Below are 107,401 nucleotides of genomic sequence, written 5' to 3'. Positions count from 1 at the left end.
ATTTTAATATTTTGTTTACATTATAAAAAAAAAACAAAAATTTTTATATGAAATCCTTTTGCACTACTATACATTCCTATATTAATTTTAAATGTACGTATAAAAATACCAATAAACCTGCAAGGAGTTTGGCCTAAAATAAATTATTCGAAATATACGCGAAGTTTATTATTCATTTAAAAGTTAATAAACAAGACAATAAAAAAGAATCTGAAAAATAAACTCAAATGTCTCATATACAGGGTGACAGGAAAGTATACAACAACATATATCATTGGTAAGAGGGTCGAAAATGGACAAACCCCTTGTTCAGGGCTAGGTGCTCTATCTCAAAGGTTTCCGAGTTCCAGGGATTTTAACGAATTTTTATGAAATTTCTGCTTGTTTAAGATTTTTTGCCTGTAACTTCCGTTCCGAAAGCGATAGAGGCTTCAAAATACCAATTCTATTGTAGTTGTATGTAGTTATATCTAAGTCACCCTGCATATATGCCAAGGGGCCCTGTCCATTTTAAAACCGTATATAACATTGAAAACTCTACTACTTCCAACTACCACAACCTTAAACGTCCTCTAACATTATATGTAGTCTTTCTTATATAACTTTACGAAAGAGTACGTATTCATGCGAGAGTAAGTATTCATCTCCATATATACATATACATACATAAATGATGCATGTTTAATAGTTATATGGAAAAATGTACCCATATATGTACATATGTATGTATATATGTATATATTATGTAAGTTAAATTATTTTATCTTTAAATTATGGATTAGATTTTATGCTTATTATGTATTTAAAAGCATAATATTAACAAAATATTAGACCATACTAATACTAAACCATAATAACGATTTTCTGTTAATTTTATATACGGACTTGTTTTTTTTTTTGTTTGTTAATTATTCTCAGTTATTTTGTCTTTTTATATGTACATGCATATGTATGAAACGAAAATATTCTGTGCATAAATGTACAAGACGCAATACATAATCATTCCGGAGAAAAATAGAAAGCATTCACAGGCATTCATATAAAATTAAATACATTTTAAAACTTTGCATACTTATAGGATTATGAAATATTTCTACACATTCTTTTATATAAGTACATCCATATGCTTATGCACATATCAGAATCAATATGTCTACCCACTCTTGTAATGCATGCATGCATTTTATTTAAGAACCTCTATTTAATTGTCTTATAACAAAAATACTTACATAATATGTATATGTACAACTATTTAAGTGGTTTAATTATTCATACGTACATGCATATGTACCTATTGTCATGTGTAAATATATGTATGTTAATGTACACAATATATGTACATATGTTTAGAAATCAAGATTTAAACATGTCCATACATATGTAGGATAAGTATTTCTCAAACTATATTTATTTTGCTCACCTGATTTGCACTGAAATTATAACACATAATGTTCAATTTGTTGTTTCCTTTAAATTTCTGTTAAATATCCTTAAAATTTGTTTTTAATATATACATAAATTTTAATTCTTTAAGTTGATCGTATCCAAGGTTATCTTTTTTTCTTCCTTCTTTTAAAAAATATTTTAATATCAAAAATTATGAATACCGCATTTAAAAAACAAATTCTATATTTTATATATTAGAAAATTTCAGTTTTTTTTTCTTTTATTTTAAATTAAAATGTCAATTTTTGAATAGAAAGACAAAGAATTACAGAATCTCAAAAAGAATATTTTTTTTAATTACAATATTAATTATATGTATTGCATTTATTTAATGATATTGCTTTATAATATAAGAGTTTTTATGTATACATCCATGTACATATATACATACTTACAAAACAAAAACTAAAATAAAAATTTTATATGAACAATCTATCCGACGCCTCAATAATAACTAATTTGAACACCCTTACAACAAATTTTTTTTGTTTATCCCTATAGAAATTTACTATTATTGTAAGTATCCTGGCAAATTCCTGTTGGAACATAATTAAATCAATTTTCATTTAGTATTTCCTTTCCCTCCATATATACGTACACATACATCAATACAAATTTAGCTCGCATACTCTGGAATTAAATAAATAAATAAATAAATTTTTACATTTTTTTCTGTGTCAATATTTATCTGTTGAGTTCATTGCTTTAATGCAAAAATTTTCACAAATTTACTAAAATATGCTTTAGATTTTCTTCAAAGGTAGTTGTTGCAGGTTATAAGTATACATATGTATATTATGTTCATACGAGTACTTTATATATTACTCATATTTATATAAATGAATTTCATAATGAAATACAAAAGATAATTTTCGAAAAATTTATTTTTTTTTAAAGGTGCATCATAAATGTTTGCAATATTAATCACAAAACATATTAATACTTAATAAAGTTGGGTCAAACCAATGGTTTGTATTGTAGCACTTTTCCCTTCAACAAGTGAAAATTCTGCTTTTAAATACAGTCTATGTATACCTATCAGTTATCACACTATTAAAATTATTTTCATTCATATACAAAACTATTTCTAGGATTGCATATATTTAGGATGAACGATTTATGCAGTCTTTAATATAAAGCAAAAATTAATATAAAGTGGGGTTAACATAATGCTCGTTTTTAAGGGTTATTTGTGTGAGTTAAGAAAAATAATTACATATATTTTTTAATGTCGTAGAATTTACTAACAGAATGAAACTAATAAGCACTTTTTTTCGAAAATTTTTTGGAAAAGTGCTAAAAAAGGATCATAGGAAAAAAAAAATTTACATGTGATATTTTTAGTATGGTAATAGGATGTATTATAGTATATAGATTACATAATTATGTAACCGATAAGAATATTATTTCACGTATTGTGTTTAACTTTAACCAAATCAAAATTGTGTAACTATAACAGGAAACTTTATTAATTCTTTATTAATAATTTTTTTTATTGGCTTAATAGTCTTTTTGGCTAATTTCGGATTCTGCTATTGAAAATTAAAGGAAAGTGTTTATTGGATGGCTCTTTATTTTGATCTTTATACACGGGCGGGTGATTCAGTAATGGATACAAAATATATATATCAATGTTTGGGGCAGCAAAATTAAATAAAACTTTTACTTGGAGCCGGGTATCAAAAATAAACGTTTTCCGACATATAAAAATTTTAACGAAATTTCATCTTTCCCAAGTTTTTTTGCTTATAACTTCCCTATCGAAAAAAATAGAAACTTCAAACAAGGGCTACAAAATAAATTAAATGGATGATCAATATATACGAAAACTTGCTGAACAAGAGGCAACACCCCAGAAAATGTTGAACAGTTGATCTTTTGAATAGACTGAAGAACAGTTCTTTGATTTTGTTTGTTGAGATGAACAGGGAAATTGAAACTGATAACAATTTTTTTTACTAAAATATTTTGCTAATGTGCCAACTTGTTTTTTGGAAAGACATTTTAACGCAAATTAATCTTTTCTCTTACTTCACCCAGGATCATAACTAGACTTTTTAAGTGTGTAACAACCGTGAAGAAAAAATTAAACTATTTTAAAATACATGTGATTTTAATGCAATATTTCGATACTATCTAACAGTATTTTGATCTCCATTATAAATTCACACCTCAAATTCATAAACAAGTTATCAAGCTTATATACCCTGCTACAATGAATCTTACAATATAACAAAATGTAAAATTCTTATAAGAAATTTAAAGTTTAAATCATAAAACTTTTAAATTTTTCATAAAAAAACGCACAGCTTATGTAGATATACAGGTGTTTAATAATTTATGAGGAATAATATTCTTTATAAATTATAACAATATACACCCGTATACACCATAGAACAATTTTTAAATCATTAATTTATGTAAAACCACCATTTTGAAAATAAAGAAAAAAGATTTAAAGATAAAAGTACAGGATAAATGGGCGTGTTTTAGTTACAAGTATACACACGTTTTTATTTGTATATACATACACATAAGGAAGTACATATTAAATAAATACACAATGAAAACAAATGTATTCAACAAGATGTTTTATAAAAGGAATCTACGGAGACAGCATCAGATGCGCAATGTTAAGTTAAAAATCCTGAATATATACATATATCTATGTATATCTATATTCCCATATATGCGAATTACGTATGGAATGAAAATTTAAGGGGTTGGAATCATAAAAAATATAAAAGAAAAAAAAAAATTAAAATATTTAACTGGCAAAGAAGAGACGTATATTTTTTGTGATATTTTGTCATGTACCAACATCCTAATGTCCTTTTATATGCATTATGTATTAAATATAAAAATGAATTGTATGGAATTTTCTTTATCAGTTTCCTATTAGATTTCATTCAAATAAGATAAAATTTGTGGTTTCAGTGAGAAATAATAATTGCATTTTTTTCAATTTTATCATTGATTATTGTGTTATGTAATTTAAATGTAACAATAATTTCAAAACCAAAAACGGATTAACAAAAAACGAAATAAGAATTAAAAACTAATTAGCAAAGCAATTGTTATTAAAAAGATCCTTAAGGGTCTGATCGTCTATCTTGCTATTTTATTCGGTAAGTGAGAAGAAACAGAGTAACTATTAAATATTTGTATAATGTAATTTTGGATTGAAGAATAATTCTTCCGTATTGTGTATATAGTTTTTTTCTACAATGTATGTATACAAAATTTATTCACTTAGTCTTTGAAAGTGAGACGTTCAGTCAATAATTTTGGAAAAAATGCAAAAATCCAATTGAAAAAATGAGTAATCATTGAAAAAATTGAATTTCCATTAAAACGGAGAATTCTGATTTGAAAGTGAATAAAAAGTGAATAAAAAAGAGCGAGATACGAGATTAGGCTAAAAATATTCTTATAATGTGTTAGAATTTTACAATTTGTTAAATAATTATTGTTAAATAAAAATTGAATTTTGAATATTTTTGCATAAAATTTTAAATTTGATGTACATTTAAATAAAACGTAAAAAATTCCTTAAAATTATTTCCCTAAAGGATGTTGCAATAAAAGTTTTTAAAATAAAAATTAAGTAAAAATCTTTTGGATAAAATTGTTAAAAATAATAGATTTACTAGTTATATTTTTATAATTGCTCATTAAAAATTATAGCCAAACATGAAAATTATAGCAATTTTTAAAAACTTATTTTAACCATTTTTTAAAAACTGCTATAATCGTTAAAATAAAATTAGTTGGGAGAGCAATTACGACTACCAGTTTTTCATACCCGCGCAAAGTATGGAAGTATATAATAAAAATCCCAATCAATTTTTGGAACTTGAGAACGCGGAAAATGAATAGGTCTACGCAAAAGAACATTAAAATGTTATTTTAACTCACTTAAATACGGTTTTAAATAACAAATATCAACTTTAAACTAAGCAAACATCGTCAGCGCATAAATTTATATCCAAGTTACTCGTTTCCAGCTATTGCATGCTATCGATATAAAAATTAAAAAGAAGCGACCCAAAGGTACCACAATATTTATAATAACCATTCTGCTTTCAAGACCACCATTTTTAATGAATTGCGAATGGTCTTAACGTAAAATCCAAACCAATTGAATTGTTTACCTTTATTGAATTTTATAAAAACCTGTCAAATTTTTGTAACCTATCATAAATTATGATAATTAAAACTAAGCAGCTATTTCAGATTAATTTTATTTTCAAATTTGCATCTCAAAATTACTTAATTAATTACTTAGATCTTAATGGATTACTTACTTGATTTTGTATTTTGTGTTCGGAATACCAAGCATTCAAACTTGGGGAAAAATCTAATTCTTCCCTTTTTTAAATATTTTTATTTTTCTTCAACCCGATAAGTTTGTACTACATTTTTTGAAACTTTTTTTACAGAATTTTGGCTATTTTCTCAAGCTGAAATTTGAATCACTAAATGTTATAAAATCTTGTATGGTATAGGAAATAGAGCAAAAAAAACATTTTTGGTTCAAGATTCTAAAGGAATTTATAAAATGTGTATGCTCAAAAGTTATCGCTATTGTAGATTTTAATTAACTTTAGTGCTTCAATTCTTATTTATTATTAATTTTTGATTAAACAGATTATTCTTAAAAACAGCTGACATTTTTAAAAACTGTTATTTACTACAAAACCTTAATTTTAAAGATTTTGTTGAAATCCAATACATTCCATACAATAAAAATTCAAACCTTTATATCAAAAAAAATTTGTCACAAAAAATGGAAACAACCGGGGAAACAAACGAACGGATCCAAAATAACTCTAGTTAGCAAAATAAAAACTTTTCAATAAGTTTTTTAAAATTAATTTATTTTTTAATCAATTTCTTTTTGTTTTTCTATTTTCATTAAACATCTTTGTTTTTTAATAAAATTAAAATAAAAATTTTAATTTATAACTATAACATTGGAAGTACATATTTTTTTTGGTTATAGCATAATTTATATTTCTCTCTAATATTTTAACTAATATCATATACATACACATTACTAACTAATAATTTTATATTTTCTTTTTAAAAAATTATCACAGAGTAAATCAATTCTGTTCATTAAAATAAAAGTTTTTCAACTTTACAACAACTTATAAAATAGTCCATATTAAACTTAGTGTATACAATAAGGAACTTAACATGAAATTTCATAATTAGAATGTTTTGGTGGTTTTAAAATTTTTTTTTTTGTTAAATATTTTTTTACATTGAATTTAGTTTAAAGAAAAAAATCTTTGATAACCACTTACCCTTAAAATTTATAGTTTTTTTCTGTTTAAAACTGGTGTTATTTTTTGAAATTTAGAGTTGACAGAAAGTTTCTCAATGCTGATGTTATACTCATAATGCTGATTTTTATAATGCTGATGATATTTTCAGTTTGAGCTCATAGGATATTATGTTTCGAATTATCGGTATCACAGCAATCAAACATTTACTCTATTTCACTTGATGTTAAATTTCGCGAACATCCTGTTGGGTTGACGAAATTGATGATTTTTTGTATTTTGATTATCATTAGAAGACTGCTCTGGCACATACGTTCAAATTTCTTTGACTTGATTTTATTATTAGAAAAAATATGTATTCTCATATACGCTAAGAACAACACTAAATATGCAAATATGATATTCAAATATTTATGAAAAAATAGCATGTATGAACAGGTGTCTGTAAATCAGTATAACTATAAGAGAAAATTTTTGGTATCGGTTTTGTCTGTTTTTCGACATTTAGACCTTATTATCCGTAGGTACCTTACGTACATATTACACATTTCAAAATATTGAATTATTATATTATTGTCTCATTCATAACATATAATATAACTCAAGCATAAAATAATATGACAATGATTATGGATTTATCACAATAATTTACACTCTTCAGCGAATTCAGCGAGTACATTACAAACCATTGGTTTGACTCAACTTTATTGAATTCCTTGCAACGTACTAGAGCATTTTGAAAAAAATATCTGGATGTGTAAATATAATTAAATATCAATATAAAATGGAAATTTTTTTAGACTTCTAATATTCTTTAGAATTTTCAAAAAGAGGATTCAAAATTTTGATTGAGAAGCTTGAAAACAATTTGCTAACATGATCCGAAAAACTTTTAGCAATCTTAACCATTAAGTTTATTACAAGCTAAAATTACTCGTATTTGTTATTTTTCTTGTTCTGTAAAATTAAAAAATCAACTAGTCAAAGTAAATTATGGTAGAGTAACATTTTTAGCATCAAATTAATTAAATAATTTTCATACTTAATATATAACCACTATAACTTTTCACCTTTGAATTCTTATCTAAAAGATAAAATGATTGTTAAGTATAATAAATTCCTTTAATCTGTTTATAACTTCAAATTATTTATCATTTAAAATATTCTTGTTGCTCTTCGCCTGCCCTTCTCATTGAATTGAAAGATATTTCTTTTTGAAACAAATTTAAAGGGTATTTTCAGGAAGCATTCAAAAGAACTTTACTAAGTTCAACGGGTTAAAGGAAAAAATTTTCGTTTTGTTGTGGTATTGGTATTTGAAGCTAATAAAGAATTAAATTAGTTAAAGCGATTTCCAGTAGTAAATTAGATCTAGATTCTAGAAAAAAAATTTCTAATCCTCCTTATAATAACAATAAACAAAAGTGTATTGTACATATTTTAATTTTTTGCTGATTTTTTTTTTGTAGTTTTCGAGAATATTTTACATTACTTTAACAAAGATTAACAGAGAATTTATACAAAGTGCAACATAATTCATTATTTTCCTTTTAATATTTTTAATAATAATTATTATTTGCTAGAGAATTTATTTGACATAACGCAACATTCAAGATCAATAATATTACGTTCCTATTCACATACACGTAATTATACGCGTACTTTTCATGTATCCATAATTTTACAAGCCTTTCATTATAAATAGATTGTTAAATATAAATCTTTTTACTTGCACAAACACAGTATGTATGTTTTGTTGTTTCTTTTGAGTCTTATTATTCTTCAAATAATATTTAATATAAAATCAAAATATACACGCTTTTGGGCGGTATTCTTATATACAAATATGCATACCTATATCCAAAAATTATTCATTCAGCTTTTTCTCTAATATAATTTTATTAAGATATTCTTGAGGGCAACCAAATTAACCAAAAACGTAAATAAAAATAATATTATGTGATATTTGTTTATATTAAACATTAATAATTCAATAACGTTATAATGTGTGTTCGTACCAGGTGTTTTCTTAGGCATTACGGTGATTTTGATATTGCTACATACTCGTATAAATTAATTTAGATAAAACCATAGATTAATCATTTAATTTTATTTATTTATATTAAAAATTCTTAAGGTTGTAATTTTTTAGTTTTTAAAAGAGCTATTACATAAATGTCCATAAATGTCAATAAAAGAAATTACTGTTAAAAAAATGATTATGTAGAAAATCCGAAACAATCTATGCTCAAGATGATGAATGCATCCGTATAAAATCACTCGAAGTGTAGCAAAAAATATTTGAAGGAGAACGATGGTTTTCTAAATATCTTACTTGGTATGAACCAAATTCATTGGTTGTTAATTATTTCGAAAAAAATTATAAATATGTATTACACTTTTCTTCGCAATATTTTGTAGTTTTCCAAGACACAAAACACTCTGTATAAAATTCTATATTGTTTTCATTTCTTTCCTCTTTCATATTTTCATCACGATTGTTTTCACAAGATTTGTAGGACTATGTATGTGCAATATACTCGTACATACTAAAAGAAGGGTTAACATGTGATGGAAATAAGAAGTAACTGTTTTCCTATAAATACATGAGAAATGTGTTGAATCTCATGGGACGAATTGTTCTAGTTTTGATTCCGCATTTTTTTTGTTCCTTCAGCTGAGACATTTTCAATAAACAATAAAAATTAATAATTTATTTTGAAAAAGGATGATATGCACTGCATATGTACATCAATGTAACGTTTAATAACAAACATTTCATATAAAAATCTTAATAAAAATTTTTCATGTTCACATTTTTTTACATTTTATTCACAAGAGAGGACTAAAAACTAAAAATCGGTCGTGAAATGAAATCAAACCGCATTAGAATAACAGGTTTATTTCCATTAACAGGAAAATTATAATTATCAAATATAATTAATCAAATATAAAAAATATAAATATAGTATTTTTAAGATTATAGTGAAATCGATTTTCGAATATAATGAAAATTTTTTCCGCTGAAATGAAAGAAACTTTTATTTGATTAAAGTTATTTTTTATTCTGTTATGAAACTAATTTTGTTTAAATGAAGTTTCTTTTTCTGTCCAATTATCGATTTTCAAATATTTTTAAGTTTAATTAAATATATTAAAATGATCAATTACATTACACATAAAACTTTTGCCACAGCATATTGTACAACGTGTAAATATTAAAAAAGTAACCAATTAAGGACGATATCTACAAAAAGCGATCCATTGGTTTCAAAAAGGGTAAACCATTGGTTTGATCAAACTTTATTCATTACATTTTTTCCTCAAATTATTGTTACATGCATAATAATACAAATATACATATGTATTAATAACACAAATACGTAAACAATTGAGCTTGCATAGAATTGTTTTTTACACTGATCACCATAGACAGCTTATTCGTATGAATTTTGTATGAAAATATTTTCGTGCAACATAATTTTTTTCAACTTTCCGGGTGGTCAACTTGACAGGTTTTACTGTACAGGTTGATCTCTGATTTTGATCTATTGCTACTTATGCTTATGTTTTATTTATTCATTTGTTTTTTTTCCTAAAAGAAATACCAAATTTCTTATACTTTATACCAAAAATTACAAAATAAACACTTACGGTAAAAATTAAGAGAAATGAAAAACTTGAAAACATTCCATTATAAGTGTAGCGAATGTAATTAATGTACATATATAAAGAATAATTAAATATAACATACAAAAAATAATAATGTGTATACATAATTATATAAATTTGAACTACATATCTATAGAGTGAAATTCGTCCTCCATAGTTTATTAAATTTTGTTTGAAGATGTGGTAACTGCATATTTATATAATATGTAATGATCTATTGCCCATATATGATCTGACATTTCAAAATTATTTTTATAAAATCAACTGTCCTTGTGAAATTTGCATTACTATCTCATTTAACGCGGCTATCATCGTTTCTATTCGTTTTAAAATATTAGTTTAAGCTTAAATGCCTTCTTTTTAACATGGAAATCTAAAAAATTAAGTTTGATAATCTGTACGCTTTCTTCACTGCTTTACCTGACTTTTAATTGCTTACCTAACTCATAAAATTTTAAAAAAGGTTTGGATCTGAAAATTAAGACCCGAGTTTAGTTTTAATCGAAATTTTGACATTAGAATATATCATTACTCTCTAATTTATCCACCCAATTCTTACCTTGTAATTCACCCAAAGTGAACCTTACATTCGTATACTTTTGTTCAACGGGTATCAATAGAAAAAAAAACAAATCCAAAATTTTAAGTGTAAATTTTGTTGAAGATGAATTCCAACAAAATTTATTTAATTTTTCAGAAACCAGAACACATATAGCTATTACAAACAAGTAAAAACGTTTTGTCGGCATAAAACAACCCAATTATACCCTGCACCTTGGCTATCTGAGTTTAAAAATTTGTTTTTGAAATATCTAGAATTAGCTTCCATTGTTGTATATCAAGTACCCGAACTTGTCAAACTACTCTTAGGAAAATATAATGACCTGTAATGGGACACACAGCTGCCAAGTTTGATGAATCTAACTTCATACTCGTATTGAAAACTACAAAGTATATGAAAATAATATACTGAAAATACAAAATATTAGAGTTATAATTTCTGACTTGATTCAATATTCTGTTTGAAAAAGTGAAAAATAGAAATTTCCCTTAAAAAAAATTTAAAGCGTAAAAATAAAAAGCGTTTTTGTTGTCAGTTCATGTGACTTGATTTTAAACATTTTTTATTAAAAAGGAAACTACGTTTTTCTTTTTTTATTATTAAAAGTACTGACTGCGTTAAAATGTACACATTTTATCATAGTATATGTAGACACTCACACATAGACATTTGTTTCTTATGAACAAAATAAATTATCTAAAAATCGGAAAGATTTTTTATTAAAAGTAGTTAACAAAATTAATAAAGTTGGTCAAATTTAAATGGTTTGTAAAGTAGCGATTTACCAAGTGAGAATACTGCTTTTAAAAAAACTACAGGCGTTAACATAACGCTCGAATTCAAGTGTTCACATCGTCGTTTATTTTTAACTAAGGTAAGGGGCGGGCTTTAGATAACGGGTAATTTTAGCAGACATATATTTTTAATTCAGTTGTGTAGTGCCGCTGTAAAAAATGCCAGTCGCAATTTTTTTGCATTAAAATTTTTATGGTTTCTTTAAAATGGCTCCTTTAAGTTATAACTTTTAGAGGAAAGTGTCAGATAGCTAAAACTTCTTTTCTATCGAAGTAAGTTTCTATCTACTAAAGATCCATATACATATTGTGAAATTTCTTCAATTGTGTTGAGGTTTGCAAACGGGTACACGGATAGAGAGAAACTATACGCACTCATTTTCCAAATTTTTGAAGAGTCCTAAAAAAATGTAATGGAAATAAAAAAAATCGAATTAGTCAACATCATTTTTAAAATTGTTTAAATAATTCTTAAAATCCTCAAAATATTAAAATTTTTATTTCTTTTTTATTTTTTACGTTTTGTTTATATTTTTTTATGTTTATTTTGTGTTCAAAAGAAAAAATGTCCCATTTTAATTTTCAATTTCTGAAAGTTTTTATTTCAGTGTACGTAGCGACATCTAACCAAAAAATGTTTAAATTCAGTATCTCCTTCTTATTTCTAATTCAAAAATTAATATGTACATATGTATATCGATTATCAAATAATATATGTATATGTATATCTGTATATATGTATATGTATATGTATATATGTATATGTAGATCAGCTAAAACCCCTACTTTATTTTTATGTCCTGCATCTTCGTGAAAGGTATATTTACTTTGGTTATGAAAGGTATATTAACTTTGGTATACACATATGTATATATACATATGTATATATTCTTGCTCAACGTAAAATTCTGCGTTGATTTAGACATGTCCGTCCGTCCCTCCGTCCGATCGCAAGACAACTCAAAAACGAATAATGCAATCGATACCAAACTTTCACAAATTGTTTCTTTTGTGCCAAAGACGAACCCTATTTTAATTGGACCAATTCAGACAACGAGTTCGGGTAGCTATACGTGTGTCCAATAACATTCTACATATGCTCTAACAATTTTAATGGGATGACTGCACCGGTTCGGGTGGTTGCCATACAACTAAAAAACCAAATTTTATATATTCGGAAAACTAAAAAAGCTAGTCGTATGTCTAATTAAAGGCCAGATATATTCTTAAAATTTTGGTTGAACTGCTTGACAGATTCGGTTACCTGCCATACAACTCCAAAAGTTAATTTTAAATATTTGGAAAAATAATAAAGTGAGATTCATGAAAGTTGGCAGTCGTGTGTCCAATTATAGGTCAGGTATATCTCTGAAATTATTATAAAATGAAAGGTACAGTACTACCTTAATACTAAAAACGAATATTTTTCTAAATTTTTTGGAAATGCCTAAAAAGGAATGTAGTAAATAATTTAAAAAATATACTCTTATATCTATAAAAACATTTGCAAATAAAAAACATTAAGAATGGTTTTTGTAAATTTTGTAACTTCGAAAGAAATTTCATTACCTTTAAAAACAACTTAACTTGATATTTTGACAAAATATTTTTGCAATTTTTACAATAAAGAAGCACCTATTATGAATAGGTTTATTAATCCATTCCAATGATTAATATTTATTATTTTTTCTATTTGTATAAATTATATTAAATATTATTCAGCAAATTTATGTAAAACTTTTTTTGTGGTAATTACAGATTTTACAAATAGTTTGGAAAAATCGCAACAAAATATCTACAGTTAGTTATATTTTTATTATTATTATGGTTTATGATATAGAGCATCATTTCCCAAAGGTTGGTAGGAATCCTTTAGAATATCATTTAAGTTATCAAATACCATCGCATCAATGTGAAAATATACCATTACAACCACCTCCATCAATGCCGACAAATTCACCAACAACAACAACTACAACTACAAGTTCAACACGACGTAGAACGATGCCTATAACGCATTTAGATCCATCGGAATTAATAGGTTTATCAAGAGAGGAAAGAAGAAGAAGACGTCGTGCTACTTTAAAATATAGAACAGCTCATGCAACAAGGGAAAGAATTCGCGTTGAAGCATTTAATGTAGCATTTTCTGATTTAAGAAAATTGTTGCCAACATTACCTCCAGATAAAAAATTATCGAAAATTGAAATTTTAAAATTAGCAATTTGTTATATTGCTTATCTGAATCATGTACTAGAAACATAATTTTTAAACTTCGCGTCTCGCCACGAAACAAAAATTAAAAAAATAACTCACTCAAGAAATAAAAGAACGGCTCTCAGATAATTCATCTATTGAAAAAAAATAAGCTTCGTTGTTATTTTTGAAACAATAATACAATTTGTGAAAAACCAAATAATAACTTTTATTGAAAAAAAACACGTTCACGATGTTTGTATAATAAGATGAGTTCAAATTTAATTCAGTCTCGTGAAGGGACCTAAGTTTAATTTTGTCCCTTATGAATTACTATAACGATTAATATGAATAACTATAACATAATTAATATGAATTTACTATAAATAATGAATAGTATAAATGCATGCATATTGTATACATAATTATGTAAAAATTATTTTGTTATTTAATTTTTAAAAAATTAGTTTCATTGCAAAATCTACATAATATATAGAATTATTATAGATATTGTTATCGATTATAAAAGTAAATGTAATTCTTTTAAGTTTTAATTAAGAATTCTCTTTAAGTATTCTTTGTTTTACTTTTACCATCAATAAAAACTTTTTCAAATTAAAGGAAAATTTATTATCAAAATTTTCCAAAAATTTTCGACACAATTAATAAAAAAGTCTTCGACACAATTAATATACCATTTGAATGAAAATTTTATTATTTTTCCCGATTTATCAATATAAATGTAAAAATTAGACAATTTTCAGAAATTCTAACCTTGAAGCTTCACGACTCGAGGTGGAGAGTCCAAAAAGCAAAATGCCAGTAGGTGTTTCTTGTTCGTCTGGATTCACTCTATCATTTTACTGCGGAAGAGCTGTTGAATCCAGCATACATATATATATATCATAGATATAGATAGAGACACTGGATTGGTTAAACACTTAACCATGTATGCTTAACCACTTATTAACGAAACATTGTTCGGTTAACTGTCACTACATACATCGAAATCAAATTTTTCAAAAACTGAAAATTAAGAAGAAATTTTATTTCTTTCGGGAACAAAATAAACATAAATGAAATTAAACAAAACATAAAAAAGAATAATAAATGAAATATGAAATTTTATTTTATTGAGGATTTTAAAAAATATTTCAATAATTTTAAAAATGATGTTGAAGATATTGATGCAAAAATGATGCGTCTTATTATATTATTTCGTCTTTCATTTATTTCCATTTCGTTCTTTTTTTCTTTTAAAAATAATAGGAATTCTTTTCGTCTTGCAAATAATTTTGTTAACAGTGTCAGTTCTTTTAATAAATTTTTTTTTTTTAAAACGTAATGTTGTTTTGAAAAAATTTCGAAAATCAAATCATTTGAATTAAATATTATTTAAAAATTTTAAATTTTTTGAAAATTTTCTGAATTATAGCATATGTACATGCATATTTATCATATATTATTTGTTATAAAATATTTTGATACCTACTTATGTGTCTGTATTTTTATCAGCATATTTTTCTTTCAAACTAAAATGTTGAAATTTCCCAGTCAAAAAACAGAAAAGTAGAAGAATGAAATGGGGCACATAAATTTGAATAACTTTCTAATTCTATAATTATTTCTGATAATATGTAATTATTTCAGAAACAAACATTTATGAATATTATGTATGTGTATTTAAAATTAAATTTTTAAGAGAAACTAATATAAAATGAATGTGGATAAATTAATTTGTTCTTACATGAAGTGAGCAGCTCGAACTTCAATAAATAGCAAAAAAAAGCAGGAACAAAAAAATTTCTTTTTATGTGAATGAAGTCTTAAGGCACATCTTGGCGGCACGATTTTAAAGCTATTTTCATAGAAATTCAGCAATATTGGAGCAATATTGTGCGACAGCATCTATACCTTACACAATACTATATTTTCATGCAATACTGTTGAAATACTACATGCAATACAATCATGAACATAATAGAGTTAGACCCAAAAAAAAAATTTTAAAATAATATGCAGTACAATGCAAACAAAAATACAAATATTTTAGTGAAACAATTAAGACTGGCTGAACCTAATGATTTTAAATACTATTTATACATATTACACACGCAATTTAACTCCTCATTGAACTTATCAAATTGAAAATTTCAAGAAACATTTCATATTAAATTTACGTTTTGGAGCTCCAGGTGTTAATTATAAGGGCCTCCAATACAGTTCTCGAATAATATAAGCTAGAACAGTACCAGGAACACTTCAAGAAATTAACAAGACATTGACGATATTAATTATTGATGCCAGTGCTATGTTTTACCATGTTAAGCATTTTGTATTACCCGTATTAAATTAAATTTTAAATCATTCCCGTATTAAATTAATATTTCGAACGCTTTTTCCTCTGATAATTCATTATTTTACTCTTAGATTGGAATATAATTCCAATGAACGTAGAAGTAATTTTTGGATAAATTCAATCTAAAAGAACACCACAAGTTTTATGCATTTATAAAATTCATAATTTTCCCATGTTAAATTGCGTTAGGTTCCAAATTTACTTAAAGTAAAATTAACAAACAAAATACATATGTATGTAAGTATATGTAATTTGACTCCTATTAAAACATTGTGAGAAAGTTATGAATGGGAAAATATTTACATTAACTAACTACATATAATGTTTGCAAATATATGTGCGTTAATATTAAGTTATGACAAATTAGAATTTTAGCAATATTGGTAATTTAAATAAATGGGAAAATAATAATAAAAAATATAGAATTCAGAATTATTGTTGTTACACAATACTTTGCGATATTATTATAATATCGCCCATTACGTACTATTTTCATACACCTTTTTTACAATCTATACACTTTTTACAATATTATATGAAATTGTTGTCTTTAGGATCGTCTCAAAAAGTTTTGGATTCAAAGATTGGTAGATTTGTACAACCGATGGTAACAGTACATTGCGACCACCAATAAGAATCTATTTTGTAAACCTCTGAGTGTGCGGCATGCCCTGCAGCACCCACTCGTGACCCACCCTCCTGATGAACACGAGTGCTCTGCGAGGCCCGGAAGACTGCAACTCCGCCATGAGAGCAAAATCCCTAGTATTTCCTTCTCCTACGAGCGAGAGCATTCTCAGAAGGTGTACTAATTTCTCCCCATCCTCCCCACAGAATCTGCGATTGTCTCCCACTTTTTAAGTCCAGCCTGTAAAGGTGTCCCCTAAGTTTGAAGTGTCCCTTCAAAACCCCGGCGGGGATTCTCACCTGATTCTTGCCCAACCCTATAATCTTCCCTAAATCGCTTCCGATCATTATCTCCCAAAAACTCCTTGGGCCAATCGCAGCCCCGGAAAGCTCTTCGTTAAGCGAAAGTTATATATTAAGACTATAACTAAATAGTTAGATGTTAAGAAATTGATGAAGAACTAAGGAAACTCATTCGAACTGAAATGTCGTTAAAAAACCAGGACAATTTATTTCGACAAATCAACTGACGTTACAAGACTTTACATACCTAAACATCTGAGCGCAATAGTATTTAAATAATTACACAACCTAGCACACAGGAGATCGTTCTACTACCAAAAAATTAATTAAAAATTTCATTTGACCGAACGTAAGCGAAGATATGGCAATGTGGGTCAAAACTTGCATACCATGTGAAAAGCTGAAATAAGGCACATAAAAAGTTCAGTAGAAAATCCTACCCTGACAAAAGATAGTTCTGACAAAATACGCCTGGATATTATATATCCACCTCCAGGATCCGAATGCATGCAATACTGTGTGACACTAATCGATAAATTTAGTAGATGACCAGAAATAAGGCCAACATCCGACATTAAGGCAGACATAGTGCAACAGTAATATTTACCCATTGGATTACCCACTATGGAGTATCTTCCAAAATCTTTACTGACAGAGAATCACAATTTGAATCCGAGCTTTTCAGAAAGCTATATAATCTCTTAGGTTTTGTCATTGTCGAGTAACAGGATGACAAATTTTTGAAAAAGTTACCTACTTTTAAGAAAAATCCAATTTTTTCCGAAGAAGTTGGGCGGAGTGGGGAGAAAAACGTTAAGTTATCAGCGAGATTTAAACATATTAGGACAACTTGTCAACTCTATCAAACTCTATCATTAACTTAAAAAAAAAACTCATTATTATAGTAAGCTACAGTTTTTTTTATTTTCACACAATATACATTATTTATATAAATTTTGATGCTACATCGTACTGCTTTCACTTATTCTAACGTTCACTCCAACCTCACTAGGGCGGGAGTGATGTGGCAATTTGACCGACGAAATATGCTTTTATAATTTAAAATAGCTCAGCAGAATTTTGAACAGTCTACTTTAAATGTAAAATTCAAAACATTCTTTTTAACATGACATGGCCATATGCCAAAGCGTCATTGACAATTATTTAGTAGTCTGCAATTAATCGTACAAGTTTAAACAAGCCACGTAAACTTAAAAAACATAATTGAAAAGTTTTTGCTCTAACAAATAAGAAATTTATAAATTATAGATAAAAATATTAGTTATTTTTGAATTAATATATAATTCTACTATTATTCTAATTATTACTACGATTTAATATGTGACCACTCTTAGTAAAAAAGCTTCTTAATACTTTGTAAAAGTACAAATGCATTAAAGGTATTCGTGATTTTTCGACCAATGCAAAACTAATTCCCGTTTTTCCTTTTTATGAATAATTCCTAAAATATGTTTTTGCGCTATGATAAATGACTGCATACTATTACCGCGGACACAACCCCAGTATGCGAGTCCATTTTGTAGTTTTGATTAGATTAAACCATAATATAATTTTTCCAAAAGGTTCACAGAACAAAAAGCCTTGGGATATCAAAGTGCCTTGAGCTGTCAAACCTAAAAATTTTGAAAAATGGAAAGAAAGGAAATAGGACTACGAAAAACTTCTTAATAGATGCTATGATCAAATATGATGTAAGAACATCAACATTTTAATTTAATTAGTAGAAAATGAATTTACCGTATTTGAATTTAACTTCTCTAATGAAAAAATTATTTTGTAAAGTTCAAAAGACGATCATGTTATTATGTTTTATTTATCTCAAAATGAGCCCAATCGCTCGAAAAGGGTGTATATACATATGACATTATTTTCAAATTAATCTTATAATTATTAAAATTCAAAAAAGTAACAGTTCAGTGCAAAAATAGAATAAAGAATTAAAAATATAAATACTAAAAAACAAAAATACTAAAAAAAAAAAGTAAAACTCTGTAAAGCAAAACTCTGTAATTACTACTATTGGGCCCGCAAGTGTCAAAGTTTCCATTTTATGAGGTTTATTAAGAGAATCGAGGTGGTACAAAAATTTCTATAGATTTACATTGCGGCACTTAAGCTAGGCTGATCCAATTAAACTTCCACCGTACGAGGGTAGATTAAGGCTGATTGACTTAAAACTTCTCAAACTGAGACATGAGGTCGCAGATATTATTTTTGTAGTTGAAATTTTTAAGAATAATATAAATTTGCCTAACGTATTTAATAACATTAATCTGGTTCCCAATCTTCAGAGAACGGAGTATGAGAAGTTCAAACAAATAAATTCGTAAGTCGTAAATTCGAATACCTTTTACATTTTATTTTTATTTTAATCTTTTACAAATGTTAATGACGTAGCTTAAATTGACGTTAACTATTGACGTAGCTTAAACTGAATTTGTGTGACATCCAAATTGAAGTAAAATGTAAACTTCACAAAGGTTTATGATCCAAATTGTAAACTGAAAAATTTTTACAATGTCAACTGATCTAAAATGTTTAGTAAACACCAAATAAGAGCAAGAATAAAGCAAAGTTTGCATCTAAAAGTTTGAACAGCTGAAAATTTTTGATGAAATTTAAAAATTTTTTTGAATTTCAGTTTTTTATAAAATAGTGATCCAAAACATAAAAATAAAATGGTTTCGTTTGAAATGAGGCGAAAGAAATTTCTGCAAAAGCGTTGCTGAGGACAAATTGAATGAGTTAGACATTGATGAGTTCGAGGCATTTAGGGCCACCGAACCTCTCCAATGCTTAAGAGAGCAAGAGGTAGAGGACTATCAAGCCACAAGCATCCATAGCACAAACGACCGTACACCAGGCTCAGAAAATGAAGATGAGTGAGATGATACGTGACCAACTTCAGTTTGGGGTCGCCGACAGAAAGTCCTCCAAGCTCAAACTGTCTCTGCTATAAGATACAGGCGATGCTATCGGAGGTGGTAGTGAAGCAAAGGATAACCACCGAAGGCAAGAATGATCCACTTGCAATGCAGGTGAAATATTTATAGCTGTTAACTCCCTTTGGGCTGGTGTTATTATTTTTGCTGATTGTGACAATTTACAGATAATCGCAGTTTTAATTAATGGTTGATTGTTATATTCCACGAAATTCCAATTCTGACATGTATGATAAATTCTCTTTATTTGTTGAAAACATATGCAATTTATCTTACACGGGAGGTCGAAATGTTAATTTTTGGAGACTTAAATGTTCCTCAAATAACATGAATACCCCATGATGAGGAACTATTTTTGGTTCCAAATTGTTGTGGGGTGAGGTGGAACTATTTTTCATAGACTTCTTTAATTTAAATAGCCTACAGCAGGTTTCGTTAATTTTGAATCGCCAGTCTAGGCAACTAAATGTAGTCTTTAAAATAACTGTATACCTGTCGTTATGTCCAATCAGTTATTCAATATTGATTCTTTTCAGTAACAATTTTTCACATCGCGATTCAACACTCTAGCAACTATTCAAGAATCACATTTTCTAATTTTGTCACAAATTCCACTACAGTTGAAAAATATCTGCATAATAAATTTTTCCTCGAGTTGTTTCCCGGACCTTGATGGAATACCCGATATAATTCTGAGTTGTTGCTCTTCCTTCTTTTCATCTCCTGTAGCTTTAATTATTAATAAATCTTTTTCGTATGGAATAAGGCTTTTATTAGACCAATCCATAAGAAATGAAGTAAAAGTGATGTGGCAAACTAATGTCCTATTGCTAAGATTTCGACCATTCCAAAGTTTTTTGACCTAATTATATACGATAGCATCTACAATCACTGTATTCCGTAATCAGTAATTATGAACACGATTTTTTGAAAAGAAAACCTACGGTGACGACCTTTGTGGAAATTACATCTATTTTTCTAAATAATATAGTGGAAGGTTTTCAGACAGATGTGAATTAAACGTTCAATGTTTTACCCCAGGACGTAATCATTTTGAAGTTGAAATGATTGGGATTTCCAGATACTTTTGTAAATTGGGTTGGATGCTACCTTTGCGGTAGGAAATGTAGAGTTGTCTTTAGGTCTTCAGTGTCGTCGCCCTTTTTGGCAAATTCTAGGGTTCCCCATCAGTGGTCCATTTTGGACCACTGATTTTCATCATGTGATTCTGTTAATGATGTTTCATCTATTTTCAATTGCTGTGAAGTGTTAATTTATACTGGTGATATGAAGATTTTCAAAAAGATCCGTTCTGTTAATAATATAGTTTCTCTTCAAAATGATTTAAATAACTTTTACGGATGGTGTACTAGTAACATCTTGAAAATTAATGTGAATAAGTGTGCATTGATGTGTTAAGCCTTAGGAGAGTTGATTCACTCAGGCACCTGGTTGTTTACTTTGATGGTTAATTGACGTTTTGCTAATCACTATAACTATATGATTGGCAAGGCGGGGTCAATGTCAGGTTTTGTTAAACGCTGTGTAAAGAGTTTAATGACCCCTAAATTTGAACTCCCTGCATTCATATCTTGATCGTCCACAGCTAGAAAAAGCTTCACAGGTGTACTCACCTCATTACAATATTCATATTAATAGAATTGAGTCAATTTAAAAAAGTTTCTTAAGATTTGCCTACTGAAGCCTATGAGGATAGGCTTCAACTGATGAACTTGTCGATGTTAAGTAACACAGGTGAGGTCGCGGATGTGATGTTCATGTTTCAACTTATGACAGCGGACACAGTCTCACCCGATATTTTTAATAGAAGAGTCGTGAACACTGATGTTAGGCCTTGTTTTCCTGATACCCAATGTGTACTTTTACAATTAGAAAATTTTAGAATAAGAAAAATAATGAAATTAGGAAAATGTGCGAAATATTAAAAAATAAGATAATAAAAAAATAAAATGAATAACAAAACAAAATAAAAAAAAACAAATCAAAATTTAGAACAATTAAATAAATTTAACCACTCCACAAAAATTACAACACTATTGTTAATTTGCTGTGATACTGAAGAATTCCCCTCCTGAGGCATGCCTATACTGCAGATGTGCTTGATCACCCTGCTGCCAGACGCAATTCAGGAAGCCGGCGACAGCAACACAACAAACTTGGCTAGAGACCTCCGAATGACCTATTATTAAATGCTCCCTTTACATATAGGAAAACCACCCGAATATACTGCCTTTATTGAATAGAATGCTCCAATCGAATCCGAACGACCTCATGTAGTGCTGTTTCGACGGACCTGCCTACCCGATCCTAAGACCTGAGCTGACTCGATCCTGGCCTGATCATAAGATAAGACCAGGAAAATAAGGGAGTTTCTGTCGGAGCCATTTCCAAAAATATTGAAGTCCTACCTCTCTGACAGAATATTCAGGGTAAAATTTGAGGAAGAGTACTCCATCTTTAAAAATTTGAGGGCTGGTATGCCTCAGGGAAGTATGCTGGGACCCTTTTTGTACTTGCATTACACCAGAGATGTCCCGCAAAGCGAAAAAACTTTCTTAGCAACTTTTGCAAGTCGAATTGAACGAAGTGTCTACTTGGACGAAAAAGTGGAGGTTCAAACTCAACGAAGCTAAATCAGTACACGTAAACTACATCAACAGTGGTGTCTTACTTAATGGGGCAACAATTCCGTACGCCAACGAAGCCAAATACCTTGGTATGACACTAGATGCTAAATTAAAGTGGAAAGAGCATGTTAAAAAAAGAAAAATGAGCTGAAAATTAAATAGAGAAACATGTATTGGCCTCTTGGAAGACATTCTGAGCTTAATACACAGAACAAACTACTTCTCTACAATCAGGTTCTTAAGCCTGTTTGGACTTACGGTATACAGCTATAAATTATCCAAACTTTCCAAAACAAGGTCCTCCAAATCATTGTAAATGCACCATGGTACGTAAGTAATGATACTCTACATCGAGATCTAAACGTGCCGACAGTCAAAGATGAAATAAAGAAGTATGCAATCAACCATCAATCACGATTACTCCTGCATGATAACCTCGAGATGCTGCAACTTTTAGATGTTGATCAAGTATATAGACGACTAAAAAGGGTCAGACCGCTTGAACTCATCGGCTAGACAAATATAATGTGCAGGGAACTCATCAGTGGATGATACACCCATAACCCCCATATTGAGCCAGAAAATTTGCTAGATAAGAATTATTTTCTTAGTTGCAATATCACTTATTAAAAAAAAAATTTTTGTTTGAATTTGAGTTCTTTCAAAACAGATACCATAAACGAAATTAATTCATATTTGCTTAAAAATTTTTTTCAAATTTTAAAGAAAACTCCGTTTTAAAAAAATATCTTTTTTTTTTTAAAGTTTTGCACCCAAATAGCAACAAAAAACATAAAAAAAACATTTGACAGTTGAAACAAAATCAACCAAATACAAAAACGGAGAAGCCACAACAAATTATTGAATCGGTGCTAAAGTTTTAACATATGACAGATACGGTGCGTTCTTCAAATATGAATAAACATGTAACACCTTAACGCTACTAATTAAATAAATTATATAAAAATTACGAACTAGTAAATAAATTATTGTTCAATCTTAACTGAGCGATCAAACAAAGAACAATTTTAGATCCAACTTCAATAAACTTACTGAATAGCCATTCAGGTATTACAAATTGTATTAATGAAGTGACTACACTCGATACTCGGGATAAATCAAGAGAGTGACATTTTAAAGCAAATAGCACAAATTTGAACGTAACAAATTCAAGAACTTGTCACGTGAAGCCAAGTGGAAATTGGTTCATTGTTACACAATCCATTGAAAAACACAACTAGGAATGATTAAAACATTGCAACTTCATTATTTGTAACACCCAATTCAAATTGAAGCACTTATTTACACAACAGTCAAGAAATAATATTCCGTATAACAGAAATACTGTTAAGATCTTCAATAAGCAAAACTTCATTAAAACATTTGCGTTCCTAGAAGAAGAATCCAGTAACCAAAGCTGAATCTGCTTCAGCTAAAATGTTAAATCATAAGGACGCACCTGAAATATTGTGCCTTAAATGGACATCCATTATAGTAAGAATAACGAAGAATTCGGATAGAATTCCATTTGAAATGTCGGAACAGCACGACAGTTCAAGAAAAAATAAGAGTGTCAAATGAAATTAAGTTGTTTATTGTGCTTTTTCTTTAAGTCATTTAGTAGTCACAAAACTCACACATATAAAAGTATGAAATAAACGATAAGTAATTATTGTAAAGTTTATACCAGATTGCTAATTAATGAAGTAGAAAGGAGCTACGTAGTATGATATCATCCACTATTCGCTGTACAAAATCCAGATAATTTTAAAATGGTATTTGATGCTGCGCCGAAAACGCATGACCTTTACAGTGCTTTCAAAATTCCGCGAAAATAAAATTGATATTTGTGGTGATACTAAAGAGATGTTCCATCGTTTTTGGTGCTACTTGTTCATTATGTATATATTTAATTCCTTAAAAAGTAACGTTGAAATATTTTCAGCCACATTTTCAAAAGCATCAAAAGTAATAACGTGAAATCAGTATGTAGTTAAATTATTATGAGCTGTCGACGCAAAAGAGGAAGCTACAAAAGTCTTTAATAAAATTAAGTTCATTCATCAAGAAGCGAGATTTGAGATCAGAAACTAGATTTACAACTCGTCAATGTGTTAAGAGAAACAAATGAAAAAGTATTTTATTGAAAAGAACGCACTAAACTACAGTCAGAATATATTGAATGATGACGTACCTCGATAAAGTACATATTAAGAAATATCAATCTTTCGTACGAGCTTAACCTTAACTCAAAACCACTTTCTACCGACTCATCCAGTGATATAAACCGCAAATTGAACGTCAAAATTTTGTTTTCAGTCTGCAAACTGTCTGACGTATAAAACTTTTACGGACAGAAATGTAGTAAACTTTTTACCCGTAATTGACTTTGAATTTTGATCATCCGTAAACGTCAAAACAAAAAAAAATTTTTTTTAGATTTAAAATAATTTTATACTTACATATTAAAAATTAACAAAAAAAATATTTTTTATATTATTTTTAACGTAATGATAGTCACTCAATACATCAAATTTATTTTATCAATTACTACGTCAGACTGTCTGCATGTAAAAAAAAAAATCTACAATTTTGACGCTCAATTGACTTTTTTAAACGTTTAAGAATTTAAACTTTGACTGAAAGTAAAAACGCAGTAGAGTATTCGTAAACTCAAACAATTCAGATTTTGTAAAATTTGACGTTTAAGAATTTACCAAAAACCTACATACATATACAAAAATTCTCTAAATATTCTTAGTATTAAGGTATTAGTGTACTCGAAGTCTAAATCGAAACATATGCGATTATCATGTTAATAAATTTTCAAAAATTTGCAACGATCAGCTGAATTTTGTTTTTTTTTTGTTAATTTTACGGCTTTTATAGTTTTATAGGTGTTATAATATTTACTGTCAAAAGTTTGATATACAACCTTTACTTATTTTAGTAAATGTTAATAGGAAAATCTACGAATAATCACATTATTCGTAAATAATTTTTACCTACTAATAGTCTTATCGGTAGCCATTTTCAGTTAAATTTTAAAATTAATAAAAGTCCTGTTTTTTAAATTATTTTACTGGGACTAGAATTTTAGGCGAATTATTAAAATTAAATTGTTTTTCTTGTAATAATTTGTTAATTTTACTAATAAATATTTTGGGAAACTTGCTGACAAATTTGCTGTCTATGTACAACATTTAGAGCACGAAAGTTTAATTTTCTTAAAAAAAAATTTATGATTTTATTTAATAAATTAGTGTGGTATGTCAATCAACTACGAAAGATTGTCTAAAATTAAGAGCCTATGTCGCATATCTCGCATAATCGTATATTTAACTTTTTCATTTCACTTTCTATTCACTTTCAAATCAAAATTCTCTGTTTTTCTAATACGTATTTAATTTTTCCAATAAAATTTCTCATTTTTTCGATTGAATTTTGCATTCCTTCTTAAATTATCGATTGGACGCTCTTCTTCAAAAACAAAGTGAATAAATTGTGTATACATACACTTTACAAAAAAAACGAGATGCACAGTACGGAATAGTTTTTACTTGAAACTTACATTATAATATGCTTATATACATATGTACATATGATACTAACTTTCTTCTCACTTGGCGAGTTAAAAAAGCGAAATACACGATCAGGTTGTAAATCTCAGGACTGTTTAGATATCAAAATGAAATTATTTGAAATTACTAACTTTGCTGTGAAAATGATATATAAAATAAAAATTAGCTAACTGCTTTTCGAAATTCTCCCCAAAAAATATTTTCCACAATTTTGATGAGAAGCCTGATGTAACTTTCACTGATGTGATCTGATTAAATCGTAAATTTTATCGCAAATGTAACAATTACATAATACTTCTTCTTATTCGTTGCTTTTCCACCTAATTCAAAAAAAATTATTTATATCACTTCAAATATTACAAAAGTATGTTTCCTCCCAATGAAGTCATATTTACTAAAAATGGCAGCTGTCATCAACAACTCAGGGGACCTCGTAAAATATAATACCATAATAAAAAATACTAAATACACCAAGTAAAGCATGCATGAAATTATAAAATACACTTAACCTGCATAAAAATATTTTGGATTATGAAAATTGGAAGTATCTTGTACCTCGTAAAGTTCAATAGAAATAATCAAAAACTCAAAAATGTTTGAAAACAGTTATACAAGTCACGATAACACTTTAGCAAAGCTTGCTGATACAAAAAAGAAAAATTTGCGTTACTTCAAAGCAAATGAAAGCATTGAGAAGGATGCCTTCAAAGGAAATGTTATTAAAGTTGTAAATACTGAAAAAAAATTTCGGCATAGAAAACACTCCTTTAAAAATTTAAAAAGGAAAAATTTGCCACAACTACAAATAGATTCTAAAATTCTTGAAAAACATACTAGGGGTGAATCTGCAAAAACTGAAGGAGTAAAAACTAGGTTTTTTAAAACTAAATTAAAGAAAAAAGAAATTTGTTTAAATTATGCGGTAGAGCAAGCTGCACGGACAGAAATCTTATTAACTGAAGAAAATGGGTAATGAACTGATAAATCTGTTAAATTTAGATATGTACTTAATTTTAAAATTACTTTCCTAGTTTTCTTGAAGCAGAGGAAGAAGAGCAAACATTTCTTTATAAGCAAGAGGAAATATCCAAAAACGTCGATATTACAGCTGCATCGAAATTTTTCAAATTAAATTTAAATTTTGGACCATATCATCATCGATATACAAAAAACGGCAGGCATTTGTTGATTGGAGGACGTCGTGGACATGTTGCTGCCTTTGATTGGGTCACAAAAAAATTACATTGCGAAATAAATGTAATGGAGGAAATCGCTGATATATCATGGTTGCATGTAGAAACAATGTTTGCATGCGCTCAAAAAAATTGGACATATTTTTATGATAAAAAAGGAACTGAGCTTCATTGCGTGAAAACACTGCATTCTATAAACAAGCTTGAATTTTTGCCCTATCACTTTCTATTAGCAACCGCCAGTTCTACTGGCTTCCTGTCATGGTTAGATATAACCATAGGTGAAATAATTGGACAATATAACTCAAAACTTGGTGATATTCGCTTAATGTGTCAGAATCCCATAAACGGTGTCATATGCATTGGCAGTGGGAAAGGCGTTGTATCAATGTGGACCCCAAAGATAAAAGAGCCTGTGGCGAAAATTTTATGTCACGGAGCTCCAATGACAGCGCTAACTGTGGATCCTAAAGGAAATTACTTAGTTACGGCAGGATTAGATAAAAAAGTGAAAATATGGGATGCGCGAAATCTTGGCACACCTTTAGAATTTTATAGTTTAAGAATGCCAGCAAATAATCTCACTGTTTCCCAGAAAGGTATGTATACTGTAGAAAAAAATTGTAAATTTCTAGGTACTATATGAAAAAAAAATAATTTTAGGAATGTTATCTTTTTCGATGGGAAATTTTTGTGAAATTTATAAAAATATCATATTAGCTGATAGTAATGAACCATATTTAAGACAAAAAACAGATAGTTACATTCACGATCTGAGATTTAGTCCTTTTGAAGACATTTTAGGAATATCACACGCGAAAGGTTTTCTATCAATGTTAGTACCTGGATCAGGAGAAGCCAATTTTGATTCTTATGAAGCAAACCCTTATCAAACAGCGTCGCAACGCAGAGAGAATGAAGTGCATTCTATTTTAGAAAAAATTCCTCCTGAACTTATTACGTTAGATCCAAATGATATATCCGGCGTCGATGTTGCCAAACTAGAAGAGAGAATTAATACCAAAAAACAAATATTTTTCATTAAACCTCCTCAAATAGATTTTACATCTAGAAGAAAAATGAAAGGAAAGGGAGGATCTGCTAAAGCCGCGCGAAACAAACAAATTGTTAAAAATTTAAGACGAAAGGAATTCATCGCAGGCTTGTGTGCAAAGAAAAATGAAATTCTTTCGGAACATGGTGTAAAAATTTCAGAATCTACACCTGATAAAGATATGAAAAACACATTTGTTTTAGATAGGTTCAAGAATAAAAAATTAGTTAAATAAATATTAATTTTTAATAATAATTTTGATTTTGTTTTTTTTTTTTAAATAAGTATAAATACTAAGAGAAGGAACATCATTGAAAACAATGAAGCCAAATGCTTTCTGCTTGTCTTTTTCTGGTGCATTGTTTTTTTATTTGACCTGTACTATAAAATATGTATAATTTGTAGGAAAGATAAGTTAAAAAAATTTTTGAAGTAAAATAAAAAATATTTTAATATTTTTTTTAAATATTTGAAAAATCATTACACTAAGTCCTCGAGATACGACATTTTTGGTTCCAGAAATTGTTGTCGTAACTCGAATTGTCGCTTGAGGGAAAAAAATGTATGAAGAAGTGAATTAGACAAACTATTTTATATGATTGACCTGTTTTTTAAAAAAAGGTAAAAAAATTATAAAAAAACAACAAAATATAATAACAGAACAAAAAAACTCAATATTATGACAAAAATAAATTAAATAAAATCTGATGAAGTTGATATATTATATCACTTCTATTCGTATTTTTAACTAGAAAAAGCTCATTATTGAAATAATGTGCTTTAGTGTTGTCTTATAACTAAATTCGGTACAGAGTTATATTCAAAAAACAGTAAAATCTGCCAAAAAAATATTATTTTAATATTTAATGTCGTATCAGAAATAATATCGCAAGCCGAATAAAAATGGTCCAAATTTATCATGTCCTAACTCGAAATGTCGTATCTCGAGGATTTAGTGTAATTTTTTCTTTTTGAATAAATTTATTTTATAAACATATTATTTTTTTTTTTATATTTTTTACTGTCTTAAGTGTTACTTGCGACACACTTGTTGTTGATGAATATGATGTTAGTAAAACATTTTTCAATGTGAGACGTTGTTGCAGTGATGTTTTATAAATATTTTTAAATTTCAGATATAAAATGACTCTAAAACTGTGCCTTTTTAACAAATTTTAATTAGTATTTTCATTATTGCTCAATAAAGTAGATGATATGTTGTTATAAACTTCCAAATTAATTAACTGAGCTTCAAATATTTACGTATTCATTCTAAAACAATACATTTATTAAATAACTTACACTAATATTTTGTTTTACTAACTGCATTCAACAACATCGCACCGCCTTCTTATATTTCTTTGTTGACCAAATTTTCATCCTTAAGAGAAATATTAACAAAACAAGTCACATTAAAAAAGTAAACATAAATAAGGTAAAGCATATGGCGTTATGAAAAGAAATTACATATTAAAATAAATTTTAATATGTAATTTTTTTTTATATTTTGAACCTAAATGTTATGTCCATATACTTAGCACTATATGTAGCATATATGTACTAAGTACTATATTTTATACATTTGATAAAATATTTGATATAAAAACTCCTTCAGTCTCCTTTTTTTACTTTTCATTATCCAATCCACTTTCTTTTTATTCCATCATTTCTAGGAAAACTAAATATATAAAAAAAAGTTTATTTTAAATGTCCTATGTATCGTATGGTATATTTTATTAAACAAAAACTAATTTTACTTAGAAAAATAGCCGCTAATTATTGAAATAAATAATATTCACACGTATATGGTGTAAAACATCTTACGTACATATTTCTTTATTTAAATAGAAGCAACAATTTGCACCTATGTAACCACCCTTTACTGTCTCCAAAAAATTTTGTTCTTTTTTGCATTTGTTATATTTTTTTTATAAGTTTATATGTATTAAATACATAGTTTTTTTTAACCCTTTTTTTAAATATTTTATAGTTGCCTCTTTCTTTGCTCCGAGTATTGTCAAAATCGTAACAGGAGCGTATTTATTTTATTTTCTTGTTTGGCCTCCACTATAAAATATGTGTAATTTGTAGGAAGGATAAGTTGAATTTTTTTTTTAAAGTCAAAATAAAAAATTTTTCAAAATATTTTTTCATTTTAGATACTGTAAAAAAAACGAATTTAAACATTATTGTATTGACTTTTGTTGGGACAGGTTGTTGATTTTGGTTGCTCATGTTTTTGTATTTTTGAGTTGTTTTATTTAGTTTTGTTAATAAAACAAAATATATTTTTTAATCTAATGTCGTTTTTTATCGTTTTTATTTTCTTAATTCTTCTTTTTGAATTTTGATTTTATTGTTTTGTTCAGCGATTTGTTAATATTTAAAATATTTTTTTTTGTGTGTCCATTTCTGTTTTATTGGATAATTTCTGGATGATTCGTTTTTCTCGTAAGTTTGTGTTGTTTTGGTAAGTTATCTTTTTACTCCTATTTGTTCCCTTCAAATAATTTTCATTATTTTTGTTGAATATTTCATAACTTTTTTTTACTTTATTTTTATATATATATTTTTTTTGTTTTTTATATGTATATTTTTTTTTCGAATAATTTTTTGGCGCCATTTTTTTTTCAACTGTTATTATTTTATTTTAATTTCTCGAGCGTTTCCCTTCAGTGTTTTTCTTATCACAGTTATTCTTCTGTTGCCTTCTCGGTCCTTCTTTCCTTAATTTTTCACTCATTTTTATTACTCTAATTTTTGTACACTATATTTCATTAACCCTTTCAGGTTTATTAGCGGTTTTTATTTTTTTGGTCTGCAATAATTTTTTCTTGTTGTTATATTATGTACTGTTCTTATTTACATTTTTTGTTGGCCAATAACTTATTCATGCTGTTTTTACTTTTTTTTTTTATTATAGGTGGTGGATCATGTCGGTTAAGTGTATGGGTGAGGGCTGTCGGCATGTTAGAGTCCATACCAATATGATATGCTCGGGAATTTGTGGCAGGGCTTTTCACTCCAAATATCTTGGCGTTGGGGGCAGTGTTGCTGATCGTATTCGTGAGACTGCAGGTGTTTGTTCGTTTTGTTGAGATTGTAGGAAGGTTGCGTTGGGAGCGCTGTCCGGGGAAGGGGTATCCGGGGCGCTTGGGACTGGTGCTTCGTCGCTTTCGCCTGTGAATGATTTGATGTCCTTGCATTCGCCGACTTCTCTTGGTCATGATTCGGGTGGGCCGATGCGTTCGTCCGTTGCTCGTTCGGTGCTGACTGGCTCGACGGTAGGACGCAAGTGCAAAACTGGATACAGAAGAGGATTTTGAAGCAGCCGTAGAAAAATTTACGAACGATATACAAAATACAGCATGGGAAAGCACAAAGTCCAGCACAGAATGAAAATCTGGTCACAATTATCCCAGACACATAATAGATATGATAAGCCAAAAACGTAGAGCCATTAAAAGATGGGAGCAAACACTAGATGCAGCAGATAGGAATATTTTAAATAACAGATTACAAAACTTAAAAAAATCAAAGATATGAAAGAAAAGTCTGTCCAGAAATATTTACAAAGTTTAACTGCTACGAAAGAAAGAAAATACTCGTTGTAGAAAGCAACAAGCAAATTGAAATGTTCAATAGAATACTCGGCACAAATCAGGAAAAGTGATAAAACTTGGGCGCGTAGCGACAAGGAAAAGGCGGAAACATTTGCTGGTCATCTGTATTATACATTTACACCGAACATCATCGAATCTGATATCAACTTGAGCTTAAGATCAACTCGTATTCCAGACATAATGTAACATTCTTCAACATAAAAGAAATATCAAAGGAAATAAAAGCTCTGCGGGCGAAAAAAAGCACGAGATTTGATTCAATCACCGCTGTTAAAGTAATTACCTAAAAAAGCGGTATCGTTCCTAACTAAAATAATGAATGCTATAGTCAAGCTGAGGCATTTTCTAGCAACTTGGAAATTTGCTGACATAATTATGATACCAAAGTTGGGTGAGTAGCTTACCGAAACGACATCATACAGACCAATTTCGTTACTTTCAGTTATTTGGAAGTTGTTTGAAAAACTATTTCTCTGAAGATTGCAACCTGTGATTGAAAATGGTACTATAATTCCAGCGTATTAGTTCGGCTTCAGAAAGCAACACTCAACAATAGAACAAGTTCATCGAATAACGGATATTACTGAGCAAGCTCTAGAAGAAAAATCTATTTGGTCTTCAGAGTTTCTTGGTGTGGCGCAAGCATTCGATGAAGTATGGCATGAAGGTCTTGTTTGCAATTTGCATAGAATTTTACCAAAAAACTTCGTTGAAATAATAGAATCCTACTTGGCAGAAAGAGTCTTTTACATCAAGTTAGGAAAAGATAGATCTGAGGTGAAAAACATGCAAGGTGTGCCTCAAGGTCCGAACTCAAACGAACGAAACTCTTTGAACTCTGTTAGGGTAACACATATAACCTATCAAATATTTCTAATGGAATTTTGGTAGATAATAGAGTTCTATACAAAAAAAAACAACAAAATTGTTTGGACAAATTTTTATTGATGATTAGTCTAATGACAAGTTTTATTTTAAACAATGATTAAAGGTTTTAGTGACCTTAAAGTGACGCAGTATTTCAACCCGCACCTCGGTAAGCGACCACTGGATTCTCTGTCGAAGATTCTCTCCGATCGAAAAAAAAGTTTTTATAAAATAATATTCTTTTTTTAACACTTATTATTAAATATTTCATGATTTTGTAATTACAAACTGTACTAATTTTATAAATAAAATAAGACAATCCTCTTTGTTTATTTTTTATGCAAGCTAATGTAACAACATTTGGCATTTAGTGCCAACTTCAGTTTGACAACGCATAGAGCAAATAAAGCAACATATCTGAACTTTTTAGTTTCACTAAATCATTTTTATTTTCAAGATACGATTTTTTAGAAAGATGCTTTTTTCTTTAGCATTTCTAATTCGTTGAATTTTGTTTAAATGTTTTTTCAAGATGCTCTTTCCATTAGTATGTATTTCTAGTGCGTTGGGAGCATCTTTTTTTCTAGATTTAGGAAGTCAGATAAAAAAACGTGAGCATTTTATCTTTCAAATTCCACTTTTCAAATTTTCAGTTTCTAAGAAAAATGTACTGAGAGTTACGAAATATGTATATGTACAGTAAAGTAGATGCAAAAACCAAATATAGAAAAAAAAGGGTTCTGACTGGGGCCAGAATTCTTTTTAAATAACTGAAAATCAGAAATTTCCCTGCAAAAAATTTTTAGATTAGGCGATATCGTCTTTAGGCGACTTAGCGTCAGTTATTGTTTTGCTATCATCTGTGCGAAATCTTGGCGACAAAGTTCGGACAAGGTTGGAAAATTCAACAAAAATTGGTATTTCTTTTTTATCACGTGAAAAATACATTGCAAGATATATTTCCGGGGATTGTGTATCGCACGTGGATGTGTAGACTTGGATGCTAATGGCTGCAAATATTTTATATCGTAATTTCCTTTTTAAAATTGCCTTTAACGTGCTTACAATGTTAATGGTGCACACAGCAAATAATACATACAATGTACTGTGAAAGCAAACAAAAAAATGCTCAAATTTTTATTTCGTGGCAATGTGAAATTTTTTGCGACGCAGTATGAAGTACCTCATAAAGCGAGGTATTAGTGTATTTCAAATTGATGTCTTCTAGCTGGCAAAAATGCAATATACTGGGCATTTTCTTTAATGCCGGCCGATATGGAAACGATTATCCGTATAAATTTGTATACATACATATGTACACATCATCAGAGCACGTGGAATTTGTAATATTTAAAATTTCTTAATTATTAAAGGAATTATTTTTAAAGGAAAGGGTAAATGTAATTAGAATTATATATATTTATTATAGTCATATTCGCCGTTTTAAAAATAAGAAGGCTCCAGGTGCAAACAAAATTGCAAATTGCGAACTTAAACAACTGCCCGTTAGAATGTTGATAGTACTAGTTTACTTGTTTAACGCCATAATTAGATTGGTTCATTTCCCTAAATTCTGGAAATTGGCGAGAGTTACTCCTATACCTAAAAAAGGAAAGGATCCTGCATATTCAGTAAATTACAGGCCAATTAGTTTACTCTCAAATATTGGTAAATTATTTGAAAAAATTTTATTAAATCGAATCAACAATTTTAGTTAGTAGAGCAAAATAATAATATAATAATACCTAACGACCAGTTCGGATTTAGGCAGAAACATTTCTGCTCACATCAAATACAACGAATAGTTGAATACGTCAAGGAAAACGAGATAACCAACATTCTACTGGTATTATTTACTTAGATATCGAAAAAGCGTTCGATACCGTGTTTCATAAAGGACTAATTTATAAAATGTCATTACTAAAATTTCCTGCTTGTATAGTAAACATTATAAGGGATTTTTTATTCAAACTTAAATTATACTTAATTATATATGTTATATATGAAATTTTAGTTTTCTATCTTGAAGAAAATTCAGCTTCAAAAAATTTTTTTTTTTTTTTCAATGGTTGATAATTTTTCCGAAATATAATTTTTTTTTTTTATTGGTGTGAAAAGAAAACTTCCTTTTATTCGGAATAAAATACTTTTTATTTTTCGCTAATATATTTCGTGCGCTACATACGCACTTTATCAAAGCTGATTTTCTTCTAATTAAGACAACAAACAATAAAAATTGAAATCTATTAAATTTAAGAATATTATACCTGGCTTAATATAATCTACCTAACTTAATCTAGAATTTGATTATTTATTTTTTTTTTTTTTTTGTTATTATTTACAAACTAAATTTATACCTGTTTTAAACCTTAAAATTTAGTTTGTAAATAATAACAAAAAAAAAAAAAAAAAAAAATAATCAAATTCTAGATTAAGTCAGGTAGATTATATTAAGTCAGGTATAATATTCCTAAATTTAATAGATTTCAATTTTTATTGTTTGTTGTTTTAATTAGAAGAAAATCAGCTTTGATAAAGTGCGTATGTAGCGCACGAAATATATTAGCGAAAAATAAAAAGTATTTTATTCCGAATAAAAGGAAGTTTTCTTTTCACACCAATAAAAAAAAAAAAATTCAGCTTTTTTTTACGATAGGAGAACCGAGAAAATCCTTAAATAGGGCAAAGACATATAAACCGATTTCGCTGCTACCAACGATATCAAAACTTTTTGAGAAATTGTTGTTAACGAGGCTGATGCCGATAAATAAAGCTAAATGAATGTAAAGTTCTACATATATTGTGCACAAACAAGAATTTAGTGGGCCGCCAAAAATGAATTTGAATGGTGTTATAGTATCAAACCAAAACACAGCGAATTACCTAGGTTTGACTTTCGATGTCGAGCTCAGATGGGAAGAACATTTAGAGAAAAAAAGAATAGAATTGGAAAACAAATATAGAGAGAACTATTGGCTCTTAGGTCGTAGGTCTAGATTGGCGACATACAAAAAAGTGTTGATACATAATCAAATGATAAGGCCCATATGAACGTATGTCTTGCAGCCATAGAGTTGTGCCTAGCAAACACACATCAAAAAAATACAAGCTTTACAGAACAGGGTCCTGCGTGATATGCATGGGGATCTGCAAGTTCCCCCAGTAAGTGAGAAAATCGAAAACTGTGCCATGAAACTTAGCGTTGGCAACAGTTGGCATTTCGAGGCTTCTCGACTTATAGGGGAGATGGTTTGAAGCGAACGAGACCTCTCTCCGCCGCATCTTCCTTCACGGAATATAGACATAAAGACACGATAGAGTAAAACTAATAGTTAGTCAGTCTGACTAGTTTTGGGAGTTTATGATCATCCAAGTGCGTTTTAGCCCGCACTGTGAGACATGGGATCAAGTCCCGCACTATTGGTAGGTCTGATGACAGTTTGGGTCTGCCAATCTTTGTCTTTTGATGATTTTCAGCGCCTATATTAAAAACAAAATCTTTTTTTTTGCGTTTTGTTTTTATTATTATTATTTTATTCCCAAAAGAAAAAAATTTCCTCTTTTTAATATTTTCTGAAAAATTTGATTTCGATGTACATAACGACATTTAACCAAAAAATTGACGTTTCGATTCTGTATCTCTATCTGATTTCTGCTATTATTATAAAAAAGGATATTCAGACAGCATATTTCAATAATGAATTTTTTTTTATAAGCAATTTTTTATTCAAAAGAAGTGATATACTTTTTAACTTAATTGGATTTTATTCAATTTTGTCAAAAAATTAAATTCTTTGGTTTCTTTATTTTACTTGTTTTCATTTTTATTTTATTTACTTTTGTTAAAAAAACATATGAAATATAGTAAAAAATAGTTTATTTCTTTTGCACTTTTTGTTTCAATACATTAGTTTTCTACTCAAGTGACAATTCAAGTTACAACATAAATTTCTAGGGCCAAAAATGTCATATCTCGATTGTACGATATATTGTTTTCAAATGAAATAGTATAATGAAACTAAATTTATTATAATAATGAGAAAGAATACGACAATAACAATATACTATCTATTTCAGTCAGTAAAACCAATATATTATTTAACATATGTAATTTAAAAATTATTCTGTTCAGAGCCATTTTATATCCGAGATTCAAAAAAATTAATGAAACGCCTCCAAGTTTTGCAAGTAATACCCAAGGCTGTACAAAATTCCAAAAAAATATGTTTATTTTCGAGGGAAGTGATTGCTATACATCGTCTATTTAAGTTTAAAATACAAAATAAATCTTTTCAAAGAGAAAAGCATTAAAAAATTTTTTTTCAAATATTTCAAATAAGCAAATATTTTAAAATATTTTATAATTTTTACTTTAAAAAAACCGTGACTTCAATAATGCTTTAAAAAAGATTTAAGTACGGTATTAATACTGTTGTAGTACCGTCTCAGAGCTTTCAATACCTTTACGTTTTAAAAAAAACTACTAAAGCTTTTCGTACATTTTGGAATACAATTTTTACCATATCAATAAAACTTTGACGTTTATTTGAAAATTTCAATTTAAAGTTCTGTTCAAATGTTAATTTTTATAAAACGTTACCACATCATTAAAAACTTAGCATTTTTATGCTTCATAACTAGAACTTTATTGCTGAATATATATGCTAGTTTATTTTATCGGTTGTTTCTGGCAACATTTATATGACAAGGTATAAGAAAAGCGTGCTCTATTTTTTCAATGCTCGATGTACTTTTATTTTACGTCTCCATTACGTATAAAACGCATTTAGGAAAAGTGTGCAATGTCAAGAGCTTTTACTAAACTTTTTGGAATTTGATACTTTGTAAAATTTAAATGTAGTAATTGTAATTTTAAAATTTAAAATAAAAAAATATTGTTCGAAACAAAGTAAGAGACAACTTGGTTTCAACGTTTTTTCAAAATACTCTTTTAATATTTCTAATTCGTTGCGTAAATGATAGATAGCAAGTCCATGTCTGCTATGTAATGATTTGAAACTTTTTAAATTTCTTGCGCTCTTTTCTTGCATCACATTCGAAAATTAAAATTGAAAAAGTTGTCTTTTCGGCGACTCAGTCACTTAATTTAGGCTCTAGAAGACTTCAGCTACAAAAAAATAACAGGCAAATCCCTAAAACAAAATTAACGATATTAAATTCTAGTCAAGAAGGAAAAAATCAATACGTTTTAGACTTTTTTGACAAACTAATATATCAGACATTTTTATTGCTTTTTCTTTTCAGTGTTCCTGAAAGAGATGATTCTTCTTATTGTTCAAACGCTGTTTTAAACTTATTGAATCATTATTTTCATGACTATGATTATTTTCCTTTTTTTGTAATATTTATTATGCAATTATTTTACAAATTTTGTAACATTTTTCAAACGTTTTTATTTATTTTTAATTTTATTAAATTTTGTGTCACTTTTTTTTCAAATAATTTTTGTGTTATTTTTCATAATGAAATAGCGTTGTATATTTTAGTGGATGCCAGCGAATTTTCTGTTCTGAAATTTACATCAATGTAGAATTTTTAGATATAATCTAATGGCTATTAAATTTTGGAAACGGTAGCACAGGAACTGAAACCTATCTTTTAGATTATTTTCGGTTGAAAAAAAATTTGATTAAGTTAATGTTAAAAGAACATTATGAAGATAATATTATAGAAAGAAATTTCTTTAAAAAATCTTACTGCAATACTGGAAAAAAATGTTGAAAAATAAAATGTCACAACACCAATTACAACAATACAAAACGGAATTCGTGTTTTGGTAATGTTGAAGCAACGTTACAGCATTAACTGTTGGAACCAGTGCTGTCAATCATAAATAAAAAACCATGAAAAATTTTGACTGCTCATGGTAAGCTAATTGTACAATTTTCTTAAGAAATTTTTCCTTCAAACTAACTTTATTGGGAAAAATTATGTATACAAATAATACAAAAGCAATCACGATGAACATAGTTGTAATATATCGAAGCTATATTTGATTAGATTCAGAGTTTTCAGAGATCTGGCCATTCTTATAAAAGAACACTGACTTTACCTCTCAATATTCTGAGCAAAGTATATCTATAATAAGTAGTTCGACTCGTTCAATTCCGTTAGTTTTCGTTTGCATTTTGCTTCCAAATTCTTAAAATATTCCATTTTTATTTAGAAATAGATGGTAATAAGAATAAAAGCAGGAATTGTGTAGGCAAGAAATAAACAAAATATTGTAAACAAACGAGTGTATCAAAAACATTGAACTGAAATAAAATTAAACTAAGCTAGGTAAAAATTTTATTTTTATTTTGATAATAACAAAATTTATTTTTTATTTTTCATTTTATTCGAATGTGTGAAAGCAAAAGATATATGAGTTTGAAATTAAATGCATGAATGTACACATGGATGTACCTGGTGCAGTAGATACATAGTATCAGGTAGTGACATAGAAATAAAGTAATTTATAAAGAAAAAAGGCTGTATGCATACTGATTAATACTTTATGAAATATAATCATTACCGATTCATAAGAAATATGTTTTAAATTTATTGAGATTGAAATAAAAATAAAAAATTTAAAGATAATTTATTTATTTATTACTCGATGGCAGGGTGAATGGCGGAGTTTATTCTGAGCAATTAGATGTTAAGCTCTCCTTCCGTCTGCCGGATCACTGTAGTGTATTTCAGGCCGAGGTGGCCGCAATTGGGGATATTCTGCGCTGGCTTGGGTGCAACGTCGTATCGGCTTGTGGCGTCAGCAATTTCACTGACAGCCAGGCCGCGATAAGGGCACTGGGCTCTGAGGTCTCCACGTCTAGAACGGTCCGGAACTGCAGGTCGTCTCTCAACGAGATGGTCTCTGGACACAATGGGGTTCCCGGTAACGGCAAGGCAAGACGAGCTTGCGAGGCATGGAACTACTCTGGAGATTCCACCTGAAAAGGAGAACTTGGGCATGCCTCAAAGAACCCTAGGTCTGCTGCCGCACCGCAAACGATCTTTGTAGGAGTTACTGTGACGAGGGGGAGGAGGAAACGGTGACCCACCTTCTATGCTCATGTCCAGCACTGGCGAACTATGAAAAAAAAAGCTGTTCACTTAAAAATAACAAAATGCTTTCAGTAACATACAAAACGTTGAAGGCGAAGGTTGTGCTTGTTGTTTTTCCGCTGTTTCAAGAATTTTAAAATAATTATGAATGAAAATATTAATATATTTTCTTGATTTTTCAAATATATTTTCGAAATTTTACCTGCTTTATAATAAGTGTGAATTTATTTTAATATTTCTTCTCAAAAAATAGCCACTTCGATTTAAAAAAACCCATATAAAAGAAGGTCGTGCTTTCAAGTTTCTCTCTTAGCATTGGGACTTGTTAGATAGAAAGACATTAGATATACTTTCATTCAAAAAACGAACACAAATCTATTTTTGACAGACCTGGATTTACTCTGATCTAGAGGAGGATATAAAGTAAACATCTCAAAATTTAAAAGATAAATTTCAAAAAGAAAATAACAAAAAATAATTTATTTTTCGGATTAGTAGATTCCTTAGTTATCTTCAGAAATTTTTTGATCCAACGATAATGTTAGAAATTTCATTACCACAAAACCATAAATTTAATTTGTGGGAAAACAACAAAGGATAGTAAAAAAAGTAAAGACGGTTAAAAACGACAAACTGATACAATTTCTTTTAATTTTTGGTTGATACAAACACTGTTAATTTCCTATTTGTTGGAAAAAGTGATAAAATTTTTAAAAGTTTTCTACAAATCATAATTTTGAATTTAAAAATTATCAAAAATTTTTAAAATTCATGTTACAGTGCGAAAAACCAAACGCATTTCTGTTTTTTTTCCGACATTTACCTCGTTTATACGGCAGCTTCAAGCATAATTGAAGTCTATTTTATGTCCATTTCCATGTAAATGTTACTTTACTCAAAAAGTTGCTTTTTCTTTTCACTGTTCCTGAATGAGATGATTACTTATTTGATCTGAAACACGACATTTTTTGTTATGTCAAGATCTGAAATGTTGGTATGACTTGAAATTTAATAGCCAAACGTAATTTTCGAGCTTTCAGTCTGACATATACGAGTACTTCATTTATGTAGTGGATCGAGTACTGGGCTTGAAACTTTAATCTGCGTGCGTACTCTACAGATTTAAATAACATATACTTGAAATCAATGTGGGTTTTACATTAGTTGACAAGTTGATGCATTGGTTCGTCGCTTTTGCGACGAGCTGATGTATTTTGTGTGAAAACTTGAATTTTTGACATTCTCTTTATTATAAGTACAGCTTTTTTCTCTCTTTCAAAAAGTTGAATCAACTTCAACTTTAGTGCGGAGGTTTTTTAAAACGTCAAATTTACGTGTACTGAACTATTACGATTACGTATATTTGTTGTCAAAAAAGTAGCCAGCTTCAAGCTGGATTCATTGGTTTGTCGTTTTTGAGCTGAGCTATTTAAAGTCGTACAAATTTTTTCTTTTGATTATTACTTTTTTGACAAGAATTATATGTAATTGCAATAGTTCATTGTGTATAAATTTGAAGTTTTAAAAACACCTCCGTACTATAGTTGTAGTTGATCCAACTTTTTGAGAGAGAAAAACAGCTGTAGTAAAATTTAAAAGAATGTCAACAATCGAAATTTTCATCTAAAATACATCAGTTCGTCGTTTAACTGGCGAACCAATCCACCTACGCTTATCTAAAATTTTTGCCTTACGATTTTTTAGGGAGTGTAAATGAGATAGAAACAAAGATGCTCTCTCCTTTAACATTTCTAATTCGTTTGGGAATATTATTTAAAAAGCACCTTTAGTAAAAAAAACTGTAGGACGAAACAAAAAGTAATTAATTTTCTTTTATTAAGTTATTTTTTATCATAGTTTTTGCAAAATTGTACAAGATGTTTCAACTTTTTATTATAAATAATTAAATATAAAAAACACATTCGCATCATTAACGCTTCAACAGTTTTCGAAACATATAATTTCAATAGCTTTAAAACGCAATCAAATTCTCAGTTATCTGTTGAATGAAGCTAAAAATTTGTATCCCTATTTAGATTGGTAATATTCATTAAAATATGCTGTCAGTTTTGATGTATTTATGATAATATATGTATGTATACAAAGTAGAAATTAAATTTTGGGGAATAAACTAAAAGTTTTCAAATATTTAATAATTAAAAATGTATTGAGTACTTTTACAGAAAAACACACTGTCTTAATGATTCTTTCTGAAATTAGTGAATTTGTAGTTGTTGACCAACTGCTAATAGAAAATGCGGTAATATATTTGAGAATTTGAAAACGAACTCAATCAATATATAAAAATTTTTTTTAAGGAAAAATATACATATTTTTTATCTCATTTGAGTTCGGATTTTGTTACAGGAGAAAATTTCAATCAAAAAGTTTATACTTCGAGCCATATAGGCAACATATTGTCATCCGTTTGTAAAGTAAGGTGTTTGACAAAATAAAATTATAGCGTACTCACTACATAAAACATGGTACTTAAATTTCACAGGGCATTCCTTTGAGATGCATACGAACCCTGAAAAACGGAGAAAAGGTTTCTTTACTATTACCGAATGGAAACACTTTTATAGTAACTATGTTTAAAGACGACGAACCCACAGGAAATGTCCTATTTCATTTTGAGAGTAAACTTATGAAATTTTAAGGATTAAAATTAAAGCATTTGAGTAACCTACATATATAATTTTATTTTAATTTTAGCTCACCATCATACAGCATTATACTTAGGCCATTTTAGGCAGATAACTAAAATTATTTGGAATAAAACTTTCATAGATCTTGTTTCCAAAGGTATTGATTATTTATATATAGACAACACAAATTCGAATTCAATGTTTCATTCTACTGCTACAGAAGTTAGTTATAAATTAAAACAATTGTTAAAGTAAGCACTAAGCACATTTTTGAAATATATCTTAATTTGTGTATTTAATTTAAGTTCCTATTTTTAGATGTCATACAAAAATCATTTTAAATACTCCATTATTTGGGTATGAAGATCTTGTTAAAAGTTTTGTACAAGATTTTGACCTTAAAATATTTATTCGCAATAATATTACTAAAAACGTATTTTATAAAACAAGTTATAAAACAAAATTCTTGTCATCATTTAATGACTGTGAAATTGCTTTAATCATGGATTCAGCAGATCTGGATTTAATAGAAAAGTAAATTTCATGTTTTAATACGAATTTAATAAGGTTAATATTTTCTTTGTATTGAATATAGACGCTTTAAAACTAAAAATATTGCAACCGTCCGACTTTTTGATTTTCAAAAAAAATTCGAATACAACAAATACGAAAAAATTGGTCTTTACCAGTTATGTTATTCATCTCACATATCACATATGGAGATTTTTTCTTTTATAAATTTAATTCAACCTAAGTGTATTAAAGAAATATATGCTGAGCTTTCTTCTGTTCCTAACTTTATCAAATCGGCTAGCAAACATTGGAAAGTAATTGACGAAAACTCGGGAAATTTAAGTCTTGAGGAAGAACTGAAGGAAATTGAAAATTTTGCGCCAAAAACTGCTGTAGATAGTCCTGAACAATTACAAAATTTTCTGGAAGAAACACTTTCGAATTATCAACTGACTGAAAACGTAACTATAAAATCATCAGATTGTGAAGAAATCTGCGCAAGTCTTGACGAATTGGACGACAAAATAAATACAGCTGCATTTAATCTTCCAAGAAGAAGGAAAATCAAACAAAAAGCTTTAACTCTAAATTGTAAGTGAAAAAAATTAAAATACAAATTGTGTTTCTATATTATATTACTATTTACTCTAGCCAGTTCTGATAGGTGGAAATATTTCGCTGAAAATGACAACAGCCCTCCCACTTCTATTGACAAAAAAGTTTCACTCTGTGAGAAAGAAGAATCAAAAAAAGATGAATTCGATTCTTTGATGAACACAAATTTTTCAAATTTTCCGTCGATTGCAAATATTGATAATTCTGAAATGATTGAAGTCATAGATTCTTCAGCTGTAGTGCATTCACCACAGTTAGAAAATGATAAACTGCAAATTAGTAGGAAACAAAAAGAACAGAATGAAAATTATTATTCTTTTTTGGATAATAATAGTAATTCTTCTAAAGAACTAAGTAATAGTGGCGATCGAAAAAGTGGTACGAAGATGGAAACAAATGCACAAAATTTGCAAGTTGCTATTTCTTACACTTTAGTTGAGCGCGCAATGGAAGAAATTCATAACGGCGGAGTGAAAATAGATGAAATGAAAAGTACCAAACTGGAACCCGATACAGTGAAATTTAAAAGTTCACAAAAATTTAATGCTTTGCGGAATTCCAATAGTTTGGGTGTAAATTTAGTAAATGAAAATGAAATAACAGAAAATGATGAAAAACATTCAAAATCAAAAAAAAATGAAACGAAAAATAATAACATAGAAAAAATTAAAAGAAATTGCACTGACAATAGTGACTTAAAACAGCATTTGTGTCTTATATTAGGAATCGAAGATGAAAAGAAGAGAAAAACTCAAGATCAGTCCATAAAAAAGGATACTGACATCAAACCCACTGATTCTGTTTTAACAAAAAAAAGAGTAAGCAAATCACCAAAGGTTATAAATAATAGAAAAAATAGCCTTACTAAATACTTGCGCAATGCAAACAGAAAAAGGAGGCGATCTTCATCAAATAGTTCTGTGGAAGCCATTGAAAAATGCGATAATGAAATCATAGAAATTGTTGACAATAGCCCTCCAATAGCACGTATGACAAGAAGCTCAATGAAAACTAAGGTTATTGAGGTAATAATTTTATCCATTTAATGACTTTTTTTGCTAATTCAAAATTCTGATTTGTTCGATTTCAGGTCAAAACAAAACGTGTTGTGAAAAAAATTCCTGAAATAAGACAAATGTACATAGATGATGATGATTGATGCTTAAGTTTAAAAATAATAATTATAACTTAAAATAAAACAAAAACAATTTTAAAAATAGAATTAAAACACGTACATATTAATATTCCAAATTTTATATTGGATATACATATTTATGTATGTATGTACAAACTAAATTTTAATCAGATTACCGAAATATTTAAATTTTTAAAAAAATAATGAGAAAAATTCCTGTTTTATTCAAGATTCGAAGATGTACATATCTGAAAAGAATATATTTTGAAAAGATTTGTAGAATAGTCCAACTCTGATGGAGTTCAAATTATTTTGTAATTAAAAAATAACGCAACTTGATCATAAAATCTTATTAATTTTTATTTTTAAAATACTATAAATATTTTTAAACAATGTACATAGTTTTGTTATAATTTGCAAAAGATTCTTTATATAAAATCTACAAATCATAAAATATGTTTGTGCATAACACATTTAAATGTTAAAACAAATTGGCTAAGGATTCTACTATAGAACTATCTCTGAACCTTCCTATTCTTAAAGCGTAACTTACAACATGTGCTACGTAGGTATTCTCATGAATTCGATGAAATAAATGAGCCATTGGACCTAAAATAAAGTTACAATATTTAACAAATTTATTTAACGTGGTAATGTAGAAGCTATGAAACTTAACAACTAACTCAAAAAGAAATTGGTGTGATAAAAATTTTTGATCAACTTTGACTTAATGCTGTTGCATCTTAGTTAAATATTTATGTTAAAACTCAAATTGCAAATAAAGTAAAATTACCCAAAGCATGAATTGTAACATCCGAACCCCCATGTGTATTTTCGTCAGTTAAAATTGCTGATTGTTGGATATAATCAAATGTTGTAGTGTCTTCACGACTGGGGTCCTTCCTTTTTGGCCTGCCATTTTCATTATCAATTTCTACTTGATAGCCAGAATAACTTGTACCATACGTCAATGTGGTGTACGGAATTCCATCAACTTTTGATTTAAATCCTATGCCTAAAATGTTGCTGCCATGTTTTGGGTAACCATTTATCGTTAAAGTGTGTGAATGATCGGCTGTTACTATAAATAAGGTTTCATCTAACTCATCTCTATTAAAAATATTTTTATAGTTTATCTTGTACAATCTCTTTTTAGAAATAATAATACTTCATTGCATTGAGGCTAGCGTTAACAGCATCATTTAATGCTAAAGTTTCTGAAAGAGCCTTTCGAGCAATACCCCTATGATGAGCTTGATCTATCATTCCACCTTCTACTATCAGCAGAAATCCTTTTTCTTTACTTTTTAAAACCTCAATCGCTTTCAATGTCATATTTGCCAGTGATGGCATACCAGCGGGGCCAGTGTCCCTTTCATGGTCATATTTCAAATGACCATTAGCGAATACACCTGAAAGTCAATTGAATATAAAAAAATATAGAATTTCTGATTGTGAGATGTATAGTTATTCTTCTATTTTTAGTCTAGGGATTGTTTATTTTATTACCTAAAACAAAGTCTGTATTAAAAGTATCGAAAGAATTTAAATCACTATTGTTACTTAACACTGCGAAAATGTGGCCAGCATCTTCTTTTTTCTTTTTCCATTCTTTAATTAAATCCCTTCCGTCTTTGGATTGACATGCCCAAGAATCAATTGGATCTGCTTTAGAACCTTTTGTCCCTGACACGAGGCACTGCCTTCCTCCACCCATTAACACCTAATGCGTGTGGATTTTAAAATTATAATAAATTTAAAAAGGAAGTACGTGTACATGTGTGTGAAAACATACAATAGGTACATACATTAGTATGGACATGTACATATATATGTATGCATGCGTACATAATATAAATATTTTCTATTTACATTTATATTTTCAGCGACTTCACTTTCAATTAATATTCTTGCAATGTCTTTACAACCATCTTGTTTTGAATGTTCCGGCATTGTTGCTTCACACTCCCATCTTCGATCCGGAACATTAGCGTATAATGATGCGGGAGTGGCGTGCGTTAATCGTGTTGTTGTAACAATGCCAGTTTTAATTCCATCTTCCTGAGCCCATTTTATAATACTATCTACATGATGATTCGGGTCTAGTGAAGCTGTGCAGTTACTTAATTTAACAGTTGAGTCTACACCACCAGTTTCGTAATTAGTTTTTACTCCACCAAATAGTGCTGTTGCTGTTGAAAACGAATCTGGTACTTGCTTATCTGCGCAATATGTCTATGAATTTAGATACATACATATATTAATTTATTATTTATACATAAAGTACAAATACTTACATATATATTTATTTATAATATGTACGTAGATTGTGTATTAGATGATTAGCAAGTACTTACACATATAATTATAAGATTACTAATTCAGAACGAAGGAATAATTTAAAAATTCATATAATATATAGTTGGAATTAATAAATGAGTTACTTAAATCTACATATGTATATGGTTGCATGTTAACAAATTTGCCTTAGTTTAGACAGTTGTCTCATTTCTGTAGATAGATCGAAGATATAAGTGTGTATAAATAACTTTTGCATATACTTATGTGACATAATTTCAACTTTAGGTATTTTATGCTTCTACAGCGCGATGATGCGATTCTACAGCGATTATACATATTGATAATTGAAATAGTTATTATAATAATCACACCTTCATACGTACACATCCTGAAAATTTTTGAAATCATCGAAAATCGAACCGGCGTTAAAATTTACCGTCGTTTTTCTTCTAGTTTTTCTGCAGGAGTTTGAAATTTCAGCAGCTTTTAGACACTAATAAATAGTCAATTTCGTTGGGGGAAAGTTTTTTTCCACCTCTCAAGTTATCGTCTCTCGAAATTAGTAAAATTCGAATTTTTGGCACTTTTTATTTCCGAAACTCTAAACTTTTCCAAATTTCTATAAACGCGGAAAGCTAACGGTAAATTTCATGCCGTTAAAAAATATAATTATTTTTCTTAACTCACGCACTTAACTCTTAAATTCGAGCATTATCAAGGGTTAATTATGTTATTTTTTTCGTTTTATTTCAAAGATTGCATACATTACTAGTCCTAAATATATGCAATCATTGAAATACATTCGTATATAAAGAAAAATAGTTTTAATATACATAGCTAGATTGTTACATAGTTAGTACATGGCTAGATTGTTTTTAAAATCAGTATTTCACTTGTTCCAACTTTATTTTAATTTTAATTAAAATTTTAAAATAACGTAAAGTTTAGAAAATAATTAAACGGTTTGAGGTAAACTGAAAGATAATTAAAAGGTAAACTGCATTAAGTGAAATAATGTCCTCTTTTTACGAGAGAACATTGTAGTACCCGCTCTAATATTATTTTTGTTATATTCGTATTTATATAAATTTTGCACGTTTGGATTGTTTTGACGGGAAATAAAACACGCATGTACATACATATGTACATATGTATATACTACATTTATTTTTGAATTTAATTTATATGTTTGTACATCGTTACTTTTTAAGGGATGGTTAATTATAATTAATTTCAACACCCGTCATAATAGCACATTTTATACATATATGTATGTAAATGTATGTATATAAGTAGTTACATATTCATTGGATCCAATATTATGAACATGAAATAAATAATAAAGTTTCTAATATATAACGCCATAACAGAACACGTGCAATTGGTCAAATTTTACTAGAAATTCAATTAATATTTAAATATAATAATACGAGTGCGTATTCATACATATATAGTTTTTAAGTACATAAAAAACTATATACAATGCATTATAAAGTTTAAAAAAAAAACATAAAAAAACTATGTAACATATTACAATAGATAAAATATTTTTTTACATTATGTACATAGATATTAAATAGTTTTACCTTAAGCATTCCCATATGTGGAAATTTTTCCCATGTTAGTAAGCCGTTCTCCTTAAAACCATAAATCCTTGAGGCTGTTACAGTATTAGGACCCATACCATCTCCAACAAATATTATTACATTTTTTGCCCTTTTCATATTTAATTTAACATTAAGAGCTGTTTTCAATTCTTCAATACCTTTGTCAAACCAAAATTTTTGTTCGTCTGGCAAATCAGCTCTCCAAAGTGGCACGGTTTTTACCGACTCATTTTCGATTTCATATCGAACCAATAAAGCAATGCAAAGAGTAGTAATAATAATAAATAGACAAAATAATATAATTGTAGCGAAACCAAGAAATAAATTTGATTTAAATAGTCGTCTAATACGTTCACGTTGTGTTTCACACTTTAAAATATTTTCAACATTTTCACTCGGATTTGATGGCAAATTTTTTTGTTCTATAGGCGCATCGTCAAAATCAAAACGCCGCCGAGATTCCATCATATTTCACTCATGCAAAATTTTTTTTAGAAAGTAAATGGTTTTTGATTATAGTATATGTATCTTCAATGAAATTTATATAACTGATTATGTTAAAATTAGTTTTTACATCTTTCCCATTGTGTGTTTGATTTGATTTTGTTTATCCTTCCTATCTTGATGTTGTTGTAGAGTTATAATAATAAAATAATGATAAACAAGTAAAGAAATAAAAGTTTTATTATTGTAAATAAAAATATGCTATTATTAACTGTATAAGCTATATATGAATGAACGTAAATGATAAAATTGTTATTTTTTTTACTCACTTTTAAAAAGTCTTAAGAAGAAATCACAATAAAAATAATATGATAATGTGATGACTACTCTCAGTCGATTAAACATGTAATTAAAAGGTAATTATTATATTTATAACACTTTATTATAGTAATACAATAATTTAAAAATTTAGAGGTTGTTAGTCGTTGATTAAATAACTTTTTATCAACGTATCAGTTAATTTTTTAACTGATCAGTGTGTTTTCTGATAAGTTAATTAAATTAAACACACAAATATGTAACATGATCCATTAATATAAAAGAACATTAATTAAACTCATTTAATTAATGAACTAAACAGTTCTTGGAATCATATGCCAATGCAAGTATATGGGAGTTTTCGAAAATTCAGTTCTAACTTATGTCTTAATATAAAGCATGTTCGATAAATGAAAACTACAAAATCTTCAAATGTAGCATGTTCAATTTATAGTCTTTACTACAAAAGAAGCACGTTCGAAAATCACAGCATCGCATTTTTAAAGATATTTTTTTAAATGCTGCAAAGTTTGAAAAAAAAAATACCGCTGAAAAATGCAACATATTAAAAATCTGAAAAATAAGGGTGATTTTGATAATTCAATATACATATGTACATATGTACATACTTAAAAATTAAATAATTTACACGACAAAAAGACGCTCCAACAACTACAAACTTGATATTAGCATAAACAAAAAGTTTCTTTTAGTTGTGAAAGTAGTAAGATTGTCATAAATGTTTTTTAAATTTTCGAAAATGAAACCACAAAATTTTATTATTTATAGTTCGCTTAAATATAAATTTGATTGTCAAAATAATAAACACATTTTTTTGACCTGCTGTTCAGTGCTTTATTGTCAAACAAAGGACACATTTAGTACTAAGTTAGAAGAACTGAATTGTCAAAAACTAATTAATTCCTGTGGATCTGTACTGATACAAAAAAAAATATTTTTGATTCTGAAAGATATCTAAATTACCCTATGTACACAAACATTAATATACATAATTACAGCCGAAACTAAAAAAATCATTTAAATTTAGTACATACTTACATACATACATGTATGTACATCTTTCTCCCCAGCCACAGTAAAGAGAATAAAAACTCTGAATTGATCATTGAAATTATCACACACTACATACATATGGATTTTTTTTAACGTTTATATAAATTAATTAATAAAATTTGTTAAATTCAAATCAAATAAATCTCGCTAATCTTAAAAATTTACAGCACACAAAAAATCTGCATTAAGGGGAACATATGCACGTTACATATTATGTTCGCATAACATTAAATAATTTCAAAACTGTAATTAATGGGGTTGGTATAGTTATGGGCGAGTGTTCTTGTTTTCGAATTTGTTTAAATTTATATTATTAATTTTCCGTAAATTAAATTCATATATTACTATTAGTAGACGTATGATACATAGTATTAATCTACTAAGTCTATTTTGCAATTTTTTGTCAATTATGAACTTTTAGCAAAGGTTTATTAGTTAAAGGTAAGATGCTAAGAACGGATTTTTTAGCTGCCTTTTGCTCGTGTGTAGTTAAGCAAATTGTTATGAATTTTTATGTGAATTTTTTATGAATTTTTATGTCATAAATTTTTTATGAATTTTATGAATTGGCGAAGCGAATAAGAGCACTACTTTCTTTTATACAAGACTGACCTAATTTTTTTCGCTTCGCGAACCATAATTTCATTTAGACGAATTCGAGAAAAATGACATTCGCTTCAAGAACCATAATGATCCCTAAGTCATATAATGTTTTTCTCTTTCATATCATAATTTAATAGAGTTTGCAGTTATATACGTTGACATTATCAAGGCTCTACTTTGCGTTGTTCTGCTTTTTTGTGAAAGGATCAGTTAAAATTTCATAACATTTACTTTTGACGATTTTTGGTTTTTAAGGGTTTTTGTCTTTAAGTGAAGTTTTTGCAGAATTAATTAAATTAAAAGTAAAAAAATTTATATGAAAATAAAGTTTAGAATTTATTTTTTTGTGGCAAAAAAATCAAGATCCTAGAGGAATTTTTCAGTAAAATATGGATTTTTAAAAAAAAGCGTTCCTAAATTTTTACAAAGATAAAGTGCCTTATCTTTCAATACAGTAAATGGAAAACAAAATGTGCTGTACATATTATTAAAAAAAGTAAATTTTCTGTATAAAACATTTTCAAATGTAATTTTAAATATTTTACTAGAAGAAAAATTTTTGAGTTTTAAATTAATTTTAAATAATTTTACAATAAAATTTATTACGAAGTAGTAAAGAGAATAGGAAAATATTAAAATTTAATTAATATGAGAATATTTAAAGCATTATTATTTATATTATGTAATTATTAATATTTATATTATATATATATATATATATATATATATATATATATAATATAAATATATATATATAATATATATATATATATATTTATAATATATAATTTTTTCTAAGTTTTGTACATATACGTACATACTTACATATGCGATTATGTGATGCGATTATTTTTTTTGTTGTATTTTTTTTAGTTTTCCTAAACTAAAATGCTTTAATCTTAGGTAAGTGGATCATGCCTACTGGCATAGACTCCTATAATGTACTATATTACTAATAACTTTATATTACTAATGTAATATGAAGTTATTTATATTAAGTTAAATAATTATTTGATTATATTATAAGTCAAATATATGTAAGTAATAAATTTGAAAATATTATTTGTGAATGGCAAATATCAATAAGTTTTATGTATAACAATTTGCAATATTTAGCAGAAATAGAATCAAATTTAAAACTTATTTCACGAAATTCAAAATTTTTTTATGATATGGAATGGATAAACGACCCCCATAAAGCAATAAATTTTGCCATATAAGAATAATGCAATTTCAATAGATTATGATAAATACATAGCGTTAAAAGAATTTAACTCAGTTGTGGATCGGCCATACTCAATTGAACCACGAATATTGTGTTCGTAGAAGTAGCCCCTCTATTTCACACATAACGGAAATCTTCTCCCGTTTATAGCTCGGAAAGGATACAAAATCAAAGTGACTGCAGACAAATTAAGTACTTTCTTCTTCTAGAAAGTAAAATTTTTTCGCATTATTTGATTAAATTTAAGGAAAGAGCAGAAACGAAAATATAATAAATAAAAATAAAAAATTATGTGTGAATTTAAATTGATATGTAAGAAATTTAAATATCCAAAGTGATTTTCTTCTTTGTTTTAAAACATCTACTAAAGAACAAGAACTGTAATATGTAATAATTTAGTTAGTCTTAAGCACTTATACACATACATATGCATTTTACTGATAGTTACAAGGGCTTTAACAATCTAACAATAAGGCTGACAAATCAATTAAAAAAAATATTTACGTAATACCAAGACTCTTTTGCACCAGACACCTTTACTCTTAACTTTTCAAAAAACTAAATACTATTTTCATTAGCATCACCAGTGTTATCTTTTTTCGCGCAACAGAAATTTTGCAATTATTTTGATTTGTTGATTAAAAAATAAAAAAGGATTTGTGCAATAGGGATCAGATTATGTTTAATTGAAAAATAGGTTTTAATTTCTGTACTATACGTTTATTAAAGTTTGAAAAGAAAAGATATTCACAATTTAATTGTTTTTAATAAATTTATAGTAGTAGTGTTTTTATATTTATAATAACTTCCATTTTTCAAAACGTTTTTTTTTGCTTTCAGTGTTTAAATAGAGAAAAATATTTTGGTTGTTTTCCTTTATTTTATTTTAATAAAAAGTATTAAAAATATTAAATGAATATATATTTAACACACTTGAAAATTTTTTTTTGTATTTTATTTGGAAAATTTGGAAAAAAACAATATCTATTACTATAATTGTAATTATAATTATAATTTAATAAACGAATACAAATAATATTGGGAAAGTTAAACATACGAATTTTTATTCTAAATTGTAAACAAGAAAAAAAACTAAATTAGAACTAAAACCTTGCCATATTACAACTTGAAATATTAACATTTTTTTTTTATTTTTTATCTCAAATTTCAAATATTACGTATTTTACTAAAATTTTGTGTAAAGAAATCAATAAATGTAGAAATAATGTTTACGATTTTGAGGAAAAAATACTGAAATTATATTAATATAAATTTGCACTTGAAACAAAATAGAATATTTAACAAATTTGTTTAATAATATGAAGATTTCATGGGATAATCTTAATATTTCCAGTGGTTCTAAAAAGAACATATAATTTTAAATTGAATCGACATAAGTATTGTAAAATTAATAAGAAAAAATTTTAGTAAAATTCGTAGAATCTTTGAAATTTAGTTGAAATGCTTTTTTGTTAAAGATACATATGCGATTGTAGTTCTATTATTGTGTTTTTAAAGTATAAAAAATTTGTTGAAATCTATAATATTGACAAATAACCTAAAGCACATAATATTTATATGAATATGTATATATTTCAAAAATAAAGATCTTTATTAAAGCAATATGAACAAAAAAATAAAAAGATTTTTTTTTATTTTTATTGTTTTTAACAAATTTTAGCTGCAACTGCAGCTTCTCTCAGCTTTTTTGATGTTTATACATCTATATTTCTTCTTTATATGTCATCGATATCAATTTCATCTCCATCTTCATCTTCATCAATAACTTTTTTAGGAGCAACTTTTGGTGTGACATCACTTTTTTTGAGCAGATCAATCCTTGCTCTGTCGTCATATTCAATTTCAACTTCAGAATCATCTTCATCATCTTCATCAGATTCCTCCTCTTCAGCTTCTTGTAACCATTGCAAAAATGGTTTCGCTTTCTCATGAATTTCAGTTGCAACTTCTTTACTTACATATTTTTTGCTAACCTTTTGCCCCCATTCTAATATTGCTTTTTCTTCAAGTATATCATTGTCATAAAATAATTTTAAGATTCCAGCAACTTTATCCATTAATTTAGCTGAGTGCAATGCAATAATTTGTTCAATACCACCGATTAAATAACGTTGAGCTTTTAAATTATTATGAGTGAAACGTAATAATAAATTACGATGTTTCCGTACCTCTTGTATAATATTTGGTGAGAATAGTAGCTCAGCTAATACTAACGGGGCTTTATGTGTTATATCTAAACGTTCAGCTTCAACGGCCAGTTCTTTGTGTGTTTGTAAATTTTCCAATTGACCAGCGTCACGCTTCTTTTTAACCAACTCATAAAACATGTCAACACGTTCTTTTTCTGATTTTTCAACATCATCTGATATTGTCATTCCTAAAATCGAATGCAAAGTGATTTTGTATTAAATAAATTGTTATAATTTTAAATATGTATTTCTAAAATTTCTAAAATTGTTTCTGTTTTAAATAGCAAACAGCATTTACCTTTTGCTCCATCAGTTAAATCTTCAAGACGCTTACGCACCGCTGCTTCTGACACATCAGTTGTCCAATTTTCATCGTCATCATCTTCAACGTCCTTTTTTGGTATTGCTGCACCAATTAACGCCTCAGTTTGACTTGCTTGATTTGCTTCATCATCATCATTAGCTTGTACATTAGAGTTATTAGCGGATTCAGTTCCGCCGTTTTCTTCACCACCTTTTTTAGAACGTTTACTACGTTTACCTTCAGTTAATGATGATCCTTGTGTTGCTGGATTCATATTTGGTGGATTTTTTAATATGAATGTATTTACTTTATGATTCACTTCAAGTGGTCCATGAAAACCGCATGCTTTACATCCTTGCGATATAGTACCTTTTTTTGATGATACAAGTAACTCAGTTTCAGGATTATCACACTCTGGACATAAAACAAATTTCCGTATAAAACCATCAAGAAGGTCTTGTAACTTTGATGCATCGTGAGATCCATTAACAATAAAACGTTCATTCTATTTTTATGTAAAGATGAAAGAGAAAAACGAATAAAAAAACTAAGTAGGTAAATATGAACTTATTTTCTTATTTATTTTATACCTTATGATCGAATTGAGTTTGCGCACCCAATTCACAACCAAAATATTTTGTTGGGTATGTAGCTGGACGTCCAATTGCTTTGGCAACTTCGGCCATATTAACGATAACTGTTTTAATGCCATTGCCTTTGCCTTCAACTTTTGCCATTATACGTGGCATTTTATAACGATAAAATACGTCGGTCACATTACGATTGACATTTACGGTACCCATTTTAATTTTTTTATTATATTAACTTTTGTGTAATAATATATCTTTCTAAGTTTCTAAATTTTACAGCGAGCAATATAATGATGATAGATATATGTTTGCTTGTTTTACTTTTGTTTAGTTTTTTGAATATATTTTTGCGGCTTTTGTATATATGTAAATTTTGATATTTAGATATTAATGTAGGCTTAGAAGTTATATTTTATATGGTTTGAAAATAATATATAAAACAAAAACTTTTTAAAGCTTGTTTTTAAATATATAAAACTCGAGAACATCAATAATTTAAGGAAAAAATTGATGAATGGTGAAGGATATGAAGCGATTCCAATCAAAGTGCACGATGTATATTTATTTGTATATGCATATGTGTGATATACAAACTGACGTATATAATGAGTACATTTAATGTGTAGATGTACAATTTATAGTCAATTTTTTCGAAATCCAATTTTAAGTATACAACAACGTTTTTTCGAATTAAATAACCATGAAAAATGTTGTCTTCAAAATTAATTAAATTTTGTAATTCCTCTGTTGTTGCTATTGAGCTGTTTCCTCAATAATGCCTTTTTTATTATTGCTATAATTTTACAGCACCGTTTTATTTTTTTTTTTATAAAAACTTCAGTTTATATTTTTAATATATTGGTGGCTCCTTATGAAATCATAAGCAATTTTTCAATATTTTTAAAAAATGAATTTTAACCACCCTTTACATTTACGATGTGTTTGTTTTAGCAATATTATTTAAATTATTGTACAAATTAATTAAATTTGAATAATTGACTCTAGTTGTTGCTCTCCCACAATATGGTGATAATGCTTCTATTGTTTTTAATGTTGATGATGGTTCTTTAATTACTATTGTTTTTGATAAAAGATTTCGTAATATCTTTTTGTTAAGAAATTGATCATTTATATTTTGATGTTGTGGTTGATATTGCTGCAGTTTTATATATAGTTGTAATAATGGATTACCACTATTAATAGTAGTAATTTTTGTTGAGTTCAGTTTTAATTTTATAAATTTTTTTTCTTTTATTGATAAATTCATGAAGTTTAATTTTATTATTATTTAATCAAAAATTTCTTATTTTATTCGAAAAATTTTTAAAATTAAAAAATAAATGTATTATTTTCTTACGGTTTTAAATTTTTTTAAGTGTTTCAATTTTTTGAATCTTAAGAATAAATGATCAATATCAAACAATAAATGATCAAAAATAAAAAAAAAAGTTTTTAATTTGACTATTGAAAGTAAACCTTTCTTGGAAGTGGTTTTAGATTTTCTTCCCTTTTGAAATTAATTATTTTTATACTAATTTTTTAAATTTTAAAAATTTACAATGATTAATAAACTTCCAAGTTATTTGATTTTTTATTTTCAAAAAATTGTTTCCAAAAAATAAAATGAAAATCGAATTGTTAGACTCAAAGTAATAATGCAAATTGTTATACTGAAATATTTTTTTTGTAAATATTCTTTCTTTTTTTTTTAAACGGCTCCCTATATATGTATCTTTTTTATACTATAAAAACTAAAATTTATTTAAATAATCCTCTTTTAATCTCTAAAATATTCTTTCGTTTCTTTTGTTTCCAATTAGTATTTTATATAGTATTTTATATTTAAGCAATATGCAATCAAAAAATATTTAAAGAAAAAAATATAAGAAAATTCTAAGAATTGAACTTTGCTTTTATAATACAAAACAGTGTCTAATAGAGTGAAAATTTTAATTAATTATGAATGTGTAACTTAAAATAAGAAATACCCTCTCTTATGTACGTAGTAGAATTTGTTTTTCTTCAAAATTTAATTTTCAATATAATATTTAAATTTTTGCTTTTCTTTCAATCATATATATATATATATGTATATATAAGCTATATATACGTTTATGCTTGTAGGAACATATATACATATATTATATATTTGAAATAATATATATACTTCAATAATATATTACTAATATAATGAAGATAATACTATTAATATATATTGTAGTTTAAACAGAGTTCCTATATCTTAGCCTTTTCTTGTGTAATTTTCGTTTTGAATTCACTATGACTTTCACTTTTACTTATATATTTAAAATTATACTTTTTTATTTTTAATTAATTTTTTTACTATAATTACTTAATTTAATAGACTGTGAAGGTTAATTCTTTTTTTAAATTATATGCATGTATACACATATGTTCATATATATATTCCTATATATAGAATTTATAATTAGGTAATTTATATCCTTTAAAAAAAACCTCACGTTTCTCTAAAAGGTTGCAATTTCCGATGTCTATTACTGGAAAATTTTGAAGTCCTAAATAAAGAGAACAAAAAAAGCAAAAAAAATTATTCATTATATTGAATAATAAGAAATGTAGCTACATATTTAGAGAAAAACTAAAACAAAAGATTTTGAAAAGAATACTTGAGAAAATTTTAAATACCATGCGAAGAAGATCCTTTTTACTGTCGGTATTGTGAATACAATAGGTAGATTGTTGAAACAAATTTTGCATATTGAGTTTTCGGTGGGAATGCACTTTTCCATGGTAGGGAAGTGTAAATAAACTACTTTTAGCAATCTGTAGGTCTGTCAGTCTGTCGCGCATGTATCCCAGTTTGGCTGAACCGATTTTGATGAAATTTTATATGTAAGTTTATTTTGACTATGGCACGGATTGATCAACTTTTATAATATATCAGACCTCGGGAACTGCACTTTTTAGCGGGCCTGTTTCACGTTTTTGACCATTTTGAAGAAAATATCCAACCGATTTACTTGAAATTTCATATATAAACTTCGCTCGACCGTCCGCGACACCTCCTAACTTTTGGAAGAAATCAGGCATCAGCAACTGGACGTTTGCTATGGGCCAAATGAACATTTTTGCGTATATAAAGAGAGATAATCAACCAATTCATTGAAATTTAATATTTAAATTCTTCGTATTAAAACAATGAACATATAAAGTTTTTGGAAAGATTAGGGCTCGAAAACTGGTCTGCGGACCGATTTTACCTTTTTCACCATATCTACGGAATGAATTGATTTAATTTTGTGAAATTTGATATTTGAGTGCTGGTTGTTATCCAGCGAAACTCTACTAAGGCACAAAACGAAACTCTACTAAGAGCCAAATTTACATTTTTCTATGTATGCTAACTGTAAGCTTACTAATGTCCTAAAAATTGGAGAGAAGTATTTAACAGACACTTTTACAATATTCTGTAATACTGTTACTTAACTAGACAATACACTGTGGTCGGTTAAGTGCTGACTACATCAGATTTTTTTATTTGCATTATTAAATAAACATTGTCGCTTCTATACAAATTTTGATGTTCATTTTGGTAACAATATTATTTTATTCGTATCATTGCCAGTGTGATTAACATAGCAAAATTTATTTTGAAATTTGTATTTCAGACGATACAAGCCCTTTTATTTAAAACATAGAAACTTTGAGACATATTTTATGTTAAACACAGAAACTTTGCGAAACTTGTTTCGAAAAGTGTTCCGGGTATTTTTTGACACAGAATTGTTTTGACGAAGATTCATTTAAAAAATATTTTTGTCTCAGTCCGTATTTCCATACTGGCCGTGTTCTTCTTAATCACTTTAGTTTTTCTAATAAATGTAGTACCTAATTATCATCAACTGAATCTTGTGAAAAATAATGAAAAAATGATTATAGTCAGTCAAGATGATTAATTATATTTCTTTTCACCAAAATATTTGTGTTAATAAAGGTTCTGTGATAAGGCTCTGCATTTTGGCAATTAGAAGAAGCGTAGACAAGATTTAAAAATGATATTCCTGGATTTTGTCCGACGAATTTAAATTTGCTTTAATTGTCAGTTAAAGCGGCAAAACAATGCTGCAAAAATTAGCAAGCAATGTAATGAACATTTTTTTTGTTAGCTATGGGTACTGTCTACAGTGTATCAGTCAGTTTTAACTGAAGCTCCATGTATTTGTTGTTGTTTGAAAAGAATGAGAAAAAGTTGAAATGTTTTTAATTTTTCGTCAGTTCTTCAGTAATTTTAATTTTAATTGTTCCAAGTTTCATATCAAGTATGTAACTGTTATTACCGACCGTATTGTGTAAACAATAGGTAGGTTATGTGATGGCAACAAATTTTGCATATCGAGTTTTCGATGGGAACGTACTTCTCCATAGTAGGGAAGTGTAAATAAACTATTTTTAGCAACCTGTCGGTCTGTCGGTCTGTCGGTCTGTCGGTCTGTCCGTCTGTCGGTCTGTGTGTGCACGCGTGTATCTCAAGTTCGGCTGAACCGATTTTGATGAAATTTTATATGTAAGTTTGTTTCCACCATGGCACGGATCGATCAACTTTTGGTATATATCAGGCCTCGGGAACTGCACTTTTTAGCGGGCCTGTTTTACATTTTTGAACATTTTGAAGAAAATATTCAACCGATTTACTTGAAATTTTTTATATAAGCTTTGCTCGATCATACGCAAAAATTCCTAACTTTTGGAAGAAATCAGGCATCAGCAACTGGGCGTTTACTACGGACCAAATATACATTTTTGTGTATATAAAGAGAAATAATCAACCGATTTCATTGAAATTTAATATATGAATTCCCCGTATTAAAACAATGAACATGTAAATTTTTTGGAAAGATCAGGCATCGGCAACTAGACCTTTACTACGGGCCAAACATACACTTTTGTGTATATAAAGAGAAATAATCAACCGATTTCATTGAAGTTTAATATGTGAATTGCTCATATTAAAGCAATGAACATATAACTTTTTTGGAAAGATCAGGGCTCGAGAACTGATTTGCGGGCCGATTTTACATTTTTCACCATATCCACAGAACAAATTGATGGAATTTCTTGAAATTTTATATTTGAGTTCTGGTTGTTACTGAAACTAACTGGCGAGCATTTCAGGGAATTCGGGTACACAAAGCGAAACTCTACTAAGAGCCAAATTTACATTTTTCTAAGTATGTTAACTATAAGCTTACTAATGTCCTAAAAATTGGAAAGATGTATTTTACAGACATTTTTATAATATTCTGTAACACTTTCATTTAACTAGACAATACACAATGCGGTCGGTTATGTGCTGACCACATCAGATATTTTTTTATTCATATTTTTGTTTCGTTAACTGTTTTTTTTTATTTTTTTAAGTTTACGAGAAAATTAATAAATAAATACAACCAATGAACATTTGGAATATACGTATATCGTCACTTTTGATTTTTATTAGCTTGGATTATTTTTTTTTTTGTTGTATTGGTTATACCGACTACCGGCTATAAAGTCCGAATTTGGTCGGTCCCTTGGGCGTCGTTATAAGCGAATTCCACATCTGATATTGTAAATTTCGCATATCTGATATTGTATCATTAATCAATGATGTTATTAAGAATATGAATTAAAAAATTATATAAATAGCATTGAAATGTTAGTTTATTCTAGTTAATTATTTCTAGTTAGAGTTAAAAACAAAAATAATTTGAAAAATTCAGGTGTATGAATTATTAATGGTTAGAATCGTATTTGTATAATTTCGAGTGAGAAGAATTATTCGGAATTGCAAATTTCGTTTTTTTCTAAAATGTATACATAATTTATTTACTTTGGGTCCTTATTTACTTTCACTCCTTAATTTTAGAAAAACATAAAAAAATTAAAAAAAAAGGGTAATCTTATTGAAAAAATGAAATATAACGAATATTAAATGAATAATGGATAAATATGGTTATTAAATATAAAAATGGATAATTATGGTTTGAAAGTGAATAAAAAGTGAGTAAAAAAGCGAGATTAGGCTGTTATACGATTAGGCTGTTAGTCTAGAGTTTTCAGTCACACGAATGATATTCCTGGTGGTTTGGGTAAGGATAAACAGGGTAGGCTACTAATCGTTCGCTGACCCAGAGCAGTAACTGTTTAATTTCTAACCAAATACTTGCAACACCTTCACGTTGTGGCCACTGTTGACTAAGCTTCCAATACCCATTGGATCCTTACACTAAAATTGCAAGGACTTAGGTCGTTCTAGATGAAAGTGGATCGTATTGCTAACAACTATACATCTCAAAAAGCTCACCGTTATGAACGCTTCACAAGTGCTTCGGATAAATAACGATAACAATGAATCACAACCTCCGCAATGTAAAAAGGACTATGATATGAATATCGGAACATGGAATATAAGAACAATGATACAAGTAGCGAAAATGCAAGAAATTGCGAATGAATTGATTATAGTTAATCGGAATCTCAAAAAACATGTCATTGAATCCAACCCAATCTGTAGGAGATCGCCCAACGGCAGAACAGTAAATCAGATTGACCATGCACTAATATCAGCCAGAATGTCGTCGTCGTCAATAAATGGAGTAAAAAGCTGTATAGGGGCAAACTATGACAGCGATCACTATTTATTGAAAACAGTTATACGCCAAAAAGATATCAAACTAATGAACTAAATAAAGTTGGGTCAAACCAATGGTTTGTATTGTAGCACTTTTCCTTTGAACAAGTGAAAACACTGCGTCTAAAAACAACCTAGCTATGTATGTACTATATTATTAAAATTACTTTCATTCATATACAAAACTATTCCAAGGATTGCATACATTTAGGATGAGTAATGTATGCAGTTTTCGAAATGAAGGAAAAATAAATTTAAAAACGGGATAACATATTTTTAATGGCAATGTGTTTACTGTTATCTTTCCGCTTTTATAGAAAATTGAAAAAGCTTGCGGTTTCAGAAATATAAGGTACCAAAAATTCAAATTTTGCAAAATTCGAGAGGCGATAACTTCAGAAAGGGGTGAAGGTGGGAAAAAAAATGCTTCAAACAAAACTATTTATTAGTGTCTAAAAGTGGTTAAAATTTCAGACTATTACAACGTACGGTGTAGAAAAAAAACGGTATCAAAAGTTTGGAAAAAACGGACCTTAAACAACAGTAAATTGTAACGGTGATTTTGCTTCTTTAAATTTCAAGGCATTTTTAGGGTTTCAGAGATATAGCTTTTAAAGGGGGGAGATAGATAAAAATTTTCTTCTACGGAAATAAGTTTCTAGTAAAAATCTATATACCTATAAGATTTCAGCTTTCTATCTGCAAGGGTGTAGAAGTTTTGTAAACAAGTCCACGGACGGACGGATGGACAGAGTGAAATTAATAAGCGCAGCACCAATAGGCAAGAAAATACCCTACAAAATATGACAATTAGAGAAGAATGGCTACAAATCAGAGGAGCAGTGGTTGGAGTTAATACAACGATTGTAATAGAAGCACTGGAAAGAAGTTTAGAATGGTTTGATCAGGATTGCAAAAATGCAATTGGAACCAAAAACTGTGCTTGATCAAATATGTTACAAAGGAATAGAGATAATTATAAGCAGAAAAGGACAAGAGCTAAAAAAAGAAAAAAGAATGGCTAAAAAATGAAATACAAGACGAACATAACAATAAAAACTTATAACAGAAAACGATATAACATATGGGCATATTTTGACGAGCTTTTGAATATAGAAATAAGTGAAGGCGAAGTAGGGGACTGCTTTATCTCTTCTGCAGAACCTATGACAACATCAGTAACATATGACGAAGTTAGAAAAACAATTTATAAATTAAAAGTCTGTAAATCTCCCAGAGAAGATATGATAACAGCAGAGCATAACTATTATTTATTGCAGTATTAAAGTATGTAATTGAAGAATTGGATCGACGAGGGAATATTTTTCTGAAGTCCCATCAGACAGTTGCATATGCTGACGATACAGCTATTCAAGAAGTCAAGAAGTTATAAGAGGCTTTCATTCTGCTGGAAATGGAAACAAGAAAAGTTGGATTCACAATAAATGAGACCAAAACAAAATATTTAAAAATTTCCCGAAATGAAAAACAAAGAACTCCACAAATTGTAGCAATTGGAAAATACAATTTTGAGGGAGTTGGAAGCTTCTGCTATCGCGGAGTAATTATAGGTAACAGCTAATCAAAACTGCTATCACGACAAACATCAATCAAAACTGCTATCAAGACAAACAAAATTGATAGTATATAAAACTATAATACTATAAACGGTTATAAATATTATGAAACTATAAAAGTGACGTATGGATGTGAAATACGGACATTAACAGCACATGACGAAGACAACCTGAGAATAATTGAAAGAAGAACACATCGAAACATTTTTGGAGCAAGAAGGATAAGTGATGACGAGTTTGAAAGAAGACGAATTAGACCAATCAATTAAGCATAAAGATGTTATACGTTACCCGAAGTCGCAGCGATTAAAATAAGCAAGCCATATTGCTAGGATGGGAGAAAATAGAACGCAAAATAATATCTTCCGTACTAAACCTGTGAACCCAAGAGTAAAATGTTGGCCAAGGGACTAGGTGGATGGACAATATAGAAAATGGCAGCAGAGTTATAAATATCCACGAACATTCCAAGATAGAACTAATAGCGACAAATTGTGAAGCAGGCCACAGCTCACCTTAAGCTGTAGAGCCACATGAGATGAGCGTATGAGAAGAGGTAGTGGTGAGGAAAAGTACCTTTCATTTAGAAACAGAAAATTTACATGTTGATAATGCACAATTTTCTTATTCAGAATTATACATTTTAAAAAATGTCTTTTGTTCTATAAACACTTCGTTTGAATTATTTTTTAATCTTTTGACTTCAGCTTTTCGCCTGATAAACAATGTTATATCACAATGTAGGTCAGAATGCCATATATCACTTACCGTAAAAAGGTGATAGTAACATGGTATTACAAATAAATGACGTTTAAGGTAATTTTATTGGAAATTTTTTTTTAAAAATCTTGGTTTTGCACTTAAATATCTCTTGAATTAAAGATGTGTCTAACATCGATGATACATCACTAGTTGAAAATGGAATTTTATGAGCTTCAAGATGACTGACTACACGAAGTTAACATTACTTGCCATATTCCCCAAGTTATAAATTAAAACGGAAAAATTGAAAATTTTTTAAAAACACAAACTTTGAGATATCATAACCTAAGAAGAGTCCAAAAATGAAAATTTTAATTGGAGTTTTTTGTTAGTTTGGGCGCATTCTACGTCAATCAATCGAAAATTTTTATTTTTGTTATTCATAATTCTCTAAAAATATAGTTAAAAGTTCAGTTAAAAATAATTAACCTTTTGGTTGAGGACTCAAGCGAAAAGACACACTAGTTTTAATTAACAGTTTTTGTTTAAGAATTAGACACGTGAATTAGTAAAAATCGATATTTGAATTTGCTTGTAAAGTATTTTCTCAATTATGCAAAAATGACATTGTCCGCAAATTGTGTGTAAAACCGTCTTGATAATCATTTACATTCACATTTAAAAATCTAAAGTTTAAATATGTAGAAAAAAAACGGAAACACTGCTTCAGATGGGGAAATCTTAAGTTTGGTCTCCTATTTCACTTAATGTTTCTCTTTCTGTACCTTTAAATATATTGACATATCTCACATTTTTATTACAAGCAAGTTTTTCTTATTGAAATTAAAGGGTAAGATGTTAAATACGAATAATTATTAGATTAACAGATATCACGTCAGAATCCTCGGGCTAAGTGAAATCAGGTGGGCTGGTGCAGGTGAAATTACGACGTCCAGTGGAAACAAAATGGTATACTCTGGTAATGAAGGCGGCAGTAACTATGGTGTAGGAATATTGATGGACAAGACAATAATAAATAGCTTAATGAGCTGGAAGGCAATATCAGATAGAATAATATTGGCCAGATTCTACACCAGAATGAAAAAGATATCAATAATTCAATGTTACGCCCCAACTGAAATTGCTCATGATGAAGCCAAAGATACATTCTACAACCAACTCAGCACAGCTATCAATAGTATCCCCAAGACTGACATTGTAATATTACTGGGGGACCTCAATGCCAAAGTCGGTGCTCAGCAAGATTCAATCCCGAAAAGCATAATGGGATCACATGGTATGGGCACTATTAACAACAATGGGGAGCGTCTGGTAAACCTGTGCCTAGAATACAACATGGCTATCGGTGGAACTCTCTTCCCCCATAAGAACATCCACAAATACACATGGGAATCGCCCGATGGAAGAACCAAGAACAAGATAGACCATATATGCATCAGCAGAAAGTGGAAACAATCATTATTAGACGTCAGAGCCTGGAGGGGCGCAGATATTGACAGTGATCACAATCTTCTCACTGGCGACATAAGACTGAGACCAAGTAAGATAAGAAACACACTACAAAGAAGAAAGCGTAAACTACCAACTTACAAATTAAAAATGGAGGGTACGAAGCAGGAATTCGTATCAAGTATACAACAAATAAGCCAAAGTACAAACATAAGCAATATACAAGAAATGTATAGACAGATAGCGGACGAAACACTGGGAACAATTGAAAACACAAGAAAAATATGGCTTTCAAACGATACTTGGTCGAAAATAGAACATAGAAAAAAATTACGAACAAAAATGCTCACACAGCAAACAGATGACCTAAAAGCAGAATATAGAGAAGTTGCGAGAGAGGTCAAGAGATGCGCCAGAAGAGATAAGAGAAGATATTATGATTCGATAGCAACAGAAGCACAGTCAGCAGCCGAACAAAATAATATGCGCCTCCTATACAACAAGATCCGAACTCTAGCCAACCATAGAACAAGACTCAGCCAGCCAATCAAAGACAGTAATGGTCAACTTCTGACTTCTGCCCAAGAACAAATGCAAAGATGGAAGGAACATTTCGAATATATGCCCACCACTATTAACCAAGCGCAAGCAAATAATGAATCGCTAATAAGACCACCACCTCTCAGAATCAACCAGAACCCTCCATCAAAAAGAGAAATCATGGAAGCAATAGCAAAAATGAAGAAAAACAGAGCTGAAGGTCCCGATGGCATTCCTGCAGAACTACTTCAGGCAGATCCTAAAACAACATCAGATATTCTGCTTCCAATCCTGGTAGAAGTATGGAATAGTGAGAGAATGCCCGATATTTGGAAACAAGGTATTATCGTAAAACTTCCAAAAAAGGGGGACCTTAGAGAGTGCAGTAATTGGAGAGGTATCACGATTCTCAATGTATTGAATAAGGTCCTAGCAAACATAATTCTGGGAAGAATAAGCTCAAAAATTGAAGAAAGTTTGCGAGAGGAGCAAAGCGGATTTAGGAAAAAACGGGGGTCTAAGATCACTCAAACACCCTGCGGTTGATTGTAGAACAATCGGCAGAATTCAACTCTCCATTATACATTGTATTCGTCGACTTCGAAAGGGCATTCGATATGCTGGACAGAGAAGCTATATGGAAAGCACTCGCAAAAAAGGGGATTGCTGACAAATTAATCAAACTGATAAAGGAAATGTACAGCAATACAGACACCAGAGTGCTACACAATGGAGTACTTAGCGACCCAGTAAGAATAGAAAGACGTGTCAAACAGGGTTGCCCACTTTCGCCCATACTGTTCAATATCGTGTTAGATGAAGTAATGAGGAAAACATTAGCGCCTCCAAGAGGTATACAATGGTCTCTTATGAATCGCCTAGAGGACCTTGATTACGCAGATGACATAGCCCTACTGTCTCATACTTTCGCAGACATGGGAGCGAAGCTGTCAAAACTCAGTGAACAAGCCGAAAAAGTAGGTCTAAAGATCAACCAGGCAAAAACAAAATCACTATGAATCAATGCAGCTAATCAGGGCAGCTTTGTAGTCAACACAAGCCCAATAGAAGATGTCACTAACTTCAACTACCTAGGTAGTGTCATTAGCACAAGTGGTGGAGCGGATGAAGACATCAAGAATAGGATTAAAATGGCAAGAATGGCATTTGGGCGACTCTGGAAGATCTGGAAGTCATCTCACTTGGCGAGATCAACAAAATTCAGAATATTCAATAGCTGCGTCAAATCGGTCCTGCTATATGGGAGTGAAACCTGGCTAGTACGAAAAAACGACATGGAGAAACTACAAACAATGCTAAACAAATGCCTGCGAATCATCTGTAACATACACTGGCCCAGACGAATAACAAATACGTCGAGTACAATAGCGCGGCAGGCGATGGAGTGGAACCCACAGGGCAAAAGAAATGTGGGAAGACCGCGACTAACGTGGAGGCGAACAATTGCAAAAGAACTAGCGACAGCTGGAAAAACTTGGGCAGAAATAAAAATATTGGCGCAAAATAGAGTTCGATGGAGAAGCTTTGTGGAAGCTCTATGCTCCCAAAGGGAGTGAAGTGGAAAAAAAAAAAAAAAAAAAAATTAGATTAACAAAAGTTATTAATAAATACTAAAATTATTTTCATATGTACATACATACATAATATGTGCATAGGTACAAGAAATTTTATTCTTTATTAACCTTTTAAGAATATTATATACAAATGTGGATTGTACACATTATCTAACTTTATCTTTTCCTATAAAAAAAATTGTAAATAAATTTGTAAAGAAATTATGAAATTGTATTATAAATTGAAATTATATTATAAATTGTACATACATACATATTGTATAATTCAACTTTTAAGTCTCACCTCACTCCTTTCCAAAATTGCTTTTCCCTTTTCCAATTTTTTTTCTTACTAAAATTATGTGAATGCATACATACATATGTACATATATGTATTTAAATAATATTAAACTTGCAATAGAAGTACATAAATACATACATACATATTGTTTTTAAATTTTATAGTTATAAAAAATTATTTTCCGTTTTTAAATTAATAGCAAAATTTCTATTTCAAATTCCTCTAAAAAAAAGTTGTATGCGTGCATGTAAAGAGTTAATGATTTTATAAAATGAAAACACAAAAAATTTTAAAACTGAAATTGAATTAAAAGTAACTTTACATAAAAAATTTTTTTTAATAAAGACAATTAAAAAATTGGTTACTTTTTTAGCTTTAAAAAAATTGTTTTCCATTTTAATTAAAAAAATTTACGGTCAATATGGATTTTTATATTACACGTTTTTTTAAGATTGCAAATGATCTCTAAATTATCACAACCCCTGTCTTTTTACACACATCTTCTTGTGAATACATTTTATAAGAAATATGTACATATGTATGCATAACTTTATATAAAACGAAATGGAGTTTTGCTTGTACTACGTATACATCATATAAACATATGTATACATTTTTTACTTTTCAAGATACGAAAGAACCAAAACAAAAAATTTACAATTGCAGAAAATAAAAATACAGAGTAACAGGAGTAAGTGCATGCCCTTAATTCAGAGATCAAAAAATGTCAATTCAAACCTAGTGTCAATAAACATTCGTACTTATTTAAACATGCGTTTTTAAACTTTGTTCGAGAATCAGTTCTTCTGTTCAATTTCAAGTTTTAAATGTTTTTGGAAAAAAAATACTTACACGTCTTCTCTCTCTTATGTCCCGCAATTGTCGGGGAAAAATATTCACACAGATCTTAGTACATATATTTAAATTTTGTAGCGAAACTTTCTCACAAATTTGTTGATTTAGCAAAAAACTTTCAATACTATTCCGAGTATCTGCACTTCTGATAATTCAGTTCTAAAATAGTATTAATGTGTCCTATGTTTGACAATAAAGTATGTTATTGGACGTGCTGTCAAAAAAGTGTTTGATAATGCGGCACTCTTTTTGTAGTATGTTTTACAACTACAACTGCATAGTAAGATTTTTAAGGTATACGCGTAACAGTTGGATTTAAATTATTTATTAGAATTATTGGATTTAAAGTATTTATTAGAATAAGTTTCTTAAAAATTAATGAGTAAAAGCACGAAATAAGACAATCTAAGAAACAACATCTTAAGTTTCATTTACAGATTTTAAAGTTCTTATGGAAAAATTTGGAACAACAATTAAAAACATGGAAAATAAAAAAACACATAAGAAACAATAGAGGAGAAAAAATTGCAATATAAACTTAATGTGATGAAGTTAGCAGTGTATTTGTAATTATTTTAATATTTTAATAAATTTATTTTTGTTTATTGACTCTGTAATTGAGATCTGTATCTTGGGAACTAAAAGTTGAACAGACATGATTCGAAGAAATAGGGTTTAAAGTTCTGATATTTTCGAAACTGCAACTTCTATCGACTAATTTTGAAAAACGTACTCCCCTATTCTGTAAAAGAAGTTAAAAAACCAAAGAAAACAAAAAAATTTCATTTTTGTTTGGGACTTAACTTTTTACGCAGGATTAAACCATAATTAAGTTTTTAATAAAATCCGAAAGTGCATTTTTTTTAATTCAATTTGTTTTTTCGAACAGGATTAGCATTATTACAAAGCCTTGCAAAAAGAATTATGATCAAACATTTTGAATCATATTTAATCACTTTGATCAAACGGTATGTTTAAAAGCAAAAAAATATCGTTAATACTCGTAATTGCATGATTATGACATTTTGATCCTGTCAAAAATATGATCAAACAAATTTTAGATTAATCAACATTTATGATGATTACTTGAATCTCTGTAGGTATGTATAGTAATTCCTTGGTGAAAGCTCAGTTTCTAAAACTTATTTTACTAAACCGATAAAATATATAGTCTAGATCATCTGACAACATCAAAATATTCTACCTACATGGTAAAATTTAAAATATTAAATGAAATTATTTTTCTTTTTGGCAGGTCAGTAAAGGCAGGAATTTCTCATACGTTTTTTATGGTACCAAAAAGAAAAGGGGATTAATTTAGCGGATTGCTCAATTAAAAAAAGGTTGACATCCAAATCGTCTCAAAACAAAATTCTATTACAGTTTATATACTGCAATAATACAAATTTATGTCACCTTACTTTCACCTTGTATTGACATTGTAAAAAAATACAAAGCTTATATTTATGTTTTAGATCCCTATTTTCGGTTTTCACCGAATATGTTTTCGGCCAAATGTAAATTTTTTTTAAAATGAAATTCATATATATGTACGTATATATAACACAAGTTATGATCCAAAGAAGGCAGAGCTTCGTTCAGCCAAAAATGGTATGGAATAGAAGAACAGCTTCAGCTGAAATTTGTACTCACAAGAGAACAGACAGATTTTCAACAACCATTTGTAGTTTCATAAAAAGAAAATTTATACAATTCAATTCAAATAAACTCACCTATGACTTAAATATCGCCTATGTGAATTCATGCACGACCTAACTAAACTCTTTCGTTGATGTGGAGATGGAGGTGCTCCTTTGAGTACTGGTGTTTCTGAAATTTAAAATAAAAAATATTTTAAATAAAATTATTTCGTTGTTCTTTTTCTTTTAATTTTAAATAAAACGCTGAGTATTGATAAAACCAATAAATTATCTAAATTATTGCATAGTTTTTGTTAAGACAAGTTAGAAAATTGGAATTTCATAGAATTATTACATTGCAAAATCAGAATACATACCAGAACATATGTAATAGTTAAGGAAGATAAAAATACTTGAGACCTTCATTTGAAGCAACCGGTTTTAAATATTCACTCACGTTCTCTTAAACCCATAACATAACGTCATGAAATATTAATCAAATGAGACATAGAATTCCAAATTTTAAAATTAACTGAAGTGATGATTTAAATATTACACTTGTTTTAAGCACTGATTCCGTGATAGAATATCTCTATTTTAAAATAAATTCCAGCAATTTCAATAAATTTTGAAATATAAATATGTTAAATAAAATTTTAAATTTGTTAAAAAGCGATTTCTCGCCTCTCACACCGGGTCATTTTCTCATCGGTGAGCCAATTACATCAATTGCACAACCAGGTGCTGTTTTGTATAGATGGAAACTAGTTTCAATAACTAGACAGGAATTTCCAAAAAAAAAAAAAACGAGTGTAAAGGAATACTTAACGGAACTTCAGCATCAATACAATACATGGAAAGAAATGTATAAGAATTATGAAAGACAAAAACATTGAACGATTGCCAAAATTCAAGAGATCATCAGAGAAGGAAATGGTTTAATATGAATAGTAATCGTAAATACGCCAACAGTAATTCAATCACTAAAGTAGATAGTCCTTTATGTTAATATTGCTTCGCTTTTAATTTTTACTAAAAATATAGTAAGAAAAATAAACTATTAGCTAGCTAGTATTTTTCTTGCTAGCTAAACTATTATTTAGTTAGTAAGAAAAATAAACTATTTTTGAGAAAATTTTTTTCCATAATTTTCTAAAGGAAAATTCTTTCATTAAAAAAAATTGTTCCCAAAGGTTTTTTTAACTTAAAATTTTCCTCTAACCTGAAAAAATTTTAATAAATAGTTGAAACGAAAATAAGTAGAGTTGACAGATGCACATGGTATAACGGTTACGTTACCACATAAACTGATACCATCTTACTGAAAATATATAGTGAATTTATGTAATTAAGATGAAATTATTTGCGAAGTTATATAGGAGCAGTTTGTATAATTTCGGTTGGTAGAACCAAATAACTTTTAAAGTTGTATGGCAGCTATCATAAATGCTCATATCTCAACAGCTTTTAGCGAAAATAATTCCCTTTTTCCATATTTGCTTTTATAATTTCTGAGATATAGCTCAACAGCAAGATTGAGATATAGCTGGCAGAGAAAGTCCTTCTTTACAATATCGAAATAAAAGCAACTTATGTTGCCATATTTATAAAGGAAAGTTAAAATAAGTAAAAACCTTTCAGTCAGTCTAAACCGACTGAATTATACCCTGCACCTTGATGATATAAACACAAAAACTATTTTTTGGAAATATTTAGAATTAGCTTTCATAGTTGTATGGAAATTACTCAATTCTCTCAAACTTCACGGTTATGTATGATCTGTAATTGGACACACGATTACCAAATGTCATGCAAAGATTGTGTGGCAACTACCCGAACCTGTCAAGTCATTCCAAAGAATTTCTAGGATATGTGTTAATTAGTCATTAATCTAATTCAATTATTTTTCTATTAATATTTTTTTATATATAAAAAAATATTAATAGAAAAATATATAAAATTTATAATAGTAATAGAATATTTAAAATTAACTTTTGGAGTTGTATGGTCGCTACACGAATTTGCGCAGCCATATCATTAAAAATTTTCAGAATATATGTAATATGAAATTGGACATTGGTTTGCAAAACTTCATATTAATTTCTGTAGTAGCTTTCAAAATATTTAAAATGAACTCTTTCAAGACGTATGGCAGCTACCCGAACCCGTTGTTCGAATGGGTGCAATTACATTAAGTAGAAATGAAACAATTTGTGAAAGTTTGATTAAGTTAGTTTTATTCGTTTTTAAGTTATCGTGCGATCGGACGGAAGAACATGTCTAAATCAACACAGAATTGTACGCTGAACAAGAACATAAATATATATGTGAATACTGCAGACGACTCCTTCAGGTACCAAACTCCGTACCAAAGTTAATTTTTATATAAAAGAAATTTTGGTATCTTATACATATGTACGGGTCACTCGCGGTACGTAATTTTTAAAAATTAATGACAACGTAATGATTATTATTTATTAAACCTCTTATATCTTCTCTTAAACAGTTTATAAATTGTTACTGCAGTCCCATATTTCAATAACTAATGATGTGTACAGCAATAAAGTTTACTTTCATATTGCTACAAAAATTGTTTTAAAAAATATGATAAAAAGCTTTGCCAGAATGTTACAATACAATCAATTATTAATATAAGAAAACTGTTAAAAGATGGTATTTTGACTCAATTAGGAAAAATTAGTCTAAAATAACACAAAAAATTCTTGTTTTGGTGAAAACGTTCCGAGTGAAAAGATCTTTCAAATCGACAACATGAAATTTTTTCTCTATGCTTTTATATTCATAACCTCAATTAGAAAAGAACTCATTTTTGTGAAAGTATGTAGATAGATATTATTGAGTTTACATCGGAGTTATTATTGGTAGCGCTGCTTCAGTAGTTCTATTGCAATGCAGTTTTAACACCAATCATACCAAGACTTAATATGTATACCTATTTCTACCATAGCGGGCCAAATGACCCGTTGTGGTGGATATCGGTATACAACAAGAATTACTCAGAATAAACAAAACAAAACAAACAAAAAAAATTGTTATAACTGTACATTAATTACTTAGAAAAAGTCATGAAGTCAAATGTGCAAACGCAGTAAAATTATACGTGCGTTTTCAATGCAATTGTTCAAAATGGGTCATTTGACCCGTTATGGTATGTTTAGTGTTAACTAATAAGATCTCTCACGGTCATGTGCATCCAATTAAGTAAATACATATAAATTATATAGGTTCCTATGTACATGATTTATAAATAACATCTAATATTATATAAAAATTATATAACACGTTAGATTTCTTTTATTGAAGAAATTAGGTACGACGAAATATTAATTTTGTACAAGGCTTTTTAAAAAGCTATAATCAACATTGATAAATTCTAAAAAAAAATTGCTACTATCACCTATTCATTACGGGTAACTAAATGATTAACTTGCAATTTTGATAATTAAATTTATTTAGTAAAAAACTTAATTAAATGGAAACATTATAATCTGCGATGCTTAATGCCATATAAATTTAAAATAAATTTTCAAGTCCTTTATCACACAGTCAAACAATTTCATACAAAATTCAGGTTTTAAAGAATAAATGTGATACATTTTAATTTTAGAATTAATCTTTGTATTCAAAATTGAATTATGACCGACATCTTTTTCTTTTCTTTACTTTCTTTTAAAAATAATTTAAAAGTCAATATAATCAAAAAATAAACTAGAAAATTAGATTAGTAGAAGACTTTTAATTGCACTATTTCGTAATTGCTATTACATTTCCCATTAAGCTGTTGCAATGTTGGTTGTTCATTAATGCAAATCGGTAATACCTAGTAACTTTCTAATTTACCATCAAAATCGAAATTGAGTTCTTTTAGTTTCCGTGACTTCAATAATGCGCTCACGACATAAATTTTACAAAGTATTAAGTTCCAAAAAGTTTAGTTAAACCTCTTGACATTGTACACTTTTCCTAAATGCGTTTTATACGTAGTGGAGACGTAAAATAAAAGTAAATCGGGTATCGAAAAAATCGAGCACGCTTTTCTTATACCTTGTCATATAAATGTTGCCAAAAATAACCGATAAAATAAACTAGCATATATTTTCCGCAATAAAGTTCTAGTTATCAATTTTTTTTTCCTAAAATGCAGCATAAAAATGCTATGTTTTTAATGATGCGGTAACGTTTTATAAAAATTAACATTTGAACAGAACTTTAAATTGAAATTTTCAAATAAACGTCAAAGTTTTATTGATATGGTAAAAATTGTATTCCAAAATGTACGAAAAGCTTTAGTAGTTTTTTTTAAAACGTAAAGGTATTGAAAGCTCTGAGACGGTACTACAACCGTATCAGAACTGTACTTAAATCTTTTTTAAAGCATTATTGAAGTCACAGTTTATTATTGAAATCTTTCTTAATATTTCTAATATTATTTCAAATTTAATTGACCTTCGTTGGTAAAAATTACGTGCTTTTCAAACTCAAAATCTTGTTTTTGTGCTGTCTTGCAAATTCAAAGCGGTTCCTTCTGTTTTTCTTATTATGAAAAGGTTTTTTTATCGCAACTCTACTATTGTACCTATGATTTCTAATAGTCCATCGAACTGTTTCAGGCCTTAAAATTTGAAAGTTAAATCTTTACTATTTCTACTAGCTTAGGAGCTTGTTTTCAGGTTCTTTTTAATTTCTTTGAGAATAATGCGCTTATCACGGTTCCTTATTCTGTATTCTATTTCGTCGGTATAACGTTTTACAATATACAGAATTGTAGAATGACTCCTTTCCACTAAGTACTAATCTCTGAAAGGGATTTGCCATTTTTATAATAGGCTACGATCAATTTCCGTTGCTCTGTTGAAGTTTCTTTCGATTTCCTGCCCATAGTTTAATTAAAAGAAATATTTCGTTAAAACGCAATAAAAATTATGTATTCAAACTCTCTTAATTATTGATCGGAACTAAGAAAAATTATTAACAATTATCAAAACAAACATTGCATAATTTATTTTCAATAATTTTGGTGCCTTTATATAACTGTACGAATATGACTGTAAGCATTTTTTTTACTTGTTTTTGTTTTTCTTGGATAGTTCCAAAAACAAATATTTTTTTTTTTTTTTTGATTTAATTTTAATGATAAGTAACCAATTTTGTAAAAAAAACTAAAATTAAGAAAAATTTGCACGAATTCATTTGAAAAAAAACTTCAAATTTTATATTTTGTTTCGTTGTACAAATACGAGTGGGAGTTACTGTATATAGATTAAAAGAGATTTTTAAAATCACAATACTGCAAAAAATAACGTGATGGATATGCAAAATAATTTTGACAATTCTATAAAAACAAAAAATTGTATTTCATATGATTAAACTGCGGCGCACATAACAACTTGATGCATAATTTGAAAATGCTTATAAACAACCCTGCTACACATCATTTGCCTATAAACGCAAATACAGGGCCATTTTATTATAGGTTGCAATTTGATGGTTCAAACACCTTGACAAATCCTAATATGATTAATATTTTACTTAAGTCCCCGCTCATTTCTTTTAAAACTATTTTTTATTATTATTTATATGATGTGTCTCCTTATTAATTTGTCTACATAAACCTACTAGAAGATATTAAAAAAACACAAAAAGAAAAAAAATTAATTCTGAGCATAACAATTTTTAATAAAATCTTATTTAACTTAAAAAAAAAAATCATCAACATACATAATATGTACATATGTACGTATATAATAAAATAAGCATTTAGAATTTCTTTTCCAGACTTTGAAAATTGATAATTCTGTTGAACAAATTTCTTAAGAATTTAAATTATTCATAAAACCTGATAATCCTGAAACTGTAACAGTATTGAATTTATAATTAAGAATTTGTTTTTAGAAATTATATAAATAGATTCTTTATCGACAAGAATTTAAATACACTGATCACAGCCTTCATCACTACATCTACGAAACTTCCATCTTGAAATATTTAACCCTTCATTTTGTGCAGCTAAAATTTCCAATGTCTTTGCTGGATGCTGATTTGTCTTAATGTAAGTTTTCTGCCCTCTAATTGCATGTAATGTCGAACCTTTCCTATTAGTTAATTTTGACGCGTTTATTAAAAGGTAATCAGCAGTATTTTCATTGCTACAATCAAATATAAGAATCAGAATGTTCAGAAGAACCAGGTTCAGAACGTATTCCGTGAAATTGAAACCTAAAACTATTTCATCAACAATTGCATCATCTTCTAATAAATTTAATTCTTGTTCAGTTAGTGGCAACACATTTTTTCTCCAGCATGCGCTGCATAGTTCTTTAACTAAATTCTAAGCTCTTTAACTAGTTGTGGCTCTTCTGGTAACAATTTTAATTTTCAATTTCTTTTTTAATCTGTTCTTTATTGAAAGGTTGATTTCTTATTCTATTTATCACCTTCTGTAGAGCCTCTGATGGATCTATACTGAAATTGAGAAATCTGTAATCTTAAAATATAAATACGTAGGATAAGCATACTTCTCTGATCCGTAACTTTAATCTCTTTATTAGAAGTTAATAAATATTCGAAAAGATATGTACTAAAAAATTTTAGGAAACTTGTTATTGTTTATTAAATTGTAATTGAATTAAGAATGGAGAACCTGACTGGCGTTCAAACCATACAATATTTTGTTTTTTTGATACTTGATGTGTCATTTTTTAAGCCACTGACTAAAATTTTACCGGATTTATAGTTCAACATATTTTTTTGAGAAGTTATATATTTAGCTGAATACGCATGGATTCCTAATATTAAAGTTTGTTCATGTTCTCTATATTTATTTTGTTAAATTTTCTTATTTTAAGAGTAGCTCTTCATTTTGCGGTTTTAAAAGTAATGTAAAATTTAAAAGGTTTGTCTGATTTATTGATGGATTGTTTTGAAGTTTCCGGCATTGCTTTTAAAACTCGCTTACGGTAATATTTATTCACATCATGTTTGTCATTTTCGAAAGTTGCGGTGGGTTCTTCTGGTGTCTGCTTCAATGGTTTGTTAGTGTTATTTACCGCTTCCTCTACAGACTCTACATCGTCTGCTAGAAATTTCATATGGCAGTTTGCAGGCTCTTCACTAATATTTCGTCCAAGAAGATCCTTCATTTCGCCTGCAGAATTTTTAAACGATGTGAAACGGGATAACTTATTTTTATCATTACATTCTTCAGTAAGATATTCACTCATACGCATTCAGCTCTCCTTTCTTTATGTGTACATTTCTAGTATCACGTCTTATTAAATATTTATCCAGAAAAACTATCGACAAAATATTTTTCATTCACTTTATTAATAAATTCCATGCTATCTACTTTTTGCGAATTCTTGTGAAAATTTTCTACGAACTGATTTTAAAAATTATTACCTCGAATACCTTCTTCAATTAAATATTTACCAAGTAAGTAATCGTTAAATCTTTCCTTGCCTATATTTTTAATTACTGAATATTTATTACTAAAGTACTCATTCTTAAAATTTTCTTCCATTCTTTTACCAAAAATGCTTTCATCAGTACTTTGTATCTTTTTTTCACAAAAATAATCATCACGAAAATTTGGCTTTACAAAATCTGTAAATTCCTATAATTCATATTTTGATCTTTTAAAAAATTATTAAGCAGATCATCGCCATTAAAATTAGATGTTCAACGAGGATTCAGTGAATCCTCTCTTTATAAATCGTCCATTAAATTATTTGCTTTGCGAGTCATCTTCGCGCACTGCGTCTTTGACCATACATCGATCTGTCGTCCCTTGAATACTTCTCAGTTCAACTTCTTTATATTGATCTCATGAATCATCAGTATATATTTTTCTTTTGCGCTCCCACAAACAATTTTCTAAACTCAAATCATTTTTGTTTGAATTTATGCACCGAAGATCGTCATAAAAACTTTGCTGTTTTATTGATTGTTCCATTAAAATACTATTCTCAAATTCTTGATTTCTTTGTTAATGGAAAAATTTTGTTCAAATCTTTTTCCATTAACGCTTTTATCAGTGCCTGATTTTGAATTGAAGCAATCATTAAATTCATCCTTATAATGCGTTTTGCTTCAACTCATCTGAAAAAACAAAAGTTGTTTTTGTTGATTCATTCATTTCTAATTCACACGAGTAGCTAAGGAATAGGACTTTTCGCCATATTAGAGCTATGCATAACACGGTAAGGCCAAATTTACTCTCTGAGGTGACCAGGTACGGAGTGGCTCCGTTATTGGTAGCTTGAAATGCCCTCAGCTACCAACCACTAGGCACGGTTCGCTTCACACCTTGGATATGATAGTGGCAGTTCTTAGTTTAATCGCTCTGATCACATTCGAATGGAATAAATATTTTTTCCCATTTACATGTGACAATCAATATAATTCGATGTGAATCTTCGCATATTTTAAGCCACCGCACTTCGACAAATCGATCGCCAATACGAAGGAACGATAAGAAATATGAAATTGTATTGAAAATTCAAAAATTTTTTAAAATATGTTTCTTTTTTCAAATAAAAAATTAATTTAAACTTAATAAAACATTAAAAGATATTAATTCTGTTTTCAAAAATTTGAGATTAAATTGCTAAAATATAATTTACGGGCTAATTTTATCCGTAATCCAAGTTAAAACATTAAGAAAAGAATCTGCAAAAAAAAAAGGTATATGCCATAAAGCAGTTTTATTTAAACGCCGCCATTAAGAGTTAATTTAAATCCGCTTAGTAATAACCAGCAAATAAATCTACAAACAAAAAGAGTTTTATGGACACTATACTTACATACTTATGTGCCAAGAAATTTTTTATTAAGTTCAATCAATCGATTCCTTTACACCTTTACAATAACGTATGGCAGTTTTAGTTGAAATTATTACATGTCCTATGTTCTACATAGAGTATGCAATAATTTCAAAAAAAATATGACGCCATTATAAAAACCCGAGGAGCAAAATTTGAAAATAATCCCGTTTTTTCTCGTTTTTAGTTTATTTTAATAATTATTTTAGTTTATTACACAATAATTTTCAGAAAAATTTTTTTTTTAATGATATAAAAATCAAAACGAAATTCTTCTATTATGCAAAAGATTATTTTTGTTTTAAGAAAACGACAAAGTAAAGGTAACTTAACTTTTTTAATTTTGTTTTTTCAAATACATAACTATAATGTACTCGTAATAAAGATATACTGACTTATTTATGTGATTAATTTAAAAATTTTTTTAGAATTGTTAAAAACTATAAGAAAAATCATGCCTGAATGAAACATAATTTTTTAATTATTAGATGAGTGAATAAAATTTTAAATAAATAATCCGTTACCAAAAATAAGTATAACTTATTAACCTGAATATTAGGATACTACAAACCAGCGAAGAAAAATATTGTTGGCCAATAATATTATATTTTCAATTTTGCAGGATGAATTATATTTTTAATATTGATTAATGGTCAACAATTTTTATTTTGATAAAATTACAACTAAAATACGAGTAATAAATTAATAATGTTGTAATTTAACTTTAATAAGATACGTAAATTTTAACATTAAAATATTTAATATAAAATTTATTCAATTATTAAATTTAGTTTAAATACTACATTATTTTCAGTATTCAAATACCTTATACATATTACAATACTTAATATAAATTGAAATCTATTTAAAAAAATTTTCATAGTTTTATCTATTTTATCTTTACTACGATTTTTAATCAAACAATACCGAGATTTACAACGAGTAAACCACAACACAACAATAAATTTAAACATTTTAAATTAAAATATGAAAATAAACTGGCATGTTGATAAAAGTTTACTTCTGCTTATTACTAACAGTACCCCCAAAAAGATATACATATAACCGTTTATATCAATTGAATATTTAAGTACATATTAATATCCTCGCATTTTATTATATATGTGTATATAGAAAAATTAAAATAATAGTTTTTGTACATCTATTATACAGCACATAATCCAGACAAACTGTCTTTACAAGTATGCTGGAAAACGTAACTACTTTCATATATTACTACTTCCAAAAACTTTTTTTTCTAATGTAAGTAGGTACCTACCACATTTAAATTTTTAATATTTGTAGAAACTTAAACAGTATCTACTTATGTTATATATAAATAATGGCATATTACTTTTCAACAATTGCAAATTTTTGTAGTGTTGATGTTTCAAATAAAATTTAAGAGTACTCTTTTTTTCGGAAAATTAATTGTCCCGCTATCAAATATTAGTACCAAAAATAAAAAAAAAATCTGATGTGATCAGAAGTATCACTTCTTTCGAATTTTTAGGGCGTTAGTAAGCTTTTATTTAACATACCTAAAAATGTGTAAATTTGGCTCTTACTAGGGTTTCGTTTTGTGTCATTCGAATTCCTTGAAAAGCTCACCAGTTAGTTTCAGTAACAACCAGAGCTCCAATATCAAATTTCAAGAAATTCCATCAATTCTTTCCGTAGATATGGTAAAAACGAGCCCCGATCAAAAAATTTATAAGTATGTTCACTGTTTTAAAGATGAAAGTGATTCTGACCTTGTTAATGCCACAAATGGTGGCCAATTAGCATCCGTCATAAGATAATACCTATAACGACAATTTTATATTATATTTGAAAATCACTGGGGTTCTTTTAATTTTTAACAAAAGCTTTTTTTTAAAAAAACAATGTATTTAAATTTTATTTCCGCTTTTTACATTTAATTGAATGCAAATGCTTCAAAAAGACAAAAATGTATTTAAGTATAATTTAAAAAATTATAATAGGTATCAGGGATTTAGCAAACTGAAAATGAATTTATTTTTTTTTTGTTTTTACAAATTACTAATATAATTTAAGATATACCTATACACAACTTTTTTTTTCTGTCTTTTTTTCTACCAAAATCCATTCTATACAAAGTCTTGAATAAGAACAAATACATATTAAAAACTTTTGCGTTCATATTTCTAAAAATGAAAGTTTAAATATATTTGAAAGCTTCCATTTAAACAACAAAAGTAAAGTTCCTGAATGTTCAAGTATATCCTTTTAATAAACATATGCAACAATTTAGAAATAAAATATTACCAATATGGTTGTATGTTCATATGTTATATTAGATATTATAAGTAATATGTAGTACTCGTAATATTAAAATTTTAAGTTAACTAAATTAATTTTTAAAAAATTCCTTTTTTTGTAAAAAGATTTTTACAAAATAACTTTTAAAGTAATAACAAAGTATATGTTTTTAAAATAAACTGGATAAATATGTAAAAATTAAAATATATCTTAAGTTAAGAAAAAGCGCATGTCCTTAAAAAAAAAAGATTTTTTCCTAGCCGCAATAAAAAAAAAGCTCAGCGAAAAAATGAATTGGTTAAAATAGCATGTATGAAAGTATATTTGTACATTTATACAAACACAAAGGGAAATCAGCTGTTCCAATATACATAATATTTCAACGCAAGTATTTCATTTGACTTGTAATTTTCTTGTAATTTGACTTGTCATATATTTTTGCTATATTATTAGGCTATCAAAAACATAGCAAACAGCAATTTAAATAATTGTGTTACCTGTTAACCTTCTACCAAATGAAAGACATAATTAAATTTTTTTCAGTCATAAGAAACTGACGAGAGTTCTTTCGGTTAAATATACATATGTATTGAAATTTTTGCTTTAAAATTCTACATGAAATTACAAATAAATTTTACATATAATTTCAATTAAAATAAACAATTATACTGTTAGTAACCCAAATCTGATAAAATCTTATGACAAAATTTTCAAAATTTTACAAAATGAAGAGAATAGTTTTACTTATTAAGTTTGCTAGCATTTGAGTTTTCTAATATATAACATATGAATTCTCATAAGGTACCTATGCTCCTATGTGGAAACTTAATGCCCTAACATTATTGTAGATTTGAAGTTTTTATTTTCTGAAAATAAGTTCCACATATTTTTTTGTTAAATTAATTGAATATGAATACATACAATAAGAAAAACTCATTTTAAGGAAGCACATGCATTTAAAAAACGCATTTCATAAAAATTCTGACATACCGCAGGGTCGTTTTAAAAAAAGGAAGTAAAAACATTTTGTTGAATATTAGCAATATGAAAATTATACGAAATTATGCCAGTATTTAGTTCATCTTTACAAAATCATTATAGGGAAAAAAAAGTAAACAATTTAAATAATTAAAAATTTGATATTAGTTTAGCAAATTGTTTGTTCTTTTCCATTAAATGTAGATTAAAAATACATATCTTTCTTTTTGTATAGGTACTTAAATTTTATATTAAAATGTGAATATGTACGTTTTTCAATCTACACATGAACATTATTAGTAGAGACATTTTTTACGTAAATTTTTAAGGGAACCGAGTGGGACAAGTGGATCTCCACCTATTTTTATGTAAATAGGTACATATGTTAATTCATATTCAAATAATTGAATAAAAAATTTAGTTAAATTGAATACATATTTAAAATTGAATTAACAATGAAAACTGTCCTTGAAGAGTCTAATTTTAGTATTACATTTTCTTTTAATTAAATCTAACGATATTATAAAATTCTATGAGAATTCATATTTCGCATAGCATTTACATAAAAACTATTAATTATAGTAGAAACAATTTTTGTTACAATTACATAAACACTTAGTTATTTCCATATGGTACGCATTTTTCTACTTAATTTTCTTTCTTCATTTTAAAACTTAAAATATGTATATTTTTAAAGTATGTACTTATATCTAAATTCGGAAAAATGTATTAAATTTAAAAAAAATATATATTTTTCACTAAGACTTAGCAACACTTACCAAGCAATCTTTCAAAAGTCATATAAAAAATCCCCTCTGGGGTAAATTCGAGCACTCAAAATAAAAAATAAAAAAAATAAATTTGATTTCTTCCCGATATGAAAGAAATCTGGAACCAACTTTATATTAATTTTTTAAATGATTGTTTTTTTAATTGAAAATTAAAAAAAAAAGTTAAAGAAAATAAAGAAATGAAAATTAAATATATTAACACTACTTTCTTTTGTAATTTTTCACTTTTTTTTAAAGTTTTTCTTTTTTAGTGAATTATGCACAGCAACGCGTGCGCACTATTATTAAACGTCAAAATTAATTTTTGCTCTTTCCGTTTTGGTTTCGGGCTCCTTGGGGCTCCTTTAAACGCTTGGTAACTGTAACTTTTTCACAAAACTGAAACGAAAATAATTTTCAGAATAAGTAGAGTAATAAAAATCAAATATTTTCGATTACATTAGTCTTAAACATAAAAGTTAATATTTTTTACTAAATTTATGTATTCTTTTTGTATTTAATATTTTTGGAAAATTTCAATATGTAGACTTGAAAATTGACACATCACAATTTCTTGTTCTGAAATCTTTCTCATACACATAATTATCAATTTACGCAGATTATAATTTCTTCGCTATATTACTAGTACAATTTTAAGTTTCAAGTTTTGATACTCACATGTTTCTCTTTTTTGAATATAAATTCTTACAAATTTCTTTAATTATAGAACGAATTTTTTTATGCTACCATTTATTTAATCCACACATGAAATGAGGCGAATGAAATATAAAATGCCAAAAATAAGTGCATCCATATTTAAATATATATTTTAGGTTGGTGCAACTGATTTTTCTGAATTCATGACTTCGACCTCTGGTGGTTTTAAAATTACATACTTAGAAAATAATTCGAATGCAATTTTTTATTTTTTTATTTATTACTAAGTTTAGTTGCTTAATGCGCAAATATGAATATATTTGTATAAATAACTAACTAGTATACATACATACATTTTGCACGAAATCGTGTTATTATTCATACCTTAATATATAATTTTTTCGCTGTTATGTTAGAAGGCCAGTTCAATAGTTTTGTTATCTCGACAGCACTTGCATACACACGTCTCATTTTTTTCTGTTTTCAAAGAAAAAAGAAATTAAATCCAACAAAAAATCTAAAAATTGCTCTAAGTATTGTCAATTGAAATTGACATTGTATCCCGCGCTTGTATAAATAGTAAACAAAAATTTTTTTTGATTTTAGTTATAAGTTTATTATGAATTGTGAAAAGTATTGAAAATATATTATTGTTTTAAAAAAATTTGTAAAAGTGAAAAAGGAAAAAAAAATTTGCAAGAAGAAAGATATTCATAATTCGTTGTTCTCATTTAAAAAAAAAAAATGAAAGTTTCCCTCCATATGTATATGAATATTATATTTTATTTTAATATTTGAAAGAAGTATTTATTATAATAGAGTTAAATTTACTTTATAATTCGAAAATTTCTTAAGTTTTTAATATTGGAAAGAAAGCGTTTGTTTTTTTATACTACAATTACTTCGAATAACATAATTTTAACAGGAGCGGATAACATAATTTTACCAGCAAATTTATTTAACACCAGATACTGTACTTAATTTTCATGTAATTAATAAATATGTAGAAACAAATCAAAAATATATGAAGACGTGTCCCTTACTGTTGAATGCAGTAAGTAAAATAAAATATTAATGCCAATTATTAATAAAATATATTGTATTAGAATGAATAAATATGCGGATTATATTTACCATCTTAAATGAGTAATAAAGAAAACATTAATTAAAATTTGTCAAAAAGTATGTACATATAAAATTTTGGGGCTATTTTGTATCCGAAATTCACCAACGTTCCACAACGACAAATGTTTTGTTTTGCAAGTACAAAATATAAAAATATATATGTTCAGTTCAAGAGCAGTAAGATATTGTAATATAGATAAACGTATACGTAATTTCTATTTATAAAATAAATTTATTCAAAGAGAAAAAGTATTTTGTTTAAATTTAATTTGTTTTACAGATATTTCAAATGAAAAAGTATTTTAAAATATTTTTTAATTGTTACTTAAAAGAAAGCAGATATTTCAAATAAAATATTTTAACATATTTTTTAGTTTTTACTTGAAAAAAAATTTTAACATATCTTTCTTTTGCCTTCAAATTGCACCTATTTTATGGTAGAGGCTAAATAGCAAAGAAAGAGACAACTAGAAGAAATTAGGCTTTATAGTTTTTGCAAGATGTTCCTTCCTTTAGTATTTCTAATTACTTGGTAATCACAATCACATGCAAATAATGAGAAATTTGCTAATTGAACGAACTAATTTTGACAATGACTTATGAGGTCATATGTTATGTACTACAATGAAATGAAATGACTATTTAATTCTATTCTACATCATACAAAACATTTTTGCATTTACGTTTGAATTGAAATTTATTTTGCTTTAAAATATTTAATATAAAAAGATTTAGTTGTAAAATATACATATAATAAAATACAAATATATTTTCCATAAGATTATAAACTTGTAAAAAACAGTTATTTAAAAAAATTGAATAAATAAAAAAAGAAACTGCTTTAGAGTAATAGAACCTAATAATAATATTAAGCTATTCTACATTTTAAAAATTTGTATTTCGTTTGAAATGAGTGACGATATTTTAACAACTATAAAATTACTTATTATTGGCGAAAGTAACGTTGGCAAATCAAGGTGAATTCTTTCCAAAAGATTTCTAATTTTTTGATAATATTAACTGAAATTTTCAAATTTTAAAATCATGTATAATTAAGATAATTAAAACATCTTAATTATAAAAGTGAATTTTAAATATGAGATATAAACTAACAAAATATTCAGCACATTTCAGTAAATAAATCTGAAAAAAATACATAAATAATTACATATATATACTTTGTTTTTAGCCTAATGCTTAGGTTTACAGAAAATGATTTTGATGAAGACCAAACATTAACTATAGGAGTCGATTTTAAAACTAAAATCCTTAATATAGATGGATCTAACGTTAAATTAGCTATATGGGATACTGCAGGACAGGAAAGATTTCGAACTCTGACACCGAGTTATTATCGTGATGCACAAGGTGCAATATTAGTTTACGATGTAACAAAACGTAGTACCCTGCAAAAGCTGGACGCTTGGTTAAATGAGTTGGTAACTTTTTGTTTTTAAAAAAATGTACACTAGACAGAATAATTTACATGTAGGAAATATACGGAACAAGACCAAATATGGCAAAAATGGTCGTAGGGAATAAAATTGATCTACCTAGAGAAGTATCAAGAGAGGATGGTTTTAAATTTGCAAAAAGGCACAGAATTTTATTTTTAGAAACTTCAGCTAAAACCAGCGAAGGTGTGAAAGATGTGTTTGAGGAAGTTGTCAGAAAGGTGAAAGTTTTATAAATATAGATTAAAAAAGTTCAGTAATTTCATGTTTCTTTTATAAAGATTATTGAAACTGATGGATTATGGGAACCAAGGTCATCACAAAACAACGGTGTTGATTTAAACGCAGAAGATGTTGACAATAATTCATCTTGTCCATGTTAGATTTATAAGTAAATATTTGATTTATCAGGTTTGTTCATGAAATTAAAATTTCCCTTTTTATTTGAATAAAGTAAATTCTGGTGAAAATATAATAGAAAAATTTTACATTAGTATTAAGATGAATAGGTTATATACATATTAAAAGTAAATTATACATCTTGAAATATCCATTTAAAGAACACAATTTCTTGTAAAATGTTTACAGTGGAACTGAAATATAATTGAACGGAAATATGTTTTATGATTTATATACGTTTTTCTTATATTGTTTAGAAAGTGAAAAAAAAAATTTGTGCAGAATGTAAATGTAATCTCAATCTTAAATATTTTTGATATATGTACAAACTTGACTCTTATATTTGTTTTTAATTACATTTAAATATTTCTTTTGTGTTTTAAAAATATAAAACGGTGAATTTATTTATATATTTTAATTATAAATTTATGTATAAATTCGTTAAAAAACAATAAAATCACTCATTTATATAGTAATATAAAATGTTTTTTAAATTTGTCTTAATTACCAAAATTATGAACATAATAAATTTGTATAAAAAATTTTTACCATGAAACAAAAAATTAGATTAATTTTAAATTTAAAATAATATGATAAATAAGAATATTGCATGAGTTTTTTTTGTTTGTTTTGTCACAAAAAAACAAGAATTTTTGCAGTTTCTGATGTTCTAATAAAGTACATAAAATAAAATATGTATTACATGATTGCCTCACCTTAAAAGTCGAATCGTATATTAATTTAAACTTCGTATTTGCTTTAAATGATTGTATGTTCATATATATTTGAAAGCAATTTTTTTTTTTAATAACAACTATTTAAAATTACACAAATTTTATTAAAGTGTCTGCATAATATGGTATTATAATTTATGTGTCAAAACATATATACGTACGTACATACATATATTCCCAAAGGTTTAAACCTTTGAAATTGAAAAAAGAACAAAAAATAAACAAAAGTTACAAAAGGGCAGTAAAATATTTTATCAGCATATTTTCGAATATTATCAATAAGATTTTATGAAAAAATGAATACATATAAGATTATCGTAATCAACAAAAGGTATATATATATGTATACAAGTATGTATGAATATAAAATTGTACGTAATTTTAGAAAAATGCATTTACATGCATGTAAAATAAATGTTTATCAGTTTTACAAAAATTTTTGCAAAATAATCAAAAACTGTTTTAAAAGAAAGAATCTAAGTACTTTAGCTGAAAAATTGCAATTTCATCTACTTACCTTGATTTACCTCGATACGTTCGCTAAAATTTTGTAATTTCACATAACAAAATGATGAAAATTGAAAAGTTGTCGGATTTTTAAGTTTATTCGTTTAATATTTTGCTCAATGTACATACATATACACATATGTATAATTAACAAATAACAAATAGAAAACAGTGATACATACCTTAAGGACTTAGATGAAAATATACAAGATAAATTATTTAATAGATTATATGTATGTTAAATATTTGAAATATTAAAAATTATCTATTTATTTCCTTCTACTGTATCAAATTGTAATAAATTTAAATACATATTATACATATACTTATATACTTTTATATACATATGTATTGTATAATAGGTACATCAGTCGGATCCGCTTATAAACACATCGAAAGTTGTTTATATGCGTGATTCAAAATCCATGCTACTTATATCCAGTTATTTAAAAAACAGTTAATTAAAAAAATTGAATAATTAAAAAAAGAATAAACTGCTTTAGAGTAATAGAACCTAATAATAATATTAAACTATTCTACATTTTAAAAATTTGTATTTCGTTTGAAATGAGTGACGATATTTTAACAACTATAAAATTACTTATTATTGGCGAAAGTAACGTTGGCAAATCAAGGTGAATTCTTTCCAAAAGATTTCTAATTTTTTGATAATATTAACTGAAATTTTCTAATTTTAAAATCATGTATAATTAAGATAATTAAAACATCTTAATTATAAAAGTGAATTTTAAATATGAGATATAAACTAACAAAATATTCAGCACATTTCAGTAAATAAATCTGAAAAAATACATAAATAATTACATATATATACTTTGTTTTTAGCCTAATGCTTAGGTTTACAAAAAATTATTTTGATGAAAACCAAACATTAACTATAGGAGTCAATTTTAAAACTAAAATCCTTAATATAGATGGATCTAACGTTAAATTAGCTATATGGGATACTGCAGGACAGGAAAGATTTCGAACTCTGACACCGAGTTATTACATACATATACACATATGTATAATTAACAAATAACAAATAAATCAAAAAACAGTGATACATACCTTAAGGACTTAGATGAAAATACACAAGATAAATTATTTAATAGATTATATGTATGTTAAATACATATTTGAAATAATTAAAATTATCTATTTATTTCCTTCTATTGTATCAAATTGTAATAAATTTAAATACATATTATACATATACTTATATACTTTTTTATACATATCTATTGTATAATAGGTACATCAGTCGGATCCGCTTATAAACACATCGAAAGTTGTTTATATGCGTAATTCAAAATCCATGCTACTTATATCCAATTTTTCTTACAAACGATTATTTACTCGTTCATTTATTTGCTATTCACATTCATTTTATTATTACAATTATAAAAATTTTCGCAGAGCTCAAATTTTTCAATTTTTTTAGCTTTACGTTTAATTTGTAATATTTTACAAATTTTTATTTATATTATTATATAATTGTTTAGAGGAAACTAAAGTTAAAAAATCCCTTCCTATAAAAACAAACGGTAATAAACACCAATTTTTCTTCTTACCGAGTTTTCTACCTTTAGCTTGACAACTATTTTAAAGATATACGAGTACTATGCAAACATAGAAATAAAATTTTGTACACATAATTATAACAATACCGTAATGTGAAAATTCAATTTTAGATGAAGTTAAAAAAGTTTTGTCCTTAAATTTTTTTTTTCTTATAAAGGGACTGCACTTCAAAAGCAAAAAAGAGGTAAATGAAACAAATTTATTTGTATTTATAAAAACTTTTTGCTTGTAATCGTTGTTTGAAATATAAGGATCCGACTGTTTGTCTACATATGTGCATATACATACATATAATGTTCTTATCTATTTATATTTATAAATTAAATGTTTGTCTATCTACAAAAGGTACATTTTCTACTCGAAAATGTTTAGAACTATATCTTACATTTTTATTACAAAAGTTTCTTTTAATGATGTCTACAATAATTATTAATGATATAACACTAATACATGTTGTTATTGCTATTAATAAAATATTGGTTCGTTCCTGTTCTTTCATTAAATTTAGTAATAAACTTTGATTATAATTATTGTCTTCAGAATAATATGTGATGTGTTTCTCTAAATTTGATGTAAATTTTTCATTTATACTATATGGGTTTTTATTTTTTTTTGTTTCATGGCTCTTTTCCCAGCATCCAATACCTAAAATGGTAAAAAAAATGTAAAATTACAAAATATATTAGTATTGAATAATTCTTATGTAAGAATTATAGTTGCGGACAACTATTCAAAGAATATTACAATTAGGTTTATCAAGATTTGAAAATAAATAATCGATTTGCGTCACGGTATCTTATAAAGTTACATACTGTGTATAACTTATTTATTTTTATAACTCTTTATTATTGTAAAATAAAAACACTTAGAAAGTGGTCTCAAGTAAAAAAAATCAGCTATGTACATACATATATATGTACGTACATATGTATATTTTAAAATTCTTGCTACACTGCCGTGGTAAGTATAAGGCCACCACGTAGAAGGAGCAATTCATTTTCCTTTTGTGATTTTTAAAAAAATGTATAGAGTTTATATGAAGAAAAAAAAAATTGCACCGTCCTTTTACGTTTTAAGTCAATTGCACATAAATATATGTACATACCTGAAAAAATTTTTATATATGTAAATAGATTTTGGAGTTTTATTTTAATATTTGCAAAAAAAAATTAGCACAAGAAGGAAGTTTGCATTCAAAATAAATTTTATTAAAAATATATTCCCTAAAATTTATAGAAAATCAATCGATACAGACTTTTCTCATTGCCATTAAAAAGGGGGCTGACAAGTACCGAGTTAAATTATGAAAGAAAAATCAAAATAATTTGATTAATACTTACCAGAGCATTGTAAATTAAACTTACCATTGCTAGTAAATTAAAGTTTTTTATGTTAATTTTTTTTTCTTTAAAAGGGAAAATAAAAATTTTAGTTAGAAATTTTTTAATTTAAAATAAATTGAAATTTTGGATTTCAAAATCAAAATTGAAAAAAATTAATTTTTATTTAAAACTGAATTTAAAATAATAATCACTTGTTTTTTTTCGAAATTTAAATTTTTTCTTTACTTTTTTCTTAAAAAATTACCTTTCTGGTAATTTTTTTGTAAAATTTTTCCCAATCTGTATACTACGGGTATAATCGGAAAGTAATCAAAAATTTGCATCAATGCAGCGTCATTGCAAAGAAAAGTTGCTCATGCGTTTACCTTGCTGATTGTCATATGTTTTTTAGCGTTTATTTTGAAAAGGTTTTGTGTAAAAAGTATTAAAATTATTAACAACTGAAAATCTATTAAAAAAAATTTTTTTAATTTAAATTAAGTTTTGGAGATTTTAATATAATGGAACATTTAAAAATATTAACACCATGCATAAAGAAATAATTAAATTTATTAGTAATTAACTTTATTCGTTATTGAGTTAAAATAATAAACTATTTACTTCTCAGCTTCCATTTAAAAAACTTTTAATCAATACTAAATCATAAAAAAAAATTATGCACAGCTGATTTTATATAAGCGTATTTTTGACACTTCTGGGCACCGCAACTTTAAAGTAAATTACCGTATTGATGCATTTTCGTACATGATTTTTACATTATTACACATCGATGTTGCATCGATTACTTTCCGATTATACCCTACCTAAGGAACTTTAAACTGTATTTAAAGTTTAAAAGAAAGTATGCTTTAAAATGCGGTTCTTTTGTTCTCTATGATAATTTTAAAAAGGTATGATCTCTCCAATCCATGTAGGTTTCAACAAACAAAAATTATAGTCGAAATTATTCCGCACTTAATTGCTCATGTGTATATATGTATATGTATATTCATATATGTACATATGTATGTATGTATGTACATATAAATACATATGTAAGCAAATTTAGATCCTATAAAATAGAGTTAGCATTTTAGAATGATATTGCCGTTAATTGATTTAAAACAATCAAAAAATATTAAATTGATAATTTAGTAAGACTTATAAATTTATTGATTATAAGATTTATAAGTATTTTTTAAAGAATAAAAATGATTTTATAAAGAAATTTGCTGAAAAAAAAATTAGATTTTTTTATAATCGTACCAGTTCTGATGCAATTATTATGACTCAAATTATTATGACTTTTTTAAAGTATTTAATTATGGTTTTTAAAGTAATTAAAAAGTATGACCATTTATTCAATACATTAAAAGGCTAAATATTTTCAAACTAGAATTGAAAAAACCATACCCATTTAGCGTTTGAAAACATTTTTTTATATTTGCTCGAATGTTCCGAAGACTAACACGGAAACTCCAAAGTACAAAAGCAAGCAAACAGAAATAAATGATTTAAATTACATCATATACATATGTATATATTTATTTGTATAAAATATGCAAATAGATAAGCTAATTTTGAAAAAAAAAAAAAATCGTAATTGTATTAACATGTTACCAGAAATTATTTTATAGATTTAGAACTTCATACAAAAAAACGTGAGTTTTTTATTTTTCTACTTTTCAGCTTTTAAGCACTTTTCCAAAAACTTTTTGAAAAAAAGTGCTTATTAGTGTAACTCTGTCTCGTCCGTCCGTCCGTGGACATATTTACAAAACTTCTACACCCTTGAAGATAGAAAGCTGAAATTTAATATGTACATAGATCTTTACTAGAAACTTATTTCCGTAGAAGAAAATTTTTACCTATATCTTCCCCCTTCTAGAAGTTATACCCCACCAAAACCCTAAATATGCCATTTTTAATTATTTACTGCAGTGAAACCATAAGAATTTTTCGAATTGTGGAAACACAGAAAGGCAGTGGCTTGCTTCTGCTATCGTGGCATACTATAGTTAAACGTTTAAAAAGCAAACTGTTCAAATTTACCGTTGTCTAAAATTATTTTTTTTTTTTTAATTTTTGATGTCGTTTTTTTTCTAGACCCTCGGTTGTAGGAGCCTGAAATTTTAAAAGCTGTTAAACACTAATAAATAAAATGAAAAAAAATTAAACTAATAAATAGTTTATTTGGTTAGAACAAAATTTTTTCATCTCCACCCGCTCTCAAGTTATCACCTCTTGAAATTTGTAAAATTTAAATTTTTAAACATTAAAATATATAATTATTTTTTAATTATTTTGCTTTTCTTATCCCTTAAAATCGAGCATTATGTTATGTTATATTAATTTTTGCTTTATTTCAAAGACTGCGTAAATCGTTTATCCTAAATATACGAGTATACAATCCTAGAAATAGTTTCTTATATTATGAAAATAATTTTAATAGTGTAGTAGGTATATTAATTTTTATAGTTAAAAGCAGTATTTTCACTTGTTCCATTGGTTTGACCCAACTTTATTAAATTCTACTTTTCAGTTATTTGGATGGGAAATTTTTACTTTTCAGTTTTTAAGAAAAGTATACTGAAAATTACAAAATATATGAAAATATTCAAGGAGGTACAAAAACCAAATATTAAAATTATAATTGATGACTTGAACCAATATTCTTTTAAAAAAACTGAAGAATAGAAATTTTCCTTAAAAAATTTTATAAAAAGCGTATTTATCTGTGCGTATATTTATGAAAAATACGAACACAATTACAATTATTTTTGTTAGAAATACACATCACCACATACTTATAAGAAATATACAATTCAAAAATTTAAAAATTTTTAAAATCTTGAAATTATTCAGTTCATATGATTTGATTTTCAACATTTTTTTTCAAAAGGACACTATGTTTTTTTTTATTTATTATTAAAAGTACTAACTGCATTAATATGTATACACATTTTGTCATAGTATGTATGTAGACACTCATACATAGATATTTGTTTTTTATAAACAAAATAAATTTTTTACAAATCGAGAAGATTTCTTATTATAAAAGTAGCTAACTAAATTGAAAAAGTTGGTTTAAACTTCAAATGGTTTGTAAAGTAGCAATTTTCCAAGTGAGAATACTGCTTTAAAAAAACTAGGTGTTAACATAATGCTCGAATTCAGTGGTTATTTGCGCCAGTTGGGAAAAATAATTATATTTTTTGGTGGCATGACATTAATTTTTAGCTTTCATTCTTTGAAATTTGAAAAAACTAGAAGTTTCGGAAATATCTGCTGCCAAGAAAGCAACTTTTATACATTTGGAGAATCGAAAACTTTATTAAGTGGGTGAAGTTGGAAAAATATTTTAGTAGTATCTAAAATCTAGAAAAGTTTCAGACTTCTACAACTTATTTTATAGAAGAAAACTAATATCAAAAACTTGAAAAGTAACGGGCTTTAGGTAATGGTTAATTCTAGCAGACATTTCTTTTTAATATTCAGTTATGCTGTGCCACTGTAAAAAATGTTAGCCGCAACTTTTTTGCATTTGAATGTTTATGGTTTCGTTAAAATGACTTTTTGAGGGGTTACAACTTTTAAAGGAAGAGGAGAGATAGCTAAAACTTTTCTTCAACGGAAGTATGTAAGTTTTTGGTAAAGATTCATTATACTCGTATATTATAAAATTTCAGCTTTTTTCTTCAAGGGTGGAAAAGTTTTGCGACAGAGAGAAACTGAGCACTTATTTTCAAAATTTTTGAAGAGTCCTAAAAAAAATGAAATGGAAATAAATGAATAACAAAATGATCAACATCACTAGCATGAAATTCATCAACGTCATTTTTAAAATTATTTAAATATTTTTTTTAAAATACACAAAATATTAAAATTTAAATTTTTTTTATTTTTTTCACGTTTTGTTTTTATGTTTATTTTGTGCCCAAAAGGAAAAAAGTCCTTTTTTTATTTTCACTATCAGAAAAATTTTGGTGTACGTAGCGACATCCAACCAAAAAATGTTTCAATTCAGAATCTCTTATTTATTTCAGATCTTACACTTGCATAAAGAGAGGAAGTTCGTTTCTTTTTAAAATAAAAGAAATCATGCAATCTTTGACAGAAATTTAACTGTTAATATTGAATGCCTGTATAAATATTTTTCAGAGAATGCGATGTTTTATGAATTTCTTACCAGCTATATTTTTATCTCCAATTGGTAAGTGATTATTTGGTAATAAATATTTAATATATTTTTCATTTAAATATTTTATCATATTCTTTAAAAATGTACAATTCCAGTTATTATCTGTTAATCCAATATCTAAACGATCTCTTATAATTCTTGAATCTTCATAATCAATTTCAGTTAAATTGTTTCCATCTAAATATAATGTTAATAAATTTTGTATAGGGTACAAGGAATGTCCATCAAATTTTTTTAAATTATTATATGATAAATCTAATATTAATATTCTCGGTGTAAACCAAAATGTATTATAATCCAAATTTGTAATATTTGTATGCGATAAATTTAAATAATATAATGAAGGTGACTTAAATGTGTTTCCCTCAATTAAATGTATTGGATTATGTGATATATCTAAATGTCCCAAATATTTTAAATTTGAAATACCGCTTATATCATTGACATTGTTATTATTTATATGCAATTTATTTATTTCAGAATTTATTGTTAAGTTAATATTATTTATATTGCTAAAATTTATGTATAATAATTCTGCACGTATTGTTATATTAATGCTATTAATGTTGTTATATGATATATCTAACTTATCTAAACGTATTATATTTACAAATGATAATGAATCAATTGTTTTAATATTATTATTTAATAAATATAATTCTTTTAATAAACGTAAATTTTCAAAATAATATGACTCAATTACTGTTAAATTATTATTATTTAAATTTAATTTTTTTAAATATTGTAATATATTGAAGCAATTTTTATCAATTTTATTTATTTTATTATTTTGTAAATATAAATTATTAGTTGGATAATTTCTTAATTGCTTTCTTATTGATCTTATAGTTTGCATTGTTGTATTACCGAAATTATTTTCATTAATTTCTTTAATATTATTAAATGATAAATCTATCGTTACTAATGATGGAAATTTATATAATAAATTATTTGGTAAAATATTTATTTTATTATGAGAAAAATTTATTTCTAATAAATTTTCATTAATAATTAAAAAATTATCCTCTAACGAGGGATCTGATTCCATATTCAGTACTGTTATATGCTGAATCTTTAATTCATTTTTATTATTATACATATTATCATTATCATTATTATTATCACTATCATTCTTTATAATATTGTTGTCATTTTCAATATTAATATAATTTAAATTCGAATTTGTTACTTCAATTTTTTGTATTGTAGGGTACATTATAAAAAAATTTGTTGGTAATTTATTATCTTTAAATGTACAATTATCAAATTTTATTAATAGTGTACGAAATGGATGATTATCACCATTTCGTTCAAGGTCAATATAATTTCCCTCAATAAGATCAATTTTTGTTATATTCAGTTTATCAAAATCAATATGAGAGCATATTGTTTTTCTTATTATTGGATATCTTGGATAATCATCAAAACCTCTTTCACAAAAATTTTTAAATAATTCATTATTATCAATAAATTTTAATGAAATTACAGTTATAACCAATGTTATTTTTAACGAAAAATTAAATTTATTTAAAATCATTTTTTATTAATTATTAATAATTTTTTCCGTATATTCATATGTAAAACACTCTAAAATAGCTTGAAACACACAATATGAATGTTAAACCGAGAATAAAGTTAAAAAGAAATATTATCGATGAAACATTGACTTTTCTTTACCACCCAGTTTAAGAGAATACTCGTTTAATTTTTAGAGCGTCTTATGCCAACATTATCTTATCAGTATAAGTGAACATTAGTAAACTCACAGAAAAATTATATTTATGTAATGCACACGATTAAAGTGCAATAATGTCGCGTTATATTTTTAACTAGAGATTTTAACAGTATTCCTTATTATACCATTGTATCTTCATGTACATTTATACGTGGGTATTATATTTATCAATATATATGCTATTACATTTATCAATGTGAGTATATAAATAATTACAGTACCAAAAGTTGAAAGAACGATTAAATTATAACAGAAACCTGAGTACGCACTTGATATTTTAGTACATTTTTTTGTTGCTTTCTATATAAAAGTGGACTACTGCTGCTGTTCATTGCTTAAAATTAAACAATTTGTGATAAACGAAAAAATTAAATTTAAAGTAACTTTAAATCATACTTTATTAAATATTAATTCGTTTGTTTTGGAATTAAGAACTTAAAAATTGAGCGAAATTAGCGGATTTTTAACGTATCCTAAAGTAAATAAGTGTTTCCCTTCAACAAGTGAAAATACTGCTTTTAAATGCAGTCTATATATTATATGTACCTACCACACTATTAAAATTATTTTCATTCATAAACCAAACTATTTCTAGGATTGCATATATTTGGGATAAACGATTTACGCAGTCTTTGAAATAAAGCAAAAATTAATATAAAGAGGGGTTAACATAGTGCTCGATTTTAAGGGTTAATTGCATGAGTTGAGAAAAATAATTATACTTTTTAATGTCACGGAATTTACCGTTAGCTTGCTTTTTAAGTTTTGATTATTTCGTCTTTTATTTATTTCCATTTCGTTGTTTTCATGACTCTTCAAAATTTGAAAATAAGTGCTTATAGTTTCCCTCTGTCCGTTTGCAATTTTTTTACAGCCTTGACAATGGAAAGCTTTAATTTTATAATAATATAAATGGATTTTTACTAGAAAATCTCATCGGCTCTCCTTTCGTCTAAAAAATATAACCGCTCCAAGACGTATTTTAAAGAAACCATAAACACTTTTAAAATTTTTCAATCGGAAAAAAGCCTTGCAACCAAAAAATAAAATTTTTTTTCTTAATTGATAAACTTATTATGTTAACGCCTCTATTTTTTTTTAAAGCAGTGTTCTAACTTGGAAAATCGCTATTTTACAAACCATTAGTTTGAACCAACTTTATTAATTTTGTTAGCTACTTTTAAAAATAAATATTTTCGATTTGTAAATAATTAATTTTATTTCAAAAAAACAAATATCTATTGGCAAGTGTCTACACACACTATGATAAAATGTATACATGTTAACGCAGTGTCAGTAACGTAGTTTTAATAAAAAAAGAACGCTGTTTTCTTTTGGAAAAATGTTTTCTTTTGCTTTTATAAAGCTTTTTTTATTTTTCAAAAGCAAAGTCGCATAACCCATATTGTCGCTTATGCCACTCTGCTTTTGAAAAATATCTGAACTGTTTTAAGAATGGCATACAACTTTGTTACTAATTGTTTTGAGTTAATTTGTATTCCTGGAAGAAGATAAGCTATTTGCGGAAGAAATTATACAGTTTTTAAATTAAAATAGTTTGTTTTTATATTTTATGAGAAAAACATATAAATATTTTCTATTAATTTTTCGTTTTTAATTTAAACTTGACCACAAAAATGAGAAAAATAATATTACCCTAATTTAATAATTGGCCTCATTAAACTAAATTTAACTATCGCATTAGGTTTAGATAAATTTAACTTTATTAATTCGGACCCCAGTGACGTAACATTTTCATGGTACTTGTACCGTTTTTAAGACTCTTGTATCATAGAAAATTTTGACCTGTCATTGTATGCTAATTGTAACATTTATTAAATCATTTTTTGTTAGAATGTACCATCTTTTGATTGAGATCGGAAACTGTTAGATTTTCATATTTTTCACAAAAGAAATGATATAGAAAAAAAATTAAGTAAATGCGTATACATACAAATAATTCAAAACCACAAACACGATAAAGGTGATCATGATAGCTAGGGCTGATGTCAATACTACAATGTAAAATAATCTCTATAGTATTGTATAAAATTTCTGGGAAAACTACGTGACACTTCTGTTTTAAAAAAAGGAGGATTTTTAAATATATTCTTTGAAGATTATGACTTACACACTTTCAAATTGGTCAACATGAATTTGGAAAGATTTGATTTTTTTAGCATTTCATTTTAGTTCAGTAAAAAGTTTTTTCAAGCTCCGAAAATTTTTATTCAAATTCTCTTTTGTTTTTCACGCTTTGATTTAAGCTGGTACCGAAAGTTTTTAAAAAGGTTCAATTTTGAAATTTCGTGGATAGTTCGTAAAACCTTTAATTCTCAGAAAGTATTGAGCTTTAACATCTATTTTTAGAAATATTTGTTACGTATTTTCGATTCGAATGTGGAAAAATGCTAAAATATATTTTATTTACAAAAATGGAATATTTTTATAAATAAAATTTTGAGTTATTTATTAGTTGAATTGCCAATAAATAAATCAAAAATAAGGAAAGTACAATTTTTTTGCGATGACAATTAATCTATGATTTTAGGTTTCCTGTACCATTTTTTAGAGTTCAATTTATTGCAGCCCTGTTTGACCATTAAGTTAATTCAATTATTATTATTATTATATTTTGTTCTATTCTAATATATTAAGAGCTGTAATATATCATTTATTATGATTTGTTTTTAGCAGTTTTCCAGAAAACTTTTGAAAAGAAGTTCTTATTAGTTTCATTCTATCCGTCCATACGATCTTTTCTATTGCATCACATTTGTAAAAATTAAAAATATAGTTAATAATAAATTAGGCAAGAAATACAAATTTTAAATTTGCTATAAACGTTATTTAAGTATTCACAACAGAAATAATCAATATAGGTTTGGAAAAGTTTTATTAAATTTTTGGAAACATTCAATTTTCAAAAAGAATAATGTTATATTTTTTAAAATTAATCTTTCGTTTAAAAATTAAGGCTTGGAATTCTTTTAACAGACTTTTTTTAAGATTCTTGAAAAACTTTAGATTCTTGAAAAACTTTATATGTACATAGCATTGAAATGACATTATGAACCAAGCGATTGAATCAGTAACATAACTTTTTTTATGTTCGTTATTTATTAAGTGGACCAATGGTCGTATCGCATATAAGCGATTTGGAGAACTTGTGCAAGAAACTGAAAAAAGAGATCTTAAGGCAGAAATTTTAGGATTATTGGGACAGCGGAACGCAGTTTCGGATGGTACCGAGAAGGACCAAAAAGGTGTGATTGGGTATGAAACAGATTAGGGAGAGTTAAAGCCAAGAGTTTATTGAGAAATGGAACCGGCGCCAGAAATTGATAGCACTAAAGCAAAGAAATCTCCATCAAGGAAAATGCTGAACTTAAAAAACATAGTAAGTAAGGTATTAACGTGAAAGTAAAACTGATGAACAACGATCAACTAAAAATAAATGTTGAAAATGAAGATGAATATAGACAATTAATAAAAGCTGTTAATAAAGCCAAATGCCAAATATCCAAAGGGCATTCAAATGCATAGATGTCATAAATAAAATTAAAAAAAATAAAAGAAAATAGCGGAAAAGAAAAATAAATAAAATATGTAAAATATAATATCTTCATTACATGAGAGTAAAGCTTAGGCTCTTAGAAGTAATGAGTCCATCCCGTACACAACAGACCCTAGAGGTTCAGATATACACAAAGATTATGCCAAAAAGGGGTTATATGTGTTAAATGTGCTGGTAATCATATGACGGCAGAATCTAATAAGAAATATAATTTTCAGGACAGGTGTGCAAACTGCAATGAGACACATCCTGCTAGTTACCGATGCTCTTTTCTTTTTTCCTTCTTTAGTCCTAAGAGGAGCATGGGATAGTGCATGATACCATAGATAACATACTCCAGTTTCAATGCCTCATAGAGTTTTAACCAGGTTGGTAACTAGCCTGCCATAGTTATTTTTATATTAAATATTTAAGGTTATTAATATTAGGTTTATTTTTCTTAGTTTCTAATATCGAATATTATGGATATATGATAATTACTTGTATACTATTTTTTTTACTTTGTATTGCATATTAAGTTATAGTACTGAATATAATTTTTATAGTGACCTGACCGGAGTTTGAACCCGAGAACTTTCGGTTAAAGAACCGGTGCCAATGTACCAATGGTCAGGTCAGCGAGGTTGTTTAGTGGCTAAGGAGCTTCAAAAAAGGATAATGAAGAGGAATCGACCTAAACAGGCCGCGAGTAATCATGTAGGGACCCCAAGAACGAATACAGGCTGTAGCTCGAAAACAAGTATATCTGCCTCCTCCCACTCCACATTTATGCAATTTTTTGGTGGAAATTGATCAAAGAAAGATCCCGTGAAATTATTTGCCACCTTATGCGAAACACCCAGTATAACACAAACATGTTTCCATACTTTTTTAGTAAAACGTGCTAAAATTATTTCAATAATATGGATAAAATAAAACTAAAAGCAATGCCATAGATAATTCAATTTCGATATATAAACGTTGTGATAAAGGTATATAAATAGCTCTTTTGCCAATAGTCCTTTTTTGTTTTTCAAAATAAAATGTGCCAACAAAAAATGTTTTAACAGACACAAGTTTATCGATTTTTAAGTTTAAACATAATCAAATAAGAAACAATTGTATGTGGAAAAATACAAGATTCCTTGAACTCAAACCTGTATCGAGTAATTATCCCAAGGGTATAACAGATTTAATGGTACAAAAAAGAAGGGCTAAACGTGAATGGAAAGAGTTTAAATCAGTATCATACAAGAATTATATAAAGGGCTTACCGGCAACTAAAGAAACGAATTATTCGTTGTAGAAAGAAGAGTACCAAGAAACCGATAAACCGAATAAACCGAACCACGTGCTTTATTTGAGCGATTTGCCTGAATTAGAGGGTGCAACTTTGTCGACGATACGGCAATATTGGCAGTGGAATCAAATGTTGAAGAATCGAAAGGATATAACAATATATTAAATGGATTAAAAGGACAAATACATGAAAAATAAGGCTAAATAAAAGTAAATCTGTACAACTAAATTTCACAAACAAGAATTTAATAAACCCACCAAAATTGAGTTTAAATGGTGTTAATGTATCAATCCAAAACACATCGGAAACCTAGATATGGGTTTGGATGTCAAGCTCAGATGGAAATAATATGTAAAGAAGAAAAGAATAGAATTAAAAAACAAATATAGAAAAACCTATTGGCTCTTGCGTCGCAGGTTTGAATTGTGAACATACAATAAGCAAATTGATATATAGCCAAAAGATACTCGTAAAGCCTATATAGACATATGGTTTGCAGTCTTAGGGTTGTCAAAAGTAAACGCACATTAAACAAATACGAACATTCCAGAACATATTGATGCAGTGCTCGCTGGTATGTGCGCAATAGCAACATGCATAGAGATCTGGGTATTCCCCAAGTAAGTGAGAAAATAAGGAACTGCGCCACGAAACATAGCATGTAAATATCGGAGCCTCCCGGCTTATAGTGGAGAGGGTTTGGACAAAAAAAACTGGAGTGAACGACATCTTTCGAATTGGCCTAAAGTGCTGTGACAGCACAGTACATCCGTGGCTTCCTTCACGGAATATAGGAACAAAAATACTATAGGTCAGTTTGACTAGTTTTGGCAGTTTATGACCATCCAGAGACGTTTTAGTTTGGGTTAAAGTCCCGCACAATTGATAGGTCTGATGACAGTTTGGGTCTGCCTATATTTATCTTTCGATGATTTTTAACACCTGTATAAAAAAAAAATTCTAATCATAACAAACGTCAAAACATAAAATACCTTACACAAAAACCAGATTCTTAGAAAAACAAAAATTTGTTTTGATAATTTCATTATTTTTTTTTTTCATTTGTTTATATTTCATTTCAACTTTCTTTCCATCTTTAACAATTAATCGTATAACAACAATATTTGATGAAAAATACATGTTTCATTTAAGCTCAGTAGATGTCGCTAAAAATATGGGAGACACATACTGTTTCTTTTCTAACGAAAAATATTGTCTGGATAATAAATGCGCCTTTGCTTTAGGGAAATACAGAAAAACACCACTGATGATTGCACATATATATATGATTTATGTATATATATATATACATATGTATCTACATGATTGTAGACTTGTGTATTGTTTACTTTGAATATTAGCTGCTGTATAATCAGGTTTGATCAATACTTTTGCTATAAGAATTCCTATAGAAATTCCATAAGAAACGTCTAATATTTTGCTCATATGTATGTACTACAAAATTCCTTTAGTTCTGCTAACAAATAAACAATATTTCAAAAACGAAAAATCTAAGTTGCAATATAAAATATGTAAGTAGTTTATTTATTGACTACTTATACATATTTTAAATTGAAAATTTGACAAATCAAAGTTTATAATAAAATTAATCAAGTTGAAAAATGCCAAATTCTGAAATTGAAAAAGTATTCTATGAATATCTTTCAAAAAGACCAGTTATTGATTCAAGTGAAGTTTATTCATTTATTAAAGATTTACCGGAAAAAAAGCAAGAATGCCCTTGTAAGTAAATTTTTTCTATATAATATTGCATAAATAGGTACATGCAATAACATATCATATACACCTATATGTATATGTATTTACATACATATGTAGGTATATACATATATATGTACATACATATATTATATTTGAAAAAATTCATAACGTTGGATTATATGGTGTATTTATTTGCTAATAAATTATTTATTTTGTAGACTTATTCTCTGCTTATGGTTGTCAAAAATGTGGACAAAACCCATTTTATAAAACAACAACTTCCCAATATGGATGGTATATGCCAGATCCTAATACCGTACCAAAAACATATTTTCCTAAAAGTCAAAAATTTTCTAGTGAATTGGCTAGATCGGGAATGTATAGGAATTTTTCATTGAACATGAAATAATTATATAATATAAATTATAAACTATTAAATCATACTTACTTGTAAATATGAAAGAAGTTTTAATTTACTTCGTATTAATTGAATTGCAAAAGTATTATGTACATACATATTATGTGTGAAAATTATGTAAATAATTACTGTTATGAAATTTATGTTCTTCTTGTAAATTGAGCTCCTCCTGTTAAAAAAAACTTATATTACTGCTAATCTAAAATCGTTAGTTTTTCTTTAGAGTGTTGCTGAAGGCTTTGTGTAAGAGAAGTTAACAAAATTGTAATTTAGAATTGTGATAACAAAATGTTCGAATATATCGCACATATTTTACAAACAGAAAGCCAAATGAAATTAAAGAACTTATGTAAATTTTTATCGACCACTTTTACATACAATAAGGAGATGTTGTGAAGAAACCATATATACATGCGTATGTATGTATGTATATAGGTCATGTAGTACTTTTAGTTAAATATAAAAAATATGAAAAAAAGGAATGATTTGTGAAATCAGAGTAAACCAGTATTTTCCCTCATATTTTAAATTTTAATTTTTTTAAAATTCCAGTTAATAATTTATTTTGTCTTGTTGGACATGTGTATGTACATATGTATGTATATGTATATCGGAATTCAATGAAATTTTTGTTTAATCAATTATTTCCAACGATACATGCTTAATTTTTTGTTTTCTATTTATCAATAATTATTTGTTTTCTAAACGAGGTGTTTATCACGAAGAAGAATTTAAATACCTGCTTACATACAAAAAATTGACGCAACCACTTTTCATTTTTAAAATTTTTGGACCACAAATAACGAGAAATTAATCATGGAACGCAATAGTAACGAACAATATGAGCATGAAATAGAAAAACCAATTGTAAGAACATCTGAAATTTACATTGACGCTGTTAAGAATCTACCACACAGATTTGAGTATCCTCGTAAGTAAAAACACAAATTTTTTAACATGATTCTTAATATGAACAAGAGACATGCTTGTTTTATAACTTTACTTTTTTGTTTATTTACATAATGTATTTATATGTTTAAGATATGATGACTGGTTATGGAGTGCAAAATTGCAACTCAAATGGATTTTATAAAACCACTAATTCTGATTATGGCTGGTACAGACCAAATCAACATACTGTACCCCACAAATACTTCCCAAAAGGTCAAAAATTTTCTAACAGTCTAACCAGATGTGGAATGTACAAAAATCATACACTAAATATGATATAAATTTGAATAATAAATATTATTATTTTTTACCAATTATTTAATAAAATATTATCGAAAAATTAAATCAATAATAAATAAAAAAGTAAAAGCTAAAAGTATTTAATTTATAATATGAAATATGTTTCAGTTTAAAAAAATTTAAGTAGTTAAAAACATTTTTTTTGAATTATATTATAATAAATTATTACTAAATTATAGAATACTTTTTATAATATCATAATCTTGGATACCTTCTGTAAATTAAAAAAAAAACGAAAAAAAGCATGATAACTTGACAGGAATGAAGAATTCGATGTCATAAATTTATGAGGTTTTGCAACTGTGCACAAAATTAAAACGGAGGGATTTTCGACAATTCATTTCTATTTTCGAAAGATCAGTTCAGTTGATTTCTCGCGGTACATTTTAAATCACATCATGCTATTAGGCCTTTTAATAAAAGCAGTTTATCGCGATGTAAAGCGGGAACTACGCTATATTTGTGTTCATAAACAAATGTTGCTAATCAAGTTTTTTCATAAACATTGCTATCCTATCAAAAATATTTAAGATACATGGGCTAGCGCAGTTAAATCAGCTGACTTTTTTTTTACTAGTTTTTGCAGTTTGATTTCACATTTTTAATTGTTAATTATTGTACTTGAAAATAACAAAATTTCTTTTTGTTTCAGCTGTCTTGTTTTATTTTTCTTAATTTTTATTTTTCCTGAAATAAAATTTTCCACTATTTGGGACAAAAGAAATAATTTTTTTTGTTAACGACATTTTTTGTTCATGAACACAATACTGCAAATTCATAATAACAAAAGTTTTTCTACGAACTGTTAAAAATACCGCAAATTCTTTAACGTCAAAATTTTGTTTTCAGTCTGCAAACTGTCTGACGTATAAAACTTTTACGGACAGAAATGTAGTAAACTTTTTACCCGTAATTGACTTTGAATTTTGATCATCCGTAAACGTCAAAACAAAAAAAAAAATTTTTTAGATTTAAAATAATTTTATACTTACATATAAAAAATTAACAAAAAAAAATATTTTTTATATTATTTTTAACATAATGATAGTCACTCAATACATTAAATTTATTTATTGAATTACTACGTCTCTGCATGTAAAAAAAAAACCTACAATTTTGACGGTTAATTGACTTTTTTTAAACGTTTAAGAATTTAAACTTTGACTGAAAGTAAAAACGCAGTAGAGTATTCGTAAACTCAGACAACTCAGATTTTGTAAAATTTGACGTTTAAGAATTTACCAATATATTGCATATGGCTCTGATTATTGTTTTGCAGTATTGTGTTTATGAAAATGCCTATTACTAACTTATGTATTTCAAGACTCAATTTATATACAGATATCCTTCGCTTAGCGCCCTCTCGATATACGTTTTTTCGATTTACGCTCTTTTAATTTTCAATACTACAAAT

At 27.4% G+C, this 107,401-nt stretch overlaps 9 protein-coding genes and 1 long non-coding RNA gene across 12 annotated transcripts; 6 read left to right on the top strand and 4 right to left on the bottom strand.

The window, feature by feature from the left end:
* The first annotated feature begins 4,465 nt into the window (after positions 1–4,465).
* LOC129618478 (helix-loop-helix protein 1-like) lies at positions 4,466–14,302 on the top strand. Its single transcript, XM_055533266.1, has 2 exons — positions 4,466–4,574; positions 13,524–14,302. The coding sequence occupies exon 2, from the start codon at positions 13,590–13,592 to the stop codon at positions 14,028–14,030; it is 441 nt and encodes a 146-aa protein (XP_055389241.1). The 5' UTR covers positions 4,466–4,574; positions 13,524–13,589; the 3' UTR covers positions 14,031–14,302.
* A 12,618-nt stretch (positions 14,303–26,920) lies between these two features.
* On the top strand, positions 26,921–29,025 carry LOC129608696 (WD repeat-containing protein 46). The gene is made up of 3 exons (XM_055520402.1): positions 26,921–27,411; positions 27,474–28,234; positions 28,299–29,025. The coding sequence occupies exons 1-3, from the start codon at positions 27,035–27,037 to the stop codon at positions 28,922–28,924; spliced, it is 1,764 nt and encodes a 587-aa protein (XP_055376377.1). The 5' UTR covers positions 26,921–27,034; the 3' UTR covers positions 28,925–29,025.
* A 107-nt stretch (positions 29,026–29,132) lies between these two features.
* Positions 29,133–30,563, bottom strand: LOC129608775 (uncharacterized). Of its 2 annotated transcripts, XR_008696914.1 has the most exons (4): positions 30,447–30,563; positions 30,203–30,367; positions 30,014–30,070; positions 29,133–29,961 (listed from the first exon to the last, which is right to left on the bottom strand). It is a non-coding gene; the product is annotated as an uncharacterized LOC129608775 (long non-coding RNA). The 2 variants fall into 2 exon arrangements; XR_008696911.1 differs by having other exon boundaries at positions 30,014–30,367.
* An 11,786-nt stretch (positions 30,564–42,349) lies between these two features.
* LOC129610521 (uncharacterized) lies at positions 42,350–45,365 on the top strand. 2 transcript variants are annotated; one of them, XM_055523168.1, is made up of 8 exons: positions 42,350–42,510; positions 42,569–42,685; positions 42,754–42,889; positions 42,966–43,149; positions 43,217–43,432; positions 43,494–44,002; positions 44,063–45,051; positions 45,117–45,365. In XM_055523168.1, exons 1-8 carry the CDS (start codon positions 42,451–42,453, stop codon positions 45,183–45,185), a joined length of 2,280 nt encoding a protein of 759 aa, XP_055379143.1. In that variant the 5' UTR covers positions 42,350–42,450; the 3' UTR covers positions 45,186–45,365. The 2 variants fall into 2 exon arrangements, with proteins under 2 accessions (XP_055379143.1, XP_055379211.1); XM_055523236.1 differs by lacking the exon at positions 42,350–42,510 and having other exon boundaries at positions 42,598–42,690.
* Positions 45,366–45,496: 131 nt separating this feature from the next.
* On the bottom strand, positions 45,497–49,689 carry LOC129610672 (alkaline phosphatase). Its single transcript, XM_055523353.1, has 6 exons — positions 49,049–49,689; positions 47,034–47,396; positions 46,671–46,884; positions 46,330–46,573; positions 45,955–46,271; positions 45,497–45,770 (listed from the first exon to the last, which is right to left on the bottom strand). The coding sequence occupies exons 1-6, from the start codon at positions 49,535–49,537 to the stop codon at positions 45,643–45,645; spliced, it is 1,755 nt and encodes a 584-aa protein (XP_055379328.1). The 5' UTR covers positions 49,538–49,689; the 3' UTR covers positions 45,497–45,642.
* Positions 49,690–54,326: 4,637 nt separating this feature from the next.
* Positions 54,327–84,841, bottom strand: LOC129618502 (eukaryotic translation initiation factor 5). The gene is made up of 6 exons (XM_055533301.1): positions 84,698–84,841; positions 84,029–84,418; positions 71,242–71,338; positions 55,838–58,374; positions 55,242–55,752; positions 54,327–55,131 (listed from the first exon to the last, which is right to left on the bottom strand). The coding sequence occupies exons 4-6, from the start codon at positions 56,048–56,050 to the stop codon at positions 54,470–54,472; spliced, it is 1,386 nt and encodes a 461-aa protein (XP_055389276.1). The 5' UTR covers positions 56,051–58,374; positions 71,242–71,338; positions 84,029–84,418; positions 84,698–84,841; the 3' UTR covers positions 54,327–54,469.
* On the top strand, positions 65,735–67,324 carry LOC129618814 (uncharacterized). Its single transcript, XM_055533830.1, has one exon. The coding sequence runs from the start codon at positions 65,735–65,737 to the stop codon at positions 67,322–67,324; it is 1,590 nt and encodes a 529-aa protein (XP_055389805.1).
* Positions 84,842–86,482: 1,641 nt separating the features above from the next.
* LOC129618513 (ras-related protein Rab-18-B) lies at positions 86,483–88,124 on the top strand. Its single transcript, XM_055533312.1, has 4 exons — positions 86,483–86,778; positions 86,991–87,240; positions 87,294–87,476; positions 87,537–88,124. Exons 1-4 carry the CDS (start codon positions 86,711–86,713, stop codon positions 87,636–87,638), a joined length of 603 nt encoding a protein of 200 aa, XP_055389287.1. The 5' UTR covers positions 86,483–86,710; the 3' UTR covers positions 87,639–88,124.
* Positions 88,125–89,985: 1,861 nt separating this feature from the next.
* On the bottom strand, positions 89,986–97,445 carry LOC129618806 (homeobox protein 3-like). Its single transcript, XM_055533819.1, has 3 exons — positions 96,873–97,445; positions 95,994–96,401; positions 89,986–91,127 (listed from the first exon to the last, which is right to left on the bottom strand). The coding sequence occupies exons 1-3, from the start codon at positions 97,219–97,221 to the stop codon at positions 90,796–90,798; spliced, it is 1,089 nt and encodes a 362-aa protein (XP_055389794.1). The 5' UTR covers positions 97,222–97,445; the 3' UTR covers positions 89,986–90,795.
* Positions 97,446–104,270: 6,825 nt separating this feature from the next.
* Positions 104,271–106,063, top strand: LOC129615623 (piercer of microtubule wall 1 protein). The gene is made up of 3 exons (XM_055530962.1): positions 104,271–104,339; positions 105,447–105,667; positions 105,778–106,063. Exons 2-3 carry the CDS (start codon positions 105,553–105,555, stop codon positions 105,966–105,968), a joined length of 306 nt encoding a protein of 101 aa, XP_055386937.1. The 5' UTR covers positions 104,271–104,339; positions 105,447–105,552; the 3' UTR covers positions 105,969–106,063.
* The last annotated feature ends 1,338 nt before the right edge of the window (positions 106,064–107,401 follow it).

Source organism: Condylostylus longicornis, unplaced genomic scaffold (assembly GCF_029603195.1).
Source record: "Condylostylus longicornis isolate FDR11 unplaced genomic scaffold, ASM2960319v2 ptg000001l, whole genome shotgun sequence".
Taxonomy (NCBI): domain Eukaryota; kingdom Metazoa; phylum Arthropoda; class Insecta; order Diptera; family Dolichopodidae; genus Condylostylus; species Condylostylus longicornis.
Note: the sequence above shows the minus strand (reverse complement) of the source record. Positions and strands in the feature narration are given on the sequence as shown.

Excerpts from the sequence above, each read along its gene's own strand:
- LOC129610672 (XM_055523353.1), bottom strand. The coding sequence starts at position 49,537 with ATGATGGAATCTCGGCGGCGTTTTGATTTTGACGATGCGCCTATAGAA. Across the intron at positions 46,885-47,033 it reads AAGTCGCTGAAAATATAAAT|GTGTTAATGGGTGGAGGAAG; the intron begins GTAAATAGAAAA and ends CACACGCATTAG. Across the intron at positions 46,272-46,329 it reads GCTAGCCTCAATGCAATGAA|AGATGAGTTAGATGAAACCT; the intron begins GTATTATTATTT and ends TATTTTTAATAG.
- LOC129618478 (XM_055533266.1), top strand. The coding sequence starts at position 13,590 with ATGGTTTATGATATAGAGCATCATTTCCCAAAGGTTGGTAGGAATCCT.
- LOC129618502 (XM_055533301.1), bottom strand. The coding sequence starts at position 56,050 with ATGGGTACCGTAAATGTCAATCGTAATGTGACCGACGTATTTTATCGT. Across the intron at positions 55,753-55,837 it reads AAACTCAATTCGATCATAAG|AATGAACGTTTTATTGTTAA; the intron begins GTATAAAATAAA and ends ACATAAAAATAG. Across the intron at positions 55,132-55,241 it reads TTTAACTGATGGAGCAAAAG|GAATGACAATATCAGATGAT; the intron begins GTAAATGCTGTT and ends ATTCGATTTTAG.
- LOC129618814 (XM_055533830.1), top strand. The coding sequence starts at position 65,735 with ATGGTATACTCTGGTAATGAAGGCGGCAGTAACTATGGTGTAGGAATA.
- LOC129618513 (XM_055533312.1), top strand. The coding sequence starts at position 86,711 with ATGAGTGACGATATTTTAACAACTATAAAATTACTTATTATTGGCGAA. Across the intron at positions 86,779-86,990 it reads AGTAACGTTGGCAAATCAAG|CCTAATGCTTAGGTTTACAG; the intron begins GTGAATTCTTTC and ends CTTTGTTTTTAG. Across the intron at positions 87,241-87,293 it reads ACGCTTGGTTAAATGAGTTG|GAAATATACGGAACAAGACC; the intron begins GTAACTTTTTGT and ends ATTTACATGTAG.
- LOC129608696 (XM_055520402.1), top strand. The coding sequence starts at position 27,035 with ATGTTTGAAAACAGTTATACAAGTCACGATAACACTTTAGCAAAGCTT. Across the intron at positions 27,412-27,473 it reads TTATTAACTGAAGAAAATGG|TTTTCTTGAAGCAGAGGAAG; the intron begins GTAATGAACTGA and ends TTACTTTCCTAG. Across the intron at positions 28,235-28,298 it reads TCTCACTGTTTCCCAGAAAG|GAATGTTATCTTTTTCGATG; the intron begins GTATGTATACTG and ends AAATAATTTTAG.
- LOC129618806 (XM_055533819.1), bottom strand. The coding sequence starts at position 97,221 with ATGTACCCTACAATACAAAAAATTGAAGTAACAAATTCGAATTTAAAT. Across the intron at positions 96,402-96,872 it reads AATTAATGAAAATAATTTCG|ATATATCACATAATCCAATA; the intron begins GTAATACAACAA and ends TGGGACATTTAG. Across the intron at positions 91,128-95,993 it reads TGGAGATAAAAATATAGCTG|GTATTGGATGCTGGGAAAAG; the intron begins GTAAGAAATTCA and ends TTACCATTTTAG.
- LOC129615623 (XM_055530962.1), top strand. The coding sequence starts at position 105,553 with ATGGAACGCAATAGTAACGAACAATATGAGCATGAAATAGAAAAACCA. Across the intron at positions 105,668-105,777 it reads ACACAGATTTGAGTATCCTC|ATATGATGACTGGTTATGGA; the intron begins GTAAGTAAAAAC and ends TATATGTTTAAG.
- LOC129610521 (XM_055523168.1), top strand. The coding sequence starts at position 42,451 with ATGATTCTTTCTGAAATTAGTGAATTTGTAGTTGTTGACCAACTGCTA. Across the intron at positions 42,890-42,965 it reads TGTCCTATTTCATTTTGAGA|CTCACCATCATACAGCATTA; the intron begins GTAAACTTATGA and ends TTTTAATTTTAG. Across the intron at positions 44,003-44,062 it reads AAAAGCTTTAACTCTAAATT|CCAGTTCTGATAGGTGGAAA; the intron begins GTAAGTGAAAAA and ends TATTTACTCTAG.